Source organism: Ranitomeya imitator, chromosome 4, assembly GCF_032444005.1.
Source record: "Ranitomeya imitator isolate aRanImi1 chromosome 4, aRanImi1.pri, whole genome shotgun sequence".
NCBI lineage: Eukaryota > Metazoa > Chordata > Amphibia > Anura > Dendrobatidae > Ranitomeya > Ranitomeya imitator.
The window spans coordinates 183971599-184115777 of record NC_091285.1 but is presented as its reverse complement, the minus strand read 5'-3'; the positions used below and the strand labels follow the sequence as shown (position 1 = coordinate 184115777).

General features: G+C 43.3%; 1 protein-coding gene across 5 annotated transcripts; it reads right to left on the bottom strand.

The window, feature by feature from the left end:
* Window positions 1-44309: 44309 nt before the first annotated feature.
* On the bottom strand, window positions 44310-137881 carry SLC26A2 (solute carrier family 26 member 2). 5 transcript variants are annotated; one of them, XM_069764162.1, is made up of 3 exons: window positions 137784-137881; window positions 76281-76919; window positions 44310-49932 (listed from the first exon to the last, which is right to left on the bottom strand). In XM_069764162.1, exons 2-3 carry the CDS (start codon window positions 76896-76898, stop codon window positions 48409-48411), a joined length of 2142 nt encoding a protein of 713 aa, XP_069620263.1. In that variant the 5' UTR covers window positions 76899-76919; window positions 137784-137881; the 3' UTR covers window positions 44310-48408. The 5 variants fall into 5 exon arrangements, with proteins under 5 accessions (XP_069620263.1, XP_069620265.1, XP_069620264.1 ...); XM_069764164.1 differs by lacking the exon at window positions 137784-137881 and adding an exon at window positions 137703-137772; XM_069764163.1 differs by lacking the exon at window positions 137784-137881 and adding an exon at window positions 137664-137714.
* Window positions 137882-144179: the final 6298 nt, after the last annotated feature.

Genomic DNA, 144179 nt, shown 5'->3' with positions numbered 1-144179 from the left:
CCTGATAGTTAAACTCACGCAGGACAAGCTCTGGGATGTGGGAGCTCTGCTGACCGCAGGCCCTAATCCTATCACAACAACTAGAAATAGCTGTGGAGCGTTCCTGACTCTCCCTAGATGCCTCTTCACAGCCTAAGAGTTAGCTAGCCCTAGAGATAGAAAATATAGCCTACCTTGCCTCAGAGAAATTCCCCAAAGGAAAAGGCAGCCCCCCACATATATTGACTGTGAGTAAAGATGAAAGTCACAAACGCAGAGATGAAACAGGTTTCAGCAAAGGGAGGCCAGACTTACCAAACAGACAGAGGATAGGAAAGGTATCTTTGCGGTCAGCACAAAAAACTACAAAAGACCACGCAGAGTGTGCAAATAGACCTCCGCACCGACTCACGGTGCGGAGGTGCCACTCTGCATCCCAGAGCTTCCAGCTGGCAAGACAAAATCATGATAACCAGCTGGACAAGGAAACAATGAACATTGACAGCTGGCATGGAGTAACGATCTGAGTGGAGTTAAATAGAGCAGCCAACCAAAGGATAAACCACGTCACCTGTGTAAGGAACCTCAGAAGCAGCAGCTTCACTCACAGCCACCAGAGGGAGCCTATAGACAGAACTCGCCGAAGTACCATTCACGACCACAGGAGGGAGTTCGACAACAGAATTCACAACAGTAGTCCCCCTTGAGGAGGGGTCACCGAACCCTCACCAGAGCCCCCAGGCCGATCAGGACGAGCCAAATGAAAGGCACGAACAAGATCGGCAGTATGAACATCAGAGGCAAAAACCCAGGAATGATCTTCCTGACCATAACCCTTCCACTTGACCAGGTACTGGAGTTTCCGTCTCGAAACACGAGAATCCAAAATCTTCTCCACCACATACTCCAACTCCCCCTCAACCAACACCGGGGCAGGAGGATCAACGGAGGGAACCATAGGCGCCACGTATCTCCGCAACAACGACCTATGGAACACATTATGGATGGCAAAAGAAGCTGGAAGGTCCAAACGAAATGACACAGGATTAAGAACTTCAGAAATCTTATATGGCCCAATGAAATGAGGTTAAACTTAGGAGAGGAAACCTTCATAGGAACATGACGAGATGACAACCAAACCAAATCCCCAACACGAAGTCGGGGACCAACACAGCGCCGGCGGTTAGCGAAACGTTGAGCCTTCTCCTGGGACAATGTCAAATTGTCCACCACATGAGTCCAAATCTGCTGCAACCTGTCCACCACCGTATCCACACCAGGACAGTCCGAAGGCTCAACCTGCCCTGAAGATAAACGAGGATGGAAACCAGAATTACAGAAAAAAAGAGAAACTAAAGTAGCCGAACTGGCCCGATTATTAAGGGCGAACTCAGCCAAAGGCAAGAAGAACACCCAATCATCCTGATCAGCAGAAACAAAGCATCTCAGATATGTTTCCAAAGTCTGATTAGTTCGTTCGGTTTGGCCATTAGTCTGAGGATGGAAAGCCGAAGAAAAAGACAAATCAATGCCCATCTTAGCACAAAAGGACCGCCAAAACCTCGAAACAAACTGGGAACCTCTGTCCGAGACGATGTTCTCTGGAATGCCATGCAAACGAACCACATGCTGGAAAAACAATGGCACCAAATCAGAGGAGGAAGGCAATATAGACAAGGGTACCAAATGGACCATCTTAGAGAAGCGATCACAAACCACCCAAATGACCGACATTCTTTGAGAAACAGGGAGATCAGAAATAAAATCCATGGAAATATGCGTCCAGGGCCTCTTCGGGACCGGCAAGGGCAAAAGCAACCCACTGGCACGAGAACAGCAGGGCTTAGCCCGAGCACAAGTCCCACAGGACTGCACAAAAGAATGCACATCCCGTGACAAAGAAGGCCACCAAAAGGATCTAGCCACCAAATCTCTGGTACCAAAGATTCCAGGATGACCAGCCAACACCGAACAATGAACCTCAGAGATAACTCTACTAGTCCATCTATCAGGGACAAACAGTTTCTCCGTAGGACAACGGTCAGGTCTATCAGCCTGAAACTTCTGCAGCACATGCCGCAAATCAGGGGAGATGGCAGACAAAATTACCCCCTCTTTAAGAATACCCGCCGGCTCCGGAACACCCAGAGAGTCAGGCACAAAACTCCTTGACAGGGCAACAGCCTTCACATTCTTAGATCCCAGAAGGTATGAAACCACAAAATCAAAACGGGAGAAAAAGAGCGACCATCGAGCCTGTCTAGGATTCAACCGTTTGGCAGACTCGAGATAAGTCAAATTCTTGTGATGCGTCAAGACCACCACGCGATGTTTAGCTCCTTCAAGCCAATGTCGCCACTCCTCGAATGCCCACTTCATGGCCAACAACTCTCGATTGCCAACATCATAATTGCGCTCAGCAGGCGAGAATTTTCTAGAAAAGAAGGCACAGGGTTTAATCACCGAGCCATCAGAACTTCTTTGCGACAAAACAGCACCTGCTCCAATCTCGGAAGCATCAACCTCAACCTGAAACGGGAGCGAAACATCTGGCTGGCACAACACAGGGGCAGAAGAAAAACGACGCTTCAACTCCTGAAAAGCCTCTACAGCCGCAGAGGACCAATTGACCACATCAGCACCTTTCTTGGTCAAATCAGTCAACGGTTTAGCAATACTAGAAAAATTAGCGATGAAGCGACGGTAAAAATTAGCAAAGCCCAGGAACTTCTGCAGGCTCTTCACAGATGTCGGCTGAGTCCAATCGTAAATGGCCTGAACTTTAACAGGGTCCATCTCGATAGTAGAAGGGGAAAAAATGAGACCCAAAAATGAAACCTTCTGAACTCCAAAGAGACACTTTGACCCCTTCACAAACAAGGAATTCCCACGAAGGACCTGGAACACTATTCTGACCTGCTTCACATGAGACTCCCAATCATCCGAAAAGACCAAAATATCATCCAAATATACAATCATGAATCTATCCAGGTACTCTTGGAAGATGTCATGCATAAAGGACTGAAACACAGATGGAGCATTAGAAAGCCCGAATGGCATAACCAGGTACTCAAAATGGCCCTCGGGCGTATTAAATGCTGTTTTCCATTCATCGCCCTGTTTAATTCGCACAAGATTATACGCCCCTCGAAGATCTATCTTGGTGAACCAACTAGCCCCCTTAATCCGAGCAAACAAATCAGACAGCAGCGGCAAAGGATACTGAAATTTGACTGTGATCTTATTAAGAAGGCGGCAATCAATACAAGGTCTCAAAGAGCCATCCTTCTTGGCCACAAAAAAGAACCCTGCTCCCAATGGTGACGACGATGAGCGAATATGACCCTTCTCCAAGGATTCCTTTATATAACTCCGCATAGCGGCGTGCTCTGGCACAGATAAATTAAACAGACAGCCCTTAGGAAACTTACTACCAGGAATCAAATTAATAGCACAATCGCAATCCCTATGAGGAGGTAGGGCACCGGATTTGGGCTCTTCAAATACATCCCGGTAATCTGATAAAAACTCAGGGACTTCAGAAGGAGTGGAAGGCGAAATTGACAACAATGGAACATCACCATGTACCCCCTGACAACCCCAGCCGGACACAGACATAGTTTTCCAATCCAACACTGGATTATGGACCTGTAGCCAAGGCAACCCCAAAACGACCACATCGTGCAGATTATGCAACACCAAAAAGCGAATATCCTCCTGATGTGCAGGAGCCATGCACATGGTCAATTGAGTCCAGTACTGAGGCTTATTCTTGGCCAAAGGCGTAGCATCAATTCCTCTCAATGGAATAGGATACTGCAAGGGCTCCAAGAAAAAACCACAACGCCTGCCAAACTCCAAGTCCATCAAATTCAGGGCAGCGCCTGAATCCACAAATGTCAAAAAAGCTCTATATCCACCAATCAAAAAATATGTTAGGAAGCAGGGTGTGACTAATATAAAAAATAACTTTTAATAAGTATGCATTAAAAACTGGTATGAACCACCAATATAAAGGTAAAACAAAAACGTAAAGGACTCACAGAAAAGATTCCCCATCAAAGGGAATCTACACATAAATAATCAAATCCCTGAGGTTTATCTAGATAGATACACCAGTGTCAACCTCCAAAGGGAAAAAAATGTCTCCTAGAGAGGAGTACATAACAAATATGTATGGTAAGCAACATACAATCAATATGTGAAACAAGAATTATCTCCCAGAGGGGAGTGCACATATGTATTGTTGGCAGACCACAATGACTGTATGCCTCGTTTCTCGTATTTAATCAAGACACAGAATGTAAAAACAGGAACGATCTCACCTCTGAGCTTCTAATCACACCAGGGTAGGATCACTCACATCCGCAGCATCTGGGGAGGAGGGGGGCCTACAAATCCGGCCACACATGTACCCATCCACGCTGTCAGGAAAGTAATTTTTAACCCCAATATCTTGGACACATTTTCCCTACGCGTTTCGTAGTCTGGATACTCATCAGGGGAAACTCGTGCAGAGTCCTTCCACCGCAGTGGGGGGACCTTCAGCCTGGGGGTATATTGAAAAACACTGCAGGACAGCGTTCCTTCCTGTTTTAAATAGCCTGCCCTATTCACCCAGATTGGGCTGGCTGACGTCATGTCGCCTGCGCCCGTGTGTGGGGCGCAGACCTTGGACCGCACGCGTCACTTCCGGTGACGCGTGTTGTCCGGTTACCATGGCAGCGTACTGCCCACACACCTCACGGATCCTGTGGCGTTCAGGTACGCTAAGTGTCTCACTTCCGGTGACGCACACAGGTCCGGTAACCATGACAGCGCAACGCCTGACCGTAAAACTCAAGTCCAGGCGTTGCTGCTGTTAATGGATTTCCGGAGTCCCGGGACTGCGCCGCATTATGCTATGTAAAGACATCTCTGCCGCGTCCTATTGATACCAAGTCTCTTGGCCCCTGTTTCATTGCCGATCATGCTAGTTAAGATATACTGCAATCTCATCACGATGGGGCTATTCATCAAGTAATAACTACTATCATCATAACCTTCATATAGAAGGGATGATCCTGATCACAGGCATGTACTGGCTGAGTCACAAGAAAAGGGAGGGAAGGCACAAAAAACCGGGAACCCGGCACAAAGATGGGGGGGGAACCAGATGTATATAACCAGTCATAAATGAAAGTCCCCAGCTTGAGACTCAAAAGGACCCATTCGTGTCTCTGATTATTATTGATATTTTTATTATTCTTATTATTCAAAGGAGAGGTTTTTTCTGGAGAGATGGAGGGGGTAGGGTGAATGACAGGACCGGTGCACCGAGAAAAAAGCAGTAAGAGGGATAGAATCGTGTACATATACTCTTTCCCTAACCCAACTCCTACCTCATACCCCTACCTGTCAATGGAGGTTGGCACCCTAGGATAGAAACGCAAGATTGGCGCCCCCATTCCACGACGGCTGTCCCTATTATGGTCCTAATAGTACCCTAATGGGAAAAAGAAAAAAAGGGGGGGAAGGAAGGAAAGATATTCATGTTATGTTTGATCTAGCTATCCAAAAAACAGCTGTATGTTAGAACTTCATTCAAGCCTCTCGGTGTTTGTGTTTTTAGGCGAAAGATCCACTTTGTCTCGCATTGTAGTAGAATTTGATCCCAATTCCCTCCCCTCTTGGGTGCACCAATCCTGTCAATCCCCATAAATTTAAGTCCTCGACCGTCACCACTATGTTCAGTGTTAATATGTCTAGCCAGTGGTGTATCCCTATTCAAGGCAATGTCCCTCAGGTGTTCTCCGACACGTCTTCTGAACTCGCGTATTGTTTTGCCAACATATTCCAGGCCGCATTGGCAGACCACTCTGTAGATTACTCCTTTGGTCCTACAATTTATGAAATGGTAGATTTCATATTCTTTTCCTGTTACTCCACTTTGGAATTTTTGACCTGTTGCCAACACGGGACATGCTATGCAGCCACTACATTTGTAGCATCCCTTTGGTGGTTTTGGGAGCCATGTATCATTAACTGGTGGAGAATAGTGACTACGTATGAGTTTATCCCCTACTGATCTGTCCTTCCTGAACGTGATCCATGGGAATTCCCCCACCATCTCTCCAATATCCTCATCCATGATCAAGATGGACCAATACTTCTGCAGTATTGTCCGTACCTTTTGAGCCCCGTTATTATAAGTGGTAACATATCTGCAAACTGGCAATTCTTCTTTTGTTGGACCTAGAGGAAGATAAAAAGACATTAACAAATTTGAATGAGGGTCTTAGAGAACAAATAAATATTACAAAAAAGTTCTCTGCGGAACCCGACTTCGCTTCCAAGGAGACAGTCTTACAGAATTCCGTGGAACGATATCAGTTCCACTTAAAGGAGAGGAAACATCGTAATTTTGTAAGGGATTTACAAGAATTCAAAGACAATAAGGCATACCAACTCCCACAAAACAGACAACCCACTAGGACATATGAAACTGATATCTCGTCCACAGACACATCACAGACTTATCCGATTCAGATACACGTCCAAGAAATAACAGAGGGAAACGCAGGGGACGAGGCAACCAAAGGGGACGGCCCAACGATAGATCAGGTGGGGCTCGTTTTTTAGACCGAGAATACTTCCTGAGGAATCGGTCCAACCCCAACGGGAACTAATACAACCTCATGCCCCACAAGTCATTAACCTCTCGACAAGGAATCTTACAGATCTAGAAATTGGGGTCCTGAATAAAGGCCTTATTTTTATACCCACATCTAACTTCCAATCCTTTGAGAGTGTGAAGGATCTACACTTATTCACAAGAAAGTTGAAGTGGAAGAAGTATTTTGTGAGGGAGGATAAAAGGACGTGCAGGGATATGGATATACCAGACACACTACTGGCAGACGTTCAGGAAGGACAGATCAGTAGGGGATAGACTCATACTTAGTCACTATTCTCCACCAGTTAATGATACATGGCTCCCAAAACCACCAAAGGGATGCTACAAATGTAGTGGCTGCATAGCATGTCCCGTGTTGGCAACAGGTCAAAAATTCCAAAGTGGAGTAACAGGAAAAGAATATGAAATCTATCATTTCATAAATTGTAGGACCAAAGGAGTAATCTACAGAGTGGTCTGCCAATGCGGCCTGGAATATGTTGGCAAAACAATACGCGAGTTCAGAAGACGTGTCGGAGAACACCTGAGGGACATTGCCTTGAATAGGGATACACCACTGGCTAGACATATTAACAATGAACATAGTGGTGACGGTCGAGGACTTAAATTTATGGGGATTGACAGGATTGGTGCACCCAAGAGGGGAGGGAATTGGGATCAAATTCTACTACAATGCGAGACAAAGTGGATCTTTCGCCTAAAAACACAAACACCGAGAGGCTTGAATGAAGTTCTAACATACAGCTGTTTTTTGGATAGCTAGATCAAACATAACATGAATATCTTTCCTTCCTTCCCCCCCTTTTTTTCTTTTTCCCATTAGGGTACTATTAGGACCATAATAGGGACAGCCGTCGTGGAATGGGGGCGCCAATCTTGCGGTTCTATCCTAGGGTGCCAACCTCCATTGACAGGTAGGGGTATGAGGTAGGAGTTGGGTTAGGGAAAGAGTATATGTACACGATTCTATCCCTCTTACTGCTTTTTTCTCGGTGCACCGGTCCTGTCATTCACCCTACCCCCTCCATCTCTCCAGAAAAAACCTCTCCTTTGAATAATAAGAATAATAAAAATATCAATAATAATCAGAGACACGAATGGGTCCTTTTGAGTCTCAAGCTGGGGACTTTAATTTATGACTGGTTATATACATCTGGTTCCCCCCCCCCATCTTTGTGCCGGGTTCCCGGTTCTTTGTGCCTTCCCTCCCTTTTCTTGTGACTCAGCCAGTACATGCCTGTGATCAGGATCATCCCTTCTATATGAAGGTTATGATGATAGTAGTTATTACTTGATGAATAGCCCCATCGTGATGAGATTGCAGTATATCTTAACTAGCATGATCGGCAATGAAACAGGGGCCAAGAGACTTGGTATCAATAGGACGCGGCAGAGATGTCTTTACATAGCATAATGCGGCGCAGTCCCGGGACTCCGGAAATCCATTAACAGCAGCAACGCCTGGACTTGAGTTTTACGGTCAGGCGTTGCGCTGTCATGGTTACCGGACCTGTGTGCGTCACCGGAAGTGAGACGCTTAGCGTACCTGAACGCCACAGGATCTGTGAGGTGTGCGGGCAGTACGCTGCCATGGTAACCGGACAACACGCGTCACCGGAAGTGACGCGTGCGGTCCAAGGTCTGCGCCCCACACACGGGCGCAGGCGACATGACGTCAGCCAGCCCAATCTGGGTGAATAGGGCGGGCTATTTAAAACAGGAAGGAATGCTGTCCTGCAGTGTTTTTCAATATACCCCCAGGCTGAAGGTCCCCCCACTGCGGTGGAAGGACTCTGCACGAGTTTCCCCTGATGAGTATCCAGACTACGAAACGCGTAGGGAAAATGTGTCCGAGATATTGGGGTTAAAAATTACTTTCCTGACAGCGTGGATGGGTACATGTGTGGCCGGATTTGTAGGCCCCCCCCTCCCCAGATCCTGCGGATGTGAGTGATCCTACCCTGGTGTGATTAGAAGCTCAGAGGTGAGATCGTTCCTGTTTTTACATTCTGTGTCTCGATTAAATACGAGAAACGAAGCATACAGTCATTGTGGTCTGCCAACAATACATATGTGCACTCCCCTCTGGGAGATAATTCTTGTTTCACATATTGATTGTATGTTGCTTACCATACATATTTGTTATGTACTCCTCTCTAGGAGACATTTTTTTCCCTTTGGAGGTTGACACTGGTGTATCTATCTAGATAAACCTCAGGGATTTGATTATTTATGTGTAGATTCCCTTTGATGGGGAATCTTTTCTGTGAGTCCTTTACGTTTTTGTTTTACCTTTATATTGGTGGTTCATACCAGTTTTTAATGCATACTTATTAAAAGTTATTTTTTATATTAGTCACACCCTGCTTCCTAACATGAATCCACAAATGCCATAACAGAATAGGACAACAGAGAGCAAATCAGAGTAACGGACAAAAGAAATTTAGACTGTACCGTACCAATGGTGGCAGACCTAGTGAACCGCTTAGTGCGCTTAGGACAATCGGAGATAGCATGAGTGGATTCACCACAGTAAAAACACAGCCCATTCCGACGTCTGTGTTCTTGCCGTTCAGCTCTGGTCAAAGTCCTATCACACTGCATAGGCTCAGGCCTATGCTCAGAGAATACCGCCCGATGGTGCACAGCTTTGCGCTCACGCAAGCGCCGATCGATCTGAATGGCCAAGGACATAGACTCATTCAGACCAGCAGGCATGGGAAATCTCACCATGGCATCCTTAAGGGCTTCAGAAAGACCCTTTCTGAAAATTGCCGCCAGGGCACACTCATTCCACTGAGTAAGCACAGACCACTTTCTAAACTTCTGACAGTTCATCCTGACCCTGACACAAAGCCAGCAAGATTTTCTCTGCCTGATCCACTGAATTTGGTTCATCATAAAGCAATCCAAGTGCCAGAAAAAATGCATCAACATCACGCAATGCAGGATCTCCTGGCGCAAGGGAAAATGCCCAGTCTTGAGGGTCACCACGCAACAAAGAAATAATGATTTTTACTTGTTGAACGGGGTCACCAGAGGAGCGGGGTTTCAAAGCTAGAAACAGTTTACAATTATTTTTGAAATTCAAGAACTTAGATCTATCCCCAGAAAATAAATCAGGAACAGGAATTCTTGGCTCTAACATAGGATTCTGAACCACAAAATCTTGAATGTTTTGTACCCTTGCAGTGAGATGATCCACACAAGAGGACAGACCTTGAATGTCCATATCTACACCTGTGTCCTGAACCACCCAAAGGTTTAGGGGAAAAGAAAGACAAAACACAGTGCAAAGAAAAAAAAATGGTCTCAGAACTTCTCTTATCCCTCTGTTGAGATGCATTAATACTTTTGGCCAGCTGTACTGTTATGACCTGGTGGTTAGGAGCACCCGGCACGACCTGATAGTTAAACTCACGCAGGACAAGCTCTGGGATGTGGGAGCTCTGCTGACCGCAGGCCCTAATCCTATCACAACAACTAGAAATAGCTGTGGGGCGTTCCTGACTCTCCCTAGACACCTCTTCACAGCCTAAGAGTTAGCTAGCCCTAGAGATAGAAAATAAAGCCTACCTTGCCTCAGAGAAATTCCCCAAAGGAAAAGGCAGCCCCCCACATATATTGACTGTGAGTAAAGATGAAAGTCACAAACGCAGAGATGAAACAGGTTTCAGCAAAGGGAAGCCAGACTGACCAAACAGACAGAGGATAGGAAAGGTATCTTTGCGGTCAGCACAAAAAACTACAAAAGACCGCACAGAGTGTGCAAATAGACCTCCGCACCGACTCACTGTGCGGAGGTGCCACTCTGCATCCCAGAGCTTCCAGTTAGCAAGGCAAAACCATGATAACCAGCTGGACAAGGAAACAATGAACAAATAATAACTATCAGGAACTTAGCTTCTGCTGGAGAAGACAGGTCACCAGAAAGATCCAAGAGCGAACTGAACCAACGCAGGAACATTGACAGCTGGCATGGAGTAACGATCTGAGTGGAGTTAAATAGAGCAGCCAACCAAAGTATAAACCACGTCACCTGTGTAAGGAACCTCAGAAGCAGCAGCTTCACTCACAGCCACCAGAGGGAGCCCATAGACAGAACTCGCCGAAGTACCATTCACGACCACAGGAGGGAGTTCGACAACAGAATTCACAACAGACAGCCCAGGAAATTACGGGAACTGGAAGCTTTTTGCCAAGATGAGTGGACAGCTTTACCGTCTGAGAAAATAAAGAACCTCATCAACAACTACCACAAAAGACTTCAAGCTGTCATTGATGTTGACGGGGCAATATACGGTATTAAGAAATGGGGTATGTGAACTTTTGATCAGGGTCATTTGGATATTTTGGGTAGTCATTATGATTTAAAAAGAAAATCTACAGTAGTTTGACAATAAATGGATTCACCTAACCACTAACCATGAGTTGAGAAAAAGTTTTGGTATTATCATTCATATTTTCTGACAAAAGGCCAGAAAATCAGATCATGAGTAAGACTTCATAGTTGAAACGTGTTGATCCTCCTTACTGGTGTGCCAGGTGTTTGCTATACAAAGACTTTTTTGAAGAACGATATATCTTTTAGTTGTCTAATAATAATAATAATCTTTATTTTTATATAGCGCTAACATATTCCGCAGCGCTTTACAGTTTGCACACATTACCATCACTGTCCCCGATGGGGCTCACAATCTAGAATTCCTATCAGTATGTCTTTAGAATGTGGGAGGAAACCGGAGTGCCCGGAGGAAACCCACGCAAACACGGAGAGAACATACAAACTCTTTGCAGATGTTGTCCTGGGTGGGATTAGAACCCAGGACCCCAGCGCTGCAAGGCTGTAGTGCTAACCACTGCGCCACCGTGCTAATAAAGTCTCACAAAGTTTGAACCACCTCCGCCTTCAGCTGGATCATTTCTTTTCTTATCTCCACTAGAAAACCTTGTCCTTATACTGTACATTTACAGTTAAGGACTGTATGTAACTTTGCCAATAATTAGTTGTGCTCCTGTCTGTGCTTGTCTCTTTCTATGAAGAACTTTGGGGAGAATTTTTTTACCCTTAATATAATTTATTTACAGAACTACTTTGTTATACATGTAACAAATTGTTGGTACCCCTTATTTAATGACAGAAAAACCCACAATGGTCACAGAAATAACTTGAATCTGACAAAAGTAATAATAAATAAAAAATCTATGACAATGAGCGAATGAAAGTCAACTGTGGTCACAGGAACATCAAGCTGCTTGGAGATGGTCTTATAACTTTTACCATTAACATGTTGTTAGGACTGGCGGAACGCACCAAGTATAAGGTGAAATAATATAGGTGCGTTCGCAGTCCGGAGTCCACCGTGCATGTGAAAACCTGCTGCTAGTAAATGGCAGCGCTATATGGCGGTGGAAGCGAACCCTGTTAAGCCACAGGACCGCAATACCGCACTAAAGATTACAAGCAAGGAGTCAGCGAACTCAGTCCCAAGACTCAGGGTAGAAGTCCGTTCTGACTACTTGCACACAACACCGCAACTGGGTGTATTAATGAATAGTTTGAGAGCACCGAAAGGCGAACTGTGCCGAGCTGGCAGACACCACCAGACACCCGGACGTTGGTAGGAAGCGCACTACTGGCGCGTGGCGCCGCACGGGCGGTCACAGCAATGGACGCTGATTCGTGTGTAAGACGTAGTGAGGTTAGTCTGGCGCTAGATAGCAGCCATACACCTTACGCGAATAGTCATACAATAGGGTAGGGGTATCCAAGGACGACTTGCACTCATAACAAACACATGTATGCAATTGTACACTAGCGCATGGCCGTACGGTCATGCGAAGCTTATATAGCTGCAGTACGTTCAGGACCTTCCAATAAAGGACCAATGGGCCACTGCTACAGAAGTTAGCACTTTCATGACCTTCCAGGAGGACCAATGGGAACCGCTGCAGCATCTGAGCATGTGACCCTCGATCTCCAATGGGAGATCTCACCCTGGGCATGCTCAGAAGGGAAAAAGCAGGACTTAGTCCCAAAAGCGTCCGCTCGCTGCTGCCCAGCACTGGCTTTGATGGCAAAAGCTGGAAAAGCAACAGCAAGCCTAAGCACAGAGTGAGACTGAGCCAGACGCAAGGACCGACGTCTCCGCTGAGCAGGCTCCACTGCGGCAGGAGAAGAATGGCAGACCGCAGGAGAAGAATGGGAGACTGCAGCAGAAATGGCCTGAGATTCCCCCTGTGCAGAAGCGGGAACTCGACCCCTAACATTACCCCCCTCCTAGGGCCCCCCTCCTTGGGCCCCGCTACGCTCGAAGGCGGCAATGAGCTGCGGAGCCCGAATGTGCTCAGCAGGCTCCCAGGACCTATCCTCAGGACCATAACCCCTCCAGTCCACCAAATAAAATTTTTTGCCACGTACCACCTTGCACCCCAAAATAGCGTTCACCTCGTAATCGTCCGTAGACGAACCTGATGTCCCGGCAGATGACTCAGAAAAACAGGACATGATTACAGGTTTCAAGAGGGACACACGAAAGGTGTCGGTGATACCCAAGCATGCAGGAAGGGCCAGACGGTAGACCACAGAGTTAACCTGTTCAATGACCTTGAAAAGACCTAAGTAGCGAGGTGCTAACTTAGTGGACTCAACTCGCAGCCTGATGTTACAGGCGGAGAGCCACACTAAGTCGCCAGGAGCAAAGGTCGGAGCGGGGCGCCGATGTGCATCGGCGGAGGACCTCATTCTCTCCTTGGAAGACCGAATGGCATCCTGAGTGCGATCCCAAATGTCCTGTGCCTCCACAGCCCAGTCTGCCACCCTGTAATTGTCGGAAGACACGGGCATGGGCACAGGTACCCGCGGATGCTGACCATAGTTAAGGAGGAATGGGGTCTGCCCAGTGGAGTCAGCTACAGCATTGTTCAGAGCAAACTCCGCCCACGGTAGCAAAGATGCCCAGTCATCTTGCCTAGCAGAGACAAAATGTCGCAGATATGTGACCAAGGTCTTGTAGGCTCTCCCTACCAACCCATTCGTCTTGGGATGATAGGCAGAAGAGAGATTTAACTCAATACTGAGAAGATGACAAAGCTCTCTCCAGAACCGAGACGCAAACTGGGGACCACGGTCACTGACAATTTTGTCCGGCATACCGTGAAGGCAGAAGATATGTTTAATAAACAACGTTGCCAAGGCCCGTGCAGAAGGTAGCCGAGGAAGCGGCACCAAATGCACCATTTTAAAAAAAATGGTTGGTGATTACCCAAATGACGGTAAAGCCACGAGACTTGGGCAAACCCACCACAAAGTCCATCCCGACCATCTCCCAGGGCCTGTCTGCCACCGACAGAGGGTATAACAAATCAGCTGGCCGTTGACAGAGAGACTTATTTTTGGCACAAGAGACACATGCCCGAACATAGTCTCCGACATCACGGACTATATGTGGCCACCAGTACATTCTCGCCAGCAACTCAGATGTCCTCTTTGCCCCAAAGTATCCACCCACTCTGGACGAATGAGCCCAAGAGAGAACCTCCGGTCACAAATTGATGGGAACAAAAGTCTTGCCCGGAGGCACAGACTCTAGCGAAACCGGAGCTACAGTTCTCAGACTCTCTGAAGGGACAATAAGCCGAGGCTCCTCTTCCTCCTCCTCAGTTGACACAAGGAAGTGAGAGAGAGCGTCAGCACTAATGTTCTTCTCCCCGGCGAGATAATGCAGAGTGAAGTGGAACCGGGAGAAGAACAAGGACCATCTGGCCTGACGAGAATTCAGCCACTGGGCTGTACATAAATAGACCAAATTTTTGTGGTCCGTGAAGACTTGGAAGGGAAACCGAGCACCTTCCAAAAGATGTCTCCACTCCGAAAAGGCCAATTTCATTGCTAGCAACTCCCTATCCCTGATGGAGTAATTTTTCTCCGCTGGTGTTAAGGTCTTTGAGAAGAAGAAGCATGGATGCTTCTGACCTTGAGCATCCTTTTGATAGAGGACTGCTCCAGCACTAACGGATAAGGCATTCACCTCCATTAGGAATGGCTTATCCACATCGGGACGATATAAGATGGGAGCACTAGCAAAATGAGACTTTACAGAAGTGAAGGCCTTGGAGACCTCTTCCAACCACAATTTGGGATTCGCTCCCTTCTTGGTTAGGGAAACCAATGGAGCTACCAAAGTTGAAAAGTGGGGAATGAACTGGCGGAAGTAATTTATGAAGCCCACAAAGCGCTGCACCACTTGAAGAGAATGGGGTTCTTGCCAGTCCATCACCGCCTGTAGTTTGGCAGGATCCATAGCCAATCCCTGGGCGGAGATGATATAGCCCAGGAAAGGTAAAGACTCCTGCTCAAACACACACTTCTCCAACTTTGCATAAAGGGAATTCGCCCGTAAGAGTTTGAAGACTCTGCCAACATCTCTCCGGTGGGAGTCAATATCTGGTGAGAAGATGAGAATATCATCCAGATAGACTACGACCGAGGTGGAAAGCATATCCCAGAAGATATCATTGACAAAGTCCTGAAAAACGGCTGGGGCATTACAGAGCCCGAAGGGCATCACCAGATACTCATAGTGCCCATCCCTGGTATTAAAAGCCGTTTTCCATTCGTCCCCCTCATGGATGCGACTCAGGTTATAGGCACCCCGCAGATATAGTTTGGTGAACACCTTTGCTCCCCTTAGCCAGTTAAAGAGCTCAGAAATCAGGGGCAAGGGGTACTTATTTTTAATGGTGATGTCATTAAGACCCCTGTAATCGATGCAAGGACGTAATTCCCCGTTCTTCTTCTGTACAAAGAAGAATCCCGCCCCTGCAGGAGACACTGACTTCCTAATGAACCCTCTTGCCAAATTATCCTGCATGTATTGAGACATAGCCTCCGTCTCAGGGAGAGAGAGGGGATATACCCTTCCCCCGAGGAGGTTCAGCTCCTGGCAAGAGGTCAATAGGACAGTCATAGGGGTGATGAGGCGGTAGAGTCTCTGCAGCTTTTTTAGAGAATACGTCCGCATAGCACCAATAGCACTTGGGAAGAGAAGAAAGGTCTGCGGGTACCTCGGTAGTAGAAACCTGTAAACACTCACTCACACACCTTGCTATACAAGACTTGCTCCAACCCAAAATTCTCCCTGAGGACCACTCAATATGTGGGGAGTGGAAACGGAGCCAGGGTATCCCCAGTAAAATCTCATCCATTCCCTCGGGAAGGACAAGAAGGGAAATAATCTCCCGGTGGGAAGGGGACATGGACAACGAGAATGGAACAGTCTGGTGTGTGATTTGCAGTGGAAGTGTCGACCCATTCACAACTCTAACTGTTACAGGTTTGGCGAGCATTACTAGTGGTATAGCGTGGCGCAGAGCAAAAGCAGAGGACATGAAATTTCCCTCTGCTCCTGAATCCACACAAAGCACAACTGATAGAGTGGAAGAGCCAAACAGGATTGTCCCTTTAAAGGACAGTTTGGAGGAAAATGCAGCTGTGTCTAGTGAACCTCCCCCAATGGTTACTAGACGCGATCGTTTCCCGACCGCCGTGGACATTTATTGGCGTACTGTCCTAGTTGATGACATTTTTTACAAACCACGGGTACTCGAGCAGCCTGAGACTTAGGTCCCGCTCGAGAAACCTCCATGGCCTCATGGGAGTCGGACGCCAAGACAGGAGATTCAAGAGGTCTGGCGAAGGTGGGAGCCAGCCGAAAACTCTGCCCACACTGGGTCCGCTCTAACCTCCGCTCGTGAAAACGGAGGTCGATGCGGGTTGATACAGAAATAAGCTCCTCCAGTGTGGCAGGTATCTCCCTGGTGGCCAAGGCAGCCTTCACGTGGTCTGCCAGACCCTTCCAGAACACCGGAATTAGAACTTTATCTGGCCACTCTAACTCTGAGGCTAGAGTCCGAAACTGGACTGCAAACTGGCTCACCACGGACGAGCCCTGAGTAATAGTCTACAACTGGAGTGCGGTATCGTGGATAACACAGGGTCCTAAAAAGACCTGCTTCAGAGCATCCAGAAAGAGAGGAGCACTGTGTACCACATGATCATCACGCTCCCAAAGTGGCGTTGCCCACTCCAACGCCCTGCCCGACAAGAGAGATAGAATAAATCCCACTTTCGCCCGTTCCGTACGGAAACATGACGCCAGGAGCTCGAGGTGTATGGAGCACTGGCTCACGAATCTGCGACATTGTTTACTGTCACCAGCAAACTTGTCAGGAAGCGGGAGATGGGATATAGTCAGAGCAGGGGTGGCAGTGGAAAAACTGGCTGCAGCTACACTTGCAGCCTGAACAGCGACAGCAGTGACATCCACAGCTGAGGTTGAACGCTCTAGAGCCGCCAACCTTCCCTCCAGCTGCTGGATGTACCGCTGTAAATGCTGATCGTCTGCCATTTACTAGCCAGACTCTGGCGCTAGTGTTCTGTTAGGACTGGCGAAACGCACCAAGTATAAGGTGAAATAATATAGGTGCGTTTGCAGTCCGGAGTCCACCGTGCAGGTGAAAACCTGCTGCTAGTAAATGGCAGCGCTATAGCCACAGGACCGCAATACCACACCAAAGAGTGCAAGCAAGGAGTCAGCGAACTCAGTCCCAAGACTCAGGGTAGAAGTCCGTTCTGACTACTTGCGCACAACACCGCAACTGGGTGTATTAACGAATAGTTTGAGAGCACCGAAGTGAGAACTGTGCCGAGCTGGCAGACACCACCAGACACCCGGACGTGGGTAGGAAGCACACTACTGGCGCGTGGCGCTGCACTGGCGGTCACAGCAATGGACGCTGATTTGTGTGTAAGACGTAGTGAGGTTAGTCGGGCGCTAGATAGCAGCCATACACCTTATGCGAATAGTCATACAATAGGGTAGGGGTATCCAAGGACGACTTGCACTCACAACAAACACACGCATGCAATTGTACACTAGCGCATGGCCGTGCAGTCATGTGAAGCTTATATAGCTGCAGTGCGTTCAGGACCTTACAATAAAGGACCAATGGGCAGCTGCTACAGAAGTTAGCACTTTCATGACCTTCCAGGAGGACCAATGGGAACTGCTGCAGCATCTGAGCATGTGACCCTCGATCTCCAACGGGAGATCTCACCCTGGGCATGCTCAGAAGGGAAAAAGCAGGACTTAGTCCCAAAAGCGTCCGCTCGCTGCTGCCCAGCACTGGCTTTAATGGCAAAAGCTGGAAAAGCAACAACAAGCCTAAGCACAGAGTGAGACTGAGTCAGACGCAAGGACCGACGTCTCCGCTGAGCAGGCTCCACTGCGGCAGGAGACGAATGGCAGACCGCAGGAGAAGAATGGGAGACTGCAGCAGAAACGGCCCAAGATTCCCCCTGTGCAGAAGCAGGAATTCGACCCCTAACACATGTTTGTCTATAATTTTATAATTTTCTTTCTAATCTCCTGAGGGTAACTCTTTCCTTCGCTTCCTCTGGTCCATGTTGAGTGTGATACACACCATGTCACCAAACAGCACCGTGAGTATCTGTAGCCCTATAAACAGGCCTACTCACACCTGTGATGCTAGTTAGTGGACACACCGTGATTTAACATGTCCCTTTTGTCACATTATTTTCAGGGGTACCATCATTTCTGTCCAGGCCTATTTCATGAGTTTTATTTTTTTTTTTTAATTCTGTGGAAGCATGGATGAGAAGCAACTTCTGACTTCCATTTGTTCATTGTCATAGATTTTTTATTTATTATTACTTTTATCTGTTTAAAGTTATTACTGTGACCATTGTGGGTTTTTCTGTCATTAAACAAGGGGTACCAACAATTGTGACCACATGTGTATATTGACCTTTCTCTTTTCTTTGTAACTTTTGAAAATCAATAAAACCAAAATTGCAAAACCACGATTGCAACTTTAGTTATAGCAGAGCAAAATGTAGAATCTAAGAAGTATTTGTAACTCATTTTTTTGCAAAGTATAAATGTTTAATCTCAAAACATTTCTATGAATCAATGGTAAGTGGAATGCTGTTTTGTATTGCTTTTAATATATGTAAATATTACATAGAAAAGAAACTTAGTGAACTCCTAAATTTTCCATGAACAGAGTGGAATTCATGCCATGCAGTTTCTTGTTTGAAGCTCTTTTAAATGATTGCAAATATTCAGTAGTTATAGTTAGCTGGATTGTCAGTGAAGGGTAAGGGTCCTAAATTGTAGCACATAAATTATTACTGCAACCACAGCATATGAAAGCTCTAAATTAATATACAGGTGCATCTCACAAAATTGGAATATCATCAAAAAGTTAATTTATTTCAGTTCTTCAATACAAAAAGTGAAACTCATATATTATATAGAGTCATTACAGAGTGATCTATTTCAAGGGTTTATTTCTGTTAATGATTTTAAAATCCGACATGTTGGCCTACTGAAATGTATGTTCAGTAAATGCACTCAATACTTGGTCAGGGCTCCTTTTGCCTCAATTACTGCATCAATGCGGTGTGGCATGGAGGTGATCTGCCTGTGGTACTGCTGAGGTGTTATGGCAGCCCAAGTTGCTTTGATAGCAGCCTTCAGTTCGTCTGCAGTGTGGGGTCTGGTGTCTCTCATCTTCTTCTATTCAATACCCCATAGATTATCTATGGGGTTATGATCAGACGAGTTTGCTGGCCAATCAAGCACAGTGATACTGTTGTTTTTAAACCAAGAACTGGTACTTTTGGCAGTGTGGACAGGTGCCAAGTCCTGCTGAGAATGAAATTTCCATCCCCAAAAAGCTTGTCAGCAGAGGGAAGCATGAATTGCTCAAATAAATTCTGGTAACAACAAGACTTGTAACTCCCAGCAGCGGCGTTACTACAGGCATGTACAAGCAAGAGGACAAAGGACTGCGTGCCTCAGGATTCTCAGCCCTCAGACCAGATCAAGACAAGAAAAGACCCCCGGACAAACCCTCGTCCACAGCGGCTCCCACACAGACAGCCACAAGATCCTCCAATATCCCCATAAGATCCGGAGCTACCTCCGTAGGTAGGCCCAAAGCCGCGGCCTCGCCTGAGCCGGTGAGGCCGGAAAGCAGGAGGAAGGAGAAAACCCCACCCACAGCCCCGCCCACAGCGCTCGGCAGCACCGCTTCTGGAGGAAGGAAACTTGACCCGGCTGAGAAAAAAGCTGCAGGCAGGCTTGTGCTGCAGACATCTCTCGCCCTGGAATCCCCCGGACCCTCCGCTCCTTACCCTCGGTCCGACGCAACCTGCGGGACCATGTCCGGAGCCGCGGCCATGCATTCACCGATGGGGCCGGGGAACAGAGAGGAGGACAAAGCCCCGCCTATAGCTACGCCTACATCGCGCAGCGGCAACGCCCCCGGAGGACGGAGCCGCGGCTCGGCTGCGGTGAAAGCTGCAGGTGAGCACACAAAGCGGGCGACCATCGCCCTGAAGCCCCAGGGACACTCCGATCAGTGCGCTCCGGTCAGCGTGGCCTCCGAGACCGGACAAAGAGCAGGGGTCCAACGTACACTGGTGGGGCCGGGGAGAAGACGGGAGGATGAAACCCCGCCCACAACTCCGCCCATGAATCGCAGTGACAACACCGCTGCAGATGAGAGGAGACAGATTGCCTCTCGCACACAAAGGTATGAAACCACTCCATTTACACCCCAACTCTGTCCTCTGGTGACACAGTCACATCGGACCACAAGTCCTGAAGCGTCGCTGGCAAAACCAGACGGCGCTTCACAGATAAGGTGCCACGTACAAACCGCATCAATAAAGAGTCCTGGCAGCTGTATTAATCAGGGGGAGGGAAACTCCATAGCAGGAACAGCATACCCTTTCCCCAATACTGCAGGGGTGACAGCTGCAGAGAAACCCCCTACTGAATTAGCTATTGACAATATGTTGAAGGGGTTCTGTGACATTGTAAACAAGAAACTGGACGACTTCTCCCTAACAATTGAAAAAGGGTCACTCTACTTTGCTAATCTGCCTGGCAGCAAACCATCTAGTATGGATACAGCATCTGAGTCTTATATTAAAGACGCACTAACATCCATAGCGGAAAGCCTTGATTCCTCCTCGTCCGTTTCTTCCCCAGGGTCTTTCCTCTGCGATTACTCTTCATCATCACATGACTCATTCGCACACTCTGTAAACTCTTCAGACAGCAGCACAGATGATTTCCTCCCTGGGGATTTTGATCTTCCGTATTCAGACTTACCACTGACTCCTCCCGTACCCACAGCCTTGCTAGAAAATCTGCAAAGGGACATAGATTCACTCAAGCGTAACCTAGCAGGTCTGGAAGACTACAAACGAAAAAGCAACATTAAGCCCCCCCACTTGAAGAACTATATCCACAAAATGATTTCTCAACTCATTCCTGATGTCAGTGAACATAATATCATAGAAAGAGTCTATCGCATTAAAAGACCTGTGTCCCTCCCGCAAGAAGTGCCAAGAGACATTATTGTCTCCTTTTTCCCAGCCTGGATTAGGGGCAAACTATTCAACCTCTCCTCCGAAAAAAACTTCCTGTTCTCTCCATATGGCCACCTAACATTCTTTAGAGATTTATCTAAAGACACTTTGAAAAAGCGACGAGATTTTTCATCAGTGACACGGGAGCTCCAGAGGTCACACTTTGCCTATTCATGGTCTCCTACCTCTACCCTTATGGTAAAACTACTGTCTGGAACTGTACACATTGCGACCACTGGAGAAGGATTATCCTTACTACGGCAACATGGTCTGATACCTTCTAAAACCTCCACTGGTCCTACTTGACTTGTAGTCCTGTTATATACATGTTAGCATCTGCCTTACGCCTTTTACAAGTTATTATTGTTTTTCTTCCTGATAAATAGCCTTGATAATGAGCCAGACACTTTCGCCCACATGCTTTTGAGCTACGGGACCATCAGGAGATGTTCCCGCACACGTCAAGCTATTACTTACTATACACCAAACTTAAGAGTCCACGTCAGGCATTCATATTCATATTTACATTACATACTGATTAACCAGTATAGCTTTAGATATTACTACTTACTATACACCAAACTTCCACGAAAGGCATTCATATTTATACTCTAATTGTTTACTTAGCGACTTTAGACTAAGCTTTATATATATCATCTTTATAACATTCCTACGAACGTTTAGTCAGCGAACTTGTGCATAGTACTAAACTGTTTATTTAGCGACCTCTTAAAATTTGACTCATTGTTCGATACGTTATGCTACTAAATGTTAACTTATTACACTACACTAACCGACTACATGATTGATTGCCTGTCACCCCTATTGCTATAGGGGTTTATTTTTTCCCTATTCTCATATCCCATTTCCCTTTCCCTTCCCCTTCCTAATTTATCCCTCCTTGTTAAAAGTTAAAATTCCCCAATAAAAAATTGTTGAAAACAAATAAATTCCGGTAGACAACTGTGCTGACTTTGGTCTTGATAAAACACAGTATACCTATACCAGCAGATGACATAACTCCCCAAACCATCACTGATTGTGGAAACTTCTCACTAGACCTCAAGTAGCTTGGATTGTCTGTCTTTCCATTCTTCCTCCAGACTCTAGGACCTTGATTTCCAAGGTCTAGTGTGAAGTTTCCACAATCAGTGATGGTTTGGGGAGCCATGTCATCTGCGGGTGTAGGTCCACAGTGCTTTATCAAGACCAAAGTCAGCACAGCCGTCTACCAGGAAATTTTAGAGCACTTCATGTTTCCCTTTTCCTAGGGTCGGCTCCAGGTTTTCATGGGCCCTGGGCAAAAGAGTCCACGTGGGCCCCTTTAACACATACCACAATTCATAATGCACCAATACAGAGAAATATAGGTATAGTACAATGCCAAAGATGTAATTACTTCTTACATTACATGAGTGATATCTATTGTACATTCTATATTAGCTCAGAAACTAGACAGTATAGTCCTCTATACAGAATAATGAGCCCCATATATTGCTCCAAACAGAATAATGAGCCCCATATATTGCCCCATACAATATAATGGCCCCATATAGTGCTCCATACAGTATAATTGGCACCACATAGTCCTCTATGCAGAATAATGAGCCTCATATATTGCTCCAAACAGAATAATGAGCCTCATATAATGCTCCATACAGTATAATGGGCACCAAAGAGTGCTCCATACAGAATGAGCCGCATATATTGCTCAATACGGAATTGACCCCATATAATGCTCCATACAGTATAGTGAGCCACATTTAATTCTCCATACAGTATATGATGGGCCCCATCTATTGCTCCATATATAATGGGCCTCATATAATGCTCCATACAGTATATGATCGGCCCCATACAGTATACTGAGTCCCATATATTGCTCCATACAGAATGGGCCCCATACGATGCTCCATACAGAATGGGCTCCATATAATGCTCCTTACAGAATGGGCCCCATATAATGCTCCAAAAATAATTGGCCCCATAAGATGCTCCATGTATAATGGGCCCCATATAATGCTCCATATATAATTGGCCATATAAAATGCTCAATATATAATTAGTCCCATGAGATGCTTCATATATTATTGGCCCCTTATACTGCTCCATATGTAATTGGCCCCATATACTGCTCCATAATGAATTGGCCCCATAAGATGCTCCATATTAAATTGGCTCCATATTAAATTGGCCCCATATAATGCTCCCTATAGAATTGGCTTCATAAGATGCTCCCTATATTATTAGCCCCATAAGATACTCCATATAGAATTAGCCCCATATAATGCTCCATATATGGGCCCCTTCTGATGTTCCCCATATATTGCTCCAAATATTAAAAAAAAAATGAAATACTCACCTCTCGTTGCCTGTCGCTGCTCTGCCCTGGACTCCTCAACGTTGGTGTCTTCCTGCTCTCTGTGCTGCGACTGCTCAGGCAGAGGGCGCGCACTGGTGACGTCATCGCGCCCTCTGACCTGAACATCATAGTCAGAGGATGGAAGACGCTGCAGCGCTGGAACCGGGAGAAGTAAGAAACGCAAGTGCCAGGGCCCGGAGCAGGCGGGGGGTCCACTCGCGGTGTCCCCAATGGCTAGTGGGCCCCCTGCCTGCTCAGGGCCCCGGCACTTGCCAGGGTGCACCGGGTGCTGACGTCGGGGTTGGCTCTTCCAAAAAGCTTTTTGGAGATGGAAATTTCATTCTCCAGCAGGACTTGGCACCTGTCCACACTGCCAAAAGTACCAATACCTGGTTTAAAAACAACTGTATCACTGTGCTTGATTGGCCAGCAAACTCGTCTGACCCTAAACTAATAGAGAATCTATGGGGTATTGTCAAGAGGAAGATGAGAGACACCAGACCCAAGAATGCAGACCAGCTGAAGGCTGCTATCAATGCAACCTGGGCTTCCATAACACCTCAGCAGTGTCACAGGCTGATCGTCTCCATGCCATGCCACATTGACACAGTAATTGATGCAAAGGAGCCCCAACCAAGTACTAAGTATATTTACTGAATATACATTTCATCAGGCCAACATTTCTGATTTTAAAATTATTTTTTCAAGCTGCTGTTATAAAGTATTCTAATTTATTGAGTTAATGACTTTTGGGTTTTCATTGGCTCTAAGCCATAATCATCAACATTAACAGAAATAAACACTTGAAATAGAGCACTCTGTAATGACTATAATATATGAGTTTCACTTTTTGTATTGAAGAACTGACATTAATGAACTTTTTGATGATATTCTAATTTTGTGAGACCTGTGTATCTATATGATATACAAATTTCAAAGTTTAATGGACATTTCAACTCATTTATACATAAAATAAAAATATGGTCATCATCATCATTATATCCCTTAAACATTGCATTGCAATGCTGACCAATGTCTGATCACATCAAAATTGCTCCATGGTATTGGTAAGAATTAACACATTTTTTAAACTCAATAGCCCAAAAATCCCATTTTAGCAAATTTAAAATACATACAGTAACTTAATTGTTGGATTAAAAATATGAGTAACTAGTGCAACTCATCTGTTAAAGTGAACATCCTTATTGATCCTGAATGAGGTGATTTTGATCCAGCTGACAGGACACCGGCTTGCAGGTAAAATATGTAGTATCTTTTATTCCATTTAATTAAAAACATTGATACATCAGAAGGAATAGTAGAGGAACTGTATCTATGATAAGAAAAAGTTAGGTGAACACAAGGGAAAGATTAATAGAACCAGACGTGTTTCGAGCATGACACACGCTCCTAAACATGGTATGAATATGGACTAGGTAGGGCATTAATGGTCCTACCTATGTTTACATGTATTCCAAGGTCAACTGGTATGCTAGATGAGTCATTCAATTGTAATATACTTATGGATAGATCTAACTTTTTGTAGTTACATTGGTGTGCAGCTACAATAGCCTCAAATTGTAAAACTAGTGTAAAGCAAAAGGATTGGCATCCATTATCTAACCATCCGGGATTCATTGTTATCCTGATGAAGCCCATAAGGGTGAAACATCTTCGGGAGGCTCTTTTTCTATTTCAATAGCACCTTGTTTTTTTGTTTATTAGACATTACAAAATAGAATACATTTCCTGAAAGTTAGGTAATAGACGCCAATCTTTTTTTTTTATGCTAATTGGACATTGCTGACCTATGACCACAATGGACACATTAGCATTGAAACTGGAGCATTGAGCAATGGGAAAATGTGACTTGGTCACATGTTTTCTATTACATCTTGTGGACAGCTGGATGCACGTATGTTGTTTACTTTGTGGAAATATTGCCCTTGGATGTACGATGGGCGTAAAGCAAGCTGGCAAAGCCACTATATGCACTCACCACTCACCTAAACATTGCTGTAGCCCAAGTAAACACCTTCATTATTCCCTGATAGCAGTAACCTCTTATAGTAGAATAAAACACTCAACCACACAGTAAAAATTGTTTAGGACTAGTTCCTGAAATAGAAGATGAAGTTCGAGGTATTGACTTGGATTCGGCATTTCTGAGCTCTCAATCTAATCGACTATGTACAGGATGTGTTCGAAAAAATACTCTGATCCATAGTGGCCCCATCTCAAAACCTCCAGGAGTTAAAGAGAACCTGTCAGCAGGATTTTGTTAAGTAAACTACAGGCATTGTCTGGTTGGCTGTGATAAACTGATTAAAATTATACCTGGGGTGAAGAAATCCCTCTTGTAGTTCTTGTGTAATCAGTGTTAGAAGATTGCAGCTAATATGCTTGTGCTGCTGGGCAGGACCATAGGCAGAGTTTTACTTATTTTCCTGCTCAAAGCCAGGGAAACCAAGGAAAGACCTGCCCACAAGCCGCCCCACAGCACAAACCTGTTCCTCATCAGAGAGAGAGACAGACTGTGCTGCGGAGCGAGCATGTGGATAGGTCTTTCCTTGGTTTCTCTGGCCTAGAGCAGGAAGATAAGACTCTGTAAATGTATGTACCTATAGTGTTTATACCATAGACATAAATTATGTGCTATCCTGCAATTATATTCCTAGTTTGCCTCTCTTGTAAAATTGTAGTAATTATCTCTCACAGTATTTCTTGTGCAACATAAATCAAAGATAATTTGGCAAATAATAATTTCAGAATTTTTTTTTAGATATCATTTGTTTCCTCTTGCAGTATTCTTATTACCTCATGATATAGACTACAGACATTCAACGCTCAATAAAATACACGGGAACTATGTGACTTGGGTTAAACAGGCACAGCAGCCACTTTATTAGCAATAACAGTGGTATAGTACACTTCTAACAGATTTCTCAGAGACATAGACATTGTGAGGATACACTACTATCACATCACCTGATACTACTTGGGCTCGAAGACAACGGGACCTGGATCTGATAGTCCGCACATCTATCCACTAAGGTCCCCCCTGGGACCCAAACACCATCTTCAACTTTATTCACTTCTTTCCTTTGGTTTTGTCCTGCAAATGGCTACATATCTTCAACCCAGGCCACCATGACATTAAACTACCCACCCCGTAGGCACAGATACAAATGAAGAAAAAAAAAAAAATTAATGAAAGAGTGTGGCCAGGTTGGGCAATCATTTTTACAACAGCCGCTGATGAGATTATTTTACTCCCCTCAAGTTTTCCTTTTTAAAGCTCATCCCACTTGTCTCTGTCTTCCCAAAGGTGAGTCACATCACCATGAATACTTAATTCTTTGCACAACCCCTGCTGCTTCAAGCCTCTGCTCACATTTGACTTTGGGAACAGGTGACAGTTGCCTTTTAATAAAATACAAAGACACTGTGTGACAGGTTAAACGGCTTTAATAATAATAACAGTAATATAATACACTTTTAATAGATTCTCCAGACATGTAGCCACTGTGAGGATGCGCTATCATCACATCCACTCATCAGTCCATAGAATTTGTAAAGATCCGATACCCATCTTTCAATATTCTTTGACCAGCTCCTCCCTTTGTTGACGCTTTGGTAGCAGCTCCAATTTCAAAACATTGGGACCTTAATGAAACAGCGACAGAGCCCTACATTTCTCATGTACCAGTAACAAACTCCGAATCCCCGGCCTATGAACCAAATATAAATCAATCTCCTGCATTGGACAATAGACGTGCCAAACGAAAAAAGGAATATGGACCTCCATCAACCCTCCTGATTGGACTTAGACCTCCAAAACATACAATTCAGCCCTTTTAACTCTCAAATGCACTTGTATACCATCCATTCTACCCAAGCTTCTGGACACCAATTCCCCCAATTGAGAAGTCTGAAAACATCAATAAGAAATCTACCCAGAAAAGAACCAATTCATATTTCGACTCACATACGTTTTTAGCATGGCCAAAATTCATTCCAACAGCTAAAATGAAAGAGGCCATTTTTGAACTCTTACTTCTGCTGAACCTCATCTGTAACTCCAATCTAATGGAAATAATTTTAAACTCAAAGTCCAACTTCCCGCGCGATGACTCTCTGAATGGCTCCCACAAAACCAATCACCTATTTCAGTGGCAACCTACACTCAATTGCCACAGTGTCAATTCTGAATGGCTCCCACAAAACCAATCACCTATTTCAGTGGCAACCTACACTCAATTGCCCAGGTGTCAATTTCAATATAAAAAAATAGGGATGAGCGAATGTGCTCGGTGATACTTCGTTATCACCCAAGTATCACGGTGCTCAGATGTGCTTATTACTCAGCGAGCAATGGGTGATGATCGAGTTCAAACTCAAATCCTCACCCCCCATATTTGGTGCCTGTTACGCAGCCAATAAGTATGTGGGGATTGCCTGTGAGTCACAGTAATGCCATAGCCATCTTAGTTGTGGCATTACTGTACTTGGCTGGCCATCTGACATCATCAGGGATTATAAAAGGACAGGCACTGCCTGGCTCGGCAAGACTGATATCATTACACAGCTCTGAGAGAGTACTTTCCTAGGTCTAAGTGCACAGTATAACGAATCAGAAGCCTGTAGTCTTGATATTGGTGCTGAAGTTGAGCCATCATACCAACAGCCCTTCTAATGGCAAATCTTTTGCATTTAGCCTAGGAAGGGAGAGTTGAAGGAGCAGGAAGATTGACAGAATCCAGGGATTAGGTTTGTGCAATCCGTTGGCAAATATATAGCTGCAGTTTTTTTGGAGGGTGTTGGAAAAATGTAAGATATTTTGATCCATCAAGTATTACGTGCTTTGAGGTCCTTTTTGTGTTATATAACACACCCAAAATTGTTGAAACATTTCGCTGTGCTACATTTCTCAGTCATACTGTAGTGTGGAGTAAATTTCTGTGATCTCTAAAAGTGAGCAAAAGCTTTTAAAAAATGTGTAGGCCTCCATTTGTCAGATAAACAGTGTGTTATGGCCTGTGAATATTTCTGTGATCTCTAAAAGTTAACAAAAGCTTTTAAACATTTAGTAGGCCTCCATTTCTCAGACATATAGTGTTACTTTGTCTGTGAATATTTATGCGATCTCTAAAAGTGAGCAAAAGCTTTTTACAAATCTTGCAGGCTTTTATTTCTCAGACATACATTGTTATGTGGTCTGTGAACATTTCTATGATCTCTGAAACTGAAAAAAGCATTGAAACATTTTTCTGGATTGGATTTAATTGTCATCCCTACACTTTAGAGTTTTTTCTCTTACATTATGTTGGAGTTAACTTACAAAAACCGCTTTGATTGCTGCAGGTGACCAATTTTTTCTTTTACTAAAAATAAACTTGGTTTCAAGAGACCTAGCAATTACGAAATGCTTAAGGCGTGAGTTAAGGGACGGGGAAGTGGAAGTGCTGATGATGGTCCACGCACATGCTGAAGACATGGGGCAGGTGCGACTATGCCTGTTGCTGGAGCACAAGAAACATGCCCCCACACTACATATAGGTTTCTGTCCCACAGGGAGGTACGATACACCACTTCTGAAGCCAGAGCAGAGCAAAGATGTGGTCGATTGGATAGCAGTTAATGCTACCAGCAGGCTTGGCAGCACCACCCAGTCTGTTGTGAATTCTGTGGTCAAGCTCCCTCCTGTGGTCATGAGTGGTACTTCGGCTGGTTCTGTCCATGAGCTTCCTTTGGTGGATGTGAGTGGGGCTGCGGCTTCTGAGTTTCCTTCCTCAGGTGACGAGGTTAAGTAGTTAGGTGCTGCTCTATTTAACTCCACCTAGTTCTTTGTTCCTGGCCTGCAGTCAATGTTCCAGTATTGGTCTTGCTCTCTCCTGGATCGTTCTTGTGGCCTGTCTGCCCTGCATAAGCTAAGTTCTGCTTGTGTTACTTTTGTTTGCTATTTTTTCTGTCCAGCTTGCTATATTGGTTTGTCTTGCTTGCTGGAAGCTCTGGGACGCAGAGGAAGCACCTCCGTACCGTTAGTCGGTGCGGAGGGTCTTTTTGCGCCCTCTGCGTGGTTGTTTGTAGGTTTTTGTGCTGACCGCAAAGCTATCTTTCCTATCCTCGGTCTATTCAGTAAGTCGGGCCTCACTTTGCTAAAACCTATTTCATCTCTGTGTTTGTATTTTCATCTTTACTCACAGTCATTATATGTGCCTTTTCCTTTGGGGAATTTCTCTGAGGCAAGGTAGGCTTTATTTTTCTATCTTCAGGGCTAGCTAGTTTCTCAGGCTGTGCCCGAGGCGCCTAGGTCTGGTCAGGAGCGCTCCACGGCTACCTCTAGTGTGGTGTGATAGGATTAGGGATTGCGGTCAGCAGAGTTCCCACATCTCAGAGCTCGTCCTATGTTATTAGTAACTATCAGGTCACTTTGTGTGCTCTTAACCACCAGGTCCATTGTGTTCCTGAATCACCAGTTCATAACACCAGTCTCACTAGCCTAAAGTCTGGATAACTTAATCCTCACTCTGATCTTTCTTCCTCTCACCATGTTGAGGAGACTAGTGATCCCACAGTAAAGGTACCTTCACACTAAACGATATCGCTAGCAATCCGTGACGTTGCAGCGTCCTCGCTAGCGATATCGTTTAGTTTGACACGCAGCAGCGATCAGAATCCTGCTGTGATGTCGTTGGTCGGGGCTAGAGGGCCAGACCTTTCTTTGGTCGCTGGCTCTCCCGCTGACACCGATTCAGCGATGTCTTCTCTGGTAACCAGGGTAAACATCGGGTTACTAAGCGCAGGGCCGCGCTTAGTAACCCGATGTTTACCCTGGTTACCATCCTAAAAGTAAAAAAAACAAACGCTACATACTTACCTACCGCTGTCTGTCCCCGGCGCTCTGCTTCTCTGCTCTGGCTGTGAGCACAGCGGTCGGAAAGCAGAGCAGTGACGTCACCGCTCTGCTTTCCGGCTGCCCGGCGCTCACAGCCAGAGCAGAGAAGCAAAGCGCCGGGGACAGACAGCGGTAGGTAAGTATGTAGCGTTTGTTTTTTTTACTTTTAGGATGGTAACCAGGGTAAACATCGGGTTACTAAGCGCGGCCCTGCGCTTAGTAACCCGATGTTTACCCTGGTTACCGGCATCGTTGGTCGCTGGAGAGCGGTCTGTGTGACAGCTCTCCAGCGACCAAACAGCGACGCTGCAGCGATCCGGATCGTTGTCTGGATAGCTGCAGCGTTGTTTAGTGTGAAGGTACCTTAAGACTCTCCAAGGAGCTCTTTATCACAACATTTCTTGATTGAGGTCTCATATCTTGCATTCTCAAAGAGGGACAGTACGATTGATGCACAAAACTTAAAGCAGCCACAGCCAAAAAAACATGACAGTGGGAAACGGCAAATTTGGGATAAGGAGGAGGAAGATGATGATGATAAACAGTTGCCACTAAGTCTTGTTGTTAAGTCACGAGGTCAGTAGGACATGGGTGCAGTGGTGGGAGAAGAGGTGGCAGATAACGAAGTCACCAACGCAAACTGGGAAACTGGCTTGCAGAGTGAGGTCAGCAGTGCTGAGAGGGAGAGATAGCAGCACCAAAAAAGACAGGAAGAGGCAGTGGAGTGAACAGAGGGAGAAAGTGGGAAACTGATCTGCAGCACACTGTCCAGAATTTCTCTATCAAAGAGCTACGTGTTTCCTAGTCAGGGACTTTTTTAAATAGAGTTCTGAGACAAACAAAATGGCCTTTTGCAACTTGTGCCATGTAAAGATCATCAGGGGCCTGCCCTCTAAGAACCTAACCACCACCAGCAGCATGATCAGGCACATGTGATCTAAATAGCCGACTTGGTGGCTGAACGCCTGAGTCCACGACTGGTGCCATCGGGTGACATCACTGCCTCTTCCCCTGTGATAGGTGATTCCGTATCCTCTGTCCATAACACTGGCACAGATGCCTCCTGCCATGCACATATCCTTGCACATTCTGACTTGCCATCATCAGGGCCTTACGAACCCTTGTCCAAGCACAGTGTTCAACTGTCTCTACCCCAGGACTTGAAATGGAAAAGGAAGTTCTCAGCCACCCAACCACAAGCCCAAATGCTAAAAGGGCACATTTCCAGACTGCTTGATGTGGAAATGTTGCCAATTAGTGTGGTAGACACATAGGATATCCACTGACTCATGACGGCAGCCGTCCCTTGGTAGTTGGTCCCCAGCCACCACTTTTTCTCCCGGTGTGGAGTCCCACACCTTGAGCCAGCACATTTCCAGGATCATCACGAGTGTCCTTACCAACCCACTTACTGGCATTGCCCACTTAACAACCAACACGTGGACAAGCACTTGTGGCCAGGGATGCTACATTTCCCTGATCGTTCAGTGGGTGAACATTGTGGAGGCCGGGGCCGAGTCATCCTGGCACGACACAAATGCTCCCGATCCTGAGGATTGCTGGCCTTGCTTCTATTAGGATTTCCTCCACCTCCTACAGCAGTTCCCTCACCTCCGCTCTCTTGATCCTCCTCATCCTCCATAACTGATGTTGTATCTCACAACAAAACATCTACATCAGTTAATAGCAGGAAGCTCTGCAGAACTGCATCAGCAAAGCGGTAACATGCTCTGCTGAAGCTAATTCGTCTAAGAGACAAATCACACACCATGTCAGAGTTGCTTAAAAGTAATATCAAACCAGACAGGTCTGTGGTTTTTGCCACTGAACCTCCAACCAGGCATGAAGGAAGTAATTTCCCAGTGTGAAACTTGGATAAAAGTTCAATTTATTTAGACAAATCCATTAAAATCCTCGTTTCATAGTGGTACAGCAAATAATGGAGCACATGATGCGACCAACGCGCTTCGACCTGTTAAGGTCTTAAGCATGGTACTTACTATGATTAAGACCCTAAAAGGTCAACTCAAAACACGTTGGTCGCATCATGTACTCCATTATTTGCTGTACCACTATGAAACAAGGATTTTAATGGATTTGTCTAAATAAATTGAACTTTTATCCAAGTTTCACACTGGGGAAGTACTTCCTTTCTTCTTCTGTTGTGGACAATGCCTCTGATCCAGGCACCTCCGTGCGTGAATTTCATTCTGAGTCAATCAAGACTTTCGTTCCAGTGCCAGTTTGCACACAAGTACTTCTGCTTCAAACTGGTGAGCTGAATATTTCACCTTCCTTTTTCCTTTGCATATGCAACCAGGCATGGTTGTGTGTGATAATGGGCGTAAACTGGTGGCAGTTGTGAAGCTTGTCAAGCTTACACATGTACCATGCTTGGCACATGTGCTCAACTTGATAGTCCAGCAGTTTGTAAAAACACACCCAGATTTGCCAGAGCTTCTGGTCAAGTACACGACATCGGCATCCATTTCCGCAAGTCGGCTACAGCTGCCGCTGCTCTGGCAGTGCTGCAGCAGCTCATGCAGTTGCTGCTCACAATTAAACATGAAGCTTTGCATGCGGACCAGGTGGGGATGGAGGAAGACATAATACAGACAGACTCACTCATAAAAATGAACAAAGCCTGGATTAACCCACACTTTTCCACACCACAGGATGATGGCAGCACTTAAAGTGTTTGTAATATTCAATATTTTAATGAGGCCTGGCAGTTGTTGCCTTTCAGGGGTCTATGGATGTCCCCCATCATATTTACTGCCTGGCTTTTCACTTTCTGCAAAGCCTTTATGATGTTAAAAGTACATCACTTACACTTTCAAAATATTTTCATTCAAAATGTTTAAAACCGTTATTGTTGCATTACACTGGTAAAACTTACAAAAAGCGTAGAAAAATAGTTCAGGATTAGATTACTCATCCATATAGGATTTTGTGCTTTCTGTCTCATTTTTGTGGTATACATCATTATAAAAATGTGTTTTCAAAATTTTGCTTGTTTCTTCACATTTTTTATCCATACACTATTTGTTTGGGGTTATAATTTTGGGATATATAAGAGTCAAAACAACTTTAAAAATTTTGCTTTCCTGCATTTCTCAACCATACAGTATTATGTGTTCCTGGGTATGTTTTGCTGGTATATATCCTTCTAATAGTTTGTTCAAAATTTATTGGTATTATATTACTCACCCATAGATTATTCTGTGGTCTAGAGTCCATTTCGTTGTTATAAAAGCTTAAAAAACTTGTAAAAAATATATTGGTATTGTCACGAAATACAATGACCGAAAGGGGGTTGGTCAGCGGACGACAGAACAAACACACAGTGGGATGGAAATGTGAGAGGAAGGCTCTCCCAATATGGAAATGAGGGATGGACACTCCCTAAGCTCAAACCTGAGCCTGTCCCTGCACTGCCCTAACGCCCCCTAAGTTTTGAGCTTAGGGGGTGTCAATCCCTCATTTCCCTATTGGTAGAGCCTTCCTCTCCTCTTTTCCATCCTGTTGGGTGTTTGTTGTTCAATCCGCTGACCGACCCCCCCGTTGGGTCATTGTATTTTGTGACATTATCACTCTTCCATGAGGTCCAAGCCCATGCTGTGTTGGTGGCTGGGTAAAACTGATGCTTGTTTCCTCGCCCTTCCCACCAACCACGAACAACAGGGAGATGATTATCCTCTTCATCTCCTTATTGTTGCTTGCCTATCATCACTTTTTCCTCCAATTGTTCCTTGGATCTTGCACCTTCACTTACAGTTTATCACCAGCCCTCCATTAGGCACATTGCAAATCAACCTGTTAACTGACATGGACAAAGACCTCTCTATTGGGGTGTAAGTGAGCACACAGCTTCCGTGCGTTCTGCAGCAGATCACCCAGGCCAGGCACGTGTGAGCATGCTTTGGCGTAGGGCCGCAACCGTGTTCAATCTGTTATTGGACATGGCCTTCCCTAGAGGCAGGTTCAGAAGAGTTAGCCATTGCTCAAACTCGGCCTGGAGAGCTGTCCACAACTCTTCAGCTGTATGACTGTGATCTCCAAGGCATATCAATTGTAAGACTGCCTGATTACGGTGAGCCCTGGCTGCGCACTACGGAGGTGGTGGGGATTCACTCTGCATGGTTGGAGTGTGTGTCTCATTAAGGCAGAGGCCCTAGAGGGGGTAGAGGAGGAAGCAGAAGCAGTGGAGGAAGTGTGAAATATAGAGGTATGTGTTGCAAGCCATCTGTATCTACCAGGCGGACAGGCAGCATTTCCGTGGCCAACAGATTGGAGATGGTGGATTTCAACCTCTTAGCTTTGTTATGTGTAGGAGGAAACAAACTTTTACGTGACCACAACTGTGGGACCGTGGGCTGGCTGCAGTGCAGAGAGAGGGGGATACAGTGAACCAGACAAACTGCTGGACCGTGAGGGAAGTGCAGGCGGAGATGTTATGGTGGACTGATAAAGTTGTGTTGTGGTCGTTCTCTCAGATCGATCAAAAACAGCAGGTGTGTCCGATTCCATTACAGCTTACATGTTCTCACTCAGCCTGACTAGAATGGGTAAAGAACCCGAGGTTCTGCAGTCAGAGAACTGCCTCACATTACTTGGCACAGTAACAGGAGGAAGAAGCAGCAGATGTGATTGATGGAGCAGTTGATGGTTGTTGAGGTCCGCTGGTCCACATTTTAGCGTAGTACGATTCCCAGAGTAACGCATGTTGATTGCGCATGTGAGGGTTCATATATGTAGTAGCCAAATTATTGCACTTTTTTACTCTACTCAGTTTTTTGCTCCAAAGTTGGCCGAAAGCGTGAGTTGGCTAATCCTTTGCAGTGTCAAAAAAAGTCCAGGCTAGGCAACGCTTGCAGCCCTTGTGAGCTGCAAACCCACAAACGCTGATGGTCACAGCCACAGGTGTTCATGCTCATTGTGGCTGCATCACTATGTGTCTGTGCCGTATGGCACAACGTAGCCTCTTTATCTTCCTCTTCTTCCACCTCCTGAAATGACCTATTAAGCTGTGTGCCTCTGTGTTCACCCCAACTGGGATATACCACCTCATCACCAACCTCTTTGTTATCACATTCCTCATCCTGAGAGTCACCCCCTCCTCTTCCTGCCCTGACAGCAGAGTAGTCTACATGAGCCTCAAATATCTGAGTCTCATCAGGATCACCGCCCCCCTGGAGGTTGACGTCTGGTGATGTGGGTCAAGATGCTGCTTGGACCCTACTTCGTCCTGCCCAGGATCCAACCCTAAAAATTTTTGGGCATTGGTGCAGATGATTTTCTCCTCTTGACTCTGTGAAGCTTTGGGGTACACTTCTGCTACCCATGACATAGAATGTGTTAAAAGCACTGCAGACTCACCCATCTGTGGTTCCCTACAGTCAGCTGGGCAGTTGGAGAATTGTGACACAGGGCGAAGAAAGATTGATTGGGGTTTCACCTCTTTGGACTGTACTGGGTTTGATGTTGAGGTGGAGGAAGAAGAAGAGAAGCCACTTGAAGCTGCGCTTGCCATCCACTCGAGAACATGCTCTTTCTGGGCTTCATCAACAAGGTGTACCGATCTGCATCTGCCAAAGAAAGGTAGTGGAGTACTACTGACGTTGTCAGTTGTCTTTGTATAGGATGCGACATTGTTGGCTCACTAGAGCTTTCACAAACATTACCACCTACACCATGTACACCTTGAACACCAACCCTAATCCTCCTTCTACCATGACCTTGCTTTTTCCCAGGCATGTTGCTCAGATAGTGTGGTAGGAGCACAGTATTAGCATCAAAAATTAGATTTTTTACTCCGCCCCAGCGTTGTAAACAGCTGCATTTTAGCAGCCCTAAATAAGAAGGCAAATATGGTGTTCTGAATCACGTTAATCACAGAAGAAAGAATTGTTTGAGTATGGATGAGGCCTCTTTGACAAAGAAGATGTGCTCCAAACTATTTCAAAATGAGATCTCCCCTACTGTAGGAAGTTAAAAACAGAATATATTTTTTTGGATGGATGATGCCTGTATAAAATAAACTAGATGCTACAAACATTTTGAAAGTGAGATCTACCCTATTGTATGACGTTAGTAACCGAATAAATTCTTTTGGCCTGCATTACATAGACTAGATGCTCCAAATATTTAAAAATGAGATCTCCTCTTCTATATCACGTTAGTAACAGACATTTAACATTTAATTTAACAGACATTTAACATTTAGTGTGGATGAGGCCTGTATAACTGACTATATGCTCCAAACAATTTTAAAGTGAGATGTACCCTACTGTATGATGTTAGCAACTGAAGAAATTTTTTTTGTGTGGATGAGGCCTATATAACATAGACTAGATGCACCAATTTCAATGTGAGATCTCCCCTACCGGAGAAGCCGGTATTCTAGGGGCTTATTTCAGCCGGGTCCCTGAATACATTCTCACATAACCACACTGGCGCGAAGCACATAACTTAGATTTGATACTAGCGCATGGCCATGCGAACCTTATATAGCTGCAGCAAGTACAGGACCTTCCTAGAAGGACCATTGAGAGGCTGCCACAGAGCCTGAGGAACTTCAGGACCTTCCTGGAGAACCAATGGGTCTTGCTGCAGTATCTAAGCATGTGACCCTCGATCTCCAATGAGAGATCTTACCCTAGGCATGCTCAGAAGGGAAAAAGCAGGACTTAGTCCCAAAAGCGTCTGCTTGCCGCTGCCCAACACTGGCTTCAATGGCAGAAGCTGGAAAGGCAGCAGTAACCCTTTACACAGTCAGACTGAGCGAGACGCTGGGACCGACATCTCCGCTGAGCAGGCTCCACTGCGGCAGGAGAAGAATGGGAGACCGCAGCGGAGATGGCCCGAGATTCCCCCTGTGCAGAGGCGGGAACACGACCCCTAACAATCCGTGACACAAAATGCTGATCTACACTTGTGCTCACTGTTTTCCACAACTTTTTCTTTCCACTGACTTTTTTCTCCCAGCCCCCCTTTGCACCATTCCATATATGCATCCTGCAGCCACAGAGACGCTGATCAGACATACACCACTGATTAGCACGAGCGCTCATTCAGCAAGGACTTTTTTTTGTCCCTGTCCATTTTTCTCCTCCCTCCCCTTTGCACTTTGCATCGAGCAGCCGCAGAGCATTGATCAGCAACTCAAATTGCTGATCCACACTTGTGCTCGGTTTTCCACTTTTTTTTCTACTGACTATTTTTTCTCCACCGCACCCGGCCTTTGCACCACATCCCTTTGCATATCACCCACCGACCCCCAGTTGCTTTTTTCTTTTTTTCTTTAGAAAAAATAAACGTTCACACCAACCACTCACACACACTCACTCAACAATAAAATTTGGCATGCACACAAACATCACATACGTAAAAAAAAGTCCCACTTGTCCCAACCCCGGTATTCAGCAGAGGAGGCATACACTTTCCTTGCCTCTGACACTGACAGAGAGAGGATCCCACATCATCTTCCTCCAGTGATACCAAACTGCCATGTAGACACCCCAGGACAGAAACTGAACTGTTTCTGACCCTGCATGAACCTCATCGCCCAAAGATTACGAGGCCGATTCCTGATTTTGTGGCGCAATTAGGAATCAAATTTGACACCACCAGCCTCACAGAAGTAGACTTTTCTCTAATAACCCTCCATGACAGCACACCAGAGGATGTTACCCCTTTCCTATTAGGGACAGGAAACAAAAAAGAGGTCAAATACCCCCTCCCACATCTTACCTTCAGTGTTTTTCCTGTCCCTATAGGGGAAAAAGTGGTCATCAGATGGTGTGCTGTGGCGGCGGCAGACATCCGGAGAAAAATATACATAGCTGGGCAGCAGGGGACAGACAGACTTAACTCTCATCCCTAGATGCTGCTCATGTCTCCGACTCCCCTCCAGTCTGCACCTCTGTGCAAAGTCTGATGATTTCTTCAGGCTAAAGGCCACTCTGAGCTATCCAGCTCCATCTCCACCCCCCTGCCCTGTTGAGAAGCGCCAGTGTTTCTGATGCCCGTGCACATTTCTGGGTCTGTACATGCCAGTTATGTCAGTCGCCTGTCTCAGGATGATGATAGTTCACAAGGTCCTTTCATTCCAGGCTGGAGCGCATCACAAATGACCAATATGGGGATATCGGTTATGGCGCAGATGGGTGTTGGATCCTTCTCCCCATCTGGGACGTCAGGGGGAGGAGGTCCTTTAATGAAGAGGGCAGATGCTGGATCCAGTTGCCCATATAAGATCCCCAGATAAGGAAGACACCTCGAGGTTGGACCAACTCTGTGTGTTATCAAGGAGGTGCCAGGTTCTTCTCGCTCTGCAACTGCAGATCCCAGCACCTTTCCAGTTCCAGTAATTACGCTGGCACTGGGTGTCCATACCCAGAGTGCAGGTATAATATAATACTATTCCTTCTCCCCTTTCTTTTAGGACAAGGAACCTGCCCCAGAGAGCAAATGCAAGGCTTCACATATCACTTTTGTGACCTTCCTTTTTTGGGCTTTGAGGGACCTCCCCGGAGAAATGTTGACCTGGTACAATACAAGCACCTTCAGTTCTGAATGAACTGGAACCTGCTCCTTCCTGACCTCCAAGGATTAGGGCCTTGATCACTACCTTCTGGAACTGAAGGTATGATATATCGGTCTGACCTGCACATCATGATAGCACAATAGCGTTGTACATTACCATCTGTCTGATGTGCACAACCAGCTTTTTGTACCATACCTTGGTCTTTCTCATGGTACTGTACAGCTGGAAGACTTGATCAGAGAGATCAACTCCCCCATGTTCTTGTTGTACCCCAGTACACAGTCCGGTTTGCAGACCTGTGTAGAGGTACCTCGTACAATGCTGGGGCTGCAGCCTCAACCATGTATGGTGGTCAAGAAAAGGACATCCCTCTTGTCCTTGTACTTGACCACTAGAATGTTGTCGCTACATTGGGATCTGCTCTCACACTTCCTGAGCAGCTGTCCAATTAGCGTCTTAGGAAGACCTCTCTGATTTTTGCAGACAGTACCGCAGGCTGCAATAGCTCACGCAGAGAGTGACTTGAATAATGGGATGCTGAAATAAAAGTTATCTAGAGGTAACCTAGATCCAGTAATAGGTACACCAAATCCGACACACTTTTCCCACTCACACCCAGGACAGGGTGACATTCAGGGTGTTGAATCCAGGTATCCTTCCCTTCATAAGCTCTCAACCTGTGTGTGTAACCAGAGGTATACACACACAGTTTGTAGAGATTAATTTCATACCTTGCTCTCTTACTGGGCAGGTATTGCTGGAAATTGAGCCTCCTCTTGAATTGGATTAGGGACTCATCCACACAGATGTCCCTTTAGGGCATGTACACCTCAGCAAACTTGTTGCTGAAGTGCTCAATGATCGGCCGAAATTTTAAAAGACGGTCCAAGTTGGGGTAATCTAGGGGAGGACACCATGCATTATCATTACAATACAGGAATTTGTGGCTGGCCTCAAATCGTTGCCAGGTCATGGCCATTTGGAATACTGGAGTGTTATACAAAATGTCAACACCACTCCAATATTGCCGAACTTCTGGTTTCTTCACCAACATCATGTGATGAACCACACCCCCAAAATGCCACCATTTTTACGGAGTCTACAGGAGTCCAGTTAGAAAATGATTTTGGGCTGTTTTGTGACAAAAATTGTTGGGCGTACAAACTTGTTTGGCCCACCATGATTTTTTACAAAATCCTCAGAGAAAAAGACTTTGAAAAATAGAATTAGACTTACCAGTAATTCATTTCCAATAATCCACCACAACAGCACACCAAAGGATATTCCTTTCCTAAATGGAACAGAAAACACAAAAGAGGTCAAATAGCCCTTCCCACATCCTCTCCTCAGTATTTTTCCTGTCCCTATCAGGGATGAACAGGTCATCCGACGGTATACTGGGCCGGTGGCAGACATCCGGAGAAACGTATACATAGTCGGGCAGCAAGGGAACGACAGGCTTACCTCTCCTCCTTAGGTGATGCTTCTGTCTCCATGAAGGACTCTGGACTTCCCTCCAGTTCACACCCCCGTGCAAGGTCTGATGGTTTCTTTAGGCCAGAGCCCTTCTTGAACTCTCCAGCTCCATCTCTGCACCCCCCCCACTCCGTTGGGGAGGAGCGCCAGTGTTTCCGATGCGCATGCAATTCCGGGTCTGTACATGCTGGCAGTGCCAGAAGTGATGTCAGATGCTGGTCTCAGGATGATGACGCGGCTCACAAAGTCCTTGCGTTCCATGCTGGAATGCATTGTAATTGACCACTATGGGGATAGCCGTTCCGATGCAGATAGGTGTTAGACCCTTCTCCCCACCTCGAATAAGAGTCTTGTTGGCCTCGTGACTCAGCCCAAAGAACCTAGACAAAGGTATCCCCTGGATGCTGAACCCCATGGTCACCATGAGAAAGCATTGCGCACGAGCAGCGAAATGCGCATCAGGGTTGTTACTGGCTAAGGCTACGTTCACATTAGCGTTGCGCGCCGGTGCGTCGGCGACACAACGGCGACGCAACGCGCGACGCACCAAAAACGCGCGCAAAAACGCTGCGTTTTGCGACTTGTGCGTCGTTTTTTGACGAAAATCGGACGCACGAAAAATGCAACTTGTTGCATTTTCGTGCGTCCGACGCTAGTGTCGAAAACGACGCACATGTCGAAAAACGCAAACAAAAAAACGCACGCGTCCCCTATGTTAAACATAAGGGCGCGTCGCCGCTGCGTCGCCGACGCAACAGCGACGCACATTAGCGTAACGCTAATGTGAACGTAGCCTTATTGGTATGTACGTCAGTATTTGGTAAGATGTCACTTATCTACATTTATATGCATTGATAAGAAAGCTGCACATCTTAATGTGTTGTTAATCTTTTTGGAGCCTGGCTTCTCTACCCAATCTCTGCAACGTTGTTTCTCTTGTAACAGAATACTATACAATATTGTTAAAGGACATATATAATTAATATTGAATTTGTTGCAATATATTTAAAGGGATGGTTGCCAGAAAGATTGGACTTTTTTTCCAGTCTGACTCTTCTACTATAATGTGATATTCAATTAACACATTACTGAGTGCCACCTACTGGTGTCCTTAATTACACTTTAAACATATGTATGTCTTTTTTATATACTGTTTATGTGTTGTAATAAATATATATATATTTTTTTAAATACTCCTTTGTTTCTGCTTTTTGTCAATATGTAATTTTTTTGAGTGGTTTAATAGGGGTTAAGGTAAACCCACCTGGTCAACTAATCAATATGAGTCTAGGTTCTTGTGCAGTTATCACCTCAAGAGGGATGTCCTTTTCTTGACTACTACACATGCTGACAGCCGCAACCCCAGCACTGTATGAGGTACCTCTACACAGGTCTGCAAACCGGACTGTTTCCAGGGGACAAGAAAATGGGGGGAGTTGATCTCTCTGATCAAGTCTTCTAGCTGTACAGTACCATGGGAAAGGCAAACGTGTGGTACAAAAATCTGGCAGTGCACATCGTACAAATAGTAATGTACAACGCTTTTGTGCTATCACGATGTGTAGGTACGTCATACCTTCAGTTCCAGGAGGTAGTGATCAAGGCCCTAATCTTTGGAGGTCAAAAAGGAGCAGGTCCCAGTACGTCCGGAACTGAAGGTGCTCACATTGTATCAAGTCAACATTTCCCCGAGGAGGTCCCTCAAAGCACAAACAAAGGAAGGTCGCAAAAGAGGTGCCGAGTGTGTTACAGAAGGGGGATACGCAAGGACACCACTTATCAATGCGACACCTGCCCCAACAAACCTGGTCTGTGTGTGAAAGAATGCTTCAGACAGTTCCACACATCTGTGGACTACTGAATTGATTTCTGACTGACATAATTCAGGTATGCTAACCTGACATACACAGCTCACACATGCCAACCTGATGAACTCTACACTACTCATGTATGCCAACTTGATGAACACTACACAACTCATGTATGCCAACCTGACGGACTCTACACGACTCACGTATGCCAACCTGATGCACTCTACACAACTTGAATATGCCAATACATTATAAAATTCACATACCAGGAACAATGGGTGAGCTCAAAAATGGGGTCACTTGTGGGGTTTTTCCACTGTTTAGACGTATCAGGGGCTCTGCAAATGCGACATGACATCTGCAGACTATTCCATCAAAGTTTGCATTCCAAAATGTCACTTCATCTGTTCTGAGCCCCAACATGCACCCAAACAGTAGTTTTCTCCCACATATAGGCTATCCGTGTAATCAGGAGAATTTGCACAACAAATTGTGAAATTTTTTGCGGTTGGTTAAAATATCATTTTTGTGGAAAAAATTTGATTTTTTTTTTATTTTCACAGCTCTAGGTTATAAACTTCTGTGAAGTACTTGGGGGCTCAAAGTGCTCAACACATATCTAGATAAGTTCCTAGAGGGGTCTGGTTTAAAAAACGGCGTCTCTTGTGGGGAGTTTCCACTGGTTAGAAACATCAGAGGCTCTCCAAAAGCGACATGGTGTCAGCTAATTATTCCAGCACATTTTATATTCAGAAAGTCAAACGGTGCACCTCCCCTTACGAGCTCTGCCGTGCGCCTAAACAGTGGTTTTACCCCATATATAGGGTATCGGCATGTTCAGGAGAAATTGCATTACAAATTAAAATTTTAGTGAAAAAAATCTAAATGTTAATTTTTTCCTTTCACATTCCATTAATTCCTGCAAAGCACCTAAAGGATTAATAAACTTCTTGAATGTGGTTTTGAGCACCTGGAGGGGTGCTGGGTTTAGAATGGTGTTGCTTTTGGGTATTTTCTATTCTAAAGACCCCTCAAAGTGACTTCAAATGTGATGTGATTTCTAAAAAAATGGTTTTGTAAATTTTGTTGTAAAAATGAGAGATCGCTGGTCAACTTTTAACCCTTGTACCTTCCTAACAAAGATAAATTGTTTCAAAAATTGTGCTGATGTAAAGTGGAGATGTGGCAAATGTTATTTATTAACCGTTTTATGTGACACATATCCAATTAAAGGGCATAAAAATACAAAGTTTGAAATTGCTAAATTTTCTGAATTTTTGCCAAATTTGTTTTTTATACAAATAAACGCAAGTCACATCTAAAAAATGTTAGAACTATCATGAAGTACAATATGTCACTGAAAAACAATCTCAGAAATAGCGGGTACCGTTAAAGAGTTATTACGGTACCTCATAAAGTGATATTGGTAAGATTTGTAAAAATTGGCCTGGTCGCTAACGTGCAAACCACCTTGGGGGGTAAATAGGTTAAAGGGAACCAGTCACCAGAAATGCTGTTAACATGTAGATATGGGGTTACCCTGCATGTTGCCCGGCGCCGGCACGTAGCTGAATGCAGAGGAGAGAAAATGATCTTTATTCTCCCCACCAGTGTTCGGGATTCAGTCATAGAGGCGGGGTAGCGCCACTTCAGTCACAGCTCTGAGTATACAGAGTGGCCACTGTAACTGTGCCGTCGGCTCTGACTGATAGCTGGCCGCAATGTAAAGCCAGTGTTAGAGAGTGACTGAATCTGTCGCCTCCATGACTGAAACTGGATGCTGGCGTGGAGAATAAAGATAATTTTCTCCCCGCTGATTAGGGTTGTAGGACCAGGCAGCATCATAACGCTGTTAACCTGCAGATTAACCCCATATCTGCAGGTTAACAGCGTTATTCCTGGTGGCAGGTTGATGGTTGACTGCAATAGTGATAGGAAGCTATACCGACATGGGTGCTGATATGCTTTTTACAATTAAGGGTCCTTTGAGACAACGAAATCACCTGCTATTGTGCATCCCAAAATGTAGCTAACCATTGCAATATAAAAAAAAAAATAAAACACATTAAAAAGACACAAGGAAAAACACAAGTATCTTATAAAGATTATGACTTTTATTCCTTCCAAAGGCAATAGTGAAAGTACAAGACACCACTTACTATAGCAATTACTATATGTATTCTGTAAAGTATTTGTAGTGCTGAGCGCAATCATTTCATGTAACATTTATTTCATAAAGTGCTTGATTTTTTATCCAGTCTGGAATGACATACTGACCTTCTAAGTGACCTGACCTTCTAATTTGTCATAGCAATACAACTGTATCTGATTTTCTGTACATTATGTAACAAGCTTATAATGAATGATCCATTACATTAAACAGCAAAAAGTAAGTTTACATGAGTCAATACAAACAGCATATGGAGCAGCAGGCAAGCATGTGCACTGAGTCTCCTTAAAGGTCTATAAAAGTTACCGAAACAGCAGAGCACTTTCCTGTAGAGTTTTATGGAGCATTGACACTTGTTTGACAACCTCATCGATATGCTGGCACGGAGGAATGGTTAACTCTGTACCTTCCTACTACATGTGGGGCTGACAGTGATTAAATCCACATCTGGCTAACATTTCATCTTGAGAATGTGTGATGGATGTTTTTTTTCCTGAGGAAACCCCTTTAAAATATGTCAATTAAAAAAATAGTGCATCCTAATTAATTTAATACATTCATATGCCATATTTATATATAAATTAAATATTCTATTTCTATAATTTATTAGATTACAATGCTAGGTGTGTGTTGTCTTAACTTTTTTTTTTCCATAAAGCTTTTACTGTATATAAACCATACTGTAATATTTTTGATAAGTCATACATATTTAATGAAAGTTGGGGAGGCATGAGAAGTTCAGATTTTATTTTCATAACACAAAATACTACTAAAAACAGGCATCACTAAGTAAAATGACAACCATACTTTCAAATAACTGTTCAGAATAAGCTGTCCTCTGTTTGGACTTGAGCAATGACACTATTTTTGGCCATTATATGACTTTCACCAGTTTTCTCCTCCACAAGTTCTCATAATTTGCAATTGTCTCTGAGCTAGGGGGTGAAGACTACCTACTCTGTTTTGTGCCATAAAGCCCTCTGGAGTGAGATAAAAGATTTGCTAGAAAACTCAGCACCATCTTTCTGTGTCTCCCACTGCTTGTTTTCTCACTCTGCTCCTCATTCCTTCATCTCATTCCTCCTCCACCCTCTTCTCTATAAAGCATCCCATTGAGTGTAACATGACAGATCTCTGATCTGGCAGTCCTGCCTTGGCAAGATTGAGCTGAGTTGATTTTTCAGAGTGGATGACAAATTGGGGAGACATTGGGGAGGAGAATAAGTGTCTCATAAATGGGAAAGAAAGATTTATCTGAAAAGATGTATTAAAAAGTTACTTATATTCTCCTTTATTAATGATTTATGGAAAGTTTGTTGAAAGTACAGTTCCTTTTTAAAGCAGTCCTCCACCCTGACACTGCATAGTCACTCCACCTTGTGCCTTACATTTGCTTTCCGCTGCCTCTTTCACAAAGACCGGCATTCAAGTCCTTCCGCATTCAAGATGGCCAGCCAGTGGCATTGGGAACAAATTGCAAAGTCTAAGCCATAAAAACACTGCCATTCCTGTACTGTGGAAGCGTGGTTCAGACTTACCGTTGCACTTTCCAAGTCACACTAGTGACCATCTTGGACACAGGAGTAATGTAACCAGCTTGAGTGGATGAGGCAGTCAGTGGAAAATGGAGGGCAACTTGCAGGGTGTCTGTACATGACAAATGCACAACTATTTTCAAGTGTAAGGGTGGAAGGTAACTTTAACATGATCTTTAATATGTGATGGACTAATCCTTTCTGAATGTCATTATATCTTTAGCCAATAATGTCATGCTGATGGGGTATATAGAGTGTAGGTTCAGTCTTGCTAAGGTTCACTGCATTCTAGACAAACACTACCGCATTATCAGCATGTTGTAAATTGTAAGACTGAGCCAAAATTTTAAAATTCCCACCACTGCCCCGCTTTAATATACAAGATGTGGGGATATTCATTATTAGAAAATGTGATATGCAAATTGCCTCTTCAGAGAAAAAGAGGACTTGAACTCTATAGCGCCACCTATTGGAAGTAGCGATCCTACAAGTCACAATCAACCCTTTAACGAGTCGTGCAATATGACTTAGGATAAAAGCCAAATCAGTATCTCAATTCGCAGACACGGTGTTTCGGGCTATTGACCCTCGTCAGTGCGAAGCATGAGAACTTTGTCTAGGTGAGAGATTCTGGACTGAGGTCTAAGAGGTAAGGTTTCTCCTTGTGGAGAGTGACATACCAGCTCTGGCTTGTTAAGGTAAGGAGGATTATTCGCCGTGCAATGCTCCTCTGGGAAATGTAATATGCAAATTGCCTCTTCAGAGAAAAAGAGGACTTGAACTCTATAGCACCACCTATTGGAAGTAGCGATCCTACGCGTCACAATTAACCTTTTAACGAGTCTTGCAATATGACTTAAAATAAGAGCCAAATCAGTATCTCAATTCGCAGACACAGAGGTTCGGGCTGTTGCACGGTGAATAAGCCTCCTTACCTTGACAAGCCAGAGCTGGTATGTCACTGTCCTCAAAGAGAAACCTTGCCTCTTAGACCTCAGTCCAGAGCCTCTCACCTTTCGCACTGACGAGGGGCAACAGCCCGAAACACCGTGTCTGCGAATTGAGATACTGATTTGGCTTTTATCCTAAGTCATATTGCAAGACTCGATAAAGGGTTGATTGTGACTTGTAGGATCACTAATTCCAATAGGTGGTGCTATAGAGTTCAAGTCCTCTTTTTCTCTGAAGAGGCAATTTGCATATTACATTTCCCAAAGGAGCATTGCACGGCGAATAAGCCTCCTTACCTTGTCAAGCCAGAGCTGGTATGTCACTCTCCACAAGGAGAAACCTTACCTCTTAGAAAATGTCATAATTTTTTCCATTCACAGTGAAACAGGAAAAGAAGCATAAGACGCGTGTCTCCCCTATTTCCTCATAGATTGCAAGCTCTTGTGAGCAGGGCCCTCATTCTTCATTTGAATTGTTTAATATTCTATAATAACTGATTTGGTTTGTACAGCTACCCGTCACAGTATTGGAAAGCGTGATAGAATTTTATCTCACAGTTGCCTCCCATAGCAACTAATTGCAATTATCATTTGCAATGAGAAAATGAATTGAGCAGAGAATCATAAGAGCACTTTGTATCTGAGAGTTGATAAATAAGGCCAAAGTTTAACAAGTGTTAAATACAACTGACAACTGTCATATAGATTTCATGTAAGGACAAACAGCTATATAACTATTTTACTATAGCGAACACATAAACATAGAGTGTTTTTCACCCTACGGGCAAGGCTACATGTCTGCCATGTCAAAAAATTACTGTTTAGCATTGAAGTCCCACATTAACAATCACACCGTCTGGTCTGGAGACCACTGCTATGAGAATCTATGAGCACTGTAAAATGAATCAATGGCTCCATCTAGTGCATAATTCTCCATCTAGCCACTTGCATTGCTATTTCCTTCGGAAGTAGACAATCTTCAATCTTTGCCATCTATATTTGTAGACATTAGTAGAACCAAGTGACTTGTCATCTACTTATTTAAGCCTTTTGTCCCAAAAATATTATTCAAAATGAAATTTCTGATTTTTGTCTGTAGAAAAATACTCCCTCCATATAAAAAAAATTAAGAGAAAGCTATGCAATCCATTTCACTTATAAATAAAATAGTATATTTTACATAGGAAACATAATCTGAGAGTTTCTTACCCTGAGTGATCAGCTAAACATATCCACAAAATATCAAACAGTGTAGAATGTCCCTATTTCCCCAGCATATCGTAACTGTACCTCCTGTAAGTGGCCATAGATATTCCAGTGATCTTTCTAGCAATTAGCTCAACAGACAATTTGGATGGGAATGTACTGCAATCTCTAAAACTCTTTATAAAGGATGAATAAATGAATGAATGAAAAAATTAATGGATGTAGATTGTGTGCAATTCCACATTGCACGTTTCTGTAGTGCACATGTATTTTAGAATAAACTACTGTACCTATGGCATAGTAACATGATGTAACTTTCACCGCTATCTTTTACACTGCTGACCCATTATTGAAAGAATCTAGTTGCTCCTGCTCGTACAGTGCAAATTGCACAGCTTGGTGGATACTGTGAAATGACATAGTTCCTTCGTCCCTTTTAAAATAGTCCCCATTCCTAAGGGAATTCCTCACAGAACTGTTGCACTGAGCCAGCAGGACACGAATGCCAATGTCATCATACTCTTTCAAGACTTCCTTTAAGGAATTTAACCCTGCCGTATCAATGAACTGGATGGTACTACAATCAATGATTACTGAATGAACAGACAATTGCTCCTGGTAGAGCCTCTGTACAGTTTCCACCGGGGTGAGACCTATTTCAGTGATGCCCTCTTTCTTCTGCAACTTCTCTTGCTTCTTTGCTGCTTTCTTTTTTGCTGATGTTACCACTACTGGATCCACACCAACATGCTTATATAAGGCTGATTTGAAGCATTGCTTATTCACATAGTATAGCGAGGCTTCAAACCGAAATACCTTAATTCCTTTTGTGGGGTTCAAGTCCTTATATATAGTCATAGATTCATATACTTCTGAGGCCTCCACTCTACCTAACAATGTTATCCCTGGATTCTGGGATCTTACAATGACGCACAGCATGGAAAACACAATGCCAATCAATAGTCCCAGTTCTGTACTAATTAATGCTGATGAAATCATTGTGACCATCCAAATAGATGTGTCAACTTTATTGACTTTCCACATCTTGGGAAGATCTAAAAATTTTCTGAGTGCACCTCTCAAGTTCACTATGGTGATAACTCCAAGAACACATTTTTGGAGAGAGTAAAAAAGAGGAGCAATTACCAGTAGGACCAACAGAATGACCAGTGAAGTCATGAATCCTGAGACTTGAGTTCTGCAACCGGTCGACTCTTTAACAAGCGTTTTCGCAAGTGCAGCACTTGTAGTAAAGCAATGAAAAAATGAAGGGATGATGTTGCAGAATCCAATGGCATACATTTCCTGATTGGCCTTCACCTCGTACCCATGTTTCTTGGCAAACATCTCAGAAAGGGAGACAGTGATTGCGAATCCTATAATTGCAATGGACAATGCTCCTAGTGCTATATTGGAAATTAGGCCCCATTCTGGTGGCTTTGGCATTAGAAATCCTGTAGGAATTTCACCTGCTATACTGGACTCATATTTTTCCTTGAAATGGCCAAAGTGAGAAGAAAGAGTAGCACCAACTACTACAAAAAGTTCAATAGGAATGGGAGCTTTAAGTTTAGATTTAAAGCACTCATTGAGTTCTTTGGCTGGAACCAAAACTGCGAGGCACACAATGCTAGTAACAAGGTCACAAATGTTGGTCTTGTAAATATTTTGAAAGATATAAATCCATGTGTTAATAGAAGACCCAATTCCATTGGCACGTGGTATACTTAGTCCTAAAAGATATTTCACTTGAGATGTAAGTATTGTAAAAGAGGCACCAGTTGCAAATCCACTGAGAAGTGCATCAGAAAGGTAGACAGAAACAAAGCCAACTTGTAGGACTCCCATTGCTACCTGCGGAGTAAAAAACAAATGTCAAGTTACCACAGACAGATACAAATAAATACATGGAAGTGTGCTTGGGTTCATCCATTTCATAAATATATATTAGAAATGAGTGAATCTTTTGCAATTCAAATTCCCCAGATTTACTGAAATGTCCAGAAAATTTTAGACTAATTAATCACTGTATTTGTAAATGAAAGCACACCTAAGCATCCAATTACCGTGAAAAACATGTATGACACTACTCTTGTTTCCTCACATACTAAGCTTCTTTGCTTCTGTTTCGTCACACATTATTTGTACATTACAGGAGTGGACAATTCACAGTTTGCATTATGCTAAACGAAATGGAGATACTTGATCCAATAATATAAAGAAGCGGTTTTTATTCCACAACGCATTTCCACGCCGGACTGGCATCTTTCTCAAGAGTAAAAACCAACTGTATGGTAGTGGCTAGCATGGAACATATTGCGGTATAAACAACGCTTCTTTATATTATTGGATCAAGGATTAATTGTCATTTCCTTCAAGCATCCTGATGGAGTTCATCCCCCAGGCATGGGACAGCAGCAACTATTATTGAGCTTTTACAGGAGTTGTGCTTACACAAATCACTCAGGTGAGCATATTACCTTTGTCTAATATAGATTTTCATAAACGTTTTATGCAATGGTCTGGCGTGCTCTGTTTCCCTAGAGTTTTTATCAAATGTATGTAAATTGTTTTATTACTTTCTTTAGCTATCCTAAGGCTAAAGGTACCGTCACACATAACGATATCGTCAACGATATCGTTGCTTTTTGTGACATAGCAACGATATCGTTAACGAAATCGTTATGCATGACAGCGACCAACGATCAGGCCCCTGCTGGGAGATCGTTGGTCGCTGGGGAATGATCAGGACTTTATTTCATCGCTGGATCACCCGCTGACATCGTTGAATCAGCGTGTGCGACGCCGATTCAGCGATGTCTTCATTATAAAAGTAAAAAAAAAAAACACTACATACTTACATTCCTGTCGCGTCCCTCAGTGTCAGCTTCCCTGCGTCCCCCAGTGTCAGCGCCGGCCGGCCGTAAAGCAGAGCACAGCGGTGACGTCACCGCTCTGCTTTCCGGCCAGCGCTTACACAGTGCAGGGAAGCTGACGCTGAGGGATGCGACAGGAATGTAAGTATGTAGTGTTTTTTTTTTTCACTTTTACAATGGTAACCAGGGTAAACATCGGGTTACTAAGCGCGGCCCTGCGCTTAGTTACCCGATGTTTACCCTGGTTACCCGGGGACTTCGGCATCGTTGGTCGCTGGAGAGCTGTCTGTGTGACAGCTCTCCAGCGACCACACAATGACTAACCAATGATCACGGCTAGATTGTATCGCTGGTCGTGATCGTTGGTAAATCGTTAAGTGTAACGGTACCTTAACTTGTAAGCTTTGTCAACCTCTCACTATCTAGATTCAAGACAGAATGGCTGATGCATTTCTTGCTTTTGCTTTTATACAGGCTATGATAACCTCTCCTGATTGGCTGTGCTATAACATGCGTTAGCTGCATGTCATTGTGTAGAACTCCAACCGAGGTCATGTGATCTTACTCTTGCTGATGCAATCTTCTGTAATGTTTAAAAAAGTTGTGATTATTTTAGGCAATTTGCATATAGCAAATTGCTTGAATTGGCCAAGATTAGCAAATAACTAAAAATTTTACACAAATTCAATAATCATCAAATCGATTTACCCATCGCTCATATAATTTTTGAATATTATTAAAATTATATTACATTTTCTGTGTTCATTATCAAAATGGATTGATGGATTAAAGTAATGTTGTTGCGCATTTCACCTAAACCACTTTCACATCCACATGCTATAATTAAAATATTAAAAAATAATTAAGAGTAAATAAGTTTCTTCCTTCTTTGCAACGCAGTGATAAGAACGATTTGTTAATAGACATACTCAGAAACTTAATTATCTATTCACAGAAACACATTCCTAACTGAATTATACTTAGAGATTTATTCCATGGCCAATCACTTCCAGTATAATCTCCTTACTGTGGAGGCGTCTAACACTGCCCAGGTCATAGCAGAAGTCTGTGCAGAATTCCCTATGTTGCTGATGTCGACTCATTTTTTAAATTACTAGACACAATAGCATTTATTTATTTTTTTATTAAAATATAATTAGGATATCTATCTCAACACAAACAAATGAGAGGGTTCACAAAAAACAAGAAATAATTTTATATGCCTTGAGGCATTAGCCAAGCACTCGACATGTACACAAACTATTTCACTGCTGTGGCCAGAAGGTGCAGTTGACTAAATGAATTGTATTCTATATATAGAAAACTGAAGCTACTTAGCCAGATTACTGTATTAGTATCTACCATCCCCTTGTTCTCCATTTGATCCTCCAATGAAACAACATAGCTTTGTCTTAAAGTTCTCCACACATTGGCAAAAAAGATTAAAATATATATACATATATTTATACATATATGTATATACATATGTACACATATGTATATACAGTTGTGAGAAAGAGTTTGCCCCGTCCTGATTTCCTATTTTTTTGCATGTTTGTCACACTTAAATGTTTCAGATCACCAAACAAATTTAAATATTAGAGAAAGATAACACAAGCAAACACAAAATGCAGTTTTGAACTGAAGGTCTTTATTTTTAAGGGAAAAAGAAATCAAAACCTACAGGGCCGTGTGTGAATAAGTGATTGCCCCTCCCTTAAAAGATAAATTAACTGTGGTTTATCACATCTTTGGGAAAAAGAGTTCAAATTCCCTAGCTACACGAAGGCCCAATTACTGCCACACCTGTTCTCAATCAAGAAATTACTTGAATAGGACCTGCCTGACAAAGTGAAGGCAAAAAGATTCTCAAAACCAAAAAATCATGCTGCGATCCAAAGAAAGTGGGGACCAAATGAGAAACAAATTAATTGAGATCTATTATTCTGGAAAAGATTATAAAGCCATTTTTAAAGCTTTGGGACTCCAGCGAACCACAGTGAGATCCATTATCCACAAATGGCACAAACACGGAACAGTGGTGAACCTTCCCAGGAATGGCCGTTAGGCCAAAATTACCCCAAGAGCCCAGCGATGTCTCATTGAAGATGTCACCAACGGCCCCACAATAACATCCAAAGAACTGCAGGCCTCATTTGCCTCAGTTAAAGTCAGTTAAAGGTAAAGACTAGGTAAAAATGGCCTGCATGGCGGAGTTCCAAGATGAAAACCACTGCTCAGCAATAAGAATATAAAGGCTTGTCTCAGTTTTATCAGAAAACAACTTGATGATCCCCAAAACTTTTGGGAGAATACTCTGTGGACTGATGAGACAAAAGTTGCACATTTTGGAAGATGTATGTCCCATTACATCTGGCGTAGAAGTAATATAGCACATCAGAAAAAGAACATCATACCAACAGTAAAATATGATGGTGGTAGTGTGATGGTCTGGAGTTGTTTTGCTGCTTGAGGACCTGGAAGACTTGCTGTGGTAAGTGGAACCATGAATTCTGCCAAAAAATCCTGAAGGAGAATGTCCGGCCATCTGTTTGTGACCTCAAGCTGAAGCGCACTTGGGTTATGTACCAGAACAATGATCCAAAATACCAGCAAGTCCACCTCTGAATGGATTAAGATAAACAAATTTAATACTTTGGATTGGCCTAATCAGAGTCCTGACCTTAATCCAATTGAGATGCTGTGGCATGACTTTAAAAACATGGTTAATGCTCGGAAACCCTCTAATGTGGCTGAATTACAACAATTATGGAAAGATGAGTGGGCCAAAATTCCTTCAGAGCGTTGTAAAAGACTCAGCCACATATCGCAAACGCTTGATTGCAGTTGATACTGCTAAGGGTGGCCCAACCAGTTGTTTAGGTTTAGGGGGCAATCACTTTTTCACTCAGGGCCTTTCAGGTTTGGATTTATTTTCCCCTTAAAGGGAACCTGTCACCCCCAAAATCGAAGGTGAGCTAAGCCCACTAGCATCAGGGGCGTATCTACAGCATTCTGTAATGCTGTAGATAAGCCCTCGATGCATCCTGAAAGATAAGAAAAAGAGGTTAGATTATACTCACCCAGGGGTGGTTCCGTTCCGGTTCGGGTCCAATGGGCGTCGTGGTCCGGTCCGAGGCCTCCCATCTTCTTACGATTACTTCCTCTTCTTGTATCCACGCTGCGGCTCCGGTGCAGGCGTACTTTGTCTGCCCTGTTGAGGGCAGAGCAAAGTACTGCAGTGCGCAGGTGCTGGGAAAAGTCAGAGAAGCTCGGCGCCTGTGCACTGCAGTATTTTGCCCTGCCCTCAACAGGGCAGACAAAGTACGTCTGCACCGGAGCCGCAGCATGAATAAAAGAAGAGGACGTCATTGTAAGAAGATGGGAGGCCCCAGACAGGACCGTGACGCCCATCGGACCAGAACCAGACGGGACTGCTCCTGGGTGAGTATAATATAACCTCTTTTTCTCATCTTTCAGGATACATTGGGGGCTTATCTACAGCCTTACAGAATGCTGTAGATAAGCCCCTTATGCTGGTGGGCTTAGCTCACCTTCGGTTTTGGGGGTGACAGGTTCCCTATAATAATAATAAAGACTTTCATTTAAAAACTGCATTTTGTGATTACTTGTGTTATATTGTCTAATATTTAAAATTGTTTGATGATCAGAAATATTTACATGTGACAAACATACAAAATAATAGGAAATCAGGAAGGGGGCAACCACTTTTCCATACAAATCTATATGCGAAAAGTATTTACAGTGGGGCAAAAAAGTATTTAGTCAGTCAGCAATAGTGCAAGTTCCACCACTTAAAAAGATGAGAGGCGTCTGTAATTTACATCATAGGTAGACCTCAACTATGGGAGACAAACTGAGAAAAAAAAATCCAGAAAATCACATTGTCTGTTTTTTTAACATTTTATTTGCATATTATGGTGGAAAATAAGTATTTGGTCAGAAACAAAATTTCATCTCAATACTTTGTAATATATCCTTTGTTGGCAATGACAGAGGTCAAACGTTTTCTGTAAGTCTTCACAAGGTTGCCACACACTGTTGTTGGTATGTTGGCCCATTCCTCCATGCAGATCTCCTCTAGAGCAGTGATGTTTTTGGCTTTTCGCTTGGCAACATGGACTTTCAACTCCCTCCAAAGGTTTTCTATAGGGTTGAGATCTGGAGACTGGCTAGGCCACTCCAGGACCTTGAAATGCTTCTTACGAAGCCACTCCTTCGTTGCCCTGGCGTTGTGCTGTGGATCATTGTCATGTTGAAAGACCCAGCCACGTTTCATCTTCAATGCCCTTGCTGATGGAAGGAGGTTTGCACTCAAAATCTCACGATACATGGCCCCATTCATTCTTTCATGTACCCGGATCAGTCGTCCTGGCCCCTTTGCAGAGAAACAGCCCCAAAGCATGATGTTTCCACCACCATGCTTTACAGTAGGTATGGTGTTTGATGGATGCAACTCAGTATTCTTTTTCCTCCAAACACGACAAGTTGTGTTTCTACCAAACAGTTCCAGTTTGGTTTCATCAGACCATAGGACATTCTCCCAAAACTCCTCTGGATCATCCAAATGCTCTCTAGCAAACTTCAGACGGGCCCGGACATGTACTGGCTTAAGAAGTGGGACACGTCTGGCACTGCAGGATCTGAGTCCATGGTGGCGTAGTGTGTTACTTATGGTAGGCCTTGTTACATTGGTCCCAGCTCTCTGCAGTTCATTCACTAGGTCCCCCTGCGTGGTTCTAGGATTTTTGCTCACCGTTCTTGTGATCATTCTGACCCCACGGGGTGGGATTTTGCGTGGAGCCCCAGATCAAGGGAGATTATCAGTGGTCTTGTATGTCTTCCATTTTCTAATTATTGCTCCCACTGTTGATTTCTTCACTCCAAGCTGGTTGGCTATTGCAGATTCAGCCTTCCCAGCCTGGTGCAGGGCTACAATTTTGTTTCTGGTGTCCTTTGACAGCTCTTTGGTCTTCACCATAGTGGAGTTTGGAGTCAGACTGTTTGAGGGTGTGCACAGGTGTCTTTTTATACTGATAACAAGTTTAAACAGGTGCTATTACTACAGGTAATGAGTGGAGGAAAGAGGAGACTCTTAAAGAAGAAGTTACAGGTCTGTGAGAGCCAGAAATCTTGATTGTTTGTTTCTGACCAAATACTTATTTTCCACCATAATATGCAAATAAAATGTTAAAAAAACAGACAATGTGATTTTCTGGATTTTTTTTCTCAGTTTGTCTCCCATAGTTGAGGTCTACCTATGATGTAAATTACAGACGCCTCTCATCTTTTTAAGTGGTGGAACTTGCACTATTGCTGACTGACTAAATACTTTTTTGCCCCACTGTATATATATATATATATATATATATATATATATATATATGTTTTAAAGTGTACATAGCTACATTATCTTGAAAAGAGGGGAGGATTTTTTTAGCTCACCACCACGTCATTTTGACTAATGTTAGAAGTTGAAATCTGTGTGACCTATGACTAAGGGCGCTTGGACTCCAGATTTTTATATACTTTTTGGATTCCATGTTTTTAATGAATCTTTAATAAAACATGAACTTACTTTTACACATTGTGGACGGATATGCCGCTTATTTCCTTATCCCCGAATCTATAGCTATGTTATCCTGATACTTATTATAGCGGTATGAGAAGTAAAATAGTTTCTCGATGGAGCTTAAAGTTGCATTTTTCTGCTCTGTTATAGGACCAGGAAACTTGAACTCATGAAAGAAACAGACACATTAGATGACAAACCTCAAGGACAGAACCCGTGGAATATAACAGGGTCTAATTGTTTTTTTGAGTTGACCAAAAAAAATAGTGGAGCAAGCTAACGGGGGCTCAAATGTAGGAGGGACTTAGCCCTATGGTTTTGCCATGTTGGTAGAACACTGCAAATACACAATCATTACTTTAGGTTATTTTGTGCAAGAGCAACACCTTTACATCACCAGTCTGTTCCTCCATTGCAGAGTAATCAACATTTCAATTGATGTGCACATGAGGCTGTAGATCTCAAGCCTCGGTCACTCCAGCTCTATTCCCCACTCTATGCCACCTCTTCCTACTTGACTGATAGCTTCTATACTGTGTGACTTCTGGCAGGAGGGGGCGGTGCTGGGCAGGAAATAGAGCTGGAGTGACAGAATCTTCAGATCTGCAAATATTTCTTCAACCTCATTTGCATATCAATTCAAATGCTGATTTATCAGGAATAGAGGAATACCTTTACTGGCCAAGAACTTATCTTTGAAAGAGCTGCATGCACTTATAAATAGTTTGCATGCTAAAAAATCCCTTTTATGTCCTAAAATGCTCTCTTACGCGGAAGACCTTGTTTTTTTTTTGCAATAGCAACCTATCAGCACCCCAAAACCGCATTTTGGAAGTGCCCATGGCCTTGCAGAGAAAGCCATCTCTCTATGGAAAAGTAGTTATGTGTTGCAATCTGTATTTCACTGCAGCATTTGAATGGTTAAATAATTATTATTTCTGCTAACTACAATCTTGGCAGCAGGGGGTCAGTTGCATATTGGTACAACACGTAATACCGCTAATTAACTTGCAATATGTGAAAATGCTGAAGCTGAAGGTGACTACAAAATGACCTAGCGATCAGGCAGCGGTCATGCCAGTGCAGCCCTGTCATCTGCGTCATTGATGAGCCCGGTGCTATTGACTACTGTGGAAGCAGGCTTGTCCCAGCGACTCACAAGGACAAATGAACTTTGAACCATGTACATTATAAATTGTTAACATTTGGTGTGCTGATAATGCGTAACATATACTAACATTAATATAGAACCCTTTCAAAGAGTGTGTACCATGGCACAAGAGATCATGCTTACAAGCAGCTGGATGGACATCTAGGTCTTGAAACTTCTAAACTCTCAAATTCCCCCAACACCCTTTCTCCCCGCCCCCTCGAAAAAAATAAAAATATTTCTTTGTAATAAAACCATTATGTATTTGCTTTTTATTATTGTAATTTGCTGGAAAATGCAGCCAAGATTTGTTTTTTAACAAAGCTATTTTAGTACATAATAACCTAAGATAATTGCACAGATGGCGGGCACCATTTTAAAATAAGCTAGCGAAAAACACTGCAAAACAAAAATATATAGTACGTAAACTTTTAAAAGTAAGGGTCCATCTATGTGCACCATATTAGCCTTTCAATCTAAGGAGGCGTAAAACTAGCTGCCAGCTTTAGGTTTAATGCTGCTCATTTATGAAACCTGAAAACCATCAATTATCAATGTTTCTTCAACCACTAGATGGTGGCCCGATTGTAACGCATTGGGTATTCTAGAATATGCATCTCCACGTAGTATATTGCCTAGCCACGTAGAATATTGCCCAGCCACGTAGTATATTACCCAGCCACGTAGTATATTACCCAGCCACCTAGTATATTGCCCAGCCACGTAGTATATTGCCCAGCCACGTAGTATATTGCCCAGCCATGTAGTATATTGCGCAGTCACGTAGTATATTGCACAGCCCACATAGTATATTGCCCAGCCACGTAGTATATTGCCCAGCCACGTAGTATATTGCCCAGCCACCTAGTATATTGCCCAGCCACGTAGTATATTGCACAGCCCACATAGTATATTGCCCAGCCACGTAGTATATTGCCCAGCCACGTAGTATAATGCCCAGCCCAGCCACGTAGTATATTGCCCAGCCCAGCCACCTAGTATATTGCCCAACCATGTAGTATATTGCCCAGTGACGTAGTATATTGCCCAGTGACGTAGTATATTGCCCAGTCACATAGTATATTGCCCAGTCATGTAGTATATTGCCCAACCACGTAGTATATTGCCCAGCCACGTAGTATATTGCCCAGCCACGTAGTATATTTCCCAGCCACCTAGTATATTGCCCAGCCACATAGTATATTGCCCAGCCACCTAGTATATTGCCCAGCCACGTAGTATATCGCACAGCCCACATAGTATATTGCCCAGCCACGTAGTATATTGCCCAGCCACGTAGTATAATGCCCAGCGCAGCCACGTAGTATATTGTCCAGCCCAGCCACCTAGTATATTGCCCAACCACGTAGTATATTGCCCAGTGACGTAGTATATTGCCCAGTCACGTAGTATACTGTCCAGGCACGTAGTATATTGCCCAGTGACGTAGTATATTGCCCAGTCACGTAGTATATTGCCCAGTTACGTAGTATATTGCCCAGTGACGTAGTATACAGCACAGAGTCACGTAGTATATTGCCCAGCTACGTAGTATATTGCCCAGCTACGTAGTATATTGCCCAGCCACGTATGTTACAGGTTAAAAAATAAAAAATAAACATATACTCACCTTCCGAGGGCCCCTTGTAGTTCGGTCACATGACCGTGACGTCATGGCAGGTCCTTCTCCCATACACGGCACCGGAACCTGCCGCTTGCATGGAGCGGTCACCGGAGCGTCACGAAAGGTGAGTATATAATGATTTTTTTTAATTATTATTTTTAACATTAGATGTTTTTACTATTGACGCTGCATATGCAGCATCAATAGTAAAAACTTGGACACACAGGGTTAATAGCGGCGGTAACGGAGTGAGTTACCCACGGCATAACGCGGTCCGTTACCGCTGGCATTAACCCTGTGTGAGCGGTGACTGAGGGGAGTATGGAGCGAACGCTGGGCGCTGACTGCAGGGGAGGGACTAATCGAACTATGGCCGTTGCTGATTGGTCGCGGCAGCCATGACAGGCAGCTGGCGAGACCAATCAGCGACTTGGATTCCATGACAGACAGAGGCCACGACCAATGAGTATCCGTGACAGACAGAAGGACAGACAGAAAGACAGAAGTGACCCTTAGACAATTATATAGTAGATGATTTGCCTTTGGGGCCACGCAGTAGGATTAATGTGTCCCATAATGTCGCAACCGAAGTATACAATACAAGTTTGTAGGTGAATGAGACACAATACCTTGGCTTCAACAGGCAATCTGCTGCCTTATGGGACTAAAATCCAGTGAAAATTATCTTCTAATATGTAATGATTACTGGTAACTACCTCAGACCATCATTTAATTCTTAAAACAAGTTATTTCATTTACTAGAAATGTTATACAACATTCCAAAAACTTAGAAAAGTGTCCTACATATGGGGAGAAGATTTAGTTTGCAGTGGAGAAAAATTCTGCAACGCCTTAAGGGGTGATTGGAAATATAAATTAATTTTCACCCTAAATCATTATATATTTTTTGCCATAATCTAAACAATTTTCTAATATACAGTTGTGCTCAAAAGTTTACATACCCCGGCAGAATTTTTGCTTTCTTGACCTTTTTTCAGAGAATATGAATGATAACTCCAAAACTTTTTCTCCACTCATGGTTAGTAGTTGGGTAAAGCCATTTATTGTCAAACTACTGTGTTTTCTCTTTTTAAATCATAATGACAACACAAAATAGCCAATGACCCTGATCAAAAGTTCACACACCCCATTTCTTAATACCATGTATTGCCCCCTCTAACATCAATGACAGCTTGAAGTCTTTTGTGGTTTTTGTGGATGAGGTTCTTTATTTTCTCAGATGGTAAAGCTGCCCACTCTTCTTGGCAAAAAGCCTCTAGTTCCTGTAAATTTACTTTTCAGCACAACTGTACCTTATTTAAAAACTCCCTATCCTTTCCCAACTACACTATCTAAATGCTTTTCATTTTTTTTCCTACTTTCTTTTTAATGTCACTTCATTTGAGAACTCCAGTGCATGCTGGGATAATTAAACATCATGAAATGAAGCGTCATTAGTGATCTTCGTTTAAGGATCAGGGCTAGTCCCTGCGTGATGTGCACTTCGCAATATGCACAATGACAGCGCACTCTCTCGCTGGCTCAGATTAGCTTTAAGGAGCTGGCAACCGAGCGCACTGTCAGTATGCATTGTCAGAATACCCAGCATGCAGAGACCAGCACTGCCTCCACAAGTGACGTCACTTTAGGTTCACCCTTTTAAATTCTGAAAGATCACTCTGAGAATTTAATATCAGAAGACCCCTCTCACTAGACTTTAAAGACTAGCTGTCATTTGCAATAAATATGTATTTGTTACCAGGTGTAAATGTTGCCATTCTCCTTTATCTGGTGTTGCTTTTGTTTTGCTCCTGTGCATCTCTTTCTTCCTGGGATATGCCCTCCTTTTCTCTGTACATAAATCTAGACTTTTAGTCAAATGGGCATGGCCCTCATTAAAACTCTCATTGAGAAGAGTTAAGGATTATGCCCACTTGGCTAACAAGACTAGCTTTACACACAAGGAAAAGCTGGAGATAGAAAGAATGGAGAAGTGCTCGAACTTAAGAAAACTTAAGAAAACAATGTTAGATTTAGAAGAACAGCAGCATTTATACCAGGTTGAAAAAAATATTTACGGCAAGTTACGAGTCCTCTTTGAAAAGGCTGTTTCACTACATTAACATTGATGAGATATCCTCAGAATACGTCATCAATATCAAAAGATGGGGATCCAACACTCGGACCAATCATCCGGCCACTGCCAACGCTGAGAACAGCTGATTTTTGAAGGATGCCTGATGTTAGATCCCCATTAATCTAATACTGATGACCAATTCCAATGATCGGTCATCAATATAAAATTAGTGGAGCAGCCAATTAAGTTTATTTCTAGTCCCCCCAAGGAGTGCAATCCCACAATGTAGCCCATGGTGTACACAGTCAGTATCTATTTTTGGATATGCTGCTCTTTGTTAATATCAACAAATGGGAATAACAATTACTCAGGCGTGTTACGACTGTGGCATTTCTCTCCTTCCGAATGCTAACGTATGTAATCCATTTCTATTAAAGCTGCGGATAACATTTAGAAGTGTCTACGGTGATCCGAGCTTGTGACGCAGGAGTGATTCCCTGCGTCCTCCTTCTAGGCTACATTTGTAATCAGCGGATTATACTGATTAGCGTGGTACTAGAATAAAAAAAAAGAGGATTTATACATGTGTGTAAGGGATGATGGGATGGACCTGGACAGATTTTAAAGGAAGGTCATTCTGGGGCTAGATATAGAACGCAGAAATACCACCCGAGAAACCATAACAATCAAATTTCCCAAATGCCATGGTTCCTGTTTTTCGAAAGTCTTTATTGTATGTTCAAACATGTACTGACGCAATGACTAGTCATACAGGCCATTACGTAGCATACAGAGACACTCAGCACCATATCTAGCAATGGCATCTGAAGAAACCACCCAGCTAACGATGTCAGCAAATACAGTCTGAGAAACCACAACAGTAATATATCCCAAATACCAGCTATCTATCACAGTCACATGCCTGCGTTCCACGTGTTCTTGCAGGAAGACAATGTGACCAGTCATATTTATCAACTTGCTAAAAGTCAACATTTTCTTGGATTTGGCAAAAACTATCGAATGAATAATTATATGTCTAAGAAGACTTTCACTTATGCAGAGCTCTTTAGTCATAAATAAAATGTCATTAATCCATTGTAGGAGAAAGCTGAGGGTGGCATACAGTAGCTTACACTTACCCTGCCAAGAAAAATAAGAGTGTACCCATGAGTGGGAGGATCGTCCGTATATGGCCTCTTTTTATCCAGAAATTAGGGATTATTTCTAATAATATTTGTACCAGTAAGTATAGTGTGTGTTAGTTGTATATGATACCTGTTGTTTCTTTTATCTTCCGAGCGTGACTTACAGCAACAGTAAGCTGTCAAGGTCATGACAGAATTTATATATTGAATTTCTGATTATTATGAAAGCTTGTGAAACGTCAATGGCTGAGTTCCTATCACCTACTCCATTATTCCATTACTAATTTACTTCTGTTTGATCCACATCATCAGTATTAATATGTACGGTATGTACATTTGATCTTCCATTCTCTCCTTAGGCGCCATCTTGTGGTATAAAATGTGCCGAGCAGCACTGCACAAGTTCTAGCTGACTGATACCAGTACTCCTGTCTTTAAGGTGCGAGTACAATTAGAGCCCTGATCGCTGGCAGTTCCGGGTCAGGGCAACATCAGCAGTGTGATGAAGTCATTTGATCACGCTGCTGATATCACGCTCTTGCGCCACATAGGGGGTGAACGTCGGTATGGTAAGAGTTCTAATGGAGTTAAAGAAACCAAAGTTTTATTGTCATAGGGAATTTTGGGAAGAGACAGTTTAGGGAGAATGAGGAATTTAAGGATACAGTATGGAGAGGAGAAATGTGTGAGGAGACAATATAGCGAGTGGAGGGTAAATGTGTCAGAAAACAGTATAAGGAGTGGGGGGAGGAATGTGAGAGGAGACAGTATGCGGTGGGGTGGATAAATATGTGAGGAGACAGTATGGGGAGAGTGTGGGTAATATTTGAGGAGACAGTATTGGAAAGAAATATTTAAGGGATCAGTGTGGTGGAGCGTGAGCAGATAGTATAGAATAGAAATGAAAACAACAAAAATTAGCTCAATAATAAAAAAAATGTACATAAACTCATGAGTAGTGTTGAGCGATACCTTCCGATATTTGAAAGTATCGGTATCGGATTGTATCGGCCAATATCCGAAAAATATCGGATATCGCCGATACCGATATCCGATACCAATACAAGTCAATGGGACACAAATATCGGAAGGTATCCTGTAATGGTTCCCAGGGTCTGAAGGAGAGGAAACTCTCCTTCAGGCCCTGGGATCCATACTCATGTGTAAAATAAAGAATAAAAATAAAAAATATTGATATACTCACCCTCGGACACGCCCTGGTTGTCACCGCTGCAACCGCCATGATTCCCTTCCTAAGAATGAGCGTGTGAAGGACCTTCGATGACGTCGCGGCTTGTGATTGGTCGCGTGACCGCTCATGTGACCGCTCACGCGACCAATCACAAGCTGCGACGTCATCGCAGGTCCTTCACGCGCTCATTCTTAGGAAGGGAATCATGGCGGTTGCAGCGGTTACAACCAGGGCGCGTCTGAGGGTGAGTATATCAATATTTTTATTTTTATTCTTTATTTTACACATGATTCTTCTTCCTGATACCGATTCCCGATATCGCAAAAATATCGGAACTCGGTATCAGAATTCCGATACCGCAAATATCGGCCGATACCCGATACTTGCGGTATCGGAATGCTCAACACTACTCATGAGTAAATATGAAAACAACAGGAGAAAAAGAGTATAAGTACCATAGAAAATGTTATTATTATTTTTTTTTATTTCCATATTTTAACCCCTTAGTGACCGAGCCAAAGTTTTGAAATCTGACCAGTGTCACTTTATGTGGTAATAACCCTGCAACGCTTCAACAAATCCCAGTGATTTTGAGATTGTTTTTTCGTGACACATTCTACTTTATGATAATGGTAAATTTAGTTCAACATTTTTTGTGTTTATTTATAAAAAAAATCAAAAATTTGAGAAAAATGTTAAAAAATTAGCAATTTTCTAAATTTGAATGATTATCCCTTTTATCCAGGTAGTCATACAACAGCAAAACATTATTAAATAACATTTCCCACATGTCTGCTTTACATCAGGACCATTTGTAAAATGTTATTTTATTTTGTTAGCATTTTAGGAGGTTTAAAAATGTAGCAGCAATTTTTCATTTTTTCAAAGAAATTTACAAAATTTATTTTTTTAGGGACCTATCCATGTTTGAAGTGACTTTAGGGGTCTCATATATTGGGAAACCCCCAAACGTGATACCATTTTAAAAACAGCACCCCTAAACATATTGAAAACTGCTGTCAGGTAGTTTATTAACCCTTCAGGTGCTTTACAGGAATTAATGCAAAGTGGTATGACAGAAATGAAAATGTGTATTTTTACCACCTAAATGTTGCTAACTTCTAAACAGATTACTACAGCCGTCAGACTCTAAGGCCGCTATTTGGTCATGAATTGCCATGGCAAACATCAGGACCGCAAAATCATGATCTGAGGGCACCAATTGGGATAAAGAGGAAGCCCCCACACTCTGTTAACCATTTATAATGATGTAGTCACTATTAACAGAAGCATCTAAGGGGTTAAACAGATTTAGAAGGTGCAAATACTGATCGTGGCTGGTGCAGCAAGTTGTCAGCTATAGTGTACAGCCGACAGATGATGGATTGTCATCTGTATGGGGATACTATTCTCTTATATCTAAGGTCAGTTAAAAGACGTATTGGCGGTTATTAAGGGGTTAAAGGGAACCTGTCACCTGAATTTGGCGGGACTGGTTTTGGGTCATATGGGCGGAGTTTTCCTCCGTAGTACACGCCTGCGCAAGGCAAGATTGCCTTGCGCAGGCATGTACTACGGAAAGACACAGCATGAACTTCAACCCAATATTGTGGCCAGCATGCAGCCAGCGGGCAAGGAAAGGGTGAATCAAACACCCGAAAACCCCGCCCATATGACCACAAACCTGTCCCGCCAAATTCAGGTGACAGATTCCCTTTAATGCATTTGTCAGTATCACATTTTTTATTATTCCCACATTGCGGTATTTATATTTCATCACACAACTCGTAGCACTTCTTTTTGTATATATTTATTTATTTATTCAATTCACTTACTGTTTCAATTCATATTATTATTTTCATATTCATTTATTAGTCCGCAACTATTTTTTCACTCTTCAGTTGTTCCATCTTTCTTTGTTGACATCCGTGGCGCGCATGCGCGGTGGGTCCGCCGCTGATGCCTCGGTGAGTGACCGCATTGGGATCCTGCACATGCGTTGTCGTCATGACGACACGCCTGTGTTTGTGCTCCACCGGGTGGAAGCTGAGACGTCATATTGGCGCCGGTTCCACACTGCACATGCGCCGCATCTGGATCTCACATCAGCTGCTATATCTATTTTATTGTATCACCTGTGTTCATTTTTGCCTGTATTGGTCAGCCATACCTTTATATATCCCGTCCCCACCTCCCCCCAACACACACCTCCTGAGGAAGTTACACAACGTGCATTGGGGCGGTGAGAGCGCCATAACTATACCCTGTCCACCAATGTAAGTGATTTTTAATATTATTTCCTGCCCTTTTTGCACGCTATTTCTGGCAGCTTTTTTTGCACTATATGCACTTTTTTGAGGCAGTATTCTTTTACATTATTTATACTTGTGGACATGTGATTGAGTCTTATTTGGACATAATATATGTAATTTTTCCTCCCATTTTCTGGTTACGGTTGTTGCAGACTCTGGAATTTATTTTCATTTTATTCTCATGGTATTTTTAATGGTGTATTTAATAAAATGTTCTATGGTACTTCTACTCGTTTTCTCCTGGTGTTTTCATATGGAGTAGAAATGTATGAGGAATAAATATGTGAGGAGATAGTATGGGGAGAAAAGTGTGAGGGGTAACAGTATAGAGACTGGGTAGTGTGTATGGGGTAGCTTAAAGAGGGGTAAGCATGGGGGAACAGTGTTAGGGTACAGTATGGAGAAGATAGAATGCAAGGGGGAATGTAAGGAGGGGTCACAGTATAGAGACTGGGCAGTAAAATAGGGACACAATATAAGGGGAGAGTCTGAAGAGAGGACCCAGTATGGAGGGCAGGTTGGGCATAATGGACTATAAGGCTAGGGTCACATTGCGTTAGGGCAGTCCATTTAGTGCATAGCGCTATGGACTGCGCTAACGCAATGTCCCAAAAGGGATCCTCGATCTGCGCTAGCGAGGAATGGACTGCGAACGCTGCAAGCAGCGTTCACGATCCGTCACTCAAATGACGGCACATCGCTAGCGCACGCCCAATGTGGGCGTGCACTGGCGATGCGTTCGCCATTACAATCAATGGCGCCGTTAACGGTCTACGTTACACCGCGTTATGCCGTGGTGTAATGTAGTCCATTAAACGTACCGCCATAACGCAGTGTGACCTTAGCCTAAGAGGGACAGAGTGGTAGTCATATTTTTTGCAAGGAGCAGAGTGAGGGGCAATCATTTATTCTGAAGAACAGTGTAGGGTAGATCTTTTTATTCAGAAGCATTTTAATCATACTGTTATTTTTAAGGGCACCATGTTGGGATGTGTTGCAGAAGACCAGAGAAGAGAAAAGTCTGCAGAGGTAAGCCGTGGGAAGACATTATGTCATCTGGACAAGATGGAGAACAAAAGAAAGACTCCAATCAGAGAAGATGCTATCTGTAATGTACTTGGATGTAAATGTTAATTTTTCAAACTGACTACATCTCATCAGTACTGTGGTTCTTGTATGGTCCGCAGTCTGATGATGGCTGGTGCAACTCCCAGTATCTCATCATTGTTAAGGACTAGTAATGAGCGAGTATACTCGTTGCTCAGGTTTTCCTGAGAACGCTCGGGTGATCTCCGAGTATTTGTAAGTGCTCAGAGATTTAGTTTTCGTCACCTCAGATGAATGCTATACGGCTGGTAGACAGGCTGAACACATGTGGGAATTCCCTAGCAACCAGGAAACCCCCACATGTACTCAGGCTGGCTAGCAGCTTTAAATCATTCAGCTAAGGTGACAAAAACTAAATCTTCGAGCAGTCATAAATACTCGAAGATCACCAGAGCGTGCTCGGGAAAACCCGAGCAACGAGTAAACTCGCTCATCACTATTAAGGACATACTAGGATTTGTAGGTTCACACGATACAATTGTATATGGGGCTCACCTGACATTACAATAGATTGCTGCAAAAAGCATGTATGCATGTACAAATGTTGGTTCTGTATTCATGCACTGATGGTGGTTATGGTGTAGGTTCATGCGATACAACTGTATATGGGGCTGATCTGACATAACAAATGATTGTTGTACTAAGCTTGTTGATGTAATCATGTACTAAGGATGGTTTTGGTGCTATATTCATGTACAGTTGCTAGTTCTGTTGATGTATTTCTGTACTTATGGTAGTTCTGATTATATGCGTCTGTATTGATTATGGTTCAGGTAATGTATTCATGTACTAATGGTGGTTCTGGTGATATATTTCTGTACTGATGGTGGTTCTGGTGATGCATTTATTTGCTGTTATTGGTTCTGGCCATGTATATATGTAACAATCCATAACTTGCAAGATTATGTAATATATGTTGAATGTGTGCAGCCACTGCTTATACTGTGAGCATTCAAAAGTCTGTGTGAGGCAAATAGTACAAGGGGCCTTGCAGAAAATGACTCTAGAGGACAATTTAGAGGTTTTCTGGCTGTATTTGAGAGGGTGGCAGACAGAGAGAAAATGTCCCCGAAGCTATGAGCAGAGATCCTGGCACCATATCTTACTGGGGAACCATAAAAGGCATATTGTTACTTTGCCCTGCAAGAGCATGGTAAAAGGTGGAGATTCTGGCATGTTTGGGTGTAACCCTGGCTGTCAGTGTGCAACGAGCACACCTTTGGCGCTACCATAATTACAAGCCTCCCCGGTCCCAGATGTATAACCTCCTGCACCTGGTCCAAAAATGGCTGCAGCCTGAGACTCGTTCCCAGGCACAGATGATGGAGAGCGTGGTGATGGACCGGTTTATCCATTCGCTCCCAAAGACAGTGCAAAGCTGGGTTACCCAGGGAGATCCTCAGATCTGCAGATGACCTATTGGTCTTGCTAGAGAGATACTTGGTTGTGAAGAATTCCCTGAGTCATCAAGGGAGTCTGAGTTTTCCTCTCAGGGATACTGAAAAGAAGAGGCACAAAATCACCTCTGAGGGGGCGTGCTAGGTCCCAGGAGGGGTCAGAGACAGAATCAAGGGGTGCATCTTATAAGATTATCTGTTGGATTTGCATACTTAATTTCCCAGAGGAGCATGCATGGTGTATACGTCTCCTTACTCTGACAAGCCAGGCCTGGTTTATCACTCTCCACAAGGAGAAACATTACCTCTTTCATCCCAGTATTAAGCCGCTCACCTAGCTAATTCAGATCTCAAACTTTGGGGGCAAAACTTTGGTGACGATCTATGCATGGTCCTTTGGATATATCCACAGAGTGGGGAATTGTATGGATGTCTAAAAAAGCCTCCCCCATAAAGTGCGGCTATACTGGACTCTGAAAGCATTATTATCTGGTGGAAGGAGCAATACTGGGTGAGATTGTACCTTTTTCAATTTAAACTGTATGCTAATATTCACCAAGGCATAGATATTTTTTGTGATATATTCCTTCTTTTAAGGTATTTTGCCTACTGGTTGTCTATTAGGGTTTATTGTTGAAATGTTCATTTTTCTTATTCCCTTACCCACATCTTTTGCACATTGCATTACTAGAGTGAGTGATGTTTTACATATTGACTTTTCGGTGGGACGTTTGTTATATGTTTGTTTGTTCATGAACCCTTTCGGTTCTTTTATTATGGAATATTAAAAGTTAAATTTTATTCGTACATCTACCTTGCTTTCCTTACAGATCTCATACTTTGCACTGACGAAGAGCAATAACCCGAAATACCGTCTCTGCAAATTGAGATTCTGACTTGACTTTTATCCTAAGTCATATGGCAATGCTCGTTAGAGGGTCAATATTGACTTTTAGAAATGCTACTTCCAATAGGTTGCACTAGAGTTCTAGTCCTCTTCCTCTCTGAAGAGGCAATTTGCATATTTAATTTCCCAGAGGAGCATGCATGGTGTTAGGGTTGGCGGGACGCACTAAATAAGATATGATATTAAAGTGCATTCGCCACCCGGAGTCCACCGTGCAGAGACGGTGTACTGCAGCTAAGAGGACAATGGTGAAACAAGCAGTGAGCGTAACTGACTCGCAGTGAGTTAAATGTCACTCAGCGGAGAAGCACGTGGCTGTGCCATTCGCACACAGCGACGGGAAAGAAACTCTGCAGCAGAGCTGTGTTTATAGGCACACAGCCGCAGAGTAATAATGGCGCTAAACGCGAACCCTGTTAGCTTCACAGGCGTACACAAACCCCCTGGGGTTGGGGAATCTGTATTGAACTCCAAGCACACAAAGAACTTTTCTCCGGAGAAGCTGGAATTCTAAAGGCCTAAGGCCAACCCTGAATTTGTAAAAACAATCTCCTCTCCGAAGGAGCTGTAATTCTAAAGGCACTAGGCCTGCCCTGAGCACATACACCGAGTCCACAGTTCCATTAGATTCCACACACACACAGAACATAAATGATCTTAGTGTACCGATGGGCATGCCAAAGATCCTTTTATAGATTTTGTCAATCAGATAGTACCTTGATCACGGGCCAATCCGGAGCTGGACCAGGACCTGAACATGTGATGGCCGACGACCAAAGTGAAGTCGCCTCACGAGCATGCCCAGTAGAGCGAAATCTGGACTTAGTCTCAGAAAAGATTGCTCGCTGCAGTCACTTATTAGTTACTATAGCTGGACCCAGAGAGGCGGCGGTAACCATGCTCACAGACTGAGTCTGAGCAAGACACCGAGACTGACGTCTTTGCTGAGCAGCATCCACTGTGGTTAGAACTGAATGGGAGACCGCAGAGGAAGATAAGGTTTGGGATCTATCCTGTGCAGCAGAAGAATCCCCACACCTAACATTTGGCATGTAAGTCTCCTCACTCTAACATGCCAGGCCTGGATTGGCTTTCTCCACAAAGATAAACATTACCCCTTAAATCCCAATCAGATAACTTCAAATTCACTGTATTTATTAGAAGCCGCTTGCATTTTAATAAAGCAACAGTGGCGTAACTAGAGTCCAATGGACCCCGGAGAAAAATTTGGATCTGGCCCCACCGCATGTTGGTCAGATGTATGAGCCCTTGTAACTTTTTAAATCCTATAAAAGGGTAACTAGACAAGAAAACATATGTGAAGATTAAAATTAGAATTTTATTATAAATCTGTAAAAATTGAAATAAAAGTAAAATATATAGCATAAAACAAATAGCCGCAGAATGCCCAATAGGGGGAACCCCAATACTATCAAAGAAAATTATGGTTCACAGGGTCACCTATACAGAAACATAGTAAAAGGATGAATATCCTATGTACACAGGCAAGGGTTGGTAATGCAGTGGAAAATTACAATATAACATGTGGGTAGTAAGGAATTACATACAAAAAAACAAAGGTCTGGTACACAGAAAATATATAGTATAGGAGGTAAATGCGGCTAAGAGAATTGTGTACAGAAGGTGAAGACAGTGCCTGCAGTGGACCAAGCAAGTGGGTGCATAAATGATCCTATATGAAGTCGCCCCGGACGAAGCTTAGGGCGAAACATGCGTTGGGGTGAAGGGGGATGCTTGGTCTATCCACTTCATCTGGTTCTGCAGTCTATGGGCTCAAGGTATTGTGCTTCATATTTTCTACTTGGTGTGCTACTGATCTTTACTGCGGGGTTAAGCCATGGCATATTTATGTGGACTCAGGTGCAGACTGAGGTGCCCTCTGTGGCTATTTGTTTTGTGTTATATATTTTATCTTTTATTTCTATTTTTAAGGATTGATAATAAAATTGTATTTTTGATCTTCACATATGTTTCTCTTCTTTGGACTAGGTATCCATACAAGTTTGGTTTTCGGCTACACGTTCCTAAATTTGATGCATATTGGTCGACTCACTTGGGTATGTTTACAGCTTTTTCTTCAACTCTACACACAAAAGTTTGATTGGGTTGAGGTCTGGGCACTATGAGGGCCAAACCAGCACCTTTACTTCATTGTCATTGAACCATTTCTTCACCAATCTTGGCATATGCTTCGGGTTGTTGCCCTGCTGGAACACTATATAGTCCTTTCCATACTTATAGTACTCAAGTGTACGAAGAAAGTTGTTTTGTAGGATACTCACATATAGCTCAGCATGGAGACCACTACCAATCCTGGTCAAGTATCTAATGTCTTTGGCTGTAAAACAACCACACATCATCAGGCTTCCTCCACCGAACTTGACTGTTCCTTCAATTTCTCAATCCGTTAGCCCCTTTTTCCCTTGTTTCTTCTAGACTCATTTGCACCTATCAGAGCTTAGTCTATTGACTTTCATCTTATCGCTCTAAATCACCCGTTTCCATTTTTCTACTGTCCATCTTTTGTACTTTTTTGAAACTCGAGCAGACGCTTCTTATAATAGTATGCAATATTGAAGTCGAGAATTTCTCACCTTTTTTCAGGCCACCATTCCTGACTTACGTAACATGCATCGCACGGTGCTTGCATGGATGTCTGTGATCTCACTATTACGAAGTATACGAGCCACGACCACTGCCGTGTTTTTTGCTCCAGAACTGATAGACCTTGTGATGAGCTAACTTGTTGACTCTTATCTTTTGCCAGGTCCTTCACCTCTTGGCTTTTGAATAGATGTACGAACTTCATTTTGTATTCTTCCAACTGTCATGGCACTCACATGATGCAGTTTGGCAATTTTCTTAGAGACCACTATTGATGAGCTGGATGATGCTGTTTCTCTTTTCTTGGGACATCTCCTTCATGGCTGTTCCTTGATTCAAACCAGTGACCTTTCGCTTGGGAATCAACCTAATAACACACCGAGCTATATTATTAGTCTATGTCCCCTGCTTTACTGCTATTTTTTAATGTATAAAAAAAAAAATAAACGATTCTACTCTCATTCCTCTGCTCCTATGCCACGTGGCATCCTCTTCTGTAGCCGGTGCAGAGGCCATCAGCTGACTTAGGTGTGCAAATAACAGGCAATGCATGAGATCACTGTCACGGGTTGCTCGTGACTCAGTGTGGCACACCAACATCAGCTGCTGGCCTCCGATTGGCCAGCAGGTTGGTTTGCAGTGCAGATATCCAGTGGCTCTCTGTGCTGCAATGTATTTCAGCTGAATGTGTGCACTCGGAAGCACATCCTGCTAAAATATGCACTGACATCGGCGGGCCCCCCTTTTGCACGGGCCATGTCGTGATCACTGGTCACACCTTCTGCAACCGCAATCATTACGTCCCTGTTAAGTATATTTTTCACCATCTACTCTGGCAAAATATACCATTATTAAAGAAGCACTGCAAACAAAGCATGTAGTTTAGTGTAAGTACATTAAAATTGTTACCATTTGCCATTTTACCTGGTTTGCAGACCCGCTCCTCTAATCCTCTTACTCGCATAAGTGGAATTTCGACTTGCCAGATGACTTCTATGAGCCAGAAGTTACTTTTACAGTGTAAGCCTAAGGAACATTAGAACTAGGCTCTATAGACTTACATTGTAAAGGTGACTTCCGGTTAACACATAAGCAAAGCACATATTTAGAAAGTCTAAACATGTAACATTTTTGTTGAGAGTGCTTCTTTAAAGAAGTGTTTTTGCTTGTGCCATTTCTCAAAAGTAACAACCACTATATTCCTATTTCTCTCACAAATCTATTCTGACAGATAATGAAATATAATCAACTACATAATATTTTACAGATGTCTTATTGCTGTTAAACTAATTAGCTCAGTGGGCTGGAATAATGTCATATATGTCCCTGACTCATTTCACTACTAAGAGATAAATAAATCGATTCAAAATCGGTCACATTTTTCGAGATTTGATTCACACAAATACAGACACATTCAGTTGTCCGCTAGCTTTGGATCAGTCTTTTGCTGTTGACGTGGCATTCAATATGCGTTAATGATAATAACAAATATGTTGTGCCCATATATACGCATTGTCAAATGCTCATCGTGTTGTATGTGGTGCCCCGAGTGACCATGGAAGGGGCACATATCAATAACTATGTCATTGCCTTGCCATTAATGGGCATAGCAACCTATGTGACTATGTGAAGAATAGTCAGCACTGGAAAATTGGTTTAAAAAGTGAAGACTGGTCAAAGCTAATGAGGACTGGACAGGGAGATGACCAGGTGAGAGGCAGGCTAAGATAGGTGAGTTAAATAATTTATTATGCTTAAACCCTTCAGTTTATTATGCTTTGGGGTCTGCAGAGAACTCAGAGCATAATAAATGTGTTATTCGGGTAAAATCAAATCTGCCATATGATTCAAATGAATTTGCTGAAAACTAATTTTGGAAGATTTACTTATCTCTAGTCACTTCCTCAGCCATTCTGCAGAACCTAAAAGAGTTGTGCGTCACTCCTTCCTCTTGCTTTGGCTCCTTAGAAGGAGGGATATTGGAATTTCTAATGTGGGATGGGTATACTTCCTTTGATATTTGGACTGACACCTTAGAAAACATTTAATCAACAGGGAAGTGGAAAAACATGGCTACTATCAGAAAAAGAACCTTACTAGTTGATAAGTTACGTGGGGTATTACAACTCCGTCCAATTGACGAGCATGGGAATAAACCCGTAATACCATACATACCTGAAAACAGATGTTATACCTTGGAAAAAAAAATTCTGATTGACTTGACTCCACAGATAATTGAAAATTCATGCATGACAATAAATATATTTCCAGTTCCCATTTTCACACTATTTGGATTAGGACATCTAATTAATTTAAAATGAGGCTATTTTTGGCACTAGCATTACTAAAGTTAATTTGATGCTTAACCCTCGATATATATATCTTATGTTTTGTGGAAAATAAGTACATTTGTACTTTTTCAAGTGAGGTTAAAGAGGACCTGTTACTAGCTTAAAAAATACAGAGTTAAATACATTTTAAAAATCCTTAAGCTCCCATGATTCTGCAGGTTTTTTTTTCTGTTTTGAGCTGCATCATTCCATTTTGTATTGTGTTCCACTCCAAAATCAACAAGTGTGAATATCTTTGCAACATGACACAAAATAGAGAAAAGCAACAGTGGAGCTCAGAGATTTTTATAAGGTATTTAACACTTTTTTTTTAGATGATCCTCTTTAAAATGAATCTGTCAGCAGGATTGTGCTCAGTAACCTACAGACACTGTTTGGTTGGCGCCATTATACTGATTAAAATGATACCTGGGTTGATGAAATCCGTCTTGTGGTTGTTGCTTAATCTTTATTTGTAGCATTCAATTAATGAGCTCCGGAGCGGCCTGTGGGGGGTCTTTATGTGGTGCCCTGCTCAGGTATTCATACTGATGTTTATGACCTCAGTGACCTGCCTCCTATTTTATATACTGCATATCTTATTGTTTGAAAAATTATTTTAAAAATTACATTCGTCATGCAGGTGCCGGCGGCGGCATCTGCTCTGTAGCATGATACGATCTATAATATCCAGATTTCCATTTGTTTTTGTCATATTAATTTCTTGAGAAAAAAATAAATATCTTAATCAAAATGACACCAGTGGCCGCACCTGCGCAGTAGCATTATTTGGAACGTGATAGATGCTACTGCGCAATCGCCTGCTCCATTTTGCTAAAGAAAAAAAAATTGGCTCCATCAAAATGGCGGTGGTGTCTGCACAGTAGCATCTATCAAGATCAGATAGATGCTACAGCGCAGGCGTCGCCGACGGTGCCTGTCTGATGAATGTATTTTTTTTTTCAAAAAATTAGATATGCATTAAAATAGGGGGCAAGTCACTGAGGGATCTGTCATATGCATGAATATCTAAGCAGAGCACCATATGAAGTCCCACCGACAGGCCACCACATAAAGCCCCCCCATAGGCCCGCCCCAAAGCACGAGAATCTCATTAACTGAAAATAAAGATTAAACAATAACCACAAGACGGATTTCATCAGCCAAGGAATCATTTTATTCAGTATAACTGTGCCAACCTGATACTGTCTGTAGGTTACTGTCCACAATCCTGCTGACAGGTTCACTTTCAGGGAATCTGTCAGTGGGATCAACCCTCCCAAGCCGTCTACATGGACAAGTAGGTTATAGAATGTGCAATTATTATTATTATTTATTATTATAGTGCCATTTATTCCATGGCGCTTTAAATGATACTTTGGTATACGCAATCTGATTTCTTATTCCAGAGAAATCTACAGTTTTCTTAATATGCAAATTAGCTGTTAAGATCTATCGGCCGGACACAGATCTCCCTGAGAATATGCCTACAGAGCTTATTTTTAATGAAAAGAGGTTGTTACCAGTGAGAGACATGTAATGACTGACAGTCTTCTTCTGATTGATTCACAGTGATAACAGCCCCTTTTACTAAAAATAGGCTCTGGAGGCAGATTTTCAGGTAAGATCTGTGTCTGGCCCATAGATCTAACAGCTTATTTACATAATAAGAAAAATTTTGATTTCTCTGGAATAAGACCTCGGATCGCAGATATCAATGAATTATTTTATTCCAATTTCTATGACCTACATGTCCATAGAGACAACTTAAGAGGATTAATCCTACAGATTCCCTTTGAGGTAAACGAGAGACATCTAACATACTCATGACCATTCTGTCCCATTCTTTTACCTTTGCACAACGTACCTGATAAACTCCAGCCATAAATGTAACGGTGGCTCCTACTGTAATGGCATAGCAGCTTCTATCACAAGTCAGTCTTGAAGTCTGATTAGCATCAAGTGTTTCATTGGTTATGAACCCAGCCACTGTTGACAGATGGCCTCCTTGGTCACTCAATTTGTCATAACCTGCAGCTTGCAGTTCTCGGTCCACAATTTCACCCACCATCAAGCATAGTACCCCAAATATTCCAACATGAATATGCTTAGAAGTCCCCATTAAAAAATATATAATGCATGCAAAAAATGAGGTGTAAAGGCCATAGATAGGTTCCTGCCCGGCCAAAAGTGAGTAAGCAATGGACTGAGGAACAAGCAGAATACCCACTATTAGGCCCGACATGGCATCACCCAGCAAGTATTCTTTCAGTTTGTATTTAGGGAGCCATTGGAACACAGGCAGAAAGCTGAGCAGAGCATCTTTGGCTTCGTTAGGAGAACATCTACAGGTTTTCCTTATCTTTTCAGTTAAACGGGTACGTAGGGAAATTGTTTTCTTCTCTTTTTCCTCCAGATGTATGGTCCCTGGTGGCCGGGAGCTGCGGTGTATAGCTTTGACGTTGCCATTATCCTCAGTTTTCATTGTGATTTCTTTTTAATTTATCTAAGAAAAAAACAACACTGATCAGAATATAAAAAATATTGTTAATAATGTTGAAAATACACAAGTCCAGATTCATCATTTGCATTTTTTTAAGTCACTTTTCTTTTTTGTTTAGTGGTTTATCATACCATTGAGCGCAGTTAATAAATTTTGCTCAAAGTAAAAAATGGTCTTCGTTTTTCCATTTAATCCGTTTTGCACCTTTTTTTTTTGCACAAAAACTCACTTCGCAAAATCGTCTACAACTTCGCTGCACATAAAATCACTCCAAGTGCAAATTTTGGAACTTATCGAAAAGTTGCAAATGATGAATCAGGCAAAAACATCTGGAACTTTTTAACTCTACCCATTGTGATAAACGAAAAAAAAAATGACAAAAACTGGGGTCACAGGACTGTATTGTCTCTCATACCAGAGAATCGGGCAATTATGCTAATCACACTCTGATCAGAGTTTGCTCAGAGTGTAATCCGATATTCTTGGTTGTGGAGAAGACGGGAACATTTTTTTGCCATCTTCTCCACTCTATCAGTCCATGATAATCGGACTGCAACTATTTTGTGACAAACCCATTGACTTGCATGGCCGAATCAGTAAATGTGCACGGCCCCAGAGAATAACCTTGGTCTGAGTGCAATCCAATGTTTTTTCGCACTTGGACCAAAAAATCCGGTTGTCTGCAAGAGCCCAAACACATATAAAATGGACTTCAAAAAAGGAGGGAAAAATGAATATGGAACAAAAGCAAAGTAAATGCTGAAAAGATTTTAAAAACCCAACAAAAAAATGGGCACAAAATGCAATAACGTATAGGGCCCGATGACTACAAACTAATCAGGCTGATTTTGTGTTTCTTTCTTCCCAGGACTATTAAAATATACTTAATTCAGCGTAATCACAATCATTGCATTATATTACAGCTAAAGAATGCTATTTAGTGAATAGGAATGAATTAATTTCATGGGTAGAACAGAAAAAAGCTTGGCATTCCTTAGGAACTGAAGTTCTTAAAATGTATTAAGCTGATTTCCATTCTTCCATTACATGATTTTTTTAAAGTCTTATTCCTTTACTATTAGCTTTATATAATATCACAGACGACAACATCGTTTCTAACCTAAAATACAGTCAATTTGCTTAAAAATTTCAAAATAACCTTGTTTAACCAGGAAGGAGAATCATTAACTGAATATACACAAATAAATATTTTATCACCATCTTAAAGTAAATACATCTGGTCTGGTGCCTCTCATATCTATGGTAGCAGCTCATGTGCCCTCCTGGATGTGAGTCAGCAGATTTAGAAGCTCAGGATCCACAAAACAACCTGTTAAGAGCACATGTCATATTTTCAAGAATTCTTTATTTTACCATGTACTTCGGAACCTTCTTATTTTCAGCATTTGAGATTTTTCTTTTAATTATTTGGAGTAATGTGGTTTTTCTAGTTTTCTAACTTCATTGTGCAGTATTGTGTTTTTACTACGCAATATTATCCTCAAGAGAGAAATCCTGTTCAAGAAGTGATTAATATCACTGAAAATAAAAGAAGTGACTAATAAACATATAATATAAAGCCATACTTACTGTATCAACTCTCCCAGAATGTCTGAAAATCTCTAGGATAAAAAGAGACCATCAGGACAAGTGTGCAAATCTCTCCAGTGCAGGACGGTTTCTTGTGCTATTGTCTTCATATAGGGCACCCGTAAAATGACCGAGGGCGGTAGCCGTGGACGAGCTGATTTTCCATTAGGCCATGGCCCTAATAGGAAAATCCCAGTCCCAATGTGCTACCAGGTGTGGGTGCATCACATCCCACTCACTTGTAGGCCACAAGACCACTTTCTCCAGACCTCCACCTTCAGGAGCCACCACACAACTCAGGGGACACACCGTTAGTTTCAACAACCAAAAGTTTACTGAACAGTTCAAGTTCATCAGAGTGTAAAACACAGTATTAGGCATAACACTTCTTAGTTCTTGCTTCCTTAATACAGTGCATCTTCAGCATTGCTATCCGTTCCTCCTGGACTATCCCTGTATTTACTGTTCCTGTCAGCCCCAGGGATTTACTGTCCAGTCTTGCAGTGCACCTGGGATCCATTACCTTCCCTTCATGCGGTTCTACATCCATTGTCCCTTGTATGCCAGAGGATATGGCACTCTACATAGTACCTATACCAAGCCTTGAGCTCCTAACATTGCAGGAATGTCCGCAAAGGATTCCAGTAAGACTTCCCACTGCCCCAAACGATAGGTGCTTGCCCACTGCAACTTGAAGTTGACTTTGGTTACCATACTTCCCTTTCTGTCTAACTATCATGAAGCAATCCCTTTTTCCTGGGGCTTGACCTTCCACTATGGGCTACTCCCAAACTTTAACTACTGTATGTCACTTTAACTACTGTAGGTCTGTCCCTACCGCATGTGGCTGGGCAGATCTCTTTCACAAACATTGGGCATTACATTTATATACATTAAACATATTATACTTCTAATACTTAACAGAGTCTACCTTATCCTATCGTCACTACCTTATGTCCTTAATCTTAACCTACGCCTGCTCCACACTATACATGACAGAATACATCTAAAACCACATGACAATTCTCATTTTAATATATAGAACAGCGCAATTTGTGTCTATAGGGGTAGGAACATAATAGTACAGTCCACCACTCTTACATCCCCAATGACCAAACGCACAATCAGGGGCAAGAAATAAGAATGTGAAAGGGACATGGTATGTAACAAGGGGTTTAGTTATGCAAAAATCCAACTAAGCGCCATAGTTTATCAAGAATAATACTAGTATAAAAAGAGAAATGTAATATAGTCTAGATCAAGACTGGCCTTCTCAACGAGGTGATGATCTTTTGGTGAGTTTTTTATTATATTGACACAATCAGTATATTTTGCAATATTTCTCCTTACATTGAATATTTTTTTTTTATTTTGCATTTCATAGTTGGAAAGTCTAGTGGTGATGCTATGTGTACATTGCTTTGCCTTGAATTACATCTTTAGTTCTGACTATTAGTAATTCCCTGCATTTTATACCAGCGTCACATGATAGGCCTACATGAACTGAGGCTCTGTGTCACTGGCATACAGACAGTAAGGCCTTTTTCTTACTCTGCAATGTTTATACATAAAAATAATTCTGGTCATCTCAGGATAATCTTTACTTAGTAACAGTCTTTTATAATAGTGGATGAAAAAGTGAAAGCAAAGAACATGTATAAATATGTAGAAATCTGAAGTGTAGGATATCAAGAAGGCAGAAGGTGTGTTATGTATTGTCTGCATCATACATCTTTGTAGAGAATTTTGTACATAACCTGATTGTTTGTACCCATAAAAATAAGCTTATAGAAATTATGTCATATAAATCTCTGCATAACCTATTTAATGTGTTACCTAAAATTACAATTTTAAGGATTATAAATAAGTCTTGTAGACTGGATAATGTTCAGTCTAAAGGCCCCGTCACACTTAGCGACGCTAAAGCGATCCCGACCACGATACGACCTGTCAGGGATCGTTGCTGCGTCGCTATGTGGTCGCTGGTGAGATGTCAAACAGTGAGATCTCCCCAACGACGCAGCAGCGATGCGGCGACCTGTAGCGACCTGTACAACGATGTCACATGGCAGCTATTTCATGACGATTAACAGACCTCAATGAGGGACATCCTGTCATGAGGTCGTTGGTAAGGTGTCAAACACAGCGATGTGTGCTACCCAGGGGGACCTCAACAATCAAGAAAAGGTCCAGGCCATTCCGACACGACCAGCGATCTCACAGCAGGGGCCTGGTCGCTGCTGTGTGTCACACATAGCGAGATCGCTACTGAGGTCGCTGTTGCGTCACAAAACTTGTGACTCAGCAGCGATCTCGCTAGCGATCTCGCTTTGTGTGACGGGGCTTAAGTGTCGGAGAACTCTGTCCCCTCTGGACCCAGAGGAACTATTACAGGGAACCTGCCATCGGTTTTGACAACTCCTAGGCAGCCATAGACACTATTTAAGGGTTAGAGAGACATCTACATGTAGCACAGTGGAGAATGCAGTACATTTTGCTGATGGATTAACATCTATTGGACACGTGGAGTTGTTGTTCTCAATAGACATGTTCTGACAAGCTTCTCTAGCTCCTTTATAACATTTATACGGTGCAGGGTCATGAAGAGTAATAACTGCTTCCCTTTAAAAGGAATCTGTCAAGTGAAAAAAAACACTATTAAGCTGCAGATACGTTGTTAATCTGCAGGTTAATAGCATTCTAAATTACTGATGCACTACACAGCTAGCTATCAGTCAGGGCTGGGGTGCGATGACTGAAGTTGACTGAAAGCCTGAGGCTGCCAGGAGAAATAAAGTTCATTTTCTCCCAGCAGCCAGGCTTTCAGCGCGACAGCCGCGCAGCTTTAGGACACTACTAAAGGGGTTTTCCCACAAACAAAAGTTCATTTTAATCAATAGATATTGGAATAATAATAATATCCTCAATTGGATGCATTTAAATAATACGTTACTGTGCTTCCTCTGCCCAGGAGCTGTGGTATGATCAGACCAAGTTCTGGACGGTCAGACGCAGCCATTACACAGTACATTGGGGGCACATTTGTAAGATTATCTCAGCACAGGAACATTTTTTTTAAACACATCCAGTTGTGGAAATTATTATTACTCCAAGATCTATTAATTAGAGTGAACTTTTGTTCGTGGGAAAACCCCCTTTAACTTTCAGATTAACAACATATCTGCAGGTTAATCACATTTTCTCAAATTACGTGTTCTCTTTAAAGGCTTTACTAAACATTGAAAAAGGGTGTGATTCTGAACTTGCACTAGAAATTAGAGACAGCATCACTTTAAGAATAAGAATGAATATACTGAATATAGCGGCCAACAGGTACTAATTACCGTAATCATTTTTATACTCCCTGTATTCATTAAAAACGAGTTACCGTTATACATGTTTGCAATGGATTTTAATCCCTTTCCTTCCTTACAACTCACCAGTTAACATCATTAATGCTGCCACACTGGGAATATCTCTTCATTACAGCATTTATTCATCAATGTTTTGTAAGATGCAATTAACTCTGTGCAGATTAAGGGTCCTTTATTGTATATCATCCTTTTATGCTTAATTGTTAGCCGAACACTTACGTAACAGGTAATAGTATACAATTTGTATACTGCGAATACCCTAAAGTACCGTAAGTGGTTAACTAATACACCCTAATATTTTTCATGTTATCTATTGTTTCCCTAGTAATAGAATTCGCCAAGTATATATGGTTATGAGCTCCAAATTATAATTTTATAGCTTACAATAACTACTCAAAAGATGTACTTTTACAATAAGGTCATAGAACATATGGGTAATCTATATACATAATTGTCTAAGGGGTACTTCCGTCTGTCTGTCTGTCCTTATGTCACGGTTATTCGTTCGCTGATTGGTCTCGGCAGCTGCCTGTCATGGCCGCCGCAACCAATCAGCGACGGCCACAGTCCAATTAGTCCCTCCCCTACTCCCCTGCACTCACTGCCTGGCGCCCGCTCCGTAATCCCCACTGCTCACACAGGGTTAATGGCAGCGGTAATATCCCGCAGTGTAACGCACTCCGTTACCGCTGCTATTAACCCTGTGTGTCCCCAACTATTTACTATTGATGCTGCCTATGCAGCATCAATAGTAAAAATAGGTCATGTTAAAAATAATTAAAGAAACAAAAAACCTGCCATACTCACCCTCTGCCGCCTTTCTCGCTCCTCGCCACGCTCCCGGGACCGCTCCATTGCAAGCGGCAGCTTCCGGTCCCGTCCCAGGGCTGGTGTGCGGCAAGGACCTGCCGTGACGTCACGGTCATGTGACCGCGACGTCATCATAGGTCCGGCTCACACCATCCCTGGGACTGCAAGCTGCCGCTTGCAATGGAGCAATCCCAGGAACGTTGCGAGGAGCGGCAAAGGCGGCGGATGGTGAGTATAGCAGGACTTCCAACGGGCTATAGGTGAGTATATGTTTATTTTTTTTTTAAGTCTCTATACTACTGTGCTGGCCAATATACTACGTGACTGGGCAATATACCGTACTACGTGGGCTGTGCTATATACTATGTGGCTGGGCAATACGTGACTGGGCAATATACTATGTGGCTGGGCAATATACTACGTGACTGGGCAACATACCGTACTACGTGAGCTGTGCTATATACTATGTGGCTGGGCAATACGTGACTGGGCAATATACTACGTGGCTGGGCAATATACTACGTGACTGGGCAATATACCGTACTACGTGGGCTGTGCTATATACTATGTGGCTGGGCAATACGTGACTGGGCAATATACTACGTGGCTGGGCAATATACTACGTGGCTGGGCAATATACTACGTGGCTGTGATGTATGCTACGTGGCTGGGCAATATACTACGTGGCTGGGCAATATACTACGTGGCTGGGCAATATACTACGTGGCTGGGCAATATACTACTTGGCTGGGCAATATACTACGTGGCTGGGCAATATACTACGTGGCTGGGCAATATGCTACGTGGACATGCATATTCTAGAATACCCGATGCGTTAGAATCAGGCCACCATCTAGTACATTATATAATCTATAAATGCAACTAATGCTTTTAATCTTCTCCAGATCTTAGTTTATCCTAGGGTGCTCCTCCATTGGGGCCCTCGGATATCAGATGTAATTTACAAGCAAACCTGGCAGAAAATGCTTACTCTCAATCAAATAGCCACCATAAATGGCTTAAGATTCATATTTGAAGAACTCTCACATTGAACGAAGAGAAGTGATGATTCCAGGAAACCTTAATTCATCCTAAAACAAAGATGAGAAGACACCCATAGTCAATATTGACCAACGCTGACATCTACAGCTGCACAGTTGTGAGCTGCACATGGGGCTGCCCATAGGTTAAAGATTGTAAAAAAAGGAAATTGCAGCAACCATATCTAATTTTTCATCGTTAGGAAAATAACTGATATAAAGCCATATTCCCAGTTAATAATCAAGTAGTTTAAGATTATTTGTCTTGTCGACCTGAAAAATTCAGACCTAATAGTATAATTCTTATTAATAGAAATATCTTCCTGATTAAAAAACACACACTGTCATTTTTCTTGCAACTGCCTCCCAGGATATGTCCTAAATATCGAGAAACCACTATCTATCATTCAGCAAGCCAACATATAGGTGTGGCTACGCATATAGGTGGTGGTGTATGTGTGTGACCACCCTGAAGCCCATCTATGGGAAGGAGAAGACCAGCATGCAAACGTGACTATTTTTGCAATCCGTATAGAATTGAATGTGTGAAGACAACTCTCATCTCCCTACATCTCTTGTAGAAGTATGCGAACTGTGATACTGTGTAATGAGGAAATTATGTGTAGATAGACACATGAGACTGTGGAAAACATCCAGAAATCAATGGCCAGAGTGATAAGGTGGTTGGTTCCCACATGTGTGAATAAAGACTGGCGGTTTAATCTGGTAATTCTTTATAAAGTCCAAAAGTCAACGAAGAAGGACTATGACTTTGAAAAGGTTTGGATGGAAACCTCTTTTTGAGCTTACAGTACATTCAGGTCGCTTTAGCAAAAAACACTCAAACTTTTCTCAAACAAGCAGGAACCACCTTTTCATGCAGTGACAATTAATTTCTGAACGTTCTCCACGTATCGATTCCCATTAGTATCTTCAATTCACAATAGCACAGTTCAAAAATGTCTTCTTTTTTGTGTATATTTCAGGTGCATGTTTTCAGGTAGTGTGCCGATTACTGCGGCTGCGGGTCTCAGGGTGGAGGCGCTGGTGTAGCTACAGTATATATATTTCTTCTTATATGAGGATGCCCTTGAAAGTGTGGTCTTTTCTCAATGGGGTTAGGGTACCCCAAGTCTTTCAATAACTAGGAGTCTCCTAAGTAAACATAATCTTAGACGTTCATGTGAATGAACCTTTGTAAATGACCTCTGATGTAAGCTTCATTTTTAAAAAACTTGGACATTTCATGTTGTACTTATAGCTAAATATTAATGTTGGAAACATAACAGCAAGCTCAAGTTCACAACATTTTATTGGATTTTTAGAAATAAAATGACTTTCCAAAATGCTTCAATTGTTCTTAACGATTATAATTGAGAAAGAAGAAAATTGTGCTTTCGAGCAGGTGATAATTTACAGGCATTGTGTTCTGCTGTACTTTCCACAGGTACTGGGATACATTGTCTTTCATTTAAGGCTGCATTAGCTCCGATATTTTACGAGAACCACTCAGTGCGAGGAAAATATTGGACATGGCCCCATAGATAGGTATGAGAACTATCCATGAAAATCTTGGACAGCACTTGTACACATAAAACGGATGTCAGAGTGAGCCCTTACAGTGTTGTTAGAGAGATGATGGCGTATACAGTGTGTTCTAGATACTTGGCTCAGCTTGTCTGTTTTGTTTAATAACTCCAAGTACTTACACTGTTTGCCTATGTAATAAAATTGTTCACTTTGTAATTTAAAGTACAAGGTACTAGAGACAACCAGCTGCATCCAGAAATTGCTGAATTGCTACTACCATTACAAAAATTGCAGAATTTCTCTATAAAGCCATAATCACACACTGGCTTTCACAAAAGTACCATCATAGTAGACACAGCGTCTTTCAGCAGACCCAAGGCTACCATAGCGTATCATCGGCACCCTGCAATCACTTCAGGAAAGGATGGACACCCAGAGCAGAGTAACAGGATTTAAATGGTGCGCTCAGTGATTTAGAGCAGCATTTAAAGTTAATAACATTAATTGAAGCTTGCTTAGGTTGCTGCTTCTAGAGGCAGATGAAGGCTGTGTAACACTGCCACAGTCTATCTTGCGTGGAGTGTTTTCAGCTCCTGTGTTCCCTCCACACACCTGCCCATAATAGTATGTTTTGGGATGGGCAGGAGTTAACTAAAGATATCCACTAACATTGGTAAAAAAAAAAATTCTATGTCAAAGGTGTTCATAAGCCTATAAAGCTTCATGTACAAATGTGTACAAGACTGGGCTCATACATTGCAATAGTGGGCTATTTGGCTAATCCGCACCTGCATATTGTTGCTAGTTTCTGATTTGTGATGTGGTACAGTTTGACAAGTGTAAGGGTGAAACAAAATTTACTGTGTTGCTGGAAATTTGTAATGTACTATATGACCTTTCTAGTAGAGGGCTGCAGAGAAGCTGGAGTTGCAGCACGGACGTTTGGCAGTTGGTGAAAGTTGCTGGTAGGGTTCAAGGGGAGAGGAAGCTGCGCATCGTTGCGGAAAGCTCTGGATAGAGCGGTGCAACTCTGGAACTGTTTTTGGTGACTCTGGGATGCTCTTTTCGGTTTGACATGACCTACCTAGTTGAGGACAACCAAGAACATAGCATCTTGGGCTAGGACACGTGATGCCTTATTTCTAAGGACTTAGAGAAGTCATGCGTTGGAGAGATCGGCATTCTCTAAGAGCTTCAAGACGCCGTTTCTGTTTATTGAGGACTCAGCCCAGCAAGGACCCTTCTTACTTCAGTCTCAGGACGTATCAGGACCATCTTATATCTGAATATATAGGCACACATATAAATAACTATAGAGGTCTAGTTAGTTAGGAGAAAAGGCCTATTCAGTAAGAGACACTTCAAAAACTGCCCCGAGCAGGCGATTACTAATGTACTGGCACAACACTGTTGTTTTATGGATTTATGCATAGAAAGGGTTAATCGTGTGTATTTTGATTTGGTAACTATACTTGTGTATACTCGTAGTCGGTATTATTTAGAGTAACTGGTGTCATCGCATTTGTTACTTATACACTGTTTACCGACTATCATTTTTTTTCTATGTAAACAACTTAGTAAGTATTTTTATTATATTATCTAATCGAAGTGCGTGTCTGCTGATTGCTGCTGTACCCCTCGTTCGGTGGCTGTCCCTCATTCACGTTACCCAAGTAAAACAAAGTTCGTAATACGTTTCTCTGTTGTGCGGCATACAATCTCGACATGTAAATACAGCCATGAAAATATTGCTATATCAAGCTGCAGAAAGACAATCTGTTTCTATGTAAATACACAAGACAGTGGTATGGGTCTGTAAAATGAATTATAGTGGCTTGGTGTGCTCAAGTAGGGTAGCACAGAATTATGAGGTTCTGCAGCTGGCTAAGTTTGCAGAAACAGAATCTGTCTCGGAATTTGCCAGGTGTTTAAGCCCTAATGTTAATAGAAAATGTGACTGCGTATTGACCGCTAGATAGAATACATTAAATTACATAAACAAAAAATTACAATAATGTAAATGTGTTTGTAAACACTCATTCACGCAAAATATCTGGACGTGCCACATATTTCTCTGCAATGATGAGAAAGCAGCTGCAGGAGCATGAGGCCAGCTATCAGACACAGCCAGACTCCCCAAAGAGAAGGCAGAGAGGGTTTCTGACCATCTTTGTCTTCCGGAAACAGAACTGAGTATATAGCATAGAAAGCACTAACAGTGGTTCCTCCTCAGTTATGCGATCAACAGATGCTGGGACCTTATAGATTGAGATCTACCCTGCAATTCATCCAGGAGGCTGAATATACCCTGTAACTGGAGATAAGAAATCAGTCCCAGTTCCAGGGGAAATCATATTTGTAAATATGATGTCCCTATTGAGAAGAACAATGTGTGAAATAAATTAATAAATTAAAAATAATAAAAAATACATGTAACATAAATATAAAATAAAATAAAAAAGCCACTATCAATTTGATACATTTCAAAAACCTGACCTGCACATCCAAACATAGACTCAGTGTGAACAGGTGCTGAACCTAGAGTCGCCAACTCGTATATAGTTAAGTAAATAAGGCAGCACACTGCAGCAGGTCCAATACTCCTCCACAGAGAGAGAGAATTTTAGTCTAAGAAGAGGTTTCACATGTACCCATTCAGATGGAGACATTTATTCTCAGCGAGGTAAGGCAAGCGTAGGACCTGGTATAAGAGAGATGCCGTAAAGGGGCTACCAGGTACACATAAAATTGGCCATTTTTATGCGCTAAAAGCTCTCATTTTTCATATTTCTAGTGCAGTAATGCAGTTCAAATTTCGTATTTTCAAGTTTGCATGTTTTAGCGCTGCAGTGTGCTGCCTTATTTACTTAACTATATATGAATTGGCGACTTTAGGCTCAGCACCTGTTCACACTGAGTCTATGTTTGGATGTGCAGGTCAGGTTTTTGAAATGTATTCTCTAGCCTTCTGATCGTGCACTCCGCCTCCTAGCTTCAGGTGTTTTAATTACAGCAGGTCCAATACCCCTCCACAGAGAGAGAATTTTAGTCTAAGAAGAGGTTTCACATGTACCCATTCAGATGGAGACGTTTATTCTCAGCGAGGTAAGGCAAGCGTAGGACCTGGTATAAGAGAGATGCCGTAAAGGGGCTACCAGGTACACATAAAATTGGCCATTTTTATGCGCTAAAAGCTCTCATTTTTCATATTTCTAGTGCAGTAATGCAGTTCAAATTTTGTGTTTTCAAGTTTGCATGTTTTAGCGCTGCAGTGTGCTGCCTTATTTACTTAACTATATACAAGTTGGCGACTCTAGGTTCAGCACCTGTTCACACTGAGTCTATGTTTGGATGTGCAGGTCAGGTTTTTGAAATGTATTCTCTAGCCTTCTGATCGTGCACTCCGCCTCCTAGCTTCAGGTGTTTTAATTACAGCAGGTCCAATACCCCTCCACAGAGAGAGAGAATTTTAGTCTAAGAGGTTTCACATGTACCCATTCAGATGGAGACGTTTATTCTCAGCGAGGTAAGGCAAGCGTAGGACCTGGTATAAGAGAGATGCCGTAAAGGGGCTACCAGGTACACATAAAATTGGCCATTTTTATGCGCTAAAAGCTCTCATTTTTCATATTTCTAGTGCAGTAGTGCAGTTCAAATTTCGTGTTTTCAAGTTTGCATGTTTTAGCGCTGCAGTGTGCTGCCTTATTTACTTAAATATCAATTTGAATCACAATTGCTAATTCCTCCCCCCTTTTTTGATATATAAAAATAGTTGTTATGGATAGGGGAACAAAGTTCACATTTAAAATGTATTTTATTGGTTTATTGTGGTCATTAATAAAAAATGTAAATGTTAAAAGCACACATGAATTTCCATTTTTGGCCCCGAAAATTTGCTCAGTAATGGAAAAAAAAAGAATACAAAAGTAAAATAAAAATTTGGCCCAACACAACAGGAAAAAAATGAAAAAAATATCTGAATAGCCAAACAAACATATTTTATAGCAAAATGGTCTTGATACTGGTTGTGATATGTCAATATATTAATCTCAGAGGACCCATTTAAAGACTTAATGAGAAAATGATCTCTGCAAATAAGTAGTACACTCTCAGAAACTGTACATTACCAGTGTGCAATTCATCTTATCTGGAGAGCCATATTCGGGAGTGGTAGTCATTTTGCAGAAGATAAGGACAATGTGTGCAATGTCTTATTTAATAGAAGAAACTGTTTAGTAATCATTAAATCATTAAATGTATCCCCCAATAATGACATTGAGGTCTTGAGGTTGAAATACAACCTTAGCATGCATAATTTCTATAAGAATATTGCTCTGAGTTATTAGACAAAGGAGAGATCCAGCTCTTGAAATGTAGACTGGCACCACTTTTTACAGCTTATATTAAGAAAGAAAAGAATACACTACCATTGTTTTCAATACTCAATAGTAGTTACTTCTAGGCACTGACCCCTTGCTCTAGGTGGAGAATGACAAAGCTTTCCTTATCCCTGGGATATCCAACCTATGGTCCCAAAGGCCATCAGATTTATTCCTATACACGCACATATAGGGATTGACATGTCACTCTGGGGGAGCGGAGAATCTTTCTTGGATTTGTCTCCGAGACACAAAGTCACCGTATGTTTTTTATAAGTATGTTTTTTTCGGAAATATCACCAAATAATACATAACATAACTCTGCTAATGTCGGTTCATGCAACCTGTGGTTCAAGCAGCATGAATCTGCTGTCAAGAGACATATAGACAGACACAATAGGATGAATAAATTGTTTTGACTGAGGTGGACATGGGCATCTGCCAACACGGGCAGATGACCGATGGCCAGGCAGGTCTGCACCACAAAGTGGGCAGCCGGCCCTTTAAAACTTCTGCGTGAAGGCCCTGTGTGAAAATGCTGTATACACATATACAGGTGATACTGCTATAATATAACATGTATATAGGATTTGCTGTATCTCCTGTATAATGTATATACATTATATAGGTGATACTGTTGTATATATACTGTATATATACAGTATATACTAGATGGTGGCCCGATTCTAACGCATCGGGTATTGTCACTGTCAATCAGTGAAGCAAGGGCCGGCTCCAGGTTATTGAAGGCCTCGGGCGAAAGAGTCTCAGTGTATCCCCCCTTTAACACATACCACGATTCATGATGCACAGATACAGCAGAGAAATATAGCACAGCTACATAGCATATAACACAGCCCACGTAGTATATAACACTGCTCACATAGCATAAAGCACAGCCACGTAGCATATAACACAGCCCACGTAGTATATAACACAGCCCACATAGCATATAGCACAGCCGTGTAGCATATAACACAGCCAAGTAGCATATAACACAGGCACGTAGTATATTGCACAGCCCACATAGCATATAAAGCAGCCCACGAAACAGCCACGTAGTATGTAACACAGCCATGTAGTATATAGCACAGCCACTTAGCATATAACACAGCCCACATAGTATATAACACAGCCCACATAGCATATATCACAGCGACGTAGCATATAACACAGCCACGTAGTATATTGCACAGCCCACATAGCATATAACACAGAACACATAGTATATAGCACAACCACGTAGTATATAGCACAGCCATGTAGTATATAACGACCCACATAGCATATAACACAGCCCACATAGCATATAGCACAGCCACGTAGTATATAACACAGCCACATAGTATATTGCACAGCCCACGTAGCATATAACACAGCCCACGTAGTATATAGCACAGCCACGCAGCATTTAAACACAGCCCACATAGGATATAGCACAGCTACGTAGTATATAGCACAGAAACATAGTATAAAACACAGCCACATAGTATATTGCACAGCCCACATAGCATATAACACAGCCCACATAGTATATAGCACAGCCATGTAGTATATAGCACAGCCATGTAGTATATAACACAGCCACGTAGAATATAATACAGCCACGCAGTGTATTGTGCAGCCCACAAAGCATATAACACAGCCCACATAGTATATAGCACAGCCATGTAGTATATAGCACAGCCACGTAGTATATAGCACATCCACGTAGTATATAACAGCCCATGTAGCATATAACCCAGCCCACATAGTATATAGCACAGCCACGTAGTATATGGCACAGCCACATAGTATATAACACAGCCCACATAGTATATAGCACAGCCATGTAGTATATAGCACTGCCACATAGTATATAACAGCCACATAGTATATTGCACAGCCAAGTAGTATATAGCACAGCCACGTAGTATAAAGCACAGCTCACGTAGTATATAACAGCCCACATAGTATATAGCACAGCCCACGCAGTATATAGCACAGCCCACGTAGTATATAGCACAGCCCACGTAGTATATAACACAGCCCACGTGGTATATAATGCAGCCCACGTAATATATAGCACAGCCAACATAGTATATAGCACAGCCCACGCAGTATATAACACAGCCCACGTAGTATATAACACAGGCACGTAGTATATAGCAGTGTGGGCACCATATCCCTGTTAAAAAAAGAATTAAAATAAAAAATAGTTATATACTCACCTTCCGGCGGCCCCCAGGTCTAGCCCAGGCCTTTAGAGATGCTCCCGACAGGTCCATTCCCAGTGATGCTTTGCGGCAATAACCCGTGACGCAAAAGTACCACTCCTCCTGTCCTGTATATATACATTGTACAGTACTTCTCCTGTCCTGTATATATACACTGCACAGTACCACTTCTCCTGTCCTGTATATATACACTGCACAGTACCTCTCCTCCTGTCCTGTATATATACACTGCCACGTAGTATATTGCACAGCCCACATAGCATATAAAACAGCCTACGTAGTATATAGCCCAGCCACATAGTATGTAACACAGCCATGTAGTATATAGCACAGCTACGCAGCATATAACACAGCCCACGTACTATATAACACAGCCCACGTAGCATATAGCACAGCCACGTAGCATATAACACAGCCACATAGTATATAACACAGCCACTTAGTATATTGCACAGCCCACGTAGCATATAACACAGCACACATAGCATACAGCACAGCCACGTAGTATATAACAGCCCACGTAGCATATAACACAGCCCACATAGTATATAGCACAGCCACGTAGTATATAACACAGCCACATAGTATATTGCACAGCCCACGTAGCATATAACACAGCCCACATAGTATATAGCACAGCCATGTAGTATATAGCACAGCCATGTAATATATAGCACAGCCACGTATATAGTATATAGAACAGCCCACGTAGCATATAATACAGCCCACGAAGTATATAGCACAGCTATGCACAATTTAAACACAGCCCACGTAGTATATAGCACAGCCACGTAGTTTATAGCACAGCCACGTAGTATAAAACACAGCCACGTAGTATACTGCACAGCCCACATAGCATATAACACAGCCCCCATAGTATATAGCACAGCCATGTAGTATATAGCACAGCCATGTAGTATATAACACAGCCACATAATATATAGCACAGCCACGTATATGGCACAGCCACGTAGTATATAACAGCCCAAGTAGCATATAACACAGCCTACATAGTATATAGCACAGCCAAGTAGTATATAGCACAGCCATGTAGTATATAGCACAGCCACATAGTATATAGCACAGCCACATAGTATATGGCACAGCCATGTAGTATATAACAGCCCACGTAGCATATAACACAGCCAACGCAGTATACAGCACAGCCACGTAGTATATAGCACATCCACGTAGTATATATCACAGCCACGTAGTATACTGCACAGGCCATGTAGCATAAAAAACACCGCCCACGTAGTATATAGCACAGCCATGTAGTATATATCACAGCCACATAGTATATTGCACAGCCACGTGGTATACAGCACAGCTCACGTAGTATATAACAGACCACGTAGTATATAACACAGCCCACGTAGTATATAGCACAGCCCATGCAGTATATAGCACAGCCCACGTAGTATATAGCACAGCCCACGTAGTATATAACACAGCCCACGTAGTATATAGCACAGCCCACGTATATAGCACAGCCCACGCAATATATAACACAGCCCACATAGTATATAACACAGGCATGTAGTATATAGCAGTGTGGGCACCATATCCCTGTTAAAAAAAGAATTAAAATAAAAAATAGCTATATACTCACCTTCCGGCGGCCCCCAGATCTAGCTCATGCCCTTAGCGATGCTCCCGCCAGGTCCGTTCCCAGTGATGCTTTGCGGCAATAACCCGTGAAGCAAAAGTACCACTCCTCCTGTCCTGTATATATACATTGCACAGTTCCACTCCTCCTGTCCTGTATATATACACTGCACAGTACCACTTCTCCTGTCCTGTATATATACACTGCACAGTACCTCTCCTCCTGTCCTGTATATATACACTGCACAGTACCACTCCTATCCTGTATATATACACTGCACAGCACCACTTCTCCTATCCTGTATATTACACTGCACAGTACCACTCCTCCTGTCCTGTATATATACACCGCACAGTACCACTCTTCCTATTCTGTATATATACACTGCACAGTACCACTCCTCCTATCCTGTATATATACACTGTACGGCACCACTTCTCCTATCCTGTATATTACACTGCACAGTACCACTCCTCCTGTCCTGTATATATACACCGCACAGTACCACTCTTCCTATTCTGTATATATACACTGCACAGTACCACTCCTCCTGTCCTGTATATTTACACTGCACAGTACCATTCCTACTGTCCTGTATATTTACACTGCACAGTACCACTCCTCCTGTCCTGTATATTTACACTGTACAGCATGACTCCTCCTGTCCTGTATATTTACACTGCACAGTACCACTCCTCCTGTCCTGTATATATACACTGCACAGTACCACTCCTCCTGTCCTGTATATATACACTGCACAGTACCACTCCTCCTGTCCTGTATATTTACACTGTACAGCACCACTCCTCCTGTCATGTATATATATACTGCACAGTACATTTTGATGTTATGACACGCCTGTTATGAGGTGAGTCATAACATCAAAATATGATGAGTATCTTTCCTTGCTTGCTGCTATATTTTATCTATATGAGTATACATTGTAGATAATTGTGTTGGAGCCTGATATGGTAGATTTATTGTTGAGTTATTGATATGGCCACCAATGTATTACAATACTAAGGTGTACTACTCCTGCCCATAAAGCTACCCATAGGGCATCAGAGGCATAGCCGTCGTGGAGTGGGGGCGCCATATCCGCTGAACATTAGGGTGCCTACCCCCACAGTCAGGCAGGATTGAAAACAGCAGGGAGCAGCATAGCAAGGATATTTATGTTCACTTTAGCACTAATTTGCACATTTTGCACTTTTATGTCTGTGTCTCTCACCCTGTCACAAATTTGGCCTTTTGGCAAAGTAATAGCCAATATCGACTTTATTGTATTTCTGTCTATTTATTTCCTGTTGTGTAATTGGTAGCCCAACTGTGACACTAATCCAGGGCAACAACAGGAGACCTAGGGGCAGTCGACGGTGAGCGGGGGCGCCAGTCTCGATTGTGTATAAGGGTACCAACCTCCGCTGCTAGGTAGTGCTATACAGGGTCTGTGATAGGGTTATATTTAGAGAGCACGGTTGTCTGTTTTGTTTGATTGTGGTTGTTCTTCATGGTTTTATACATTCAATAAAGGTATGTTTTATCTGTAATCTTTAAAGGATTTTTAGGTCATTTGCTTATATTTCCAATCTCTGAGGATCCAACCGCTGGGACCCCCATGATCCCAAGAACTGGAGCTCTGAAGTGCACCATGTCAATGCAGCTGTGGTCGATCATGCACACTGTGGCGGCATTCACACGTGGTTCTTCAAATAACTCCTTTAAGAGGAGCGTTGAGGGGCACGACAAAGTAAAGCAAAATTCACTGATAGGGGATGGAGGGAGAGTTATAGTTTGTGGGCTGGTGGGCTTTGTGTGGCAGGGCTGCTTTTTTGTCCCAGTCCGGCCCTGGATACTGGGCAGCTTGTAAAGATGGTACAGACATTGCAGATTCAGGAGACTTATTAAAGCCTGTTTCTCCGACAGCGTGGACCGATTTGTGGGACAGTGATCATAACCATTAATGGAGTTTCCTGCAGCTTGTTCCTCTAGTCTTGTCAAAGCAACCTATCCTACCACGCTGCTTTTCATATTTAGGGAGCTACTCACTACCGGAGCCTACTGGGCTAAATATGGGTACTGCCAAATTGTACCAGATAAGCCAAGATATGCCATGCTGATAGGCTCCTACCCAAAAAGACTGAATGGTTTCATAAATACAAAGGCTATTTCAACCAAGTTTAAAGCTGTGCATATTTTTGCAATCACATCATTTTAGCTCTTTAGTTTTATTTTTCCAACGGAAAAGATTTTAGTTTATCTTTCAATTGAATTCTACAGTTTATTTATTTTATTTTACTCATTTATATAGCGCCATTAATTCCACAGCGCTTTAAAGACATTACCTGCACTGTCCCCGATGTGGCTCACAATCTAAATTTATGGGCGACAAAGGTGGAAAAAATTCTGAAATTATTCTTGTAGTTGATGGTTTTTTTTTTTTTTTAAATGACAAAAAAACTGGCATTTTAACGTATACGTGTAGACTTTTATATATCCACAGTATAGTACAGATATAGAAAATGAACAATCGTTTGAAAACAGAGTATAAATGGGTCAGCAGTATTGACCCTGAGAGATTTTGGCCCTGATTCATCAAGACCGGAGAGTTTCTTGATGGTCTTAATGAGGGGGCTTGGTGGAGTCAGACAAAAGCTTCTTCGTGAATCAGAAGTGTATGATGAGTGGCTTGTGCTTTCTTGTGCTCTGCCCATTTTGGCTGGGAGGAAGTGGCCAAAAGTTGAAAAGTGTTGCAATTTTTCGAAAGAATTTACACCAGAATTCTGGTGAAATTGCTTTGATAAATGTGAAGAACCTTACAAAGTCCGTGTTAACAATAGGACATACATACAAACTTTCCGCCAATATTACATTCCTTTTTTAACCCCTTCATGACCCAGCCTATTTTGACCTTAAAGACCTTGCCGTTTTTTGCAATTCTGACCAGTGTCCATTTATGAGGTAATAACTCAGGAACGCTTCAACAGATCCTAGCGGTTCTGAGATTGTTTTTTCATGACATATTGGGCTTCATGTTAGTGGTAAATTTTGGTCAATAAATTATGCGTTTATTTGTGATAAAAACGGAAATTTGGCGAAAATTTTGGAAATTTCGCAATTTTCACATTTTGAATTTTTATTCTGTTAAACCAGAGAGGTATGTGACACAAAATAGTTAATAAATAACATTTCCCACATGTTTACTTTACATCAGCACAATTTTGGAAACAAAATTTTTTTTTGCTAGGAAGTTATAAGGGTTAAAATTTGACCAGCGATTTCTCATTTTTACAACGAAATTTACAAAACCATTTTTTTAGGGACCACCTCACATTTGAAGTCAGTTTGAGGGGTCTATATGGCTGAAAATACCCAAAAGTGACACCATTCTAAAAACTGCACCCCTCAAGGTGCTCAAAACCACATTCCAGAAGTTTATTAACCCTTCAGGTGCTTCACAGCAGCAGAAGCAACATGGAAGGAAAAAATGAACATTTAACTTTTTAGTCACAAAAATTATCTTTTAGCAACAATTTTTTTATTTTCCCAATGGTAAAAGGAGAAACTGAACCACGTAAGTTGTTGTCCAATTTGTCCTGAGTACGCTGATACCTCATATGTGGGGGTAAACCACTGTTTGGGCGCACGGCAGGGCTTGGAAGGGAAGGAGCGCCATATGACTTTTTGAATCAAAAATTGGCTCCACTCTTTAGCGGACACCATTTCACGTTTGGAGAGTCCCCGTGTGCCTAAAAATTGGAGCTCCCCCACAAGTGACCCCATTTTGGAAACTAGACGCCCCAGGGAACTTATCTAGATGCATAGTGAGCACTTTGAACCCCCAGGTGCTTCACAAATTGATCCGTAAAAATGAAAAAGTACTTTTTTTTCACAAAAAAATTCTTTTAGCCTCAATTTTTTCATTTTCACATGGGCAACAGGCTAAAATGGATCCTAAAATTTGTTGGGCAATTTCTCCTGAGTACACCGATACCTCACATGTGGGGTTAAACCACTGTTTGGGCACATGGTAAGGCTCGGAAGGGAAGGAGCGCCATTTGACTTTTTGAATGAAAAATTATCTCCATCGTTAGCGGACACCATTTCGCGTTTGGAAAGCTCCTGTGTGCCTAAACATTGGCGCTCCCCCACAAGTGACCCCATTTTGGAAACTAGACCCCCCAACAAACTTATTTAGATGCCTAGTGAGCACTTTAAACCCTCAGGTGCTTCACAAATTGATCTGTAAAAATGAAAAAGTACTTTTTTTTCACAAAAAAATTCTTTTCACCTCAATTTTTTCATTATCACATGGGCAACAGGATAAAATGGATCATAAAAGTTATTGGGCAATTTCTCCTGAGTACACTGACACCTCATATGTGGGGGTAAACCACTGTTTGAGCACTCGGCAGGGCTCGGAAGGGAAGGCACGCCATTTGACTTTTTGAATGGAAAATTAGCTCCAATTGTTAGCGGACACCATGTCGCGTTTGGAGAGCCCCTGTGTGCCTAAACATTGGAGCTCCCCCACAAGTGACCCCATTTTGGAAACTAGACCCCCGAAGGAACTTATATAGATGCATATTGAGCACTTTAAACCCCCAGGTGCTTCACAGAAGTTTATAACGCAGAGCCATGAAAATAAAAAATAATTTTTCTTTCCTCAAAAACGATTTTTTAGCCTGGAATTTCCTATTTTGCCAAGGGTAATAGGAGAAATTGGACCCCAAATGTTGTTGTCCAGTTTGTCCTGAGTACGCTGATACCCCATATGTTGGGGTAAACCACTGTTTGGGCGCACGGCAGGGCTCGGAAGGGAAGGCACGCCATTTGGCTTTTTAAATGGAAAATTAGCTCCAATCATTAGCGTACACCATGTCACGTTTGGAGAGCCCCTGTGTGCCTAAACATTGGAGATCCCCCAGAAATGACCCCATTTTGGAAACTAGTCCACCAAAGGAACTAATCTAGATGTGTGGTGAGGACTTTGAACCCCCAAGTGCTTCACAGAAGTTTATAACGCAGAGCCATGAAAATAAAAAAAAAAAATTATTTTCTCAAAAATGATCTTTTAGCCTGCAATTTTTTATTTTCCCAAGGGTATCAGGAGAAATTTGACCCCAAAAGTTGTTGTCCAGTTTCTCCTGAGTACGCTGATACCCCATATGTGGGGGTAAACCACTGTTTGGGCACATGCCGGGGCTCGGAAGTGAAGTAGTGACGTTTTGAAATGCAGACTTTGATGGAATGCTCTGTGGGCGTCACGTTGCGTTTGCAGAGCCCCTGATGTGGCTTAACAGTAGAAACCCCCCACAAGTGACCCCATTTTGGAAACTAGACCCCGAAAGGAACTTATCTAGATGTGTGGTGAGCACTTTGAACCCCCAAGTGCTTCACAGAAGTTTATAATGCAGAGCCGTGAAAATAATAAATACATTTTCTTTCCTCAAAAATAATTATTTAGCCCAGAATTTTTTATTTTCCCAAGGGTTACAGGAGAAATTGAACCCCAAAAGTTGTTGTTCAGTTTCTCCTGAGTACGCTGATACCCCATGTGTGGAGGTAAACCACTGTTTGGGCACACGTCGGGGCTCAGAAGGGAAGTAGTGACTTTTGAAATGCAGACTTTGATGGAATGCTCTGTGGGCGTCACGTTGCGTTTGCAGAGCCCCTGATGTGGCTTAACAGTAGAAACCCCCCACAAGTGACCCCATTTTGGAAACTAGACCCCGAAAGGAACTTATCTAGATATGTGGTGAGCACTTTGAACCCCCAAGTGCTTCACAGACGTTTACAACGTAGAGCCGTGAAAATAATAAATCATTTTTCTTTCCTCAAAAATGATGTTTTAGCAAGCATTTTTTTATTTTCACAAGGTTATCAGGAGAAATTGGACCCCAGTAATTGTTGCACAGTTTGTCCTGAGTACACTGATACCCCATATGTGGGGGTAAACCACTGTTTGGGCACACGTCAGGGCTCGGAATTGAGGGAGCACCATTTGACTTTTTGAATACGAGATTGGCTGGAATCAATGGTGGCGCCATGTTGCGTTTGGAGACCCCTGATGTGCCTAAACAGTGGTAACCCCTCAATTCTACCTCCAACACTAACCCCCCCACACCCCTAACCCTAATCCCAACTGTAGCCATAACCCTAATCACAACCCTAACCCCAACACACCCATAACCACAACCCTAACCCCAACACACCCCTAACCCTAACCACAACCCTAATTCCAACTGTAGCCATAACCCTAATCACAGCCCTAACCCTAACCCCAACACATCCCTAACCCTAATCCCAACTGTAGCCATAACCCTAATCACAGCCCTAACCCTAACCCCAACACACCCCTAACCCTAATCCCAACTGTAGCCATAACCCTAATCACAACCCTAACCACAACACACCCCTAACCACAACCCTAATTCCAACCCTAACCCTAAGGTTATGTGCCCACGTTGCGGATTCGTGTGAGATTTTTCAGCATCATTTTTGAAAAATCCGCGGGTAAAAGGCACTGCGTTTTACCTGCGGATTTTCCGCGGATTTCCAATGTTTTTTGTGCGGATTTCACCTGCGGATTCCTATTGAGGAACAGGTGTAAAACGCTGCGGAATCCGCACAAAGAATTGACATGCTGCGGAAAATACAATGCAGCGTTTCCGCGCGGTATTTTCCGCACCATGGGCACAGCGGATTTGGTTTCCATATGTTTACATGGTACTGTACACCTGATGGAACACTGCTGCGAATCCGCAGCGGCCAATCCACTGCGGATCCGCAGCCAAATCCGCACCGTGTGCACATGGCCTAATTCTAAAGGTATGTGCACACGCTGCGGAAAACGCTGCGGATCCGCAGCAGTTTCCCATGAGTTTACAGTTCAATGTAAACCTATGGGAAACAAAAATCGCTGTACACATGCTGCGGAAAAACTGCACGGAAACGCAGCGGTTTACATTCCGCAGCATGTCACTTCTTTGTGCGGATTCCGCAGCGGTTTTACAACTGCTCAAATAGAAAATCGCAGTTGTAAAACTGCAGTGAAATGCGCAGAAAAAACGCGGTAAATCCGCCATAAATCCACAGCGGTTTAGGCCTGCGGATTTATCAAATCCGCAGCGGAAAAATCCGCAGAGGACCAGAATACGTGTGCACATACCGAAACCCTAACCCTACCCCTAACCCTACCCCTAGCCCTACCCTACCCCTAACCCTAACCCTACCCCTAACCCTACCCCTAGCCCTAACCCTAACCCTAGCCCTAACCCTAACCCTAGCATTAGTGGAAAAAAAAAATTCTTTATTTTTTTTATTGTCCCTACCTATGGGGGTGACAAAGGGGGGGGGGGTCATTTATAATTTTTTTTATTTTGATCACTGAGATATAATCTATCTCAGTGATCAAAATGCACTTTGGAACGAATCTGCCGGCCGGCAGATTCGGCGGGCGCACTGCGCATGCGCCCGCCATTTTGGAAGATGGTGGCGCCCGGGGAGAAGACGGACGGACCCCGGCAGGATCGGTAAGTATGATAGGGTGGGGGGGAGCACGGGGGGGGGGGGGGGATCGGAGCATGGGGGGGTGAATAGGAGCGCGGGAGGGGTGGAACGGAGCACGGGGGGTAGAACAGAGCACGGGGTGGTGGAACGGAGCACGGGGGGGTGGAACGGAGCACGGAGGGGGGTGGATCGGAATGCAGGGGGGGTGATCGGAGCACGGGGGGGTGATTGAAGCACGGGGGGAGCGGACAAGAGCACGGGGGGGGGAACGGAGCACAGGACAGAGGGGAGCCGGAGCAGTGTATCGGCCAGATCGGAGGGCTGGGGGGGCGATCGGTGGGGTGGGGTGGGGTGGGGGCACATTAGTATTTCCAGCCATGGCCGATGATATTGCAGCATCGGCCATGGCTGGATTGTAATATTTCACCCGTTATAATAGGTGAAATATTACAAATCGCTCTGATTGGCAGTTTCACTTTCAACAGCCAATCAGAGCGATCGTAGCCACGAGGGGGTGAAGCCACCCCCCCTGGGCTAAACTACCACTCCCCCTGTCCCTGCAGATCGGGTGAAATGGGAGTTAACCCTTTCACCCGGGCTGCAGGGACGCGTTCTTTCCATGATGCCACATAGGCGTCATGGGTCGGATTGGCACCGACTTTCATGACGCCTACGTGGCGTCAAAGGTCGGGAAGGGGTTAAGTTAACAATGCTTTACTCATAGCTAACCAATAGAAACAAAATTATTGTTTTCAAACCTGCTTTGCATAAAATATTGGGTCATTTTATAACAAGGACTTCCCTAGTATACTTTCCGAAATAAAATGCTCAAGCAAGCTTCCTAAGAAATTCCAACAAGCTAATGTTACATTCACGTTTGTGCCAGTAATAATTTAGTAATAATTAATGCCAATATCATTATAAGCAAAATGGTGAAAAACTTTATTAAATATAAATGTAAAAAAAAAAACCTGACAAAATAAGCCAGCACAATATTGTTACGCTTAATAAAGTTTATAACACATAATTCACCAAACACTAAATACTTTACACATATTTGGTCTATAGCACTAACAGAAAGTACAACTAGTCCTGAAAAAAAAAAAACCAAGACCTCATAAAAAATAAACGATACGACCAGGATAATGCCAAGAGAAAAAACAACAACAATATTTTGGTTCTTTAGGCCCAGACTGTTTAACAGTAGTAAATTTACAACATGTCAGTCACAAGTCACTAAATAACATTAATTAATGTAACTATATTGGTCAAATAAGAGTAAATGTATGAGGTTGCCTAGTAAATGGCTTGAAGTTATGGGTATGCCAGTAAAAGTTTGGGTTCTGGCAATACTTTAGATTCAAAAATCAAAACTGTGTACGTTGTAGAACTTCATGTGCAGTGATTGTAGCTGACTCTTAACAATTGGAGTAGGTCTAATGTTTGTCATGAACGACTGCACCTGACAACAACCCCAAAACATAAAATAAATCAAATATACAATTTTATGAAAATCAGACTTCACAATGTATCTCCTATGGTCTTTCTCAGTTTCTCGCCACGAAAATACAACAACATATACTGTAGTTGTTTCCCAAGTTTGCCTGCAAAAGTTATTATAATTTGGATTCTTTAATCGAAAGTTAACTGATTCCCAACTAGAGATGATCGAATATGTTCGGAATGGGTAGCCGAATCTGAATTTGCCATATTTGTGCCATATTGCTACCCTATTCGTGCCGAATTTATGTTTGATGATCGGTTCTGAACATTTTCGTTCATTTCTACTCCCACTGACTCCAATGACGTTCGGCGACTATTGCAGAAACAATATTTGCGCCGATCAATGTCGGAACCGAATTTTGAAAAATTTGCTCAACTCTACTATTAACTTGCCTCTTAAACGCACTCAGCACAGAATGACTAATGAAACCATGGACATCTTCCGATCTGCTTATTTTTCCTCCATCTCCACCCCCTTTCTTTCATTGACAGCTCTGGAGTCATAGAACCAGAGAAGGGCGGAGATAGGTGGAAAACAAGCAGGTGGCCACGCCATGATGCATCAGGTGCCTGTGGTTGCTTTGAATAGTTATTCTGTGCTGACAGAGACCCTTTATAGGGAATCTGTCAGTAACATTTGCTAAAGACTAGGCTCATATCAGTCCTTGGCTATCTGCAGGCCCCACCTTCCAATACATGATTAGGAGCGTAGACAGAGCTTTCCCTCAAGACGTCACTTTTGCTCTCCGATGTCAACCAAGCAACAGAGGGTGGCACTGGTGGGGGAAGCTAAAAAGAGATGAGGACTGTAAGTGCACTGATACACCTACAAGTGCACCTAAAGCCTAATTTGACTACTATGAATAAAATATTAATTTCTGCACAATGGGTACCAGATAGTGGCACAATAGGTATCCACAGATGTGTTTTATACTGCTCTATTATGTAAGTCTACCCTAAGGAAAAATATTACTGATGGATTCCTTTCAAGTCCAAAGTTTGTTGTATACTTTGAAATAACTTATGAAACTGGTTTAATAAGATGTTAATCTGTGCAGCCCTCAGCATATCCACAGGGAGCAACAACCTGTTTTTTGGATGATGCAAAGATAACATATAAATATATCTCCACGTAGGGGAGCCATTCTGAAATATCCCAGGATATTATTCAAGAAACGTGTCCTAACAAAAATGGGAACCTAGACCAAACCCCTACATTTATTCAGACCCCAGGCCAACTAAACTATTTTTAGGCATCAAAGTCTCCAGACCAGACCCCTATACTAATACCACACCCCAGGACAGACTCCTGTTTTATTATCAGAACCACTGCATATATTCAGAATCCTAGACCCCTATATTAATTTCATACTCCAAGCCAGAAGCTCAACTTCATTCAGATCACAAATCGGACCAAACTCCACTCCCTAACAATGAAATTGTAACTCCAAAAAGAAGAAGAAGCTTTGAGGATATGCATACTCATGTGCCTTCAGTGTGGCATGCAAAACATTTCTCTTACGAACAATAAGAACTTCATTGATAGCATGCCAAGGCGTGATGTCATACTTAATGCAGAATAAATTGAGATGTTTTGAATATTTAGTTTCCATTTGTCCATCATTTACATACCATTAATATGCATATTAATATTCCCTCTTTTCCCATCCTACACCAGTGGGATCAAAACATATGACATACTATTGGAAACGTCTAACCTTCAGACGACATAAACCACGCTTACTATTTCATGATGGATCAGATGTATCCCCACTCTGAATCCAGAGCATCAATGTCTATCTGGTCAAAGTGCTACATGTGGATTATGGTGGACATTCTGCTTTAGGAGTTATATAACTACTAGATGGAGGCCTGATGCTATTGCATCGGGAGGGCGGTAATGTCACAATGGGGGCAGGCTTTGCAGCGTTGAGGATTGCTCTTCAAGATTCTCATTTGCCTGTTGCTGTCTTCGACGTTGTTCCTTTGTTGCTTTCTTTTCATTTTCATTGGCGCACTTTTTCGGAGGAGCCATGTTGGAGTTGAGATTTGCTTTTTAAAGGGGTTTTCCCACGAACAAAAGTTTATTTTAAAAATTGTCTGTGTCTGACTGTGTACAGAACATACCACAGCTCCGGGGCAGGGGAGGAAGCAAAAGACAACACTGACATTACAGCAGGAGATCGCAGAGGATACATTTTGTGAGGTAAAATATTGTTTAAAAACAGTCAGTGAAATATTTTACCTCACAAAATGAATCCCCTGTGATCCCCTGCTGTAGTGTCAGTAATGTCTTTTGCTTCCTCCCCTGCCCAGGAGATGTGGTATGCTCCGTACACGGTCAGACACAGACCATTTTTAAAATGAACTTTTGTTCATGGGAAAACCCTTTTCCTCTGCCTATAGACATGTCGCGCATCTGTCGCTGGGATCAGCTGAAGGATTCACTGCACCTGGGCGTAATTCCCACAGGCGCAGTAAATCAGACCACCGCCATCTTTGTGCAGACATATAGCGGCGGTCACATTAAAACTGCGCATGCACTCCTCATGTACAAAGATGGCAGCGGTTTGTGAATCATTCGGCTGACCCCAGCGGCGGTGTGTTCACGACGGTGTTCTGCTGGTAGTACCACGCAAGAGGCTGCGTACGTCATATACAGTGTGTGTTTTGCGTAAGGTGTATACAGTGTGTGTTGCGTACAGCGTATACTATAGTGTGTGTGTGGTGAGTACAGCGTATAGTGTGTGTGTGGTGCGTACGGTGTATACAGTGTGTGTTGTGTTTGTGGTGCGTACGGCGTATACTACAGTGTGTGTGTGGTGAGTACAGCGTATAGTGTGTGTGTGTGGTGCGTACGGCGTATACAGTGTGTGTGGTGCACACGACGTTTACTACAGTGTGTGTGTGTGTGGTGAGTACAGCGTATAGTGTGTGTGTGTGGTGCGTACGGCATATACAGTGTGTGTGTGGTGCCGCGCAAGAGGCTGGTACCACCTGCAGTTTCCATATTGAGACACCCATCACTTGGGTGTCCCAATATGGCGGCCGGTGAACTTCCACCGCTTGGAATTCTGGGATCCGGACACCTCTGGACGGAACAGGATGTGAAGACATTACAAGGTAGGTATATATTAAGATGAAATAAATGATATTGGAACCTCTCCAACTGGAGTCCTGATAAAGAGTGAAGTTTCAGATTAAGAAGATGTGGACTAGTGTTCCAGGTAAATTATATTCTACTTGCTTAGTTCCTCCAACATTCTCTTATTAAAATATGTCCTTTTAAACACTAAAGAGAACTTATTACTCGATTCATGCTGCAAAAACCATAGGCCGCATGAATCAGAGCTTGGTTGCACGATTACAACCAGGTGTCCCGGAGCATTTCAGAAACGATCTAGTAAAATAGGCAGAGATAAGACTTTCCATCCAGCTCTGCGCCCAGTCGTCGTCTCCTTGCACGGCAGGCACTATGTGTTGTGAATTCTGTGGCAGAGCTCCCTCTTATGGTCACAAGTGGTACTTCGGCTGATTCTCTCTGTGATCTTCGGTTGGTGGAGAAAAGTGGTACTGCGGCTTCTGAGTTTCCTTCCTCAGGTGATATGGTGAAGTCGTTAGGTGCTACCCTATTTAACTCCACCTGGTGCTTGGATCCTTGCTTCCAGTCAATGTTCTAGTGTTGGACCTGTTTCCTCCTGGAGTGTTCCTGTGGCCTGCTGATCTGCATAGCTAAGTTCCTCTTTTCTATTTGTTTGCTGTTTTTTCTATTCCAGCTTGTCAATTTGTTTTTTCTGCTAGCTGGAAGCTCTGGGACGCAGAGGGTGTACCTCCGTGCCGTTAGTTCGGTACGGAGGGTCTTTTTGCCCCCTTTGCGTGGATTTTGTAGGGTTTTGTGTTGACCGCAAAGTTGCCTTTTCTATCCTCGCTCTGTTCAGGAAGTTGGGCCTCACTTTGCTAAATCTATTTCATCTCTACGTTTGTCTTTTCATCTTAACTCAGAGTCATTATATGTGGGGGCTGCCTTTTCCTTTGGGGTATTTCTCTGAGGCAAGGTAGGCTTATTTTCCATCTTCAGGCTAGCTAGTTTCTCAGGCCGTGCCGAGTTGCATAGGCAGCGTTAGGCGCAATCCACGGCTGCCTCTAGTTGTGTTGGAGAGGATTAGGGATTGCGGTCAACAGAGTTCCCACGTCTCAGAGCTCGTTCTTATTTTTTGGGTTATTGCCAGGTCACTGTATGTGCACTGACCTCTATGTCCATTGTGGTACTGAATTGCCAGCCATAACAGTACTGGAAGCCAAAAGTACTAATGATTCTCAATAGAGGGAAAAAAGAAGTTCTGAGACCATTTTTTTTTCCTTTGCACTGTGTTTTACCTTTTTTTTCCCCTAGACATTTGGGTGGTTCAGGACACAGGTGTAGCAATGGACATTAAAGGTCTGTCATCATGTGTGGATCAGCTCACGGCAAGAGTACAAAGTATTCAAGACTTTGTGGTTCAGAATTCTATGTTAGAACCGAGAATTCCTATTCCTGATTTGTTTTTTGGAGATAGAACCAAATTTCTGAGTTTCAAAAATAATTGCAAACTATTTCTGGCTTTGAAACCTCGTTCCTCTGGTGACCCAGGTCAACAAGTTAGGATCGTTATTTCTTTTTTGCGTGGCGACCCTCAGGACTGGGCATTTTCTCTTGCGTCAGGAGATCCTGCATTAAGAAATATCGATGCGTTTTTCCTGGCGCTCGGATTGCTGTACGATGAGCCTAATTCTGTGGATCAGGCAGAGAAGAATTTGCTGGCTCTGTGTCAGGGTCAGGATGAAATAGAGGTATACTGTCAGAAATTTAGAAAGTGGTCCGTTCTCACTCAGTGGAATGAAGGTGCGCTCGCAGCTATTTTCAGAAAAGGTCTCTCTGAAGCCCTTAAGGATGTCATGGTGGGATTTCCTATGCCTGCTGGTCTGAATGAGTCTATGTCTTTGGCCATTCAGATCGGTCGACGCTTGCGCGAGCGTAAATCTGTGCACCATTTGGCGGTAGTACCTGAGCTTAGACCTGAGCCTATGCAGTGCGATAGGACTTTGACCAGAGTTGAACGGCAAGAACACAGACGTCTGAATGGGCTGTGTTTCTACTGTGGTGATTCCACTCATGCTATCTCTGATTGTCCTAAGCGCACTAAGCGGTTCGCTAGGTCTGCCACCATTGGTACGGTACAGTCAAAATTTCTTCTGTCCGTTACCTTGATCTGCTCTTTGTCATCGTATTCTGTTATGGCATTTGTGGACTCAGAATTTGATGGACTTGGAGTATGCTAGGCGTTGTGGGTTTGTCTTGGAGCCCTTGCAGTGTCCTATTCCATTGAGAGGAATTGATGCTACGCCTTTGGCCAAGAATAAGCCTCAGTACTGGACCCAGCTGACCATGTGCATAGCTCCTGCACATCAGGAGGTTATTCGCTTTCTGGTGTTGCATAATCTGCATGATGTGGTCGTGTTGGGGTTGCCATGGCTACAAGTCCATAATCCAGTATTAGATTGGAAATCCATGTCTGTGTCCAGCTGGGGTTGTCAGGGGGTACATGGTGATGTCCCATTTCTGACTATTTCGTCATCCACCCCTTCCGAGGTTCCTGAGTTTTTGTCTGATTACCGGGATCTATTTGATGAGCCCAAGTCCGATACCCTACCTCTGCATAGGGATTGTGATTGTGCTATCGATTTGATTCCTGGTAGTAAATTCCCAAAAGGTCGACTGTTTAATTTATCTGTGCCTGAGCACGCCGCTATGCGGAGTTATGTGAAGGAGTCTTTGGAGAAGGGGCATATTCGCCCGTCATCGTCGCCATTGGGAGCAGGGTTCTTTTTTGTAGCCAAGAAGGATGGTTCACTGAGACCTTGTATAGATTACCGCCTTCTGAATAAGATCACGGTTACATTTCAGTACCCCTTGCCATTGTTTTCTGATTTGTTTGCTCAGATTAAGGGGGCTAGTTGGTTCACCAAGATAGATCTTCGTGGTGCGTATAATCTTGTGCGTATTAAGCAAGGCGATGAGTGGAAAACTGCATTTAATACGCCCGAGGGCCATTTTGAGTATCTAGTAATGCCATTCGGACTTGCCAATGCTCCATCAGTGTTTCAGTCCTTTATGCATGACATCTTCCGAGAGTACCTGGATAAATTCCTGATTGTGTACTTAGATGACATTTTGATCTTCTCGGATGATTGGGAGTCTCATGTGAAGCAGGTCAGAACGGTGTTTCAGGTCCTGCGTGCTAATTCTTTGTTTGTAAAGGGATCAAAGTGTCTCTTCGGTGTTCAGAAGGTTTCATTTTTGGGGTTCATTTTTTCCCCTTCTACTATCGAGATGGACCCTGTTAAGGTCCAAGCCATCCATAATTGGACTCAGCCGACATCTCTGAAAAGTCTGCAAAAGTTCCTGGGCTTTGCTAATTTTTATCGTCGCTTCATCTGCAATTTTTCTAGTATTGTTAAACCATTGACCGATTTGACCAAGAAAGGTGCTGATGTGGTCAATTGGTCTTCTGCTGCTGTGGAAGCTATTCAAGAGTTGAAGCGTCGTTTTTCTTCTGCCCCTGTGTTGTGTCAGCCAGATGTTTCGCTTCTGTTCCAGGTCGAGGTTGATGCTTCTGAGATTGGAGCAGGGGCTGTTTTGTCGCAGAGAAGTTCTGATTGCTCGGTGATGAAACCATGTGCCTTCTTTTCCAGGAAGTTTTCGCCTGCTGAGCGAAATTATGATGTGGGCAATCGAGAGTTGCTGGCCATGAAGTGGGCATTCGAGGAGTGGTGTCATTGGCTTGAAGGAGCTAAGCATCGCGTGGTGGTCTTGACTGATCATAAGAACTTGACTTATCTCGAGTCCGCCAAGCGGTTGAATCCTAGACAAGCTCGTTGGTCGTTGTTTTTTGCCCATTTTGACTTTGTTATTTCATACCTTCCGGGCTCTAAAAATGTGAAGGCGGATGCTCTGTCTAGGAGTTTTGTGCCAGACTCTCCGGGTGTATCTGAGCCGGCGGGTATCCTCAAAGAGGGAGTAATTGTGTCTGCCATCTCCCCTGATTTGCGGCGGGTGCTGCAGAAATTTCAGGCTAATAAACCTGATCGTTGCCCAGCGGAGAGACTGTTTGTCCCTGATAGGTGGACGAATAAAGTCATCTCTGAGGTTCATTGTTCGGTGTTGGCTGGTCATCCTGGAATCTTTGGTACCAGAGAGTTAGTGGCTAGATCCTTTTGGTGGCCATCTCTGTCGCGGGATGTGCGTACTTTTGTGCAGTCCTGTGGGATTTGTGCTCGGGCTAAGCCCTGCTGTTCTCGTGCCAGTGGGTTGCTTTTACCCTTGCCGGTCCCGAAGAGGCCTTGGACACATATCTCTATGGATTTTATTTCAGATCTTCCCGTCTCTCAAAAGAGGTCAGTCATTTGGGTGGTCTGTGATCGCTTCTCTAAGATGGTCCATTTGGTACCCTTGTCTAAATTGCCTTCCTCCTCTGATTTGGTGCCATTGTTTTTCCAGCATGTGGTTCGTTTACATGGCATTCCAGAGAATATCGTTTCTGACAGAGGTTCCCAGTTTGTTTCGAGGTTTTGGCGAGCCTTTTGTGGTAGGATGGGCATTGACTTGTCTTTTTCCTCGGCTTTCCATCCTCAGACTAATGGCCAGACCGAACGAACCAATCAGACCTTGGAGACATATCTGAGATGCTTTGTTTCTGCTGATCAGGATGACTGGGTGTCCTTTTTGCCTTTGGCTGAGTTCGCCCTTAATAATCGGGCCAGCTCGGCTACCTTGGTTTCACCGCTTTTCTGCAACTCTGGGTTCCATCCTCGTTTCTCTTCAGGGCAGGTTGAGTCTTCGGACTGTCCTGGTGTGGATACTGTGGTGGACAGCTTGCAGCAGATTTGGACTCATGTAGTGGACAATTTGACCTTGTCCCAGGAGAAGGCTCAACGTTTCGCTAATCGCAGACGCTGTGTGGGTCCCCGACTTCGGGTTGGGGACTTGGTTTGGTTATCTTCTCGTCATATTCCTATGAAGGTCTCCTCTCCTAAGTTTAAACCTCGTTTTATTGGTCCGTATAGGATTTCTGAGGTCCTTAATCCTGTGTCTTTTCGTCTGACCCTTCCAGATTCTTTTTCCATACATAACGTATTCCATAGGTCATTGTTGCGGAGATACGTGGCACCCGTGGTTCCATCTGTTGATCCTCCTGCCCCGGTTTTGGTGGAGGGGGAGTTGGAGTATATTGTGGAGAAGATTTTGGATTCTCGTGTTTCTAGACGGAAACTCCAGTATCTGGTTAAGTGGAAGGGTTATGCTCAGGAAGATAATTCCTGGGTCTTTGCCTCTGATGTCCATGCTCCCGATCTTGTTCGTGCCTTTCATATGGCTCATCCTGGTCGTCCTGGGAGCTCTGGTGAGGGTTTGGTGACCCCTCCTCAAGGACGGGGTACTGTTGTGAATTCTGTGGCAGAGCTCCCTCTTGTGGTCACAAGTGGTACTTCGGCTGATTCTCTCTGTGATCTTCCGTTGGTGGAGAAAAGTGGTACTGCGGCTTCTGAGTTTCCTTCCTCAGGTGATATGGTGAAGTCGTTAGGTGCTACCCTATTTAACTCCACCTGGTGCTTGGATCCTTGCTTCCAGTCAATGTTCTAGTGTTGGACCTGTTTCCTCCTGGAGTGTTCCTGTGGCCTGCTGATCTGCATAGCTAAGTTCCTCTTTGCTATTTGTTTGCTGTTTTTTCTATTCCAGCTTGTCAATTTGTTTTTTCTGCTAGCTGGAAGCTCTGGGACGCAGAGGGTGTACCTCCGTGCCGTTAGTTCGGTACGGAGGGTCTTTTTGCCCCCTTTGCGTGGATTTTGTAGGGTTTTGTGTTGACCGCAAAGTTGCCTTTTCTATCCTCGCTCTGTTCAGGAAGTTGGGCCTCACTTTGCTAAATCTATTTCATCTCTACGTTTGTCTTTTCATCTTAACTCACAGTCATTATATGTGGGGGCTGCCTTTTCCTTTGGGGTATTTCTCTGAGGCAAGGTAGGCTTATTTTCCATCTTCAGGCTAGCTAGTTTCTCAGGCCGTGCCGAGTTGCATAGGCAGCGTTAGGCGCAATCCACGGCTGCCTCTAGTTGTGTTGGAGAGGATTAGGGATTGCGGTCAACAGAGTTCCCACGTCTCAGAGCTCGTTCTTATTTTTTGGGTTATTGCCAGGTCACTGTATGTGCACTGACCTCTATGTCCATTGTGGTACTGAATTACCAGCCATAACACTATGTGACTGACAGACCTATTTCATCTGTGTTTGGGCAGAATGATGTGAGTGACAGGTGCCCTTAATAGTAATGATGTAACTGAATGTGCTGTACATTCTATCCTTTGCTCACCAGTATTGTCTTACTGGTAATAATTAACAGACGTAAGTGAATAAATGCCATATTTTCAAGGTATCTAAGCATCAGAAGTAGTGTCTATTGTTCTTCCGTTCAGGTAGTATGAGTGTAACAGCGGCCTCAATCTGATGCAATCCCACTACCGGCTGCTGGATTTTTTTTTTTTTTTTTTTAAGTGAACCTATTCCCATATTTAACAATGCAAACTACATATGTGATGAAAGAGATCTCTTGGGCCTGAAGAGACCAATGTACTCACTTTGAAAACCATGTTAGAATGACCATATAATCCTAATATCTAGATTAACCTTTTTTGTATGTCCAGTTATAGAATGAATTAGCTTGTGAGTTCAAGTGTATTCAGCCTGTGCTCATCCCTCTTGGCTGACAGCTGCAGCTTGTACTGAGCAGTGTGAGATATTGGCAGCGTGAAGGAGGATGGACAGTGAGGAGCTGTCAATCAGATTGGGTGGATGAAGATTTTCAACCCCCAAATTGTAATATCGAGCCCATTTTAACCCTACATAATAGAATGTCCTATCCCGTCGAATGTATGGAGCCGGCTAAGGAGTAGATGTCAGCAGTGTTATGCAGCCAGCACTGGACTGCTGTTTTACCCACTTAAATGCCACCTATCAATCTATGAAGTGGCATTTTAGGCATAAGAGCCTGCTTGGACATCCGTTTGGTCGCACATTAGTCTTGCTTTAGTAGGCTGTCATTTTCCCTATGTACCGTAAAATGGTAGCATTGCAGTATGTAAAGCATACAATCAATACAATATTACAGTATATAGAAGATACAATTAAACAGTTCCCATGAATGTTTTTACACATTGACTGATGGTCCGCTTTAGCAAAAAAACAAAAAAAATGCACTACTCTGCTCCATTTTTTGGATCAGACTCACCTAAAAAAAAGGAGAAAAAAAACGGATTCCAAACAGAAACCATCCATATGACACGCATTTGTCAAGGATCATTTGTCAAGGATCCACTAAGTTTTTAATTCATTAAATCTGTGTGTATATGCATGTAATGTAGTGTGAGTGTAGTAATACACTCACCTAACGCTGCTCTCTCTGGTGTCCAGCGTCGTTCTCCTCTTCTCAGTGATGTCACCACTCTTCAATATTATACTAAATCCACCGCACTCCCTAAGTGGAATATCTTAAGCAGAAATGTAAATTTTGAGAAATGCTAATGAAGAAAAAAAATCAATTTACATCGGATCAAAGACAAGGCAATTATTACAAAGTGTTTATGTGACTCAGAATGGTGACTGTTCTCCTAACATAATACTGGTGACATTTCAGGTTGCACCCAGAGACGGATCACCCACTAGGCTACATTTATTAGGAAGCAATACCTGGTAAATAACCCCTATATAATTTTAATTATTTGCTTTTGATCACAGTATATTAACATTACTGTCATTCCCTCTAGCCCCTGGACATCACAGGGACGACGTCCTCCCTATTATTTCTTAAAAAAACCTGGATTAAGGTAATAATCACACCCTTATGATTAGAGGTTCTCATAGATACCATGTTACTAGGCATATTCCCCCAATACTACACTAAGAGTCCAGCCTCAAGATATAAGCATTGCAGATTTCAACTGGGGACCAGTAGTTATGATATGTAACTTATTACACAAACTATATTTGATATCTTTCATTATTATTTATTCGATGTATATTTATATTTGTTATACCTTGTTTGTCTCAAGATGTATATATATTGTTTTTATGTTCACAGTGCGACCCTAGATTAAGACCCGGGAGGGTCGAAACGTCACCATTCTGAGTCGCATAAACACTTTGTAATAATTGCCTTTTCTTTGATCCGATGTAAATTGATTTTTTTTCTTCATTTGAATAAATTATTAGCATTTCTCAAAATTTACATTTCTGCTTAAGATATTCCACTTAGGGAGTGCGGTGGGTTTAGTATCATATTGACAGTAGACCTTATGGTCTGTCACACCAGCACCCCGACCTAATACAGAGTGCAGGCCAATATTTCTATATTTATGTCACCACTCTTCAGACCCTCCTGGTCACACTGCGCTCTGCAATGTTACGTATTTAATGAACAAAAAACAACCTTTATTAAATGGTATAAAAACAGACAAATTTAAAAATAGCCAACAGTGCTACTAGTGAGCCAAGAAAAACAAACAGGCATCACCAATGGATGGGCGGATAAATCACTAAGTGTGACAGATTAAATAATACATCCCTCAATGCATGACCTAAGTATACCAGGGTATAGAAAAATACTAGCCAAGACTAATAGACTAATGGTACAAAACCCCACAAAACAGGGCCAACGATCCCCTAATGCAAAAACTAAAACATTGTATATGTAACTGTGGGGTTAGGGTCAGTAATAAACTGAACTCCAGAAAAAATACCAGGGCCAAGGCTACAAAAAGTACATAATAATACAATCCCTGGAATCCTAAAGGTCAATAAAAGGTAGTATACATGAGATAATTACCAAATATAAAGTTAATCAGCATCCAAGTGGTGATGTCACGACCCCAATGCGCATTTCGGCGCTGTGCCTTTGTCAGGGGGACACTGTTTTGTGGGGTTTTGTACCATTAGTCTATTAGTCTTGGCTAGTATTTTTATATACCCTGGTATACTTAGGTCATGCATTGAGGGATGTATTATTTAATCTGTCACACTTAGTGATTTATCCGCCCATCCATTGGTGATGCCTGTTTGTTTTTCTTGGCTCACTAGTAGCACTGTTGGCTATTTTTAAATTTGTTTGTTTTTATACCATTTAATAAAGGTTGTTTTTTGTTCATTAAATACGTGTCTTTTTCTATAAGTTTCATCTGACATTCCACGTAGAACGATAATTTATCCATTTATTCGGACACACTTAGATATATATTATATATAATTTATATATATATTTTTTATATAAATCTGTTATTACCGCATGATATTTTTTTCGGTGTGTCTTATAGCAAGGATTATCATCTGTTACTGCTCTGCAATGTTAGTCTATGGAACATCAGAACGAGGCTCCATAGACTTTCATTGTAAAAGGGACATCCGGCTCACACATAGAGCATAGAGTGAGCCGGAGAGTCGCCATTGTGGTGACATCACTGAGGAGCAGAACGACGCTGGACAGCAGAGACAGCTACGGTAGGTGAGTATATGAACACACTCACACTACATTATATGCATATACACCCATATAATGAAGTATAAACTTAGTTAGAGTGCTTGTTTAATGTGGGAAACTGTATTTTGCCTGTAATTATATTTTACATTGTTGATGTATTAAACGGATATCCTACAGATGTCATATGGGTATAAAAATTAGACATGCAAATAGCATATAACTGAAAAATTGTGTCATCCAGAAAAAATATATTTTCATATGCTTACTTGAACTTGGCCTTATAGTAAATGCTATAATTTCATTTTCAGCAAATTCTCTATGAGGTTCAGAACTAGCTTCAAATGGAGATAGCCTTTATCAAATCGTGCCTTCATCAATTCCTTCTAAATTATGTTATTACTTATATTATTGATTTTAAGCCTATTTTGAATTCTTCCACATTATTTTCTGTATTTATATACAGTATGTAGAAACTTTGATAATTAAAAAACAGACAGGATTTTCTCTATACTCTACTGTCAGACGCCTGACGCTACAATCATGGTATGCGTGTGTAAGAGGGTGGGCAGTGCTCAAGAAGACACCGTTGCATGAGAGAGTTATATTGTACAGACGTAAAATATGGTTACGTTTTATATATATATAAATGTGCATTTTATCCTTAAGGCCGGTCTGTGTTTCAGTTTTCTGGACGTTTTATGACTGGGAAATAGGGAGGGCTGTCTTTAAGGGAACGAGTTTAAGGTTAAAGAGATATATTTCAGGGCAAGAGATAGTTAAAAGTTTGGGAATAGCCTATAAACTATGAGGGGTTAGAACAGAAAAGAAGGGTATTCACTTCATGAGAAAGTGGCTAGTCTCAGACAAAGTGTTTGCAACGTTCAAGGTCAGGTTCAAGTACAACCTTCAATGGACCCTAACAGTTCTAAGTCTCCAAGCAGCATGAGGACACTTCTAAAGATTTGCGTAAAAACCAGGGCGGTGTGGGGCCGAGGGCATGGAATGGGCATAGGAATCCATGTCTCATCCTCTCCTAAGTGGAAGAGGTTGGTCAGGGAAGAGCGAGAGGGAAAGATGGTGATTCTCAAAGAGGCTGTATTGCCAGATGGGAACGTCCCTGGTACCAACAGAAGCTGCTAAGGAGGGGACAGTTCGGGCAGAACGGAGGCCAGGAACTTGTAGTGCAGTAGGCAATGGAAAAAACAACTGGAAGAAATTCTGTCCTATTCTGTATGCCACAGCTGGATGTATCAGTACAGTAAAACCGAATCCGTTGAACTGGACCCAAGTTCTCCTGGTCTGTGTGTTACCAATCCCGGGCCCAAGGACACATGTAGAAGATGTTTCTAGCTCACAAGTGCAGAATGTATGCAACAGTGTAGCACACCTGGGAGAACTATCCATTTAGAAAAGGGATTTCAGGGTGAAGAGAATTCACTACCGGCCTACAGCGCCAGCACTGTGCCCCCCTTCACATACATAAGGCAATTGTTTAAGGGGCGAAAAATGTGCCTCACGGAAAAACACCATTCATCAATACAAGAAATGCCTATGGATCCATGATAGGGTCCCTATATCATTAAGTGTACAACCGTACCAGTCTGGATGAGAATCATAAATACTTAAAAAGGCTTGCACCAACATCAAAGGGGTAGCACAAATTGGACAACTGCTTCAGATTGGACTCAGTGGTGATCAGTTGATATCATCAAGGAAATTTGAGGGTAGCTACACATTTTTCTTATAGTAACTAAAATGTAATAGTTTTATTACAAGCTGTTTATTCCAATAAATAGATGACCATTTAAGACATGATATATAAGTATAAAAAGATATAGGCCAATACTTTTTAAAATCAAACATGGTTGATTAATAGCTGTATACTAAAACTCTTAATCTATCAGCATAACATAACACATAATGGAAAGTGGAAGGTAGATGGCTGTCAGACCTCTCCTGGTGTTTTTACCAAAGGAGGCAGTTTGTTCCTGAAATGTGTTGTTTGTCCTCCTTAAAGGGAACCTGTCACCCCCAAAATCGATGGAGAGGTAAGCTCACCATCATCAGGGGCTCATCTACAGCATTCTGTAATGCTGTAGATAAGCCGCCGATGTAACCTGAAAGAGGAGAAAAAGACGTTAGATTATACTCACCCAGGGGTGGTCCCGCTGCGGTCTGGTCAAATGGGTGTCTCAGGTCCGCTCCGGCGCCTCCCATCTTCATTCCATGACATCCTCTTCTGGTCTTCACACCTCGGCTCCGACGCAGGCGTACTTTGTCTGCCCTGTTGAGGGCAGAGCAAAGTACTGCAGTGCGCAGGCGCCGGGCCTCTCTGACCTTTCTGGCGCTGTAGATAAGCCCCTGATGACGGTGAGCTTACCTCACCATCGATTTTGGGGGTGACAGGTTCCCTTTAATACTAAAAGCACCACTCCAGTGGGATTTTTTTAGTGCTGGAGTGGCGCTTTAAATGTAAGTCCCATGCCTCCAGTCATATACTCACCCTCTGGCTTCTTCACCATTTTTCAGTGCTGCTCCAGTCCCACAACACCATCTTGTGAGCGCAGTGTCTGACTGGCCGGAAGCTCTTAATGTAACATAGTAACATAGTAACATAGTTAGTAAGGCCGAAAAAAGACATTTGTCCATCCAGTTCAGCCTATATTCCATCATAATAAATCCCCAGATCTACGTCCTTCTACAGAACCTAATTGTATGATACAATATTGTTCTGCTCCAGGAAGACATCCAGGCCTCTCTTGAACCCCTCGACTGAGTTCGCCATCACCACCTCCTCAGGCAAGCAATTCCAGATTCTCACTGCCCTAACAGTAAAGAATCCTCTTCTATGTTGGTGGAAAAACCTTCTCTCCTCCAGACGCAAAGAATGCCCCCTTGTGCCCGTCACCTTCCTTGGTATAAACAGATCCTCAGCTAGATATTTGTATTGTCCCCTTATATACTTATACATGGTTATTAGATCGCCCCTCAGTCGTCTTTTTTCTAGACTAAATAATCCTAATTTCGCTAATCTATCTGGGTATTGTAGTTCTCCCATCCCCTTTATTAATTTTGTTGCCCTCCTTTGTACTCTCTCTAGTTCCATTATATCCTTCCTGAGCACCGGTGCCCAAAACTGGACACAGTACTCCATGTGCGGTCTAACTAGGGATTTGTACAGAGGCAGTATAATGCTCTCATCATGTGTATCCAGACCTCTTTTAATGCACCCCATGATCCTGTTTGCCTTGGCAGCTGCTGCCTGGCACTGGCTGCTCCAGGTAAGTTTATCATTAACTAGGATCCCCAAGTCCTTCTCCCTGTCAGATTTACCCAGTGGTTTCCCATTCAGTGTGTAATGGTGACATTGATTCCTTCTTCCCATGTGTATAACCTTACATTTATCATTGTTAAACCTCATCTGCCACCTTTCAGCCCAAGTTTCCAACTTATCCAGATCCATCTGTAGCAGAATACTATCTTCTCTTGTATTAACTGCTTTACATAGTTTTGTATCATCTGCAAATATCGATATTTTACTGTGTAAACCTTCTACCAGATCATTAATGAATATGTTGAAGAGAACAGGTCCCAATACTGACCCCTGCGGTACCCCACTGGTCACAGCGACCCAGTTAGAGACTATACCATTTATAACCACCCTCTGCTTTCTATCACTAAGCCAGTTACTAACCCATTTACACACAATTTCCCCCAGACCAAGCATTCTCATTTTGTGTACCAACCTCTTGTGCGGCACGGTATCAAACGCTTTGGAAAAATCGAGATATACCACGTCCAATGACTCACCGTGGTCCAGCCTATAGCTTACCTCTTCATAAAAACTGATTAGATTGGTTTGACAGGAGCGATTTCTCATAAACCCATGCTGATATGGAGTTAAACAGTTATTCTCATTGAGATAATCCAGAATAACATCCCTCAGAAACCCTTCAAATATTTTACCAACAATAGAGGTTAGACTTACTGGCCTATAATTTCCAGGTTCACTTTTAGAGCCCTTTTTGAATATTGGCACCACATTTGCTATGCGCCAATCCTGCGGAACAGACCCTGTCGCTATAGAGTCCCTAAAAATAAGAAATAATGGTTTATCTATTACATTACTTAGTTCTCTTAGTACTCGTGGGTGTATGCCATCCGGACCCGGAGATTTATCTATTTTAATCTTATTTAGCCGGTTTCGCACCTCTTCTTGGGTTAGATTGGTGACCCTTAATATAGGGTTTTCATTGTTTCTTGGGATTTCACCTAGCATTTCATTTTCCACCGTGAATACCGTGGAGAAGAAGGTGTTTAATATGTTAGCTTTTTCCTCGTCATCTACAACCATTCTTTCCTCACTATTTTTTAAGGGGCCTACATTTTCAGTTTTTATTCTTTTACTATTGATATAGTTGAAGAACAGTTTGGGATTAGTTTTACTCTCCTTAGCAATGTGCTTCTCTGTTTCCTTTTTGGCAGCTTTAATTAGTTTTTTAGATAAAGTATTTTTCTCCCTATAGTTTTTTAGAGCTTCAATGGTGCCATCCTGCTTTAGTAGTGCAAATGCTTTCTTTTTACTGTTAATTGCCTGTCTTACTTCTTTGTTTAGCCACATTGGGTTTTTCCTATTTCTAGTCCTTTTATTCCCACAAGGTATAAACCGCTTACACTGCCTATTTAGGATGTTCTTAAACATTTCCCATTTATTATCTGTATTCTTATTTCTGAGGATATTGTCCCAGTCTACCAGATTAAGGGCATCTCTAAGCTGGTCAAACGTTGCCTTCCTAAAGTTCAGTGTTTTTGTGACTCCCTGACCCTAGTGAAAGACAGGTGAAACTGTACAATATTGTGGTAAATCTATAAAATCTATAAAATCTATAAAAGCCAAAACGAGGCTCTGAGGTTGTTATAGACTTGTAATGAAAAGTGTCCTCAATTCAGCTCCATGAAACACTGGAGCTGCCGACAGGTCACCGATGGGAGCAACGCTGGAAAACGATAAAGGCAGCAGCAGTTGAGTATGAGACAGGGATCAGGAAAATTACATTTAAAGCATCACTCCAGCACTGCAATTAAAAAAAAAGCTAGTAGTGCTTATTTTAAATGAAAGGGGGCGTTCTCAGTGTGAGACAAGTAATGGACACTCTCTGCTCTCATGATCTCACTGCAGAGCTGTGTGACTATAACGACGCATCTGCAGGTTGTTATCATTACTTCAGCTTCCATCTCAGAGGCAGCCAGTGTTGAGATAAAGCAGAGCTGTGAGAGCTACAGCTGCTAATGGAAACAGAAGACAAAAGTTCATTTCTACTGTACAGTGTTAGTTACATGTCTCACACTGGTAACTCCCCCCTTTTATTAAAAATAAGCTCTGGAGGCAGATTCTAATGCAAATCTGTGTGCGGCCCATACATCTTATCAGCTCATTTACATATTTTAAAAAAATGTGAATTTCTCTGGAATAAGTCATCGGATCGCAGATATCAAGGTATCATTTTTTTCAGCTTCCTATGACCTGTGTGCCAATATAGACGGTTTAGCAGGGTTGATCCTACTGACAGATTCCCTTTATTGGATATTTTGTCCATTGCTTGTATATTGTGCCTTTATCAACCATCAAAATATAAATAGATATAGGCATACTGTCAAAAGGACATCTTCATTTGACACTTAAGAAATGGTTCCTGTGTGATCACAAAAATTAACTTATCTTTACATTTAAACACCATCCCACGGTGATATGCTTGCTGGCTGCAGCGATCAAGCAGCACTTTGGATAACATATCATCCATGTTGCATCAAATTGGAAAGGTAAGTAAACTCTAAAGTGTTTTTTTTTTAATTATCTATTTTGAATTAACTTTTAGGAGTTGGACAACTGATTTCTAGAGAATCTGACAGATTGTAGAATTAATAATGGATGAGTATTGCATCAGTGATACATGTCACCATCCCCATCCAATTCATACAGCCACGTTCAGCTACCGAGGAAACAATGGTCTAGAGATCAGTGAACTTTCACACACACAAAAATAGATTATGCTGCATCACAATTACAATGTCAAAGAGAATAATGTACCAACATGTACAAGTGACAAAAATGCAACCACATATACACAGACAGGCGAAAAACTAAATTACCAGTACTTCCCTGTAAAGTAATATGTGTGAACATAAGAGGAAGTTTTCCGAAAAACCTCAGACTGATCTTCTGACTTTTATCTGTGAGAACATCAGTCACTGGCCAAAACTTCATTACACAAGTTATCACACAAGGCTCCAAGTAACGGAAAAAAATGTAAAAGTGTATAATAAACAGCATCTTTCTAAAATTCTGAAATATTAATGCTACTTTTAATTCTTTTCAAAATAGTCTTATCATTTTTTACTATTGATTTAAATCCTACTGATTTCAGCCCCCCAAATTTATATTCTCACAAAGTTTCTAAACTCGGATGGTTGCTGTTAAAAACAGACAGCCCTTTCTCTTACTCTGCTCTCAGCCATGTGAGGTGGGTTCTCTAAGCCGTAGGCTATGTTGAGCAATACAGACCAAAGGCGACGGAACAGCGAGCAGGACTTGCCGGATGGCAAGTGGATCAGCGTGGACCAGAACAACAGGTTATTCAGGACGACAGGCAGAAAAGCAGACTGGAACAACTGAAGACACAGAGCCAAGAGTGGGGAATATACATACGAAATCCAAATTAAATGTCAGAGTTGTATGCTATCAGCAGATTGATGGTCAATGTCAGAGATATATGCAATCAGTAAATTAGTGGTTAACTACAGGCAGTAGTAATGTACGGATAAAATGGACACTAGAGTGCAGAAAGGATTAAACACTGTTGCAGCAGAATAATAGTGTGAACAGCACCAGTATTAGCAGAGAAGAGTTTTGCTTTCAGCAGATGATGATTGATTAACTGAAGATCTGAGCCATAAGGTAATGCATATAGAAGATCAATATCGTAAGCAGAAGTTCACTGAAGAGATGATTGGCGAGCTGAGAGAAACGGATGGTGAAACAAACCTCGTGAAGTACATGTGGTACAAGCCTTAGGTGATGTTGAAAGGGCATGTTCTACAGAAATAAGAGGTGGCCAAAGAGATGGGAGTTGGTCATGGGTGTGGAGCCAGTACAAGTGAGTAACAATGTGACCTCACATCATGACATGCATGAGGCAATACTTCAAAGAGAGACTACTGCACCCCATGGAAACATCATGCAGTGGTACAAGTGTCTATAAATTCATGATATGGACCCCTAGTCACTCTGTGTACCACTGTACAGGTCTGTACACCCCATACACAAGACCTAACTGTGTAACAGTTCTCTGAGCTCCCACAATGCATTGTACATTGGCCAATGAAAACTAATAGAAATCAAAATGTAGCTCCAAATATGAATAAAGCATGGATTAGTTCTGCTTGTTAGATAAGGAGGTTTCGAAATCTTCATATTGCTTTTTGGCTTTGTAAGTGGTTTTCCGTAAGAATTTCCCACTCATTGTGCCAGATGATAATTCCTTCATTGACAAGTCTGAAAGCTGCCTTCTAGACACAACCTGAAATTCTCACCAGTTATCGGTGCAAGTTTCAGGGTCTCAACAACGCATGGGAACCCTGGTATATTATCACAATTCAAGGTCTGTTTTACCATGGTGAAATAGAAACCATTACCCTTCACTACACTTAACCTCTTTTTTTACACTCTACCAGAATTATCATCATTAACCCGTTCCTTACCCCAGACAATGTAAGAACTTGTACACCAGGAAAGATCACAAGAAATACTATTATTGATCAACAAACCGCCAAAGACCACCATGGATAAAATGTATTAACACCAAAATCATCAGTAGTATTTAATGTTACTTCTTAAATGAAATCTGTCAGTGGGATCAACCCTCCTATGCCGTCTATATGGGCATGTAGGTCATAGGAAGCTGAATAATATGATACCTTGATATCTGAGATCCAATGTCTTATTCCAAAGAAATCCACTGTGTTCTTATATATAAATAAGCTGTTAAGATCTATGGGCCGGATATAGATCTCCAGAGAATCTGCCTCCAGGACTTATATTAAATGAAAGAGGGTGTTACTAGTGTAAGACATAGCAAACTGAGGAAGCAAACGTGAAACGCGCGTTGGGGCTGTGTGGCATGTGTCCTGGTACAATGTAGCATGAGTAAGAACTTATAGGCCATGGGGAGGGATACTTGCTATGGGCATTCCTTTTACAGATACTGTTACCAATATGATATTTATTAATGACCGCCGCAATATCTTACTCTTGTCCTTCATGCTATTAAATTGCACTATGCACTTTACTATTTAATAATTCGATGTGACTAGGCTACACACTCCATTCTCTACCTGATCTCTTGTCTAAACTTGTCTCTTGTACTGTCTTTGTATGGAATTTTTGTTACATGTACCAATATGATTGTTATTGATGATGGTTTTGTAATAAACTTATACCCTTTTAATTATTAACTTGACTTTGTTGCTCTATATCTTCTCTTCTGTAAATCCTGCTAAATTTTGGAGTGTCCTTTTTCAATGCTTTGTCTGGGGCCTATCCACTGGGCTTTGGGTCCCTATGGTATTTTTGTATTAATGGTTCCTCGTGTGGTCTGTATTTACCTTTGTGTAAGACATGTAATGACTGACAGTGCGCTGTCACAATCTCACACAGCTCTGCAGTGCTATTAGGGTATCATTTTATTATGTCTTGTCTTGGATACAGGATTGTCCAGTTGCCCTTCTGTACTAAACCTACTCTACATGCAGCTTATGAATAAAGGTGGCCATACACAATATGGGCCATTGCATAGCCAATTTCAGCAGAACCAGACAACCAACTGATGTGTATAGTTTCCCTCAACGGCAGATATTAGGGGAAAGAAGGATGTGGGTCTTGGACTTCACCATGCCTAATTCTTTCGTTCTCAGGCAAGATAGGCAGGCAGTATTTTACTCCCTTCTCCCCACTTAGAACTCATATACACTTAGCCAATTATGCATGGCTAGGGATGAATAGCTGTCAACGCATGCATTCAACTTATCAAACTGTACAGACTTTATCAGGTGCTTCCACCATTCACTCTCAGTTTGCTGTCAAGAGACTACGGTCATGTTCACACGTTCAGTATTTGGTGAGATTTCGCATCAGTATTTGTAAGCCAAAACGGAAAGTGGTCATATGTTTCTATTATACTTTTCCTCTGATTGTTCCACTCCTGATTTTGACTTACAAATACTGATATGAAATACTGACAAAATACTGAACATGTGAATATGGTGTCATGCAAGAAAGTAGTCTTCCTGTTCTGTAGTCGCTCTAAAGCTGGCAGCCATACACCTGCACAATGTCCGCCTTCGGACAACAAGTAGATAGATGTCAACTTGTTGATTGGGAGGGAGTCACTCAATGGGAACCACACCAATCAGTTAAATGGGGAACTTTTATCCCTGTTAGAATGGAGCTGCAATGCGCATGCTCGACTGCCACTTCATCCATTCCGTACGGGACTGACAAGTGCTATGCTTGGCTTTTTCCAGAGGTCCCATAGAGAATGAATGGAGCGTCCAACATTCCAATCCATTTTGTAACAGGGTCAAAAATTCACTGTTGGTGATAATAATCAGCAAGGTAGCCCCTTTAATCAAACAATTTTTGCATGGCACCTTATACTCCTGACCATCAACTGGGATAACACTGTATTGAGCCAAGTTTTGAACAATAGGTGGTACAAGTCCAAAGGCATCTGTTACCTCTAGAAATATATTTTGGTATGTCAGCTATAGGGCAACTTTTATAACACATGAGGGGCCTAGATATATCACCTCTGCAGTACACTGTCTCTGGATATTGCTTTATAATGAATATCAGTACTGTGGGGTCTAGGACAGCTATATATAAATGCATCAGCATCAGCCCCAAACAATGTAATAATTATATAACTATGTACCACTGAATAATTCAGGCACACAAATAACACTACCATACAATGGTAAAATAATACCTCCACACCATTACAACATAAACTGCCGCAAATACCCATACAACTAGTGATCATCTCAGTTTTAAACTGGTGCTCTGCAAAGTGAATACAGGAAAATTAGATCCAGTGATTTCTTCTCTGAATAAAGTTGATCTTAAACCGAGAATACCATGATGCCCAAATGTGCTACTGACTTGGCCTCCAAATATGAACAGTAGATGGACATTTAACGCATTACAACTACTTCACAAACCAGGCCAGATCTATCCGACAAGTAATAAATCTCATAAGGAAAAGCCTGGGACGGCCAATCACAACTCTACAAATGCAATGAGGCTTTTCTATATACAGTTGGATCTGCTCTGGTCTAATAACACCTGGAATATCTCCTCACCTCAGTAACCTAATGACACCCGGAATATCCTGTCACCACAGTAATCTAATAACATCTGGAATATCCCCTCATACCAGAAACCTAATAACACCTGGAATATCCCCTCACCCTTGTAAGCTAATAACACCTGAAATATCCCCTCACCCCAGTCACCTAATAACACCTGAAATATCCCCTCACCCCAGTAACCTAATAACACCTGAAATATCCCCTCATCCCAGTAACCTAATAACACCTGAAATATCCCCTCATCCCAGTAACCTAATAACACCTGGAATATCCCCTCACCGCAGTAACATAATAACTCCTGGAATATCCCCTCACCCCAGTAACCTAATAACACCTGTAATATCTCCTCACCCCAGTAACCTAATAACACCTGAAATATCCCCTCATCCCAGTAAGATAATAACATCTAGAATATCCCCTCACCTCACTAACCTAATAACACCTGGAATATCCCCTCAGCCTTGTAAACTAATAACACCTGGAATATCCCCTCACCCCAGTAACCTAATAACACCTGAAATATCTCCTCATCCCAGTAACCTAATAACACCTGAAATATCCCCTCATCCCAGTAACCTAATAACACTTGAAACATCCCCTCATACCAATAACCTAATAACACCTGGAATATCCCCTCACACCAGTAACCTAATAACATCTGGAATATTCCCTCACCCCAGTAACCTAATAACACCTGGGATATCTCCTCACCCCAATAATCTAATAACACCTGAAATATCCCCTCACCCCAGTAACCTAATAACACCTGAAATATCCCCTCACCCCACTCACCTAATAACATCTGGAATATCCCCTCGCCCCACTTACCTAATAACACCTGGAATATCTCCTCCCCCCAATAACACCGGGAATATCCCCTCACCCCAATAACCTAATAACACCTGGAATATCTCCTCCCCCCAATAACACCGGGAATATCCCCTCACCCCAATAACCTAATAACACCTGGGATATCTCCTCACCCCAATAATCTAATAACACCTGGAATATCCCCTCACACCAGTAACCTAATAACACCTGGAATATCCCCTCACTCCAGTAACCTAATAACACCTGGAATATCCCCTCACACCAGTAACCTAATAACACCTGGAATATCTTCTCACCCCAGTAACCTAATAACACCTGGAATATCCCCTCACACTAGTAACCTAATAACACCCGGAATATCCCCTCACCCCAATAACCTAATAACACCAGGAATATCCCCTCACACCAGTAACCTAATAACACCTGGAATATCCCCTCACACTAGTAACCTAATAACACCTGGAATATCTTCTCACCCCAGTAACCTAATAACACCTGGAATATCCCCTCACACTAGTAACCTAAAAACACCTGGAATATCTTCTCACCCCAGTAACCTAATAACACCCGGAATATCCCCTCACCCCAATAACCTAATAACACCAGGAATATCCCCTCACACCAGTAACCTAATAACACCTGGAATATCTCTTCACCCCAGTAACCTAATAACACCTGGAATATCCCCTCACTCCAGTAACCTAATAACACCTGGAATATCTCCTCACCCCAGTAACCTAATAACACCTGGAATATCTCCTCACCCCAGTAACCTAATAACACCTGGAATATCTCCTCACCCCATTAACCTAACACCACCTGGATTATCTCCTCACCCCAGTAACCTAATAACGCCTGGAATATCTCCTCATCCCAGAAGCCTAATAACACCTGGAATATCTCCTCACACCAGTAACCTAATAACACCTGGAATATCCCCTCACCCCAGTAACCTAATAACACCAGGAATATCTCCTCACCCCAGTAACCCAATAACACCTGGAATATCCCCTCACACCAGTAACCTAATAACACCTGGAATATCTTCTCACCCCAGTAACCTAATAACAACCGTAATATCTCCTCACCCCAGTAACCTAATAACACCTGGAAAATCCCCTCACACCAGTAACCTAATAACACCTGGAATATCTCCTCACCCCAGTAACCTAATAACAACCGGAATATCTCCTCACCCCAGTAACCTAATGACACATAGATTAAATCCTCACCCCAGTAACCTAATAACACCTGATATAGCCCCTCACCCCAGTAACCTAATAACACCTGGGATATCTCCTCACCCCAGTAACCTAATAACACCTGGAATATCTCCTCACCCCAGTAACCTAATAACACCTGGAATATCTCCTCATCCCAGTAACCTAATAACACCCGGAATATCTCCTCACCCCAGTAACCTAATGACACATAGATTATATCCTCACCCCAGTAACGTAATAACACCTGATATAGCCCCTCACCCCAGTAACCTAATAACACCCGGAATGTCTCCTCACCCCAGTAACCTGATAACACCTGGAATATCTCCTCACCCCCAGTAACCTAATAACACCCGGAATATCTCCTCACCCCAGTAACCTAATAACACCTGGAATATCCCCTCACCCCAGTAACCTAATAACACCTGGAATATCTCCTCACCCCAGCAACCTAATAACACCTGGAATATCTCCTCACCCCCAGTAACCTAATAACACCCGGAATATCTCCTCACCCCCAGTAACCTAATAACACCCGGAATATCTCCTCACACCAGTAACCTAATAACCCCTGGAATATCTCCTCACCCCAGTAACCTAATAACACCCGGAATATCTTCTCACCCCAGTAACCTAATAACACCTGGAATATACCCTCACACCAGTAACCTGATAACACCTGGAATATCTCCTCACCCCAGCAACCTAATAACACCTGGAATATCTCCTCACCCCAGTAACCTGATAACACCTGGAATATCTCCTCACCCCCAGTAACCTAATAACACCTGGAATATACCCTCACCCCAGTAACCTAATAACACCCGGAATGTCTCCTCACCCCCAGTAACCTAATAACACCCGGAATATCTCCTCACACCAGTAACCTAATAACACCCGGAATATCTCCTCACCCCCAGTAACCTAATAACACCCGGAATATCCCCTCACACCAGTAACCTAATAACACCAGGAATATCTCCTCACACCAGTAACCTAATAACACCTGGAATATCTCCTCACCCCAGTAACCTAATAACACCCGGAATGTCTCCTCACCCCCAGTAACCTAATAACACCCGGAATATCTTCTCACCCCAGTAACCTAATAACACCTGGAATATACCCTCACACCAGTAACCTGATAACACCTGGAATATCTCCTCACCCCAGCAACCTAATAACACCTGGAATATCTCCTCACCCCAGTAACCTGATAACACCTGGAATATCTCCTCACCCCCAGTAACCTAATAACACCTGGAATATACCCTCACCCCAGTAACCTAATAACACCCGGAATGTCTCCTCACCCCCAGTAACCTAATAACACCCGGAATATCTTCTCACCCCAGTAACCTAATAACACCCGGAATATCTTCTCACCCCAGTAACCTAATAACACCCGGAATATACCTTCACCCCAGTAACCTAATAACACCCGGAATGTCTCCTCACCCCCAGTAACCTAATAACACCTGGAATATACCCTCACACCAGTAACCTGATAACACCCGGAATATCTCCTCACCCCAGTAACCTAATAACACCCGGAATGTCTCCTCACCCCAGTAACCTGATAACACCTGGAATATCTCCTCACTCCCAGTAACCTAAAAACACCTGGAATATCTCCTCACCCCAGTAACCTAATAACACCTGGAATATCTCCTCACCCCAGTAACCTAATAACACCTGGAATATACCCTCACCCCAGTAACCTGATAACACCTGGAATATCTCCTCACCCCAGTAACCTAATAACAACTGGAATATCTCCTCACACCAGTAACCTAATAACACCTGGAATATCTCCTCACCCCAGTAACCTAATAACACCCGGAATGTCTCCTCACCCCAGTAACCTAATGACACATAGATTATATCCTCACCCCAGTAACCTAATAACACATAGATTAAATCCTCACCCCAGTAACCTAATAACACCCGGAATGTTTCCTCACCCCCCAGTAACCTAATAACACCCGGAATATCTTCTCACCCCAGTAACCTAATAACACCTGGAATATACCCTCACACCAGTAACCTGATAACACCTGGAATATCTCCTCACCCCAGCAACCTAATAACACCTGGAATATCTCCTCACCCCAGTAACCTGATAACACCTGGAATATCTCCTCACCCCCAGTAACCTAATAACACCCGGAATATCTTCTCACCCCAGTAACCTAATAACACCCGGAATGTCTCCTCACCCCCAGTAACCTAATAACACCTGGAATATACCCTCACACCAATAACCTGATAACACCCGGAATATCTCCTCACCCCAGTAACCTAATAACACCCGGAATGTCTCCTCACCCCAGTAACCTGATAACACCTGGAATATCTCCTCACTCCCAGTAACCTAATAACACCTGGAATATCTCCTCACCCCAGTAACCTAATAACACCTGGAATATCTCCTCACCCCAGTAACCTAATAACACCTGGAATATACCCTCACCCCAGTAACCTGATAACACCTGGAATATCTCCTCACCCCAGTAACCTAATAACACCTGGAATATCTCCTCACACCAGTAACCTAATAACACCCGGAATATACCCTCACCCCAGTAACCTAATAACACCCGGAATGTCTCCTCACCCCCAGTAACCTAATAACACCCGGAATATCTTCTCACCCCAGTAACCTAATAATACCTGGAATATACCCTCACACCAGTAACCTAATAACACCTGGAATATCTCCTCACCCCAGCAACCTAATAACACCTGGAATATCTCCTCACCCCAGTAACCTGATAACACCTGGAATATCTCCTCACCCCCAGTAACCTAATAACACCTGGAATATACCCTCACCCCAGTAACCTAATAACACCCGGAATGTCTCCTCACCCCCAGTAACCTAATAACACCCGGAATATCTTCTCACCCCAGTAACCTAATAACACCCGGAATATCTTCTCACCCCAGTAACCTAATAACACCCGGAATATCTTCTCACCCCAGTAACCTAATAACACCCGGAATGTCTCCTCACCCCCAGTAACCTAATAACACCCGGAATATCTTCTCACCCCAGTAACCTAATAATACCTGGAATATACCCTCACACCAGTAACCTAATAACACCTGGAATATCTCCTCACCCCAGCAACCTAATAACACCTGGAATATCTCCTCACCCCAGTAACCTGATAACACCTGGAATATCTCCTCACCCCCAGTAACCTAATAACACCTGGAATATACCCTCACCCCAGTAACCTAATAACACCCGGAATGTCTCCTCACCCCCAGTAACCTAATAACACCCGGAATATCTTCTCACCCCAGTAACCTAATAACACCCGGAATATCTCCTCACACCAGTAACCTAATAACACCCGGAATGTCTCCTCACCCCAGTAACCTAATAACACCCGGAATATCTCCTCACCCCAGTAACCTAATAACACCCGAAATATCTCCTCACCCCAGTAACCTAATAACACCTGGAATATCTCCTCACCCCAGTAACCTAATAACACCCGGAATATCTCCTCACCCCAGTAACCTAATAACACCCGGAATATCTCCTCACACCAGTAACCTAATAACACCCGGAATATCTCCTCACCCCAGTAACCTAATAACACCTGGAATATCTCCTCACCCCAGTAACCTAATAACACCCGGAATGTCTCCTCACCCCAATAACCTAATAACACCCGGAATATCTCCTCACCCCAGTAACCTAATAACACCTGGAATATCTCCTCACCCCAGTAACCTAATAACACCCGGAATGTCTCCTCACCCCAGTAACCTAATAACACCTGATATAGCCCCTCACCCCAGTAACCTGATAACACCAGGAATATCCCCTCACTCCAGTAACCTGATAACACCAGGAATATCCCCTCACTCCAGTAACCTGATAACACCAGGAATATCTCCTCACCCCAGTAACCTGATAACACCCGGAATATCCCCTCACTCCAGTAACCTAATAACACCTGGAATATCTCCTCACCCCAGTAACCTGATAACACCCGGAATATCCCCTCACTCCAGTAACCTAATAACACCCGGAATATCCCCTCACTCCAGTAACCTAATAACACCCGGAATGTCTCCTCACCCCAGTAACCTAATGACACATAGATTATATCCTCACCCCAGTAACCTGATAACACCTGGGATATCTCCTCACCCCAGTAACCTGATAACACCCGGAATATCCCCTCACTCCAATAACCTGATAACACCCGGAATATCTCCTCACCCCAGTAACCTAATAACACCTGGAATATCTCCTCACCCCAGTAACCTGATAACACCCGGAATATCCCCTCACTCCAGTAACCTAAAAACACCCGGAATATCCCCTCACTCCAGTAACCTAATAACACCCGGAATGTCTCCTCACCCCAGTAACCTAATGACACATAGATTATATCCTCACCCCAGTAACCTGATAACACCAGGAATATCTCCTCACCCCAGTAACCTGATAACACCCGGAATATACCCTCACCCCAGTAACCTAATAACACCCGGAATATCTCCTCACACCAGTAACCTAATAACACCTGGAATATCCCCTCACTCCAGTAACCTGATAACACCCGGAATATCTCCTCACCCCAGTAACCTAATAACACCCGGAATATCTCCTCACACCAGTAACCTAATAACACCCGGAATATCCCCTCACACCAGTAACCTAATAACACCTGGAATATCTCCTCACCCCAGTAACCTGATAACACCTGGAATATCCCCTCACCCCAGTAACCTAATAACACCCGGAATATCTCCTCACCCCAGTAACCTAATAACACCCGGAATATCTCCTCACCCCAGTAACCTAATAACACCTGGAATGTCTACTCACCCCAGTAACCTAATAACACCTGATATAGCCCCTCACCCCAGTAACCTGATAACACCCGGAATATCCCCTCACCCCAGTAACCTAATAACACCTGGAATATCTCCTCACCCCAGTAACCTAATAACACCCGGAATATCCCCTCACCCCAGTAACCTAATAACACCTGGAATATCTCCTCACCCCAGTAACCTAATGACACATAGATTATATCCTCACCCCAGTAACCTGATAACACCAGGAATATCTCCTCACCCCAGTAACCTGATAACACCCGGAATATACCCTCACCCCAGTAACCTAATAACACCCGGAATATCTCCTCACACCAGTAACCTAATAACACCTGGAATATCCCCTCACTCCAGTAACCTGATAACACCCGGAATATCTCCTCACCCCAGTAACCTAATAACACCCGGAATATCTCCTCACACCAGTAACCTAATAACACCCGGAATATCCCCTCACACCAGTAACCTAATAACACCTGGAATATCTCCTCACCCCAGTAACCTGATAACACCTGGAATATCCCCTCACCCCAGTAACCTAATAACACCCGGAATATCTCCTCACCCCAGTAACCTAATAACACCCGGAATATCTCCTCACCCCAGTAACCTAATAACACCTGGAATATCTCCTCACCCCAGTAACCTAATAACACCCGGAATGTCTCCTCACCCCAATAACCTAATAACACCCGGAATATCTCCTCACCCCAGTAACCTAATAACACCTGGAATATCTCCTCACCCCAGTAACCTAATAACACCCGGAATGTCTCCTCACCCCAGTAACCTAATAACACCTGATATAGCCCCTCACCCCAGTAACCTGATAACACCAGGAATATCCCCTCACTCCAGTAACCTGATAACACCCGGAATATCCCCTCACTCCAGTAACCTAATAACACCTGGAATATCTCCTCACCCCAGTAACCTGATAACACCCGGAATATCCCCTCACTCCAGTAACCTAATAACACCCGGAATATCCCCTCACTCCAGTAACCTAATAACACCCGGAATGTCTCCTCACCCCAGTAACCTAATGACACATAGATTATATCCTCACCCCAGTAACCTGATAACACCTGGGATATCTCCTCACCCCAGTAACCTAATAACACCTGGAATATCTCCTCACCCCAGTAACCTAATAACACCCGGAATGTCTCCTCACCCCAGTAACCTAATAACACCTGATATAGCCCCTCACCCCAGTAACCTGATAACACCAGGAATATCCCCTCACTCCAGTAACCTGATAACACCAGGAATATCTCCTCACCCCAGTAACCTGATAACACCCGGAATATCCCCTCACTCCAGTAACCTAATAACACCTGGAATATCTCCTCACCCCAGTAACCTGATAACACCCGGAATATCCCCTCACTCCAGTAACCTAATAACACCCGGAATATCCCCTCACTCCAGTAACCTAATAACACCCGGAATGTCTCCTCACCCCAGTAACCTAATGACACATAGATTATATCCTCACCCCAGTAACCTGATAACACCAGGAATATCTCCTCACCCCAGTAACCTAATAACACCCGGAATATCTCCTCACACCAGTAACCTAATAACACCTGGAATATCCCCTCACTCCAGTAACCTGATAACACCCGGAATATCTCCTCACCCCAGTAACCTAATAACACCCGGAATATCTCCTCACACCAGTAACCTAATAACACCCGGAATATCCCCTCACACCAGTAACCTAATAACACCTGGAATATCTCCTCACCCCAGTAACCTGATAACACCTGGAATATCCCCTCACCCCAGTAACCTAATAACACCCGGAATATCTCCTCACCCCAGTATCCTAATAACACCCGGAATATCTCCTCACCCCAGTAACCTAATAACACCTGGAATGTCTACTCACCCCAGTAACCTAATAACACCTGATACAGCCCCTCACCCCAGTAACCTGATAACACCCGGAATATCCCCTCACCCCAGTAACCTAATAACACCCGGAATATCTCCTCACCCCAGTAACCTAATAACACCCGGAATATCCCCTCACCCCAGTAACCTAATAACACCTGGAATATCTCCTCACCCCAGTAACCTAATGACACATAGATTATATCCTCACCCCAGTAACCTGATAACACCAGGAATATCTCCTCACCCCAGTAACCTGATAACACCCGGAATATACCCTCACCCCAGTAACCTAATAACACCCGGAATATCTCCTCACACCAGTAACCTAATAACACCTGGAATATCCCCTCACTCCAGTAACCTGATAACACCCGGAATATCTCCTCACCCCAGTAACCTAATAACACCCGGAATATCTCCTCACACCAGTAACCTGATAACACCCGGAATATCCCCTCACCCCAGTAACCTGATAACACCTGGAATATCCCCTCACCCCAGTAACCTAATAACACCTGGAATATCTCCTCACCCCAGTAACCTAATAACACCTGGAATATCTCCTCACCCCAGTAACCTAATAACACCCGGAATGTCTCCTCACCCCAGTAACCTAATAACACCTGATATAGCCCCTCACCCCAGTAACCTGATAACACCAGGAATATCCCCTCACTCCAGTAACCTGATAACACCAGGAATATCTCCTCACCCCAGTAACCTGATAACACCCGGAATATCCCCTCACTCCAGTAACCTAATAACACCTGGAATATCTCCTCACCCCAGTAACCTGATAACACCCGGAATATCCCCTCACTCCAGTAACCTAATAACACCCGGAATATCCCCTCACTCCAGTAACCTAATAACACCCGGAATGTCTCCTCACCCCAGTAACCTAATGACACATAGATTATATCCTCACCCCAGTAACCTGATAACACCAGGAATATCTCCTCACCCCAGTAACCTAATAACACCCGGAATATCTCCTCACACCAGTAACCTAATAACACCTGGAATATCCCCTCACTCCAGTAACCTGATAACACCCGGAATATCTCCTCACCCCAGTAACCTAATAACACCCGGAATATCTCCTCACACCAGTAACCTAATAACACCCGGAATATCCCCTCACACCAGTAACCTAATAACACCTGGAATATCTCCTCACCCCAGTAACCTGATAACACCTGGAATATCCCCTCACCCCAGTAACCTAATAACACCCGGAATATCTCCTCACCCCAGTAACCTAATAACACCCGGAATATCTCCTCACCCCAGTAACCTAATAACACCTGGAATGTCTACTCACCCCAGTAACCTAATAACACCTGATATAGCCCCTCACCCCAGTAACCTGATAACACCCGGAATATCCCCTCACCCCAGTAACCTAATAACACCCGGAATATCTCCTCACCCCAGTAACCTAATAACACCCGCAATATCCCCTCACCCCAGTAACCTAATAACACCTGGAATATCTCCTCACCCCAGTAACCTAATGACACATAGATTATATCCTCACCCCAGTAACCTGATAACACCAGGAATATCTCCTCACCCCAGTAACCTGATAACACCCGGAATATACCCTCACCCCAGTAACCTAATAACACCCGGAATATCTCCTCACACCAGTAACCTAATAACACCTGGAATATCCCCTCACTCCAGTAACCTGATAACACCCGGAATATCTCCTCACCCCAGTAACCTAATAACACCCGGAATATCTCCTCACACCAGTAACCTGATAACACCCGGAATATCCCCTCACCCCAGTAACCTGATAACACCTGGAATATCCCCTCACCCCAGTAACCTAATAACACCTGGAATATCTCCTCACCCCAGTAACCTAATAACACCTGGAATATCTCCTCACCCCAGTAACCTGATAACACCCGGAATATCTCCTCACACCAGTAACCTGATAACACCCGGAATATCTCCTCACCCCAGTAACCTGATAACACCCGGAATATCTCCTCACCCCAGTAACCTGATAACACCCGGAATATCCCCTCACCCCAGTAACCTAATAACACCCGGAATATCTCCTCACCCCAGTAACCTGATAACACCCGGAATATCTCCTCACCCCAGTAACCTGATAACACCCGGAATATCCCCTCACCCCAGTAACCTAATAACACCTGGAATATCTCCTCACCCCAGTAACCTGATAACACCCGGAATATCTCCTCACACCAGTAACCTGATAACACCCGGAATATCTCCTCACCCCAGTAACCTGATAACACCCGGAATATCTCCTCACCCCAGTAACCTGATAACACCCGGAATATCCCCTCACCCCAGTAACCTAATAACACCTGGAATATCTCCTCACCCCAGTAACCTGATAACACCTGGAATATCTCCTCACCCCAGTAACCTGATAACACCCGGAATATCTCCTCACACCAGTAACCTGATAACACCCGGAATATCTCCTCACACCAGTAACCTGATAACACCCGGAATATCTCCTCACACCAGTAACCTGATAACACCTGGAATATCTCCTCACCCCAGTAACCTGATAACACCCGGAATATCTCCTCACACCAGTAACCTGATAACACCTGGAATATCCCCTCACACCAGTAACCTAATAACACCTGGAATATCCCCTCACCCCAGTAACCTAATAACACCTGGAATATCTCCTCACCCCAGTAACCTGATAACACCTGGAATATCCCCTCACCCCAGTAACCTGATAACACCTGGAATATCTCCTCACCCCAGTAACCTAATAACACCTGGAATATCTCCTCACCCCAGTAACCTAATAACACTCGGAATATCCCCTCACCCCAGTAACCTGATAACACCTGGAATATCTCCTCACCCCAGTAACCTAATAACACCTGGAATATCTCCTCACCCCAGTAACCTAATAACACCTGGAATATCTCCTCACCCCAGTAACCTAATAACACCTGGAATATCTCCTCACCCCAGTAACCTAATAACACTCGGAATATCCCCTCACCCCAGTAACCTAATAACACCTGGAATATCTCCTCACCCCAGTAACCTAATAACACCTGGAATATCCCCTCACCCCAGTAACCTAATAACACCCGGAATATCCCCTCACCCCAGTAACCTAATAACACCCGGACTATCCCCAGTAACTCCCAGGTACAGTGCAGTTATGCAGCATGCCCCAGGCAGGGCAGTGCCCACGTGGGGGTACATATGAAGCAGCTGTCACTCAGAAGTGCTCAGCCCCGCCCCCTGTCACCAGCTCTGCCAGGACCCCACAGTATACACCACCCGTGCCCAGTATACACCCTCAGCCCGGGCTGCCTGCCTCACTCCCTCCACACACTGGAGTAATGTCACTACTTACACCAGTCTCTGTGCGGAGCGCACAACTTCCCCAACTTACTGCACGCGCCTCAGCCCGTCCCCGGCATGGAGCTGCCCTGCGGCCACACTGCTGTCATGCGCCCCTCACACTGGTACTCACCGGGCTCCGTGCTGTGACATGAGCGGGCAGCTCTGGCCCTGGGAAGGAGGCAGCAGCTGTCATGGGGCCGTCCTGCGCACGGGGGGCGGAGAGCTTCCTCAACAAGTGAGGTGTAACTACACCCCTATGGGGAGGAGATGGCACACAGTGTGAGGAGGCAGAGCCCTGCCAGGCACAGGACAGGGGCTCTGTGTGCTGCACAATGGGGAGCATTCAGCTGGGACTGACCTGAGCACAAGTGGTGGCACAATGACCTGCTAGGAGGCATGGCACCTTCACTGTTCTACTGCCTGCCAGCTGGTGACTAAACCTCCAGCACCTTGGAGTGCCAGCTGGAGGCAGGGAAAGGGCAAGAAAAAACAATCTCCATGGATCAATTCTATCTTCCCCTATAGCTGGCCCACAATCCACAGGACAAAGAGGCACAAAAAGTACAATAAAATGACACATACAAGTGCTTCTCACAAAATTAGACTATCAGCAAAAAGTTCATGTATTTCAGTTCTTCAATGCAAAAAGTGAATCCCATATATTATAAAGAGTCATTACAGAGTGATCTAGAAGTGTTTATTTCTGTTAATGTTGATGATTATGGCTTACAGCCAGGGGCGTTAACTACCACGGTCGCCACTGCGACCAGGCCCGGCCGGTCAGGGGACCGGCGGGTCAGATGCTCACAGGGCCAGCATTAGCAGCAGGCAGCTGCCTAGGGTCCCCTCTCCCCCAGGAGCCCCCAGTCAGTGGCACGTTACACAGCCGCTGTGGGTCAGCGGGGCCAGCCCTCCGCCAGCGCCGACTCCCCCCGCTGCCGCCACATTGAACTATGCCGGCGTAGATGCCGGTACAATTCAAAGCAATGATGAAGGAGAGACCGTCAGCTGACGCTCCCTCTCCCATCATTCCCCTCAGGGCCCAGGCAGTGCAGCATCTGCACAGGTGATGGCGGCCGCCATATTGGCGGAGCCTGTGGCGGCTGCTGGGACTGGGAGCAGGTGGTTCCGGAGCTGGAGGGGGGCAAATGGACTGATCCACCCAGGAGGTTGATGCCGCAGCCGCTCAGCCATCTGGAGGATTCGGGGATGAACATGGAGGTATACTAGTCTCCGTGTGTCCCCTTGTATCAGTCTTCCTTGTCCTCTTGTGTCAGTCTCCCTTGCCCATTAGTCTCCGTGTGTCCCCTTGTGTCAGTCTCCCTTGTCCCTTTGTGTCAGTCTCCCTTTCCCACTAGTCCCTGTGTGTCCCCTTGTCAGTCTCCCTGGCCCACTAGTCCCTGTGTGTCCCCTTGTGTCAGTCTCCCTTGTCCCTTTGTGTCAGTCTCCCTTTCCCACTAGTCCACGTGTGTCAGTCTCCCTTGCCCACTAGTCCCTTGTGTCAGTCTCCCTTGCCCACTCATCCCCGTGTGTCCCCTTGTGTCAGTCTCCCTTGCCCACTAGTCCCCATGTGTCCCCTTGTGTCAGTCTCCCTTGTCCCTTTGTGTCAGTCTCCCTTTCCCACTAGTCCACGTGTGTCCCCTTGTGCCCTTCTCCCTGCCTCCTAGCCCCCGTGTGTCCCCTTGTGCCTGTCTTCCTTGCTCCCTAGCCCTCCTGTGTCACCCTTGTGCCTGTCTCCAATATACAATATGGAGGACTGTGGTGCACATTATAATATACTAGATAGTAGCCTGATTCTAACGCATCGGGTATTCTAGAATATGCATGTCCACATAGTATATTGCCCAGCCACGTAATATATTGCCCAGCCACGTAGTATATTGCCCAGCCACGTAGTATATTGCCCAGCGACGTAGTATATTGCCCAGCCACGAAGTATATTGCCCAGCGACGTAGTATATTGCCCAGTCACGTAGTATATTGCCCAACCACGTAGTATATTGCCCGGGCCCGTAGTATAATGCCCAGCCACGTAGTATATTGCCCTGCCACGTAGCATATTGCCCAGTCACGTAGTATATTGCCCAGCCACGTAGTATATTGCCCAGCCACGTAGTATATTGCCCAGCGACGTAGCATATTGCCCAGTCACGTAATATATTGCCCAGCCACGTAGTATATTGCCCAGCCACGTAGTATATTGCCCAGCGACGTAGTATATTGCCCTGCCACGTAGCATATTGCCCAGTCACGTAATATATTGCCCAGCCACGTAGTATATTGCCCAGTCACGTAGTATATTGCCCTGCCACGTAGCATATTGCCCAGTCACGTAATATATTGCCCAGCCACGTAGTATATTGCCCAGCCACGTAGTATATTGCCCAGCGACGTAGTTTATTGCCCAGCCACGAAGTATATTGCCCAGCGACGTAGTATATTGCCCAGTCACGTAGTATATTGCCCAGCCACGTAGTATATTGCCCTGCCACGTAGCATATTGCCCAGTCACGTAGTATAATGCCCAGCCACGTAGTATATTGCCCTGCCACGTAGCATATTGCCCAGTCACGTAGTATATTGCCCAGCCACGTAGTATATTGCCCAGCCACGTAGTATATTGCCCAGTAGCGTAGTATATTGCCCAGTGATGTAGTACACAGCACAGAGCCACATAGTATATTGCACAGCGACGTAGTATACAGCACAGAGCCACGTAGTATATCGCCCAGCTACATAGTATATTGCCCATCAACGTATGTCACAGGTTAAAAAAATAAATAAACATATACTCACCTTCCAAGGGCCAGTTGTAGTTCGATCACATGACCGTGACGTCATGGCAGGTTCTTCTCATGCAGGCGCGCAGGACTTGTGATGATGTCGCGGTCACATGACCGTGACGTCACAGCAGGTCCTTCTCGCGCAGGGCCTGAGATGACGTCGCGGTCACATGACCGTGACGTCACTTCAGGTCCTTCTCGTGCAGGGCCTGTGATGACGTCGCGGTCAAATGACCGTGACGTCATGGCAGGTCCTTCTCCCATACCACCGGAACCTGCCGCTTGCATGGAGTGGTCACCGGAGCGTAGCCAGGAGCGGGAAGGGCGGCGGAGGGTGAGTAGATGATGATTTTTTATTTTTTCATTATTTTTAACATTAGATGTTTTTACTATTGACGCCGCATAGGCAGCATCAATAGTAAAAACTTGGTCACACAGGTTTAATAGCGGCAGTAACGGAGTGAGTTACCCGAGGCATAACGCGGTCCGTTACCGCTGGCATTAACCCTGTGTGAGCGGTGACTGCGGGGAGTATGGAGCGGGCGCTGGGCGCTGACTGCAGGGGAGGGACTAATCGGACTGTGGCTGTCGCTGATTGGTCACGGCAGCCATGACAGGCAGCTGGCGAGACCAATCAGCGACTTGGATTCCATGACAGACAGAGGCCGCGACCAATGATTATCCGTGACAGACAGAAGAACAGACAGACAGAAAGACGGAAGTGACCCTTAGACAATTATATAGTAGATGGAGGACTATGGGGTTTCTTATACTAAACAAGCAAAATGCTGCCTATTCGTCGAGTGATTGGATTGTTTATGTGGGAACAGAACAGAAATCCTTGTTCTCAGCAGCACATCGCCGGTGTAAACTGTAGATGTGCTGCTGATAACATGATACTGTATGGGGACAGATTGATCTAATTGTGATTGTTCTGTTCCCTTCATTCTTTCTCCGTTGGTGTAAAGAGGCCGGGAAACAAGCAAACGACTTTGATATTGTCGATCACACTCGTTTAGCGGCCTGAACTCAGCGCATGTAAATACAACCGAAATGTTTTTGTGTGATGTGCAATATGTCAGCATTTGGGGCCCCATTTTAAACTTTTGCATAGGGCCCTATTTTTCCCAAAACCGGCCCTGGTCTTGTTGTAGGTGATGAGTTCTAGGTTCCATTTTTCACCGTCACCACCTTTCTCACTTGGGCTGGGGATGAATTATTGTAACTCATTCTCTTTTGGATGTTTCAATAAGGTGGGTCCATGGTAACCTGTATCTCCCCTCCACACATTGACATATGTGGGATCGCAAGGTTCCCACTGATCTCTAGACTAGGGGTCCTCATACACAGGGCAGCCCATGGAGAAGAATGATTGGTTACCTCGTTCAGTCCCATAGACATTGGTATGGCGGTAGCGCAAGAGAGACCACCACTCCATTCAATGACCACCGCTCCATTCAATAACCGCCGCTCCATTCCAATCAACATCGGACTGGTCATCTGGAAATACTGGCAAATGCCAGATAGGTGGTCTGGCGGTGGGCCGCATCTGCTCGCAACACTCATAATATTTTATGGAGGACTATGGGGGTGCATTATACTTCTTATATGGATCCCAATGACTTCTATGTAAGCCTCTGATGAGTATAATGGTTTATTTTATTTCATACATTACAGAACAACAAAATCTATATGCACATCCTCAATTTAGCATATAGAGGTAAGACAATAAATTGCAAAGCAAAAAAGATTAAAAAATGAATCTTCATTATTATTTAAAAAATAAAAGGTTATAAAATGATATTTAATCAAGCTTCAGGAACAAGAAAAGAGTACGGGAGCATGGAATCACAAGGTACCGTATATACTCGAGTATAAGCTGAGATTTTCAGCCCATTTTTGGGGGCTGAAAGTCCCCCTCTCGGCTTATACTCGAGTCATACCCAGGGGTCGGCAGGGGAGGGGGAGCGGGGCTGTATAATAATACCTACTCCTGGCATGGTCCCTGCAGGTCCCTGGCTTCCCAGCGCTGCAGCTTCTTCCTGTACGGAGCGGTCACATGGTACCGCTCATTACAGTAATGAATATGGACCCCACTCCCATAGGGGTGGAGCCGCATATTCATTACTGTAATGAGCGGTAACGGTGACTGCTCAGTACAGGAAGAAGCTGCGGCACCGGAGAACCAGGGACCGCGCCAGGAGCAGGTGAGTATAATGGGGAGGGGGAGCGCTGCGCGATATTCACCTCTCCTTGTTCCGGGCGCCGCTCCGTCTTCAGCATCTTCTGCAGTGACGCTCAGGTCAGAGGGCGCGGTGACGTGGTAGTGCGCGCCCTCTGCCTGAACGTCAGTGCAGAAGACGCTGAAGATGGAGCGGCGCCCGGAACGAAGACAGGTGAATATTGAAAGTGCCGGGGGCCTGAGCGACGAGAGGTGAATATGTGTTTTTGTTTTTTTTTTTATCGCAGCAACAGCATATGGGGCAAATGTCTGTGTGGAGCATCTTATGGGGTCATAATCAACGTTTGTGCAGTACTGTATGGGGTAAATATCGCTATGGAGCATCTTATGGGGCCATAGTCAGCATTTGCGCAGCATTATATGGGGCAAATATCTTTATGGAGCTTCTTATGGGGCCATAATTAACCTTTGTGCAGCATTATATTGGGAAAATATCTCTATGGAGCATCTTATGGGGCCATAATCAACATTTGTGCAGCATTATATGGGGCAAATGTCTCTATGGAGCATCTTATGGGGCCATTATTAACCTTTATGCAGGATTATATGGGGCATATTTTAATATGGAGCATCTTATGGAGCCCATCATAAACTTTATGGAGCATTATATGGGGCTCCTGGTTCAATATGGATATTCGAAAACACTTAACCTACTGATGTCTCAATTAATTTTACTTTTATTGGTATCTATTTTTACTTTTGAAATTTACCAGTAGCTGCTGCATTTTCCACCCTAGGTTTATACTCAAGTCATTAAGTTTTCCCAGTTTTTTTGGCAAAATTAGGGGGGTCGGCTTATACTCGGGTCGGCTTATACTTGAGTATATACGGTAAGTACCAACAATTAAGTGCACATAGAGTACTCAATAAACTCAAGTGAGATAGAAAAAGCCTTTATTAAAAATAATAAGTTATATATTAGATGGCAATAATTAATGCCAATTCATAAATAAAGTGTAAAGTGCATAGTGCATAATGTAAACATTCATCATGAATTAGTAACATCCCAAGTTGATATAATCAAATCTATATAATCAAGTGACAAATGAATGTCTAAACAAAACAGGCCAGTGTATATCTTATAATGAAGAGTTTTGCCAGAGTCATGTGCGAGTCAATATACATCAAAAACAAGTTTAATAAATGAAGGTAAATGGAAAAGAGTACCTATAAAGTGCTGGGTGCAAACGTTCCAGCTGCCACCTGCTCTCATCCCGACAGCGCCGCTTCGTAAAATGCTTCTTCCATGCAGCTGTCGGGATGAGAGCTTTATATATGAATTAGTATTAATTATTGCCATCTAATATATAACTTATCATTTTTAGTGAAGGTTTTTTCTATCTCACTTGCTGCTTAAAGGGGTCCACTGGGGTGATGTTATGGCTGCAGGGATGTTATGGCTTCTGTTATGATCTGGTGGCCTAGAAGCAGCATGAGACGGACTCTGGAGAAGGTGGTCCCTGTACTGACCGCAAACCCTGAACCAAGCAGCGCAACTAGA

What these genes read in the sequence shown, in the direction of transcription:
- SLC26A2 (XM_069764162.1), bottom strand. Translation starts at nt 76,898, where the DNA reads ATGAAAACTGAGGATAATGGCAACGTCAAAGCTATACACCGCAGCTCC. An exon ending in TTATGGCTGGAGTTTATCAG is followed by an intron (nt 49,933 to 76,280) that starts GTACGTTGTGCA and finishes TTTACTCCGCAG; the next exon opens with GTAGCAATGGGAGTCCTACA.